General features: G+C 42.5%; 4 protein-coding genes across 6 annotated transcripts in view; 3 read left to right on the top strand and 1 right to left on the bottom strand.

The window, feature by feature from the left end:
- Positions 1 to 34,784: 34,784 nt before the first annotated feature.
- rasip1 (Ras interacting protein 1) lies at positions 34,785 to 56,459 on the bottom strand. 2 transcript variants are annotated; one of them, XM_072460226.1, is made up of 16 exons: positions 56,439 to 56,457; positions 54,574 to 54,698; positions 53,229 to 53,680; positions 52,035 to 52,289; positions 50,441 to 50,688; positions 48,903 to 49,064; positions 48,149 to 48,353; positions 47,727 to 48,025; positions 47,494 to 47,655; positions 46,166 to 46,206; positions 45,445 to 45,599; positions 44,306 to 44,418; positions 41,362 to 41,638; positions 36,996 to 37,159; positions 36,026 to 36,167; positions 34,785 to 34,976 (listed from the first exon to the last, which is right to left on the bottom strand). In XM_072460226.1, exons 2-16 carry the CDS (start codon positions 54,696 to 54,698, stop codon positions 34,798 to 34,800), a joined length of 2,979 nt encoding a protein of 992 aa, XP_072316327.1. In that variant the 5' UTR covers positions 56,439 to 56,457; the 3' UTR covers positions 34,785 to 34,797. The 2 variants fall into 2 exon arrangements, with proteins under 2 accessions (XP_072316327.1, XP_072316326.1); XM_072460225.1 differs by having other exon boundaries at positions 47,727 to 48,353; positions 56,439 to 56,459.
- A 2,400-nt stretch (positions 56,460 to 58,859) lies between these two features.
- On the top strand, positions 58,860 to 60,988 carry cox6b2 (cytochrome c oxidase subunit 6B2). 2 transcript variants are annotated; one of them, XM_072460227.1, is made up of 4 exons: positions 58,860 to 58,932; positions 59,342 to 59,462; positions 59,985 to 60,085; positions 60,709 to 60,988. In XM_072460227.1, exons 1-4 carry the CDS (start codon positions 58,867 to 58,869, stop codon positions 60,760 to 60,762), a joined length of 342 nt encoding a protein of 113 aa, XP_072316328.1. In that variant the 5' UTR covers positions 58,860 to 58,866; the 3' UTR covers positions 60,763 to 60,988. The 2 variants fall into 2 exon arrangements, with proteins under 2 accessions (XP_072316328.1, XP_072316329.1); XM_072460228.1 differs by having other exon boundaries at positions 58,875 to 58,946.
- Positions 60,989 to 66,428: 5,440 nt separating this feature from the next.
- slc2a3b (solute carrier family 2 member 3b) lies at positions 66,429 to 95,140 on the top strand. The gene is made up of 10 exons (XM_072460951.1): positions 66,429 to 66,486; positions 83,453 to 83,557; positions 85,027 to 85,187; positions 86,525 to 86,765; positions 87,837 to 87,999; positions 89,781 to 89,968; positions 90,746 to 90,850; positions 90,937 to 91,038; positions 91,938 to 92,141; positions 94,877 to 95,140. Exons 1-10 carry the CDS (start codon positions 66,463 to 66,465, stop codon positions 95,123 to 95,125), a joined length of 1,542 nt encoding a protein of 513 aa, XP_072317052.1. The 5' UTR covers positions 66,429 to 66,462; the 3' UTR covers positions 95,126 to 95,140.
- A 24,121-nt stretch (positions 95,141 to 119,261) lies between these two features.
- The window catches only part of ephb6 (eph receptor B6), a 51,692-nt gene continuing 26,774 nt past the window's right edge, over positions 119,262 to 144,179 (top strand). The window contains exon 1 of the mRNA XM_072460764.1: positions 119,262 to 119,356. Within this exon, the coding sequence (XP_072316865.1) occupies positions 119,299 to 119,356 (58 nt within the window). The 5' untranslated portion in view covers positions 119,262 to 119,298. The remainder of the gene's footprint in view (positions 119,357 to 144,179) is intronic.

The raw sequence follows: 144,179 nt of genomic DNA, 5'->3' as shown, positions 1-144,179 counted from the left end.
TGATACTTATACTGTGTGATACTTATACTGTGTGCTACTTATACTGTGTGATACTTATACTGTGTGATACTTATACTGTGTGATACTTATACTGTGTGCTACTTATACTGTGTGATACTTATACTGTGTGCTACTTATACTGTGTGATACTTATACTGTGTGATACATATACTGTGTGCTACTTATACTGTGTGATACTTATACTGTGTGCTACTTATACTGTGTGATACTTATACTGTGTGCTACTTATACTGTGTGATACTTATACTGTGTGATACTTATACTGTGTGATACTTATACTGTGTGATACTTATACTGTGTGCTACTTATACTGTGTGATACTTATACTGTGTGATACTTATACTGTGTGATACTTATACTGTGTGCTACTTATACTGTGTGATACTTATACTGTGTGATACTTATACTGTGTGATACTTATACTGTGTGATACATATACTGTGTGCTACTTATACTGTGTGATACTTATACTGTGTGCTACTTATACTGTGTGATACTTATACTGTGTGCTACTTATACTGTGTGATACTTATACTGTGTGATACTTATACTGTGTGATACTTATACTGTGTGATACTTATACTGTGTGCTACTTATACTGTGTGATACTTATACTGTGTGATACATATACTGTGTGATACATATACTGTGTGCTACTTATACTGTGTGATACTTATACTACGTGATACTTATACTACGTGATACTTATACTACGTGATACTTATACTACGTGATACTTATACAGCGTGATACTTATACTACGTGATACTTATACTGCGTGATACTTATATTACGTGATACTTATACTACGTGATACTTATACTGCGTGATACTTATACTGTGTGATACTTATACTACGTGATACTTATACTGTGTGCTACTTATACTGTGTGATACTTATACTACGTGATACTTACACTGTGTGCTACTTATACTGTGTGATACTTATACTGTGTGATACATATACTGTGTGATACTTATACTGTGTGCTACTTATACTGTGTGATACTTATACTACGTGATACTTATACTGTGTGATACTTATACTGTGTGCTACTTATACTGTGTGATACTTATACTGTGTGATACTTATACTGTGTGATACTTATACTGTGTGATACTTATACTGTGTGATACATATACTGTGTGCTACTTATACTGTGTGATACTTATACTGTGTGCTACTTATACTGTGTGATACTTATACTGTGTGCTACTTATACTGTGTGATACTTATACTGTGTGATACTTATACTGTGTGATACTTATACTGTGTGATACATATACTGTGTGATACATATACTGTGTGATACTTATACTGTGTGATACTTATACTGTGTGATACATATACTGTGTGATACATATACTGTGTGCTACTTATACTGTGTGCTACTTATACTGTGTGCTACTTATACTGTGTGCTACTTATACTGTGTGATACTTATACTGTGTGCTACTTATACTGTGTGCTACTTATACTGTGTGCTACTTATACTGTGTGATACTTATACTGTGTGATACATATACTGTGTGATACTTATACTGTGTGCTACTTATACTGTGTGATACTTATACTACGTGATACTTATACTGCGTGATACTTATATTACGTGATACTTATACTACGTGATACTTATACTGCGTGATACTTATACTGTGTGATACTTATACTACGTGATACTTATACTGTGTGCTACTTATACTACGTGATACTTATACTACGTGATACTTACACTGCGTGCTACTTATACTGTGTGCTACTTATACTGTGTGATACTTATACTACGTGATACTTATACTGTGTGATACTTATACTGTGTGATACTTATACTGTGTGATACTTACACTGTGTGATACTTATACTGTGTGATACATATACTGTGTGCTACTTATACTGTGTGATACTTATACTGTGTGATACTTATACTGTGTGCTACTTATACTGTGTGATACTTATACTGTGTGATACTTATACTGTGTGATACTTATACTGTGTGATACTTATACTGTGTGATACTTATACTGTGTGATACTTATACTGTGTGCTACTTATACTGTGTGATACTTATACTGTGTGCTACTTATACTGTGTGATACTTATACTGTGTGATACTTATACTGTGTGATACTTATACTGTGTGCTACTTATACTGTGTGATACTTATACTGTGTGATACTTATACTGTGTGATACTTATACTGTGTGATACTTATACTGTGTGATACATATACTGTGTGATACTTATACTGTGTGATACTTATACTGTGTGCTACTTATACTGTGTGATACTTATACTGTGTGATACTTATACTGTGTGATACTTATACTGTGTGATACTTATACTGTGTGATACTTATACTGTGTGCTACTTATACTGTGTGATACTTATACTGTGTGATACATATACTGTGTGATACATATAATGTGTGCTACTTATACTGTGTGATACTTATACTACGTGATACTTATACTACGTGATACTTATACTACGTGATACTTATACTACGTGATACTTATACTACGTGATACTTATACAGCGTGATACTTATACTACGTGATACTTATACTGCGTGATACTTATATTACGTGATACTTATACTACGTGATACTTATACTGCGTGATACTTATACTGTGTGATACTTATACTACGTGATACTTATACTGTGTGCTACTTATACTGTGTGATACTTATACTACGTGATACTTACACTGTGTGCTACTTATACTGTGTGCTACTTATACTGTGTGATACTTATACTACGTGATACTTATACTGTGTGATACATATAATGTGTGCTACTTATACTGTGTGATACTTATACTACGTGATACTTATACTACGTGATACTTATACTACGTGATACTTATACTACGTGATACTTATACTACGTGATACTTATACAGCGTGATACTTATACTACGTGATACTTATACTGCGTGATACTTATATTACGTGATACTTATACTACGTGATACTTATACTGCGTGATACTTATACTGTGTGATACTTATACTACGTGATACTTATACTGTGTGCTACTTATACTGTGTGATACTTATACTACGTGATACTTACACTGTGTGCTACTTATACTGTGTGCTACTTATACTGTGTGATACTTATACTGTGTGCTACTTATACTGTGTGCTACTTATACTGTGTGCTACTTATACTGTGTGATACTTATACTGTGTGATACATATACTGTGTGATACTTATACTGTGTGCTACTTATACTGTGTGATACTTATACTACGTGATACTTATACTGCGTGATACTTATATTACGTGATACTTATACTACGTGATACTTATACTGCGTGATACTTATACTGTGTGATACTTATACTACGTGATACTTATACTGTGTGCTACTTATACTACGTGATACTTATACTACGTGATACTTACACTGCGTGCTACTTATACTGTGTGCTACTTATACTGTGTGATACTTATACTACGTGATACTTATACTGTGTGATACTTATACTGTGTGATACTTATACTGTGTGATACTTACACTGTGTGATACTTATACTGTGTGATACATATACTGTGTGCTACTTATACTGTGTGATACTTATACTGTGTGATACTTATACTGTGTGCTACTTATACTGTGTGATACTTATACTGTGTGATACTTATACTGTGTGATACTTATACTGTGTGATACTTATACTGTGTGATACTTATACTGTGTGATACTTATACTGTGTGCTACTTATACTGTGTGATACTTATACTGTGTGCTACTTATACTGTGTGATACTTATACTGTGTGATACTTATACTGTGTGATACTTATACTGTGTGCTACTTATACTGTGTGATACTTATACTGTGTGATACTTATACTGTGTGATACTTATACTGTGTGATACTTATACTGTGTGATACATATACTGTGTGATACTTATACTGTGTGATACTTATACTGTGTGCTACTTATACTGTGTGATACTTATACTGTGTGATACTTATACTGTGTGATACTTATACTGTGTGATACTTATACTGTGTGATACTTATACTGTGTGCTACTTATACTGTGTGATACTTATACTGTGTGATACATATACTGTGTGATACATATAATGTGTGCTACTTATACTGTGTGATACTTATACTACGTGATACTTATACTACGTGATACTTATACTACGTGATACTTATACTACGTGATACTTATACTACGTGATACTTATACAGCGTGATACTTATACTACGTGATACTTATACTGCGTGATACTTATATTACGTGATACTTATACTACGTGATACTTATACTGCGTGATACTTATACTGTGTGATACTTATACTACGTGATACTTATACTGTGTGCTACTTATACTGTGTGATACTTATACTACGTGATACTTACACTGTGTGCTACTTATACTGTGTGCTACTTATACTGTGTGATACTTATACTACGTGATACTTATACTGTGTGATACTTATACTGTGTGATACATATACTGTGTGATACTTATACTACGTGATACTTACACTGTGTGCTACTTATACTGTGTGCTACTTATACTGTGTGATACTTATACTACGTGATACTTATACTGTGTGATACTTATACTGTGTGATACATATACTACGTGATACTTATACTGTGTGCTACTTATACTGTGTGATACTTATACTGTGTGCTACTTATACTGTGTGATACTTATACTGTGTGATACTTATACTACGTGATACTTATACTGCGTGATACTTATACTACGTGATACTTATACTACGTGATACTTACACTGCGTGATACTTATACTACGTGATACTTATACTACGTGATACTTATACTGCGTGATACTTATACTGTGTGATACTTATACTACGTGATACTTATACTGTGTGCTACTTATACTGTGTGATACTTATACTACGTGATACTTACACTGTGTGCTACTTATACTGTGTGCTACTTATACTGTGTGATACTTATACTACGTGATACTTATACTGCGTGATACTTATACTGTGTGATACTTATACAGCGTGATACTTATACTACGTGATACTTATACTGTGTGATACTTATACTACGTGATACTTATACTACGTGATACTTATACTGCGTGATACTTATACTGTGTAATACTTATACTACGTGATACTTATACTGTGTGATACTTATACTACGTGATACTTATACTACGTGATACTTATACTACGTGATACTTATACTGTGTGATACTTATACTACGTGATACTTATACTACGTGATACTTATACTGCGTGATACTTATACAGCGTGATACTTATACTGTGTGATACTTATACTACGTGATACTTATACTGCGTGATACTTATACTGTGTGATACTTATACTGTGTGATACTTATACTACGTGATACTTATACTACATGATACTTATACAGCGTGATACTTATACTACGTGATACTTATACTGTGTGATACTTATACTACATGATACTTATACTACGTAATACTTATACTGTGTGATACTTATACTACGTAATACTTATACTACGTGATACTTATACTGCGTGATACGTGATACTTATACTACGTGATACTTATACTGTGTGATACTTATACTATGTGATACTTATACAGCGTGATACTTATACTACGTGATACTTATACTGTGTGATACTTATACTACGTGATATTTATACTACGTAATACTTATACTGTGTGATACTTATACTACGTAATACTTATACTACGTGATACTTATACTGTGTGATACTTATACTACGTGATACTTATACTGTGTGATACTTATACTACGTGATACTTATACTACGTGATACTTATACTGTGTGATACTTATACTACGTGATACTTATACTGTGTGATACTTATACTGTGTGATACTTATACTACGTGATACTTATACTGCGTGATACTTATACTGTGTGCTACTTATACTGTGTGATACTTATACTACGTGATACTTATACTGCGTGATACTTATACTGCGTGATACTTATACTGCGTGATACTTATACTGCGTGATGTCAAAATCGAGTTTGAAATGTCAGTTTTGTGACAACACGAGGAGCACGTCGGGCAGTGAGTGAGTGAAGCGGACAACAGGAAGTGAACGTTGTGCGACGCTGCATTCTGGCTGACCCCATCTACACACCACACACACACACACACACACACCACACACACCACACACACACACACACACACACACACACACACCACACACACACACAAACACGCGTGCTTACGTCTTTTACCCACTCCACCACAGCATTTAAAACCATTTATAACCCGCTCGGCCCCTGAGCCTGATGTGCCCGGGTCATTCTCTCTGAATGCTGACGCACTTTAGGCCCCTTCATTTCTGGCCATTCATTAAATTAACGCTCATTACACACCGACGGCCATAAATCAGGCGTCCCCGACAACGACAGCAGCAGCAGCGGCAGCAGATAACGCCGCGCGCATCTCTCCGGCTGTATTGATTCTGCCGGCCGTAACGCCGTCCGCTTCCTCTGCGTCAAACGTGCGGCGCGTAAATGGCGTCACGGACCAGAGCAAACAGGGCCAAGGAAATTTCATATCCGCGTGTCGCCGGTGTTTATGTTTTCAGCGACCGGAAAGGCTGATTAGGCCGTTTTGCATAAGAAGACGGAGGATAACACCATCTGAACATGTTGTGGGAAGTAATAAGACCTAAAGTGACGCGTGACGGGGTTTCTATGATTTTATTATTTAGACTTTATTTGGTGTATTTGTACCTGTTGTACATATACATTGTAGTTTTACACAAATCAAACAGGTATTTGCGCAGAAAAGGTTGAAAAAATGTGTTGAAAAATGACTTGAAGTGACACTAGAAAGAGTTTATGCATAAATTACACTAAAGTACTTTTTTTGACTTTCTAAACATAATTCAACGAAATGAAGTCTCTTTCATATATTTCAATTGTCAATTTAAAAAAATGTGACATTAGATGAGTTTTTCCTCAGTGTTTGCTGGGTAATTTCCCAGTGTGATGTCATCAATTATAAACAGGAAGTAAAATTATAAACCTTATTCTGAACATTTTACTAATTTTTAGCTACATTTTAAATACATAAATCCGGCACAAGGACACAGCAGCAGTATTCATCAGTGGCGTTGGCAGCAGGATTTGAACCGCTGATTGTAGGCCAGTATTTTTTTCCATCAAGCTAAAATATGTGACTGTATGTTTGGAATGACATGGTCCGTCACAATTCAATTTGACACACAATATATCGCTCAAGATAAGATGATATCACAATTTTGCGATACATATACGATAATCTATATATTGCACATGAGATTATGCAATATATCACTGCTTTTAGGAACAAAACACATTTTACCAACAGTGTTTCTTTGTTAAACCACAACCTGCACAAACTCAATACACACCCCCATTTTAATCATCAAAAACCAAGAATATGTCAAATGTTTTGCATAAACAAGTCTCTGTCACGAAACAATTTAGTAAAATATAGTTAAAAATACATGTACACAACGATACATTGATACAGCAGCCACAATATCGACGCTGTATCAAAATTTGAGCACTTTTTCAAATTTTTCAAACATTTTTCAAACTCTTAACAACAAACACAAGAAACAGAACAAGACCAGAGAGAACATAGCAAACAAAAGAAAATGACGATAAAAGACATCCAGATGAATTTAAGGCACACAAACGGCAAAATAAACATCCCGATTGGTCCGAAGTCAAATTTGGTCCTATATATTAATTATGTCCTTTGACTGGCATTTGTAAAGTAATGCAGACCAATCAGATGAAAGTATTTATGTATATTTATCTCTGTTTCTTCTTTCACCAGCTGTGGGCTTCTTATCTTTGTGGGAAGGTGACAAAGCTAGTAAACGCTGCCGCTTTCACTTTGAACTCAAAAACATTCACGCCGTTGTTTACACTGGCAGAACGTCTTAGTGTGCGTTCATGTGGCCCTGTTCACCATCGAAGGTCGGTGACTAAGCCAAACGACACGGACGCTATGCTAATCTCTCATGTTTTGGCTGCCGCGACCTCCCGCCGCTCCCGATTAGCCTCAGACGCTAACGCTTCGCACGCCGACAACAGCGTGAGTCAGGAACTTTACAACCGATCGCCGTCCAAAACGTTTCTATTTTTGGCGCACGGTTGGCGGCCCCCGTTCCCAGGCCTCTCCCTTTTGGGACAGTCTTGTTTTTGAAGTCGTCCCCCTCCCCCGTTCCTCCCCCGTCTCCCCGTCTCATCGTTCATCGATCATGTCATAATATTTCTGCATCTGCCCTGTCTTGTATTTCAAACACCCGTCGCGTCTGGCAGGACCCTCCGTGTACAACCAGGAAGCACGCCAGGAATGCGAAGAATGACCCCGGCGTGGACGATAAGGAGGGAATTCACCCGCCTCCCCCCGTATCCCCCCTTTCCCCGGATCAGACCAAACGCCGCAGAGACTTCGGGCGACTTGACAATCACCAGGGAGAAGGGGGAAAGTGTGACGGCAGAGGAGGGCAGGAGGTGAGGCGAGAGAAAGCGTGGATGGACAGTTGGAGACAATAAAGGCGCAGACGAGGGCCACTGCTAGGAAGCGACGAGCGATGACGGAGACGGAGGGGTGACAAGTTAAATAAAACGCAGACAAAGAGGATGGGAGAGGGTTGGGAATGCCGGTAAGAGATACTCAGGGGCCCCAGTGCATAGTGAGGTGTGGGGGGGGGGATAATTTGACGTTTGGGCCTGTAGAATTATCAAAGCGACCCATTGGTTATGGAAGGAACGTCCAAAATACACAAATGCTGACTCAGTGAATGGGATATTTGGTCCATAAACTTGCCGTTTTCATCCTGTGGCTATAAGTCCTATCAGCTGTAAAAAACTGTGCCTGTGTGATGGATTAAAGACACGTATCATGTTTAAATTATTCCACCATAGTTAATTTATTGACAGAACAAGAACTGGAACTTAACTTCAAAAAGCTGAGAACCCCATGATTTGATTTGTGTGTTTACATCCCCAAGAGAAATCTGATCATCGTAAACTCTTGGTGACACTTATCAGTTCATTTGTGGATTTTTTAATTTGCTGTATTTGGTGAAGTACAATTCATAAAAAAATAAATAATCAAATTCTCCTAATTGTCCTTGTCAAAACCTTTGCAGGTGGAAACTATCAGAAATGTTGGTGTGATCTCTCATTTGTCCAGGAGTGTTCCATTGTAGAAAAAGACTCTGGACTGGATTTAAAAAAAACGATACGTTTTGACTCTCATCCAAGAGTCATTCTCAATCTGCAAATCAAGACTAGGAACTCAGATAAATGTCTGAGTTCTGGTGAAACCAATAACACCTTTTATCAGGAGGTCCCGCCCGGTGGGCAGGGCCTACCCAGAGTAGGACGTGATGTCACTTCCTGTCATTTTCTACAGATTTCTCAACATTTTTCTACAAATACCTGCTCATACGTCACTTTCACTTGAAAATGGAACTCTTTCACAAACCATGGACAAAATGGGACACTAAAATAAATGTATACGCTATGTGCTATGTGCTATTTGTGTTTTCTTTTTTTTGCTCTCTGGCCTTGTTTTGTGTTCTGTATTTAATGTAAAAAGTGATCGATGTCCACTTTCAATCTGATTCTGCAAAATAGCATGCTTCTAATGGAAGATTGCCAAAAAAAATGAAACCTATTGGCTTAAAAAATGCAGACAACATATAAAACAGGGGAAAAAATTACTGAATACAAACAAAATCATGTTGCTGAGAGTAAAAATCCCTCTGCTCGGGCCCCCTTGTCATCCCGGGGCCCCCCCTTGTCCCTTGCCCTCTGTATGTGTCGTTTGCCTCTGCACGCGGCTCTGGAGATACAGATGTCATGGAGTAAATGACTATTGATAGAGTGAGCGCTGATGGTAAACAGGCGGAGCACGAGCCGGGTGTTGCTGGGGACAAAGTGAGACAGGAACAAGATAGAGAAATGACACCGGAAAGACAAACCCCTTTAATCAAAGTCTCAGCGGGCCGGACCGCACTGCAAAAAGGACATTTTAAGGGCTTTTACAAGATTTTTTCACTTAGCAGCTCTTGATTCATGGAGTTCACCTGGTTACAGTTTTTTAGCTGGATTATGATTATGATGATTATGATTATTTGTACTTCATGTTAACTTCATCACCTTAAAGGGCCTTAAAGTTATGATGGGATGGATTGAGACACAATTACTAATAAACAAACCCCGAGATTGGCTCAACGAGAACAAGATGAGATTTGGACAGTTTCCAGTTCACACTTTTGGCCTCAGAGCTTTTATTTAGCTTATTGATACCACTTTATAATAACTTTATAATAACTACACCCTAATTTGCCTTAAGGATGAACAAAGCCTTAATTCACAGTGAACAAATCGTTTATTAACTATGATTCAGGCTTAATAAACTATTTGTACACTATGAATTAAGGCTTTTTTCATGCTTTACTAAGGCCAGAATGAGTGTATTTATTTTTGAATAATGGTATTTTATGGTAGCATTGTGTTTTTGAACTACGGCTTCCCCAGGCGTGAAAATCACCAGAGTTTAAAGTTTTTTATTTCGCACGAGATCATTTTCCTTGTTTGAGACTCGAGTTTGTCCGATTGACTTACGGTTCAGGAAAAGGCCTTTGTGAAATATACAATGAGACTAGATCATTTTGCCTGTACATTGCTTTTTTTGTTGGATGACAGCCATAAGTAAACAATTGAAGTGGTTAGTTGGTGAAAAACTGCCTGTGACTATACTATATTCAGGTGCTCAGAATACAGTTACTGTTCTAAAATCAGAGGAACACATCGTTGCACTTAATCACACAAGTTAGGCTTTAAAATATACTGTATATATATCGTTTAGTGAAACTGGACATGAAAAGCAGTTAAAGGGTGTGTTCACCCTACACTGTTTTGGTCCTAAATCGAGCCCATTTTCGTCCTTGTTTAGTTCTTATATAGTCCAGGTTTAGTTTTTATTAAGTCCAGGTTTAGTTTTTATAAAGTCCAGGTTTAGTTTTGGGCTTAGTCCTGATTTAGTCCCAGTTTTGATGCGAATACAATACATTTCAATGCAGATATTGAGTTTTCCGGAAAAACATTCTTCCCAAAACTCCGGGCTAACAGTAAAATTCTACACACATTTTTCAAAGTTGGACGCGGGCCCTTTAAAATGTTCCTCCACTAAAGAGATGAATAAACACAATTCATCATCTGAATGACAGTTTTACACGTGTAGATTCACAGTCTTTTTTTGCAGTGTGCAGCGGGCATGAGGGCGTTTCTGGGTACAACTGTGACCCAGGATTGATAGGTTTTGACCCAGGAAAAGGCAAACCTCTGTAATCGCACACGCTGGACCAGAGTTAAGGCCGCGGTGAGTCATCTGACCTGTGACGAGGTCCGAGCGGCTCTTTTAGCTCGGGTCAAACACTTCCACTGCCAAACACCCGTCCAGATTAGCCGCTGCGCTACAAATACTAAACTAATACTAGAACTAATAGAACTAAGTAACTCTGGGGATAGAGCTCCCCCTGCAGCTCTCTTGTGAAATAACACAACAGCTTTTTCACTTGTTTTTCTTCTTTCTTTCTATATCATAATAAGTCTGTGTCATCACAAACACAAATCTTTCACATTGCCAAATATGACAAAAAAGGGCGAGGGTTTCTCAGGAGAGTTGTCTTCAGGTTGATGTCGAGGCTGGTTTTCCGCCCCGAGACAGCAGGGGGCGACGACGGGCACTTCAAAGGCCCCGAAAACACATCTTTAACCATCACAGGGACTTAGAAAGGGTACAAATGTGACTTAGTACTGCTTTAAGTGGAACTTTCTTACTCCACGATACTTGGACTCCACTGGGTCTACGTATCTTGCATTTATCTTCTCCACATACCTTGAAAAACAGGCCCACCGCTCCACAGATCTGAGTTGTCAGGGTCGACTGAGGGTTTGTAATGCAGCGGTTCATCACGGTGCAGTCAGAGGCGGTAGAGGAGCCCAAAAGTAAGAGTTAAGTTACTTCAATACAAATATGATTCAGGTAGGAGTAAAAGTATAGTTTCAAAAAGTTACTTAGATGTACAATTTCTTGAAAAATGTTAGCCCTGAACATGTGTCATTCATCTTCATAATCATGTGCAATACAGTTATACTCATATGCTATACTGTTATACTCATGTGCAATACTGTTTTACTCATGTGCAATGCTGTTATACTCATGTGCAATACTGTTTTACTCATGTGCAATACTGTTATACTCATGTGCAATACTGTTATATTCATGTGCAATGCTGTTATACTCATGTGCAATACTGTTTTACTCATGTGCAATACTGTTTTACTCATGTGCAATACTGTTATACTCATGTGCAATACTGCCATACTCATGTGCAATGCTGTTATACTCATGTGCTATACTGTTATGCTCATGTGCAATACTGCTATACTCATGTGCAATACTGTTATAATCATAATCATGTGCTGTACTGCTATACTCATGTGCAATACTGAAATACTCATGTGCTATACTGTTATGCTCATGTGCAATACTGCTATACTCATGTGCAATACTGTTATAATCATAATCATGTGCTGTACTGCTATACTCATGTGCAATACTGAAATACTCATGTGCTATACTGTTATACTCATGTGCAATACTGCTATACTCATGTGCAATACTGAAACACTCATGTGCTATACTGTTATACTCATGTGCAATACTGTTATAATAATAATCATGTGCTGTACTGCTATACTCATGTGCAATACTGAAATACTCATGTGCTATACTGTTATGTTCATGTGCAATACTGTTATACTCATGTGCAATACTGTTATATTCATGTGCAATGCTGTTATACTCATGTGCAATACTGCCATACTCATGTGCAATGCTGTTATACTCATGTGCTATACTGTTATGCTCATGTGCAATACTGCTATACTCATGTGCAATACTGCTATAATCATAATCATGTGCTGTACTGCTATACTCATGTGCAATACTGAAATACTCATGTGCTATACTGTTATACTCATGTGCAATACTGCTATACTCGTGCAATACTGAAACACTCATGTGCTATACTGCTATACTCATGTGCAATACTGTTATAATCATAATCATGTGCTGTACTGCTATACTCATGTGCTATACTGTTATACTCATGTGCAATGCTGCTATACTCATGTGCAATACTGAAATACTCATGTGCAATACTGTTATACTCATGTGCAATACTGTCATAATCATGTGTAATTCTGTGACATAATGTCAATCATCCCTGTGCAATATTTTCAGACCATATAACAGCTGTAAATAAGAGTGTTAATAAGAGTATAAGAGTTATTTCTAAGTTATCTGTCTTTATTATCATACTTCTGTGCCTAATCTGTGTTGCAACACTGGAATTTCCCCATTGTGAGACAATCTTATCTTATCTTATAATTTGTGTAAAAAAGTGAATATATTCTGCTGGAGTTATTATAGATTTTTTGCAGGTGACAGGACTTCTACCAGAAAAACGCTGTTAATTGCACCTCTAACTTGTGAAATTAACCATCGAATTCGAGTTTAACCAATTGTAACTTCCGCTCTGACCTCAGCCTTCACCAGCAGGTTTGGCTTCAGGTGCATCGCTCTGAGCGGCCGGCACGGAACCGCTTAATGCTGCTAAATCGTACCATAAGAGATTGGATTACCTGCACGCGCACACACACACGCATCGCACACACACACACACACACGCACGCACACACACACACACACGCAGGCACGCACGCACGCACACACACACACGCACGCACACACACACGCAGGCACGCACGCACGCACACACACACACACATCACTCTTTAGGCTCTTTGTGAGTAAGCACATACCTCCCAGACCAAAGTCTTACGACAGAAAGGAAAAAACAGCATCTAACGTGGGTTTAAATGACTTCAGTGGTTTGTTTGAGTAATTATACGTTTAATTGCTACTTTGTGTGACCCTTTTCCGTGCTGTTTCTGACTGTTTTCAAACTGATTTGTCTTGGAATAAGAAAATACATCTGCCAGTTGGTTAAATGCAACGTCTCAACTCAAATAAAAACATCATCAAAATAAGAATCAAATAAGAACATTTCTAGTTTAAGATTAATATTTAGTTGCAATCATTGTAGCTAAACTGCAAAAAATGAGCACAGAGGTTATTTAAAATCACTTGTATTCAGTAGGAGTTTGGTTCATTTATTTATTTGATCTATTTCGCATTTTAAATATGTTTCTGATTTGCAGATTTGTGTGTTTTTTCCAATTTCAAGCTAAATTAACTCAGAACCAGACAGAAATGTCAAGAAAAAAATGAAGTAATTCCCTTTAGCTTGATCAAAACTGCTCAAATCAGAATCGTTTCATGTTTTTTTTTCTGAGTGTATGATCATTATTTATTGTTGCTCAACAGCATTTGTCGGTTTTTAGCGGTTTCTGTTGAGTTTGACTCCTTTTCCGATGCGGAGGAGGGCAGGAAGCGTAAACAATGCCATTCTGCAGATGCTTCTGTGTTCGTGTCCTTGAGATAAGAGGGCGAGAGGGCGTTAGATGGCGATCTAGTTTCTGTCCGCGAGCTGCAGCGAGCGCCTCGGCCTCTGGGGCTCTTATTGATTGGCCCAAATCCAGTTTCTCTGTTCACATCGTAAATAATGACGGATCAAGACGGAAATGGAACTTTATCCGCTCAAACTCCCCGGAGTCTTATCCTCGCTGACTGTAATTCATTCCTTTAGTGTTGCAATCTCAGAATAAACCTGTGGTAAACAATCCTGAAGGTACGGCAGGTAGTAGTAAACTTCAGGCTCATTTCACAGCATGAATGAAACTCATCCAGGAGCGTCAGTGTTTGAAAGACTGAAATATGAACTGCAAAACAAGATTCTCACGTGTTTCTGAACATGTCGTCTAAAAACTCTGTTTTGTGCAAAGGACATGATTTAATTTAAATAATGGCAGTAATTGTGATTTGTTAATTGTGATGATTGTGATAAAACTTGCCACTGAAAGTCCTTTTCTGCTGAAGATGCCACGCCCTCTGAGACTGGCTGTGGTTGAACCGGATCTTCTACTGTCGACATGGACACTTTTATATCCCTTTGATAACAAATAGTTCTTATAAAGAAGCTTCTGTGTGGTTCCCTGGCTTTTTGACCCTGGCAGAAAAAGCAGACTCAGACAGATGTGGTGTGTGAGTCTGAGACGCTCAGACAAAAAGAGGGGACTCTGTTTTCTCTTAAAAGGAACCTGGAAGTTTGTCGGCCTGACAGCCGGGGTGGAGCCCGGGCCAGAGGAAGGGGAGTGTTTCATGTGTGTGTGTTTTCCATCACCACGGGACATGGACACTATATGTAATATACAGATATAGTGTGCAGGGCAGTCTCTGCTGTGACGGGTCGGACTCTGGGGCATTCAAACACCTCAGGCCCTCAGGAGCAGAGCGTTTGAGGTCTTCACCTCCATGTGTCGGATCAGTGGATGGCAGAAGCCCAAAGAGTATCCCTGACACTAATATGGAAAAAAGCCTGTTTGGAGCGAATATAGGGGCAAATATTATTCTTCCTGAGCGTAACCACGGCGAGCACCTCTGACCTGGCAGTGAAAGTGCTGAAACAAAAAGCCCAAAGACTTTTTCTGCTCCATCAAAGCGAGCTACATAAAATAAACATGGCCATCAGATTACCACGCTGAACGCGGCGCGCCGGCCGCCCTGCTCCAGCCTTGCTCTATGGGAGTTAAGTGTGGGGTCCGCTCAGTCAACACCATGACGCAAAATGGAACAAGCTTCTGACAGAAGCCCTGCGCTGATGGAATAAGGCCCCTGCCCACAGGCCAAAGGCCCCCTGGACAGAGAGAAACATATGAGGCTGTATTAGACGCCGGAGGAAAAGGTGAACTGCAACGTTTAGGGAGGAGGAACCATTAGTTCTGAATCACTGGCCCAGGTCCAACATGCTCGCTGTATGTAAAGTGTTTATTACTGCGATGAAGGTCCCGGGCTGAACAGGCAGCGCTGCAGCGCTCGACACTTTAGCTGCTGCACGTCCTTCAGCCTGAGGCGGCTGGAGCTGACCTCACAGGGCTCCTTTATACCAGGCCCGTTTGTGCGTTTGTGTGTTTGTGTGTGCGTTTGTGTCTGGACACTCGTGTGTCTATGAGTGCGTTTTACATTTAGGATGACGTAACCAGGGCAACACAAACCTGCCCGTTGAGAAAGACGTGGAGACTTTTAGCCTTTAGCTCACCTCACTGAGGCTGTGCTGTGCGCTCGGTCACACAGTCTCCCCACAGCAACCTCAGGCACACACTGCACACACAGACACACACACACACACACTGCACACACACACACACACACACACACACTGCACACACACACACTGCACAGACACACACACACACACACACTGCACACACACACACACATACACACACACACACATACTGCACACACACACACACACACACACACACACACACTGCACACACACACACACACACACACACACTGCACACACACACACTGCACACACACACACACACACACACTGCACACACACACACACACACATACACACACACACTGCACACACACATACACACACTGCACACACTGCACACACACACACACACACAAACACACACACACACACACACTGCACACACACACACACACTGCACACACACACACACAAGCACACACACACACACTGCACACACACACACACACTGCACACACACACACACACTGCACACACAAACACACACACACACAAACACACACACACACACACACACACTGCACACACACACACACACTGCACACACACACACTGCACACACACACACACACACACACACACACTGCACACACACACACACACACTGCACACACACACACACACTGCACACACACACACACACACACAGACACACAGACACACAGACACACACATACACACAGACACACAGACACACACACACATACACACATACACACAGACACACAGACACACAAACACACACACATACACACATACACACAGACACACAGACACACAAACACACACACAGACACACAGACACACAGACACACACACACACACACACTCACACACTGCGTCTGTGTGCTTTTCTCTGGGCATTCCTCTGACCTTTCCCCTGGACTGTGGGCTCCATCGCTGCCGCCTTCCTGCCCTGAAAACTCCACCACCACCGCCACTTTGGACTCTTCTCTACGTTCGCTCAGAGCTCATTATTTCAGGTTTCATAAGCTCACTTTTCATGTTACTTTTACATCTGTAAAACCAGCTCTAGCGGATGGATTTATAATAATATAGTCCCCTGTAGGTCCTGAATAAACACGCTACATCTAAAGTACATCATACACTAGTTAATACAAGTATAATATCCCCCAGCGTGGCTCCAGTGGCTCCAGTGGCTCAGGCAGCGTGGCCCCAGTGGCTCAGGCAGCGTGGCTCCAGTGGCTCAGGCAGCGTGGCTCCAGTGGCTCAGGCAGCGTGGCTCCAGTGGCTCAGGCAGCGTGGCTCCAGTGGCTCAGGCAGCGTGGCCCCAGTGGCTCAGGCAGCGTGGCTCCAGTGGCTCAGGCAGCGTGGCTCCAGTGGCTCAGGCAGCGTCGCTCCAGTGGCTCAGGCAGCGTGGCTCAAGTGGCTCAGGCAGCGTGGCCCCAGTGGCTCAGGCAGCGTGGCTCCAGTGGCTCAGGCAGCGTGGCTCCAGTGGCTCAGGCAGCGTGGCTCAAGTGGCTCAGGCAGCGTGGCTCCAGTGGCTCAGGCAGCGTGGCTCCAGTGGCTCAGGCAGCGTGGCTCCAGTGGCTCAGGCAGCGTGGCTCAAGTGGCTCAGGCAGCGTGGCTCCAGTGGCTCAGGCAGCGTGGCTCCAGTGGCTCAGGCAGCGTGGCTCCAGTGGCTCAGGCAGAGTGGCTCCAGTGGCTCAGGCAGCGTGGCTCCAGTGGCTCAGGCAGCGTGGCTCCAGTGGCTCAGGCAGAGTGGCTCCAGTGGCTCAGGCAGCGTGGCTCCAGTGGCTCAGGCAGCGTCGCTCCAGTGGCTCAGGCAGCGTGGCTCCAGTGGCTCAGGCAGCGTCGCTCCAGTGGCTCAGGCAGCGTGGCTCCAGTGGCTCAGGCAGCGTCGCTCCAGTGGCTCAGGCAGCGTGGCTCCAGTGGCTCAGGCAGCGTGGCTCCAGTGGCTCAGGCAGCGTCGCTCCAGTGGCTCAGGCAGAGTGGCTCCAGTGGCTCAGGCAGCGTGGCTCCAGTGGCTCAGGCAGCGTCGCTCCAGTGGCTCAGGCAGCGTGGCTCCAGTGGCTCAGGCAGCGTCGCTCCAGTGGCTCAGGCTGGAGGTCAGAGTCACAGTCACTCATTTGACCCTGAAGGTGGAGAGAGTCTGAAAGGCTGTAGGCACAGATTGGCAGCCACGTCTCTGCCAGTCAGCCCCAGGGCAGCTGCAGATACAGTTGTATATTCACATCACAGAGGTTGAATGAACACTGTGACTGTCCAAAGCAAAGCGCTGTGTGATCAGTGGACTGTTATTATTCAGGCAGCACTTTGTAACTTAAGTGTTGGTCGTGTCCCGGCTTGTCTCCATGACGATGTTTAGCAGAATGTTTTAGAGAATGACACACTTTTTCATCGGTGCCACATGAGTTTTGCTTTAAAAACCTGTAAATATACTACATTTCCTCTCATACAATCAACACTTTTGGATGACTTCTTGGTTGTTTTGGTCCTGACTTATTTCAATTTCTCTCGCTTTGGTTTCCTGGTTATCGAGCAGGTATTTGAGGAGAAAACGATGACAAATGTGTTGAAAATGACAGGAAGTTTATGCATGAATTACAAAAAAGAACTTTTTTGACTCTCTAAACATTAATTCAACAAAATAAAGTCGCTCTTGTATATTTTTTATTTGTCAAATAAAAAAAAGTGACATAAGATGAGTTTTGCCTCAGCTGAGTAATTTCCTCGTGTGATGTCATCAATCACAAACAGGAAGTGAAATTATAAACCTACAAAATGACATCACACTAGGAAACACTGGGCAAAAACTCATCTAATGTCACTTTTTACATTTTTTTACAAATACAAATATATGAGAGAAAATTTATTTTGTTGAATTCATGTTTAGAGAGTAAAAAATGTGTGTGTGATGTCACTTCCTGTCATTTTCTACAGATTTTTCAACATTTTCTCCACAAATACCAGCTCGATTGGTGTAAAACTATCATTTATAAGTACAACAGGTATAAACACACCAAATAAAGTCAAAATTAGACAATGGTAAAACCCTGTAGGGGGCGCTCTAAGCTCCGCCCGCTCCCGCCTCTCGTTTCATCCCTCGTCGTCCTCTGACTCAGCGGCTTTGAAAGGAAACTCCGTTGGCTTTGAAGCGACGCAGGAATCTGTCATTACTCGACGGCGGGAGAAAAGGGGGATGACAGGGGGAGAAGAAGAAGAAGTGGCCCATTGTCCCCCGCCGTGCTCGCTCTCCTTTAGCGTAATTACAGAGAGGCGGCGGCGCGGCAGGTGTGAGTGCGAGCACCTGGGGAACACCACGCCCCGCCCAAACACCGTCTCTGGCCTAGTCCCATTTCAACAGGATTTATTCATTTCATTTGTGTTTTTTTTAATACATATTTCATAAAAGGAACACAAAAACAAAAACAGACCCAAATAGAGAGAAAGGAAGAGAAAGTCCTAAACATGTTGTCCGGCAAAGTTATTCCATTTACTCCAAAGTCTATTCAATTTGTCCATTTACTTTTCTTTTTCAGCCTTTTTTTTCTTTTTCTTTTTTCAGTTTTCAAATGTATCAAAAAACAGAACACAACAGAAACTGACCAGAATTAAAATTAAATGTAAAGAATGAAGAATATAAATGAAATCAACTAAACACTCAAAAACAAAATCATGGCATATTTAAATTAAATTAAAATAATGGTCCCAAATAGTCCAAAGTCTTTTAAATTCAGTCCAAAGGTCATTTTGTCCTTTTTTCGGTGTCGGTCCAGTCCTTGATTTTTGTTCTCAGTTTTCTCATTTGTTTTTTCGTCTTGTCCTTTTCCCTGCAGTCAGAAGTACGTTCCAAAGGTATCCATCTACTGAGTCCATGTCAGGAGTTTTGAAGCCCGGATACAGTTTTGATTGACAATAGGGCAGGATTTCTAAATTGCATAAAGATAAATTGTGCAGAGTTCTCACATCTTACCCTGAGAACTGGTTTTATTATATTAAGAAAGAATATTAATTTAATTTAAAGACAAAACCTGTTCTATATATATTTTTTCGTTAAAGTGCAGTAGCTATTTTTATTTATTTTTATTTACAAGACCCTGTTGCGACCGACTGAAAACGATGCTTTTGATCACTTTTTTGGCCTTGTCGCAGCAGTTTACCTCATCTTTTTTTTTTTTTGTAAAGGCCTTCCCCAAGGTATCCATTCACCGTGTCCAGGGCAGGAGTTTTGAGGCCCAAACACGTCGTTGTGAGGTCAAAAACAGGCTGCGGCGCTTTGTCAATACTAAATACACTTTGAAAACATTCTTGTGTATACTTTTATAATCTTTAAAGTTCTCTATTCAGTGCTGATTCTAGCTTAACCATCCATCCATCCATCTTCTGCCGCTTTATCCGGGGCCGGGTCGCGGGGGCAGCAGTCTGAGCAGGGACTCCCAGACCTCCTTCGCCCCAGACACTTCCTCTAACTCCTCCGGGGGGATCCCGAGGCGTTCCCAGGCCAGCCGAGAGACATAGTCTCTCCAGCGTGTCCTGGGTCTTCCCCGGGGCCTCTTCCCGGTGGGACATGCCTGAAACACCTCCCGAGGGAGGCGCCCAGGAGGCATCCGGAACAGATGCCCGAGCCACCTCAGCTGGCTCCTCTCAACGTGGAGGAGCAGCGGCTCTACTCCGAGCTCCCCCCGTGTGGCCGAGCTCCTCACCCTATCTCTAAGGGAGCGCCCAGCCACACGGCGGAGGAAACTCATTTCGACCGCTTGTATCCGCGATCTTGTTCTTTCGGTCACTACCCAAAGCTCATGACCATAGGTGAGGGTAGGAACGTAGACCGACCGGTAAATAGAGAGCTTTGCCTTTCGGCTCAGCTCCCTCTTCACCACAACAGTCCGATGCAGCGACTGCATCACTGCAGCCACTGCACCGATCCGCCTGTCGATCTCACGCTCCATCCTTCCCTCACTCGTGAACAAGACCCCGAGATACTTGAACTCCTCCACTTGGGGCAAGGGCACCCCACCCACCTGGAGAGGGCAAGCCACCTTTTTCCGGTTGAGAACCATGGCCTCAGATTTGGAGGTGCTGATTCTCATCCCAGCCGCTTCACACTCGGCTGCAAACCGTCCCAGTGCATGTTGCAGGTCCGGGTTTGATGGAGCCATCAGGACAACATCGTCTGCAAACAGCAGAGATGGAATCCTGTGGTCCCCAAACCGGACACCCTCCGACCCCTGACTGGGCCTAGAAATTCTGTCCATAAAAATTATGAACAGAACCGGTGACAAAGGGCAGCCCTGGCAGAGTCCAACATGCACTGGGAACAGGTCTGACTTACTGCCGGCAATGCGAACACAGCTCCTGCTCCGGTCATACAGGGACCGGACAGCCCTGAGCAAAGGGCCCCGGACCCCGTACTCCCGGAGCACCCCCCAAAGGACACCCCGAGGGACACGGTCGAAAGCCTTCTCCAGATCCACAAAGCACATGTGGACTGGTTGGGCAAACTCCCATGAACCCTCGAGCACCCGATGGAGAGTATAGAGCTGGTCCAGTGTTCCACGACCGGGACCAAAACCACTCTGCTCCTCCTGAATCCGAGGTTCGACTATCGGTCGGATTCTCCTCTCCAGTACCTTGGAATAGACCTTACCCGGGAGGCTGAGGAGTGTGATCCCTCTGTAGTTGGAACACACCCTCCGGTCCCCCTTCTTAAATAGAGGGACCACCACCCCGGTCTGCCAGTCCAGAGGCACGGTCCCCGAACGCCACGCGATGTTGCAGAGACGTGTCAACCAAGACAGTCCTACAACATCCAGATACTTTAGGTACTCAGGGCGGATCTCATCCACCCCCGGAGCCCTGCCACCGAGGAGTTAGCGAACAACCTCAGTGACTTCAGCTTGGGTGATGGATGAGCCAGCCTCCGAGTCCCCGGTCTCTACTTCCTCTTCGGAAGACGTGACTGAGGGATTAAGGAGATCCTCAAAGTATTCCTTCCACCGTCCGACGACATCCCCAGTCGAGGTCAGCAGGCCTCCACCCGCACCGTAAACGATGTTGGTGAGACACTGCTTCCCCCTCCTGAGGCGCAGGACGGTTTGCCAGAATTTCTTTGGTGCCGACCGATAGTCCTCCTCCATGGCCTCCCCGAACTCCTCCCAGGCCCGGGTTTTTGCCTCTGCGACAGCACGAGCCGCGGCTCGCTTGGCCTGCCGATACCCGTCGATGACTTCCGGAGACCTACAAGCCAGAGTGGCCTGATAGGCCTCCTTCTTCAGTCTGACGGCATCCCTTACTTCCGGTGTCCACCACCAGGTTCGGGGGTTGCCGCCACGACAGGCACCGGAGACCTTGCGACCACAGCTCCGAGCAGCCGCATTAACAATGGAGGCGGAGAACAATGGTCCACTCGGACTCAATGTCCCCAGCCTCCCCCGGGACATGGGAGAAGCTCTCCCGGAGGTGCGAGTTGAATACCCTACTGACAGAGGGCTCCACTAGACGTTCCCAACAGACCCTCACAATGCGCTTGGGTCTGCCAAGTCTGTCCGGCTTCCTCCTCCGCCAGCGGATCCAACTCACCACCAGGTGGTGATCGGTTGACAACTCTGCCCCTCTCTTCACCCGAGTGTCCAAGACAGAAGTCTAGCTTAACCGTCAAAAACAATTCGCAAAAGGTCATTTTTCTGCAAAGACCCTGTTGCGACCCACTGAAAACGCTGCTTTTGATCACTTTTTTGGCCTCGTCGCAGCAGTTTACCTCATCTTTTTTCTTTTTTTTCTTTTGTAAAGGTCTTTTTCCCCAAGGTATCCATTCACCGTGTCCAAGGAAGGAGTTTCGAGGCCCAAACATGTCGATGTGAGGTCAAAAACAGTCGGCGGCGCTTTGTCAATACTAAACACATTTTGAAAACATTCTTGCGTGTACGTTGAGAATATTAAAAAGTTCCCTATTCGAGCTTGACCGTCAAAAACAATTCACGAAAGGTCATTTTCCGCCAAGACCCCGTCGCGACCCCTGAAAACGCTGCGTTTGATCACTTCTTTGTCATCGTCGCAGCAGTTTACCTCATCTTCTCTGTTCTTTTCGTGTCACGCATCGGGTTCGCGGAGAGCTGCGTGCGTGTGTCACCGCCCGAACGACAACAACAACAACACGGGTCGACACCAGTCTGGACCGCATCTGCTTTCGCTTGGACTGCGCTGCGTCTGTGCGGCGTTCCTGGAAACGCTAATAACATCTCGCTCACTCGCCGCGGTGAATTCCTAATGAGACCGATTACAATCACTTAATTGAGAATTCTCTGACCGCTCGCGTGGCCTTCTGGTGAGTCACGGCCCCTAAATAGACGTGTTACGCCATGTTTCGGGGTCATGTAACGCTCAGATGTTATGCACTGCGATGATGTAAGAAGGGTTTAACATGGGACCTGGGTTTTTTTCCTTCTCTTTCTGTCTAAATTTAGCTCTTACCGTAAAAGAATTCGAGCGGGGAAGCTGACCGGAAGAAAGGGAAGCCGTTTGGCGCGAGTCCAGACGAAAAGCCGGATCTTTGAGCTCGCGGAGACGTCACGGGAGCGTCTGGGAAAAACAAAAGCCGGTGAGTCGTTTCGATGGAAGAGTCTGGGAGAGCGACTGCGCGGTCCGACTGCAGCAGCTGTCGACCCGACGGCCAGAGGCGGTGAACTCTGTGAACTCTGTAGTCGAGAGGGAATATTTCAGTTCAAATGAGCAAATGTGCCACAAAAAAGTGAATATTTGAGTTGAAATCACTTCCGTTTGTCTTGATTTAAGTCGCTGCAGCTGGTTTAGGTGAATTCTTTTGACAGATCTCCAGTTTATTTGGCTTGTTTCAATGTATTTTTGACTTTTTTCAATGCGTAATGTTAATTTCTCAGCCTGGTTCAATCAATTAATGGGTAAAATAAAAAGACTTCAACCAAAGTTACTTAATTTCCGCTTAATTTCTTTGGTATTTTTATTTCTCCTGTAACTTTTATAACAGTCATATGACCCCACTACAGTCACAATATGATGGTAGAAGATTTTATTTTGAAAAACATGATGTACGGCACTTGATTTTACCTTATAAATTATTTTTTAACAAGCATTAAAACAAAAACTATAAAAACTGTAACATATGTAGATTATTTTACATTTTGTTCATTGTAAACAGTAATTTTTGACTTAAAACAACTTCTGTAGCTGTTTCTTTGGTTGTTGAAGTGTGTTTTCTGCTTGTTTTACATAAATATATTTGTGGGAAACAATAGGGCTTTTATGTTTGGAAACTGCAGTCGTTTTATTACAAAGTTTTAAATCTGCTTTTAAACTTGATAGAACTTAAACCGGTCCTAAAGTGGAAGCGTTTTAAAACATGATGCGGAGATTTTGTTGTTTCTAATGTGGATTTTCTTAATATATAGTTTTTACAACATGGCATGATAAGTGTAAAACTATAATTTATATTAACAACAAAAAGTCATGAAAAAAATATCTTCTCAGGCGGCAAAGAATATAAAAATTAATTGTGACTAATTGACTTTAAGAAATAATCGTAATTGTATTTTGATAGTCATCTTTGTATATATAGACTCTTAAACACAAACAAAGACCTTTTTATAACAAAGACAGTGGGATTATTTCACCAAAATGCCTAAAAAGATCAATAATTTCAGATTTTCATCCATAATACATAATAATATTCAGCTCTATTGCCCATAAGCTCAATAACAACACTTTTGGTGTAAAACAGACCTAAAACTACTGTTCACTTTTACATATGTTTACATTTGTTTTAATGTAAAGTCTGAAATAAAAGCATGTTTTGTGGTTGTTTTAATGTTTTTTGAATTGGTTGGGTTTATGGCACTGAAAACCATAGAAATGCGTCTCCACAGACCTGACTCATACGAGGCCTGGAGGTCTCTGTTCCTGCTCATCTCTATGGAAATGTTTACCTCTGATATTCCACATTATGGCATAAAACATTTCTGTCTCCATGGAGAATGTTTTTACTTTCTATTTCCACACCAAAGTCTTAGTCAAGGCATTTTTTAAAAGACAAGGGGCGTGTCTACAAGGGGGCGGGTCATGTGGACAGGTAAATACACAGATATAAACATGAACCAGTACAACAAATCAGTTTAACAATGAATTCTGCTGTAGATCTCAAACTGTGTGATTTTATCATGTTGTCACGTGTTCTTAACGTGTTCTGTGGCTCTGAAATATGTGGGTGTAATGCCTCATTATCAGTAAATATCGTACATCAGTGAGATTTCCAGAGAGTTTAAGAAATATTTAAAACAAACGCTCCACAGTCGATACTTAGATGTGACCAGGACTTCTTAAAAGAAGAAACATTCACAATAACATATGAATGGAAAAAATATGAGATGCTTTTGGTAACTTGGTACAATGACTCGAAAGGACTCAAAGTACACGACTTGGACTTTACTAGGAATTGTGGGCCTTTGACTTGGACTTGACTAGGACTTGACTCGTACTTGACTTGGACTTGACTCGTACTTGCCTGTCTTTGACTAGGAATTGACTCGTACTTGACTTGGACTTGACTCGGACTTGCCTGTCTTTGAGTTGGACTTTACTAGGAATTGTGGGCCTTTGACTTGGGACCTGACTTGGACTTGACTTGGACTTGACTTGGACTTGACTTGGACTTGACTTGGCTCTTACTTGACTTGGACTTGGCTTGGACTTGACTCGGACTTGCCTGTCTTTGACTTGGACTTGACTCGTACTTGACTCGTACTTGACTTGGACTTGACTTGGACTTGACTTGGACTTGACTTGGACTTGCCTGTCTTTGACTTGGACTTGACTCGTACTTGACTCGTACTTGACTCGTACTTGACTTGGACTTGACTTGGACTTGACTCGGACTTGCCTGTCTTTGAGTTGGACTTTACTAGGAATTGTGGGCCTTTGACTTGGGACTTGACTTGGACTTGACTTGGACTTGACTTGGACTTGACTCGTACTTGCCTGTCTTTGACTAGGAATTGACTCGTACTTGACTTGGACTTGACTCGGACTTGCCTGTCTTTGAGTTGGACTTTACTAGGAATTGTGGGCCTTTGACTTGGGACTTGACTTGGACTTGACTTGGACTTGACTTGGACTTGACTTGGACTTGACTTGGACTTGGCTTGGACTTGACTCGGACTTGCCTGTCTTTGACTTGGACTTGACTCGTACTTGAATCGTACTTGACTTGGACTTGACTTGGACTTGACTTGGACTTGACTCGGACTTGCCTGTCTTTGACTTGGACTTGACTCGTACTTGACTCCTACTTGACTCCTACTTGACTCGTACTTGACTTGGACTTGACTTGGACTTGACTTGGACTTGACTCGGACTTGCCTGTCTTTGAGTTGGACTTTACTAGGAATTGTGGGCCTTTGACTTGGGACTTGACTTGGACTTGACTTGGACTTGACTTGGACTTGACTTGGACTTGACTTGGCTCTTACTTGACTTGGACTTGGCTTGGACTTGACTCGGACTTGCCTGTCTTTGACTTGGACTTGACTCGTACTTGACTCGTACTTGACTTGGACTTGACTTGGACTTGACTTGGACTTGACTTGGACTTGACTCGGACTTGCCTGTCTTTGACTTGGACTTGACTCGTACTTGACTCGTACTTGACTCGTACTTGACTTGGACTTGACTTGGATTTGACTCGGACTTGCCTGTCTTTGACTTGGATCTGACTTGGACTTGACTTGGGACTTGACTCGGACTTGATTTGGACTTGACTTGGACTTGGGACTTGACTCAGACTTGCGGGTCATTGACTTGGACTTGACTCGGGCTTGATTTGGACTTGAGTTGGACTTGACTTGGACTTGACTCGTACTTGACTTGGACTTGACTCGGACTTGCCTGTCTTTGACTTGGACTTTACAAGGAATTGTGGGCCTTTGACTTGGGACTTGACTCGTACTTGACTTGGACTTGACTCGTACTTGACTTGACTCATACTTGACTTGGACTTGACTCGGACTTGCCTGTCTTCGACTCGTACTTGACTTGGACTTGACTCGGACTTGCCTGTCTTTGACTCGTACTTGACTTGGACTTGACTCGGACTTGCCTGTCTTTGACTCGCACTTGACATGGACTTGACCCGTACTTGCCTGTCTTTGACTTGTACTTGACTTGGACTTGACCCGTACTTGCCTGTCTTTGACCTGGACTTGGAACCTGACTTGGGACTTGACTCAGACTTGCGGGTCATTTATTTGGACTTGACTCGTACTTGACTTGGACTTGCCTGTCTGTTGTATATGCTGTGATATATGCTGTTGTATATGCTGTTGTATATGCTGTGATATATGCTGTTGTATATGCTGTTGTATATGCTGTGATATATGCTGTTGTATATGCTGTTGTATATGCTGTGATATATGCTGTTGTATATGCTGTTGTATATATTGTTGTATATGATGTTGTATATGCTGTTGTATATGCTGTTGTATATGCTGTTGTATATGATGTTGTATATGCTGTGGTATATGCTGTTGTATATGCTGTTGTATATGCTGTTATATATACAGTTGTATATGCTGTTGTATATGCTGTGGTATATGCTGTTGTATATGCTGTTGTATATGCTGTGATATATGCTGTTGTATATGCTGTTGTATATGCTGTGATATATGCTGTTGAATATGCTGTTGTATATGCTGTGGTATATGCTGCTGTATATGCTGTTGTATATGCTGTGGTATATGCTGTGGTATATGCTGTGATATATGCTGTTGTATATGCTGTTGTATATGCTGTGATATATGCTGTTGTATATGCTGTGATATATGCTGTTGTATATGCTGTTGTATATGCTGTGATATATGCTGCTGTATATGATGTTGTATATGCTGTTGTATATGCTGTTGTATATGCTGTGATATATGCTGTTGTATATGATGTGATATATGCTGCTGTATATGATGTTGTATATGCTGTTGTATATGCTGTTGTATATGCTGTGATATATGCTGTTGTATATGATGTTGTATATGCTGTGGTATATATATGTTGTTGTATATGCTGTGATATATGCTGTGATATATGCTGTTGTATATGCTGTGATATATATATGTTGTTGTATATGCTGTGATATATGCTGTGATATATGCTGTTGTATATGCTGTGATATATGCTGTTGTATATGCTGTTGTATATGCTGTGGTATATGCTGTTGTATATGCTGTTGTATATGCTGTGATATATGCTGTTGTATATGCTGTTATATATGCTGTTGTATATGCTGTTGTATATGCTGTGGTATATGCTGTTATATATGCTGTTGTATATGCTGTGATATATGCTGTTGTATATGCTGTTGTATATGCTGTTGTATATGCTGTGATATATGCTGTTGTATATGCTGTTGTATATGCTGTGATATATGCTGTTGTATATGCTGTTGTATATGCTGTTGTATATGCTGTGATATATGCTGCTGTATATGCTGTTGTATATGCTGTTGTATATGCTGTGATATATGCTGCTGTATATGATGTTGTATATGCTGTTGTATATGCTGTTGTATATGCTGTGATATATGCTGTTGTATATGATGTTGTATATGCTGTGATATATGCTGTGGTATATGATGTTGTATATGCTGTTATATATGCAGTTGTATATGCTGTTGTGTATGCTGTTGTATATGCTGTGATATATGCTGCTGTATATGATGTTGTATATGCTGTTGTATATGCTGTTGTATATGCTGTGATATATGCTGTTGTATATGATGTTGTATATGCTGTGGTATATGCTGTTGTATATGTTGTTGTATATGCTGTGATATATGCTGTGATATATGCTGTTGTATATGCTGTGATATATGCTGTTGTATATGCTGTTGTATATGCTGTGGTATATGCTGTTGTATATGCTGTTGTATATGCTGTGATATATGCTGTTGTATATGCTGTTATATATGATGTTGTATATGCTGTTGTATATGATGTGGTATATGCTGTTATATATGCTGTTGTATATGCTGTGATATATGCTGTTGTATATGCTGTTGTATATGCTGTTGTATATGCTGTTGTATATGCTGTGATATATGCTGCTGTATATGATGTTGTATATGCTGTTGTATATGCTGTTGTATATGCTGTGATATATGCTGTTGTATATGATGTTGTATATGCTGTGATATATGCTGTGGTATATGATGTTGTATATGCTGTTATATATGCAGTTGTATATGCTGTTGTATATGCTGTTGTATATGCTGTGATATATGCTGCTGTATATGATGTTGTATATGCTGTTGTATATGCTGTTGTATATGCTGTGATATATGCTGTTGTATATGCTGTGATATATGCTGTTGTATATGCTGTTGTATATGCTGTGATATATGCTGTTGTATATGCTGTTGTATATGCTGTGATATATGCTGTTGTATATGCTGTTGTATATGCTGTTGTATATGCTGTGATATATGCTGCTGTATATGCTGTTGTATATGCTGTTGTATATGCTGTGGTATATGCTGTTATATATGCTGTTGTATATGCTGTGATATATGCTGTTGTATATGCTGTTGTATATGCTGTTGTATATGCTGTGATATATGCTGTTGTATATGCTGTTGTATATGCTGTGATATATGCTGTTGTATATGCTGTTGTATATGCTGTTGTATATGCTGTGATATATGCTGTTGTATATGCTGTTGTATATGCTGTGATATATGCTGCTGTATATGATGTTGTATATGCTGTTGTATATGCTGTTGTATATGCTGTGATATATGCTGCTGTATATGATGTTGTATATGCTGTTGTATATGCTGTGATATATGCTGTTGTATATGATGTTGTATATGCTGTGATATATGCTGTGGTATATGCTGTTGTATATGCTGTTGTATATGATGTGATATATGCTGCTGTATATGATGTTGTATATGCTGTGATATATGCTGTGGTATATGCTGTTGTATATGCTGTTGTATATGCTGTGATATATGCTGTTGTATATGATGTTGTATATGCTGTGATATATGCTGTGGTATATGCTGTTGTATATGCTGTTGTATATGCTGTGATATATGCTGCTGTATATGATGTTGTATATGCTGTGATATATGCTGTGGTATATGCTGTTGTATATGCTGTTGTATATGCTGTGGTATATGCTGTTGTATATGATGTTGTATATGCTGTTGTATATGATGTTGTATATGCTGTGATATATGCTGTTGTATATGCTGTGATATATGCTGTTGTATATGCTGTTGTATATGCTGTTGTTTATGCTGTGATATATGCTGTTGTATATGCTGTGATATATGCTGTTGTATATGCTGTTGTATATGCTGTTGTATATGATGTTGTATATGCTGTGATATATGCAGTTGTATATGCTGTTGTATATGCTGTGATATATGCTGTTGTATATGCTGTGATATATGCTGTTGTATATGCTGTTGTATATGCTGTTGTTTATGCTGTGATATATGCTGTTGTATATGCTGTGATATATGCTGTTGTATATGCTGTGATATATGCTGTTGTATATGCTGTGATATATGCTGTTGTATATGCTGTGATATATGCTGTTGTATATGCTGTTGTATATGCTGTTGTATATGATGTTGTATATGCTGTGATATATGCTGTTGTATATGCTGTTGTATATGCTGTGATATATGCTGTGGTATATGCTGTTGTATATGCTGTTGTATATGCTGTGATATATGCTGTTGTATATGATGTTGTATATGCTGTGATATATGCTGTGGTATATGCTGTTGTATATGCTGTTGTATATGCTGTGATATATGCTGCTGTATATGATGTTGTATATGCTGTGATATATGCTGTGGTATATGCTGTTGTATATGCTGTTGTATATGCTGTGGTATATGCTGTTGTATATGATGTTGTATATGCTGTTGTATATGATGTTGTATATGCTGTGATATATGCTGTTGTATATGCTGTGATATATGCTGTTGTATATGCTGTTGTATATGCTGTTGTTTATGCTGTGATATATGCTGTTGTATATGCTGTGATATATGCTGTTGTATATGCTGTTGTATATGCTGTTGTATATGATGTTGTATATGCTGTGATATATGCAGTTGTATATGCTGTTGTATATGCTGTGATATATGCTGTTGTATATGCTGTGATATATGCTGTTGTATATGCTGTTGTATATGCTGTTGTTTATGCTGTGATATATGCTGTTGTATATGCTGTGATATATGCTGTTGTATATGCTGTGATATATGCTGTTGTATATGCTGTGATATATGCTGTTGTATATGCTGTGATATATGCTGTTGTATATGCTGTTGTATATGATGTTGTATATGATGTTGTATATGCTGTTGTTTATGCTGTGATATATGCTGTTGTATATGCTGTTGTATATGCTGTTGTTTATGCTGTGATATATGCTGTTGTATATGCTGTGATATATGCTGTTGTATATGCTGTGATATATGCTGTTGTATATGCTGTGATATATGCTGTTGTATATGCTGTGATATATGCTGTTGTATATGCTGTGATATATGCTGTTGTATATGCTGTGATATATGCTGTTGTATATGCTGTTGTATATGCTGTTGTATATGATGTTGTATATGCTGTGATATATGCTGTTGTATATGCTGTTGTATATGCTGTTGTATATGATGTTGTATATGCTGTTGTTTATGCTGTGATATCGGCTGTAGAAGTAGCATGTCATAGTACGTTGGAGTGTGAATGTAAAATGTAACGTGCTTTGTAAAATCCACGCCGTTATTACTGCGACTTTACGAGCGTCCAGCGCGAGCCCTGTTTATCTAAGCTATCGCCTTGTTTAAATAAAATCCAGGAAATCCAGGCCCTGCACCACTTGAGACTAGTGTCACTTCCACTAAAGGGAAATTAAAACCTCCCGTGGGCCCTTAACTCAGCATATTAACCTTTGCATTAGCTTCCTGCGGTCAAAGGCGTGTGTGGCCGTCACAGCCTCGTTTGTGTCCGAGTCATTAACCTTTGCAAAGCGCCGCGATCATTACAGGAAATGAGCATGTGTCAGGAGCAGATGAGAGTGTGATTGCCCCTTTGGTCCACTCTCTTTTACCTGCAGAGTGACAAGTCACCATCAGACAGGAGCGAGAGCCGCACTGCCCCCTAGTGGAGCGTCAGCGGGTTGAAGCGGGGCCAGTGCCAAACCCCAGGGGCCCCGGCTGTGGGAATAAGACTTGTCAAACGTTACACGGAAACTCCGGCTCTTTTACGTTGAAACTTTATTAAAAACAAGCTGTTAAAAACCCCGAGCACGGAAGCCAAGTCAAACAGGAGCTTGAAGCATTACACAACACGGACAAATACACTGGCTTCACTCAAGTCATATCCGGGAGCAATACCAGGCGCAAAATATACTTCAAATCTGTAATATCTTACTATAAATGATATGCAACATTAAAATACGATTCATTTGCTCCACGACAAAGGACTGTAAAGTGTTCCCAAGTGACAATACTGGTCAATTAAAACATGTCGGAGGCGAGAAAACGAGTAACGCTAAATCATTTCAGTCGTGTTTCTGTTTTTACGCTAAAATGTATTGTTTTTTTAAAGGTGCAACGTGGAACCTTTCTGTTCCACGTTGCACCTTTCTGTTACTTTCTGTTCTTTCTTTCTGTTCCACAATATGGCGTTAAAAGTTTCTATCTCAATGGAGTCGAGCAGAGCCCACTCACAGTAACAATGCATGTTTATCCATTACAAACGCAATAAAACCCCTATAATTAAAGACATCCACGACATAATTTAATGCCACACTCCGAAACATTGCAAGCAGTCACATCTCCATGGAGACGAGCAGGTGGCGCCGTTGGGTCAGGTTACATGTCAGATCCGTGGAGAGGCGAGCCCGCTCACAGTAACAATGCGTGTTTATCCATTATAAACGCAATAAAACCCCTATAATTGAAGACATCTAAGACATACTTTAATGCCACACTCCGGAACATTGGAGGCCAAGCAATCACATCTCCATGGAGACGAGCAGGTGACGGAAAAGTGAAATTGTGCATGTTTAAAGCCTTTGATAACACATTACAAAGACATTTTGGGTCTTTGTAAAGTGTTATTGATTTTGGATGAGTGTGATTGACAGGTGGATTAGCCAATCAGAGGAGAGCACACGGTCCAAGTGAAACTCTGAGGTAAAACTCTGAGGAGAAACGTGTGGTTCTGAACGAGGAGAACGGAGAGGAAGATCTGAAGATCCTGCCGCTCTCACACACAATGGGCAAGATGCCTTTGTCGTGACCGGGACTGGAATTCCTTTGCACCCGGAAACGCCGCTATGACATCACTGCGAAACCGTCCCGAGGGCCGCGTCCGCATTCCTGGACTCTGGCGATGTCATGATTTCAAAGAGAAGGGCCGGGGCCAATATAGCTCTACGGGGAGATGGCTACTCCTGAACGAAATGTCCGGACTGGAAACTCCACAAACACACGTACGCCACAACACTATGGAGAGTCCCGGTTTGGCCCCTGGTCCCGGTTTGGCCCCTGGTCCGGTCGTGGTCGTGCTGGTCCGGGTCCAGGTTGAATCCAAAAAGACTGTGAAAAATGATTTCCTCTGTCAGACCAGCGTTTGTGGTCATGACATGATTCGACTGCAGTTTAGTCCAAGTGTTGCTGAGGTGAACGCGCCCTTAATCTGGTCTAAACTGGACTAAACCAGGCCAAACATGAACCAAGTCAGAACTAAGCTAGGCTCCCTTAGAGTAGTATCAATCAATATTTCACTTTCAGATAAGAAATACTTTGTCGGTGTAATCCTTCATTTGTCTCTGAGTGGTTTATACACGTACAAAAAAACAAAAAAGAAAAAGGAAATTGTCCAAACTCCAGATGACTTCCAACAGTTTCTGACATTGAAAATTGTGCTAGTTTTTGTTTTTTTGACCCGTTAAAGTGGCTGCACCTGATTTTTCTTTTTTCTTTTTCATGCAATAAAGTTGAATCTGTTGTACATATATACTTTATTGTAAAATCATCTCTTAGAATTAAAATGAGAGTACAGTGTGCTGTCCTGTCTGCATCTAATTAGTATTTTATTCTCCCAAAAAAAGCAGGCGCTGTTAGCATGCTAATGTTCGTTAGCATGCTAATGTTCGTTAGCTTTACCGCTACAGTGAACTCTGCTCTGGTGAAAAACACTTAAAAACTCCAGCGTTCTGTAAGTGAGCACTAAGTTGTGTTTTTCATGTTTTTAAGACAATAAAAATCAGGTACAGCGCCTTTAACTCCACAGACGTTAACTGTAAACCAGGTCTGAACCTTCCACACTTTCCTACAAAATGTTGCCCTTCACTTCCGATCTTTCAGCCAGGCGACCTGTTCACTTTCTCCCCTCTTCCCCGTCTCGAGTCAGTTCTTGGCGTCGCTCAGAGCCGGGTTCTCTGATTGGCAGGGAGCTCGTCTTGGTCCAGCCCCCACAAGAAGGTGCGCAGGCGGGTGACTTCCTTCTGGAGCTCGGGGCCCGGGATGGGCTGGGACAGGTCCAGTCGCGGCGTCTCGTTCGGGAGGATTAATGGAGGGTGGTCCAGGAAGCTCTCGAAGATGTCTGACAGAAGGGGGAGAGACAGAAACCATGACGACACTCGTGGAAAGCTGCACTGCAAAAAAGGGAAGCAGTGGACTCCAGAGCGATGACAAACTGGGATCTGCCACAGCAATTAACACACTATGTACTGCATATTTTTACACAAATGTGGACATAATGAGGGATTTGGTAAGACAAAAATGCACTGATGAACTAGTAAAATACCTCAAAGCTAAACTTAAGTAATAATCTTAAATTGTCCTAACTAAGCTGAACTGCATATTACTCAAAACAAGATGAATACTTTGATTTTGAGTCATTTAAAGGACTTAGAGTTTGAATTATTTGTGTTATTATAGGCCTGAAAACATGAGCTCGAGTAGCTTTGTTTTGGCATCATGTTTTAGAACTTTAAGAATATTCATTGGAAGTAGAGATGTCACGATATCAAATTGTAGTGTCATGATTATTGTGAGAAAAAACCTCACGATTTAATGATTATTCATGATTATTGAGACTGAAATGTTTAATTTTCATGCTTGCGGTCTAATATGTGACCAGCTTTACACTATTTTACTTTCTGAAAGACAAAATAAAGTTAGATAAGCCAGATAAAAACGTTTTATTTTAGATTTAGGTCTATTTTTGGACTATAACATGAACAAAAAATACTTTACTTCACAATTCTTCTGTTTTTTTGGGTTCTTCCAATTATATTGTGACCTGAATAATCATGATTTTTGATTAGCCTAATCATCTTGAAAGCACACATTACTTACTAAGGCGTTTGGCTTTAGCCCGTCACCTACTGGCAGCAGAGGGAATTACCATGGGAAAAAGCTAGCTTGGCCCGACATGCTAATGTGAGCACGCAGTATTAATGAAGGTGATTTGACAGCAGAAATATAGTCCAACAATGACTTATAGAGATAAATCCTCCGATGTCATAAATCTAGGACATTTTAAACCCGTTGTTTTTGTGAGGCTCGGCGGGAGATGACGAGAGACAAGTGTGAATGTTTTGGTTTTAATCGTGTAAAGATGTTCTCAGCCGTGTATCAGGGCGTTACCTCCGCTCAGATCTGTGTCTGGAGGAGGGCCCCAGGACGACGGCGACGCTCGAGTGGGACCCAGTTTGTAGTGAGTGAGGAGGTGATGGAGCTGGGCCGGGCTCAACAAGGCGTGGTCCTCCTGCAGACTGCTCCAGGACGACTACAAAACAATATCGTCAAGTGTGACAAGGTATTTGTGTCTTTTGTGTGTTCTGACTCTTTTAAATGGTTTTGAATGATTTTAGAAAGAAAACTTTTCTCTAAAACCTCCCCTCAGTCTACAAGAGCCTCACAAGACCTTGTCCGAAAACAAACCAGTCAAATACTAATGAGGTATTTGACTGCGCAGAGGTAGAGGGGGCCAAACCTCAACAGGCCTTACTAATCCAAGCTGTTTCGGTTTTAACTCCTCCCTTTGGGCTGGACCAATCAGAGCTCAGGAGAGTATAAATGCTGCTGCGCAAACCGTTTGCATAAGATTGAAAATGACTTTTTGATGCCTTGGACAATATATCGAAACGTTGATCATACTGTTTTAAAGATATGCAAATTTGACTATCGAGTATATCGTTTGTACAAAAAGAGTAACAATAGATTAAACGAGATAAACACAAAATATATGATGATATTTCAACACTTCCATGATTCATTTGACTGATATTTAAACGTTTTCTGATAGATAAACCTCAGCTAAAACATTCAAATTGTTTTATCACATTTCTGTTGGACTGACATAATATCGTCTGACTATCGTTATCGGGATACACAAAAAAAGATTGCGATATTCATTTTTGTCAATATCGCCGCAGCTTTGTGTCCAGAAAACTAACTTTGAAAGCATTTGAACCAACTTTCTGGAGCCTTTTTAACATCAATCTCATTAAAATGAGAAAATACAACAGTAGTAGTTGACATTATACTGCAGTAAACACCTGTTAGCGTGTTAGCCTGTTAGCGTGTTAGCACGGCCGGTGTAGAACCAACTGACCTGGATGAGTCTGGTCTTGGGAATGCACAGGAAGTTGACGATGACAGACAGTTTCTTCATGAACTCAGAGGCGATGTCTCCTAATCCCGCCCCCTGGAGCCAGTCCAAGACCAGGTCCAGGTTTGTCCGGATCTGAACCGCTCTGGACCAGGAGAACAGGCCGTCTGAAACACACAAAGCTTCATCATACCATCTGAAACACACGAAGCCTCATCATACTACACAGTACATCTGAAACACACGAAGCCTCATCATACTACACAGTACATCTGAAACACACGAAGCCTCATCATACTACACAGTACATCTGAAACACACGAAGCATCATCATACTGCACAGTACATCTGAAACACACGAAGCCTCATCATACTGCACAGTACATCTGAAACACACGAAGCCTCATCATACTGCACAGTACATCTGAAACACACGAAGCCTCATCATACTACACAGTACATCTGAAACACACGAAGCCTCATCATACTACACAGTACATCTGAAACACACGAAGCCTCATCATACTACACAGTACATCTGAAACACACGAAGCATCATCATACTACACAGTACATCTGAAACACACGAAGCCTCATCATACTACACAGTACATCTGAAACACACGAAGCCTCATCATACTACACAGTACATCTGAAACACACAAAGCATCATCATACTACACAGTACATCTGAAACACACGAAGCCTCATCATACTGCACAGTACATCTGAAACACACGAAGCCTCATCATACTACACAGTACATCTGAAACACACAAAGCATCATCATACTGCACAGTACATCTGAAACACACGAAGCCTCATCATACTACACAGTACATCTGAAACACACGAAGCCTCATCATACTACACAGTACATCTGAAACACACGAAGCCTCTTTATACTACACAGTACATCTGAAACACACGAAGCATCATCATACTGCACAGTACATCTGAAACACACGAAGCATCATCATACTGCACAGTACATCTGAAACACACGAAGCCTCATCATACTACACAGTACATCTGAAACACACGAAGCTTCATCATACTGCACAGTACATCTGAAACACACGAAGCCTCATCATACTACACAGTACATCTGAAACACACGAAGCCTCATCATACTACACAGTACATCTGAAACACACAAAGCATCATCATACTGCACAGTACATCTGAAACACACGAAGCATCATCATACTGCACAGTACATCTGAAACACAAGAGGCTTCATCATACTACACAGTACATCTGAAACACACAAAGCATCATCATACTACACAGTACATCTGAAACACACGAAGCCTCATCATACTACACAGTACATCTGAAACACACGAAGCATCATCATACTACACAGTACATCTGAAACACACGAAGCCTCATCATACTGCACAGTACATCTGAAACACACGAAGCTTCATCATACTGCACAGTACATCTGAAACACACGAAGCCTCATCATACTACACAGTACATCTGAAACACACGAAGCATCATCATACTACACAGTACATCTGAAACACACGAAGCCTCATCATACTACACAGTACATCTGAAACACACGAAGCCTCATCATACTACACAGTACATCTGAAACACACGAAGCATCATCATACTGCACAGTACATCTGAAACACACGAAGCTTCATCATACTGCACAGTACATCTGAAACACACGAAGCTTCATCATACTGCACAGTACATCTGAAACACACGAAGCCTCATCATACTACACAGTACATCTGAAACACACGAAGCATCATCATACTGCACAGTACATCTGAAACACAAGAAGCATCATCATACTGCACAGTACATCTGAAACACACAAAGCCTCATCATACTACACAGTACATCTGAAACACACGAAGCATCATCATACTGCACAGTACATCTGAAACACACGAAGCCTCATCATACTACACAGTACATCTGAAACACACGAAGCCTCATCATACTACACAGTACATCTGAAACACACGAAGCCTCATCATACTACACAGTACATCTGAAACACACAAAGCCTCATCATACTACACAGTACATCTGAAACACACAAAGCCTCATCATACTGCACAGTACATCTGAAATACACGAAGCCTCATCATACTGCACAGTACATCTGAAACACACGAAGCATCATCATACTGCACAGTACATCTGAAACACACGAAGCCTCATCATACTACACAGTACATCTGAAACACACGAAGCCTCATCATACTACACAGTACATCTGAAACACACAAAGCCTCATCATACTGCACAGTACATCTGAAATACACGAAGCCTCATCATACTGCACAGTACATCTGAAACACACGAAGCATCATCATACTGCACAGTACATCTGAAACACACGAAGCATCATCATACTGCACAGTACATCTGAAACACACGAAGCATCATCATACTGCACAGTACATCTGAAATACACGAAGCATCATCATACTACACAGTACATCTGAAACACACAAAGCATCATCATACTACACAGTACATCTGAAACACACGAAGCCTCATCATACTGCACAGTACATCTGAAACACACAAAGCCTCATCATACTGCACAGTACATCTGAAACATACAAAGCTTCATCATACTACACAGTACATCTGAAACACACGAAGCCTCATCATACTACACAGTACATCTGAAACACACGAAGCCTCATCATACTGCACAGTACATCTGAAACACACGAAGCCTCATCATACTACACAGTACATCTGAAACACACAAAGCCTCATCATACTACACAGTACATCTGAAACACACGAAGCTTCATCATACTGCACAGTACATCTGAAACACACGAAGCCTCATCATACTACACAGTACATCTGAAACACACGAAGCATCATCATACTGCACAGTACATCTGAAACACACGAAGCTTCATCATACTGCACAGTACATCTGAAACACACGAAGCTTCATCATACTGCACAGTACATCTGAAACACACGAAGCCTCATCATACTACACAGTACATCTGAAACACACGAAGCCTCATCATACTGCACAGTACATCTGAAACACACGAAGCCTCATCATACTACACAGTACATCTGAAACACACGAAGCCTCATCATACTACACAGTACATCTGAAACACACGAAGCATCATCATACTGCACAGTACATCTGAAACACACGAAGCCTCATCATACTACACAGTACATCTGAAACACACGAAGCCTCATCATACTACACAGTACATCTGAAACACACGAAGCATCATCATACTGCACAGTACATCTGAAACACACGAAGCCTCATCATACTACACAGTACATCTGAAACACACGAAGCATCATCATACTGCACAGTACATCTGAAACACACGAAGCTTCATCATACTGCACAGTACATCTGAAACACACGAAGCTTCATCATACTACACAGTACATCTGAAACACACGAAGCCTCATCATACTACACAGTACATCTGAAACACACGAAGCCTCATCATACTACACAGTACATCTGAAACACACGAAGCCTCATCATACTACACAGTACATCTGAAACACACGAAGCATCATCATACTGCACAGTACATCTGAAACACACGAAGCATCATCATACTGCACAGTACATCTGAAACACACGAAGCCTCATCATACTACACAGTACATCTGAAACACACGAAGCCTCATCATACTACACAGTACATCTGAAACACACGAAGCCTCATCATACTGCACAGTACATCTGAAACACACGAAGCCTCATCATACTACACAGTACATCTGAAACACACGAAGCATCATCATACTGCACAGTACATCTGAAACACACGAAGCATCATCATACTGCACAGTACATCTGAAACACACGAAGCATCATCATACTGCACAGTACATCTGAAACACAAGAGGCTTCATCATACTGCACAGTACATCTGCTCTCCCTTCACTCCCCGTTCACTCCCCGTTCACTCCCCGTTCACTCCTCATTTACTCCCCAGTATGTGACCAGCTGGAAATGCTACTTTTTGAATCAAAAAAAGCTAATTTAGGGATATCAATTTGAAAATCCTCCTTTACTTTACTCATATAAAGTTAAAGAAAAACCTATTCATATGTTTTTCATCACGTTTTCACATATGTAAGGCATTTTGTGTGTAAGAACTGGCTATTTGGCACATTTAAAGAGTGGACTTTGGATCTCTTATTGAGTATTTGAGTAAACTCGCCTCATTTAGAACTTGAACTTGGAATTAGATGTCAACAAAGTACAAGATTGTAAAGTGTGGTGTGTGCAGGAGCTTCTTTACGTCGATTAAATGAAACAGTTTAACGTCTTTAGGAGCAGCTTGGACCGAAACACAGTGCTTTGCCGTTCCCCCACCTCGCTCCAGCAGCGTGTTGAGCAGCGACGTGTTGGTGAAGAAGAAGAGGTAGCCGAAGGTCTGCGAGGTGAGCGGCGGCGACAGGCAGGCCTCTCTGGAGAGCGTGAGGGAGCAGCGGTACACCTCCACCAGCCCCGCCACCCTCGGGGGCAAGGCCGAGACATCGTCCTCCCCCTCGTCTCCGCCCGCCTGCGCCCCGCCCTCCTTCTCCTTCGCCTTGTCGTTGCCGGAGAACGGGTTTGTGTCGAGGAGCGCCGGCAGCAGCGAGTACAGCGTCTGGGACAGAAGACGCTCCATTAAACGGGGAATCAAAATGTGTGCGCGAGCTGCGACGTGTGCGGAATGATCGCAATATCCATATTATTGCGATGTTTGAAAGTACTTTTTGACACAATTAATCTATTTGTTGAAATGAAAGTCAAAATATAATCTTAACAGAGACTGAAAATAGAAAATCATGAATACAATGAGCCTTTCTGTCAGAAGAAGGACCTTGGTGTTATCATGATGTATTTAGTTTGTTATAATATTGATTAATATTGTGATATATTGTAGGGATGCACAATATATCACAATATGAACCAATAATATAAAGGACTTGAATTCAAAATGTAAATGAAATTAAAGGCGTAATGGAGGATTTTTTGCCGATTTGAGAATTCAAGTGGAAGTGCACATGCCCCTCCTCCGTGTGGAAGCACACAACAGCCTCACTTCTACACGTGAGTTTGTTTATCAGCGCGACGCATCGCATCTCTCGTCTCCGTAGATTTCCGTCTCTTCTGAGCCAGCTCGAACTGTCGTTCTCTGTCTTAATTTTGTCCTGTACACTGAGGGAACTATATTATGATAGATCAATGCGCTTAGACCAGTGGTTCTTAACCTGGGTTCAATCGAACCCCAGGGGTTCGGTGAGTCAGTCTCAGGGGTTTGGCGGAGGTCAAGCCACACATCCGACTCATATGATTGGTGATGACACTATCTGTGTTGCAGGGGATTTGGTGCGCTCAGTAGTCGACTTGTGACTGTTGTGATGGTACGTCTTGTGATTTATTTTACACTGAATCAAAGCCCTCCTTTTAGGGTTAAGTCTCGGCACCAGCCTGGCTCCAAAAGGGCCAAAAGGTCAGCCTCTGGGGCAATGTCTCTTGTCCTTTTCTATAACTACTAAACTATAATATAATATATTTGCGAGCAATCCTTTTCGAGGATGCTGGACACAAAAATTAAGGAAAAGACTTTTTGCAAAAATAACATGAAAATGCCACTTGCATTTCTGAACTGGTCTGAAAGGCAACAGCAGAAGTCACTGATTTGCAGTAAATATTCATTATTATGTTTTGGTTTTTGTGTGAAAATGTTGTTCTTTGAACACAGTGATGTTGATGCACGGTTAATTTTGTTAACCAGTAAAATATATACCTATGGTTTGAATTTGAAGGGTTCGGTGAATGTGCTTATGAAACTATTGGAGTTCAGTACCTCCAAAAAAGTTAAGAACCACTGCTGAGACACAGGGAAACATGCTGCTCTCCTGGGGACGAGTCGACGCGGCTGCAGGTGAGCGGTAGGTGCGTTCTATGATTGACACGTGGCAGGACTAATCGGGCGTCCACGCCACGAGGAAATGACACCTTTAAGTGTATTCACTTGGTAGGTCTAGTTTTTTGGATATGTTGTGAAAATATGAATGGTTAAACTAAATGTGTTAAGTATCACATTTTCTTTTTTTCATATCATCAACACCAGGTTTGGTCTTGGTCTGGTCCTGGTTTGGTCCTGGTTTGGTCCTAGTTTGGTCTTGGTTTAGTCCTGGTTTGGTCCTGGTTTGGTCCTGGTTTGGTCTTGGTTTGGGCCTGGTTTGGTCCTGGTTTGGTCCTGGTTTGGTCCTAGTTTGGTCCTGGTTTGGTCCTGATTTGGTCCTGATTTGGTCCTGGTTTGGTCCTGGTTTGGTCTTGGTTTAGTCCTGGTTTGGTCCTGGTTTGGTCTTGGTTTGGTCCTGGTTTGGTCCTGGTTTGGTCCTAGTTTGGTCCTGGTTTGGTCCTGGTTTGGTCCTGGTTTGGTCCTGGTTTGGTCCTGGTTTGGTCCTGATTTGGTCCTGATTTGGTCCTGGTTTGGTCCTGGTTTGGTCTTGGTTTGGGCCTGGTTTGGTCCTGGTTTGGTCTTGGTTTGGGCCTGGTTTGGTCCTGGTTTGGTCCTGGTTTGGTCCTAGTTTGGTCCTGGTTTGGTCCTGGTTTGGTCCTGATTTGGTCCTGGTTTGGTCCTAGTTTGGTCTTGGTTTGGTCCTAGTTTGATCCTGGTTTAGTCCTGCCTACTAAAGCTGTTCTAGTTCAGCTTTAGTAGGTTTGGTTCCATATTGACATATTGTGACCTGAACAATCACAAATCACATCATCCATTAACCAAATAACCTTAATATCAATACTTCGAATACTGTAGTTTTAATACTCGTTTTAGAGCCCATTAGGAGCTGGGCATACATATTTTTGACAAGGCTACACTGGAAAAAATGTCTCAAATCAGACAATAAGTTAAAAGTATTACTTATCCTGATTTGAATGTATTTCGACTTTCTTAAAATACTATTTGCCAATAGTTAATTTGTTCTTTTTGAATTGTGTATTCGCACACATTTCCTGAATTAAAGCAAGGATTGCTTGTCTTTTTCCCACTTTAAGCCAAACAAGATATTTAATGCTCATTTTTAAGTTTAATACTGTGAAAATACACTCCAAACTGCTCATTCCAAGCACTCGTTTACATCTCTTTAATACTGTGAAAATACACTCCAAACTGCTCATTCCAAGCACTCGTTTACATCTCTTTTCCCGGCGTTTCACCCGAACGTCTCCAAAACGATTGAAAACAAGACACAGAGCGGTCTGGATCCAGGCCGCGCTCGGCACAGTCGTCCCAGTGTTTCTATTTCGGGCGTGTTTTCACCTTGGTGAGATGATACACACACTGCTGAAAGGTGTGCATAATGACATCATCCAGCTGCGCCAGGGCCTCGGAGCAGGTGTCCATGTCAGCCGTCAAAACAGGGTCCCCCGGGGCTGCGGAGAGGCACCCATTAGGGCAAATTAAAGACTCGGCGCGCGCTCTAATCCTCATCTCCCGCGTTGCACAGATTACAAGGGAAAGGCCATTATTTTCTTTCACAGTCAGCAGCTTTTTATTTATTATTATTATTTTCTAACGACTGCCACCGCCGCGCTCGCCTTTGTTGCGTAAGCGCGGAGGAGTTGTCGTCGTGGTGGTCGAGTTCAGCGCATTTGTCCTTTAAATATCTGTTCTTTTTCTTCAAATTGTTCTATAAAAAACAAATCATTATCAATCAATGTGGTGAAAAGTCACACATTTGGATTCTCGCTGCCACAATTATTATTATTATTTTTTTCAGGTGAAGGTTTTAGACGATAGATTGACATTTGACACAAAATTATAATACTTTCTTTATATTTATTTTGTCATCTTGTACTAGTTCTGATAAACGTCAATTATCATTTTAAAACTGCCAAATTTTGTCCTGTTAATGTACTTTTTTTTTGTGTTTTTTTAGTGTCAATTCGCCTCTGATTTTCAATACTTTTACAGTCCTTTTATGCGCGTAATCCTGCATAAAACTATATAGTGTTGTGGTATTAATAGGATAAATATAGCTTTTTATAATTCAGTTAGAAGTTGGTCCCGACAACAGCTACATTTTCTTTCTTTAGGACAAAATTCAAAACGATTGTAGTCTCATTTTGACAATTATACATACAATTGTACTACACAGACGCATTATTCAATCAAAATAGAACAAAAAAATTGCTTATTTGAATCAATTACGCACTGAATATTCTCATGCAGTCACCATATTTTATCCTGTTTTTGGTTGATAATATATTTAAAAATAGAAATAATTGTTTGACTAGGCGACCACTGAAATAATCGCTAGTAGCATCTTCATTCAAAACTACTTTATGTCACTTTATGTCACTTTACGTCTTCCATCAGTCCAACTTCTGGAAGGTTTTTAAATCTCTCCTTACGGTCAAGACAGGTCGCCACAGAAACTCTTTACGACAAACTCAAACCTTCAAACTCCCACTCCTTGTCCATGGTCTCCACTTTGACCTGGAAGAAGTTGAGGAGCTCCGTGGCGTTGGACATCCAGAACATGAGCGGCCGCAGGTCCGAGGACAGGGCCTGGACGCTGGGCATGCTGACCTCTGCCTCCTGCTCCGGAGAACTGAGGGAAAGTCCAGGAAATGTGGACCAAAACTTGACCTCGTCGCAGCAGAAAAGTCGAATCCAGGTACGTTAGAACTACTTGAATTAATAACATTTCAGCAGATTTGACCTGAGCAGTAAAAATAAAGTCTAATGCTGTACTGCGGAACATTCCAGCAAAGAGAACAGTAGATGATTTTTACTGACATCTACGGTTCTCTTTGCTGGAATGTTCCCAGTACGGCATATTTGATCTGTCTTGTGTTTACCGTATTTTCCGGACTATAAGTCGCACTGGAGTACAAGTCGCACCAGCCAAAAAATGCATAATAGAGAAGAAAAAAACACATATAAGTCGCTCCAGAGTATAAGTATATAGTATAAATGTAAGTATAAGTCCAAAACTATGAAAAAAGGTGCGACTTATAGTCCGGAAAATATGGTATTTAATTATAGATTTAATTAATTTTACTTTAAATCTCTTTTCATTCAAGCGGTTTTAGTTTACCCGGATTGGACTTTTTGCAGTGTATTGTTGAGACATTTTGTTCAATCCATAAATTGTGGACAAAAAGTGTTACTTACTTTTGCGTGGGATGCTTATCCCCAAATTCCTTGATGTTATCCTGTGAAGAGAGTTGGACACAGAAGAGAGGCTTGTGTGGGCGGAGCAGAGTCTCGCCCTGAAGCCAGGACAATTACAGCACATTTTCCAACAGCAGGGAAGTGACATCAGCTCATCCCTCTGCACTGGGCCAACTGCAGCCCACTGGGCCATATACTGGGCCATATGCAGCCCGCAGGGCTATCTGCAGCATGGGCCATATGCAGCACTGGGCCATCTGCTGCATGGGCCGTCTGCAGCACTGGGCCATCTGCAGGACTGGGCCATATGCAGCCCACTGGGCCATATGCAGCACTGGGCCATCTGCTGCATGGGCCATATGCAGCCCACTGGGCCATATTCAGCACTTGGCCAGATGCAGGACTGGGCCATCTGCTGCATGGGCCGTCTACAGCACTGGGCCATATGCCGCACTGGGCCATCTGCAGGACTGGGCCATATGCAGCACTGGGCCATATGCAGGACTGGGCCATCTGCTGCATGGGCCGTCTGCAGGACTGGGCCATCTGCAGCCCACTGGGCCATCTGCAGCCCACTGGGCCATCTGCACTGGGCCGTCTGCAGCACTGGGCCATCTGCGGCACAGGGCCATCTACAACACTGGGCCACAGTGAAAAGCTGCTGTCTAAACTGAGCTACTGTCTAAACTGGGCCACAGCTACCGTCTAAACTGGGCCACATTGAAAAGCTACTGTCTAAATAGTGCCACAGTGAAAAGCTACTGTCTAAACTGGGCCACAGTGAAAAGCTACTGTCTAAACTGGGCCACAGTGAAAAGCTACTGTCTAAATAGGGCCACAGTGAAAAGCTGCTGTCTAAACTGGGCCACAGTGAAAAGCTACTGTCTAAACTGGGCCACAGTGAAAAGCTGCTGTCTAAACTGGGCCACAGTGAAAAGCTACTGTCTAAACTGGGCCACAGTGAAAAGCTGCTGTTTAAACTGGGCCACAGTGAAAAGCTGCTGTCTAAACTGGGCCACAGTGAAAAGCTGCTGTCTAAACTGGGCCACAGTGAAAAGCTGCTGTCTAAACTGGGCCACAGTGAAAAGCTGCTGTTTAAACTGGGCCACAGTGAAAAGCTGCTGTCTAAACTAGGCCACAGTGAAAAGCTGCTGTCTAAACTGGGCCACAGTGAAAAGCTGCTGTCTAAACTGGGCCACAGTGAAAAGCTGCTGTCTAAACTGGGCCACAGTGAAAAGCTGCTGTTTAAACTGGGCCCCAGTGGTTCTCATGTATCAGCCTTCATCCTCACACATGAGCGGCCCACTATTGTGTGTTTTTAAACTTACCCACACGATCTCTTTTATGAGATTGGCTGCTTTCAGGAGGATCTGTGGCGTGAGGGCGGGGTCCAGGTGTTTGGAAGCATGATCGATCATGATTGACAGCAGATATGCAGGAGCTAACGGCCCACCTCCAGAGTCTGGAGAAGAATTTTTGGAGATTATTTCCTGAAAGAGAAGTCCACATTTATGAGCTGTTCCCAAACAAGAGGATGATTTTACTGTAGTAATATTCATACTTGTAACAGAGTATCTGCGTGACGAGGATGGAACTTCAGAACGGCCTCGCTGGACCCCAGATACTGCCTCAGGGCCTCTTGTCTGTCCACCAGGCCCGAGGGGCAGCAGGAGGTGGACACGTCCGTCTGCCAGGGCAGGGTCAAAGCCAGGGGCGGGGCAGGAGACACTCGAGGGTCCCGATACAGGAAGAGAAAGTGGTCCCCCAGACCAATGACATCTCCAGGCTTCAGCACCGTCTCTCTGTACACACAAACCCCGTTGTGTGTGACCTCCCCTCCTCTGAAGGGCCTCATCAGAGCTGAGAGGAGCAGAAACATGATGTGTTTATCTGCATACTTGTACTGCATACTTGTACTGCACACTTGTACTGCACACGTGTACTGCATACTTGTACTGCACACTTGTACTGCGGCAGCTTTACCTTGCCCAGAGGGTGATTCGGGGACAGCCGAGTCTCTGCGGATCAACAAGTGTCGGGCCAAAAGATCAGGAGCCGACAGAAATGTTTCCACCTTCAGGGGCCTCTTCCCCTTCTTCTCCCTCTCCCGATCCTTCTCCCGCTCCTTCACCGTTGGCTTCCTCCCAAACACATGCATGTGTCCCGTCATGATGTACAAAACAAAGTCCTGGTGAAGACAGGGAGGTCTGTTATCGCGGTTTACACGGATCTGAAGAGGATACGAAGCGGGCGATAAGGCGCGGAGTGTGCCACAGTTTGCAACAATGGCCCGGCGTGATATCACCGCGAGGGGAACACACAGAGGCGCTTGTGTTTGGGCCGAGGCAGCTCGCCGAGGCTTTTGTGTCGTTATGGCGATGTTTATGCGGGACGCAGAATGGGAGAGGCCGGCGCGGGGATGGAAAGGCTGATGGTATGCTGCGATTACGGCCGTGCGGGCCTGATGTCATCTGGGTGTGTGGACCTACACTCAAATCTGCTCAGACAAATTGACTGTTAGACATAAACGCTACTGTACGTGCGGACGTGTGCGCTCAATGTTTCCTCACTCGCTTTTTTTTTTCACTTTTGGACCATTTCGCTCGCGACCTCGGCCTGAACTGCAGCCAGAGGAGCCTCCCTCCGCGCGTTTGTTTACTTGTTTACATGTTTACTTGTTGTTTTGCGGTGAATGTGGACAGATTCTGCTGCGTCACCTTCAGACAATCGATTTTACCTTGCTCTGATCGTAGCCCTGAAGGAGCAGGAAGTAGGGCCGGTCGGTGGGCGGGAGGATCAGACTCTGTGACATCACTTCCAAGTCGCAGGTGGAATAGTCCTTCTCTTCTTCTGCGGTCATGTGGGTCCATCCCACTTTGGCCTCGGGTCTGGTCCTGATCTGAAACGGTCGGGGAAAAAACACGCCCCCTTGTTACGATGTCTCTTAAAGGAGCACTGCCTAACTTTTCCGCAACGTTACATTTTGTCTTGAATGTTGCATAGTGTGGCATTAAAGTACCTATGACAGATTTTTTTTTTTTTAAACGATTTTCAAATTTTTGACTTTAATTGGTTTATTTATACCTGTTGTACATATAAATTATAGTTTTACACCAGTATTTGTGGAGAAAACTTTGAAAAATGTGTAGGAAATGACAGGAAGTGACATCACACCAGGGACACTCATTCCACAAAGAATCTCTAAACACTAATTCAACAAAATAAAGTCACCCTCATATATTTTAATTTGTCAAATTAAAATAATTGTCACATTAGATGAGTTTTTGCCCAGTGTTTGCTGGGTAATTTCCTAGTGTGATGTCATCAATTACAAACAGGAAGTGAAATTATATACCTAAAAAATTTGCTATTTTGTGTTAAAATTTGTATAATTTTTAGCTCAATTCAAAACATATTTGTCTTAACTGCATTTTAGTTCAACGAGTCGTCCGACCGGTCAGAGGCACTTTAAACATATCTATCACCATGGAGACGAGCAGGTCTGACCACACTTACAGTAGGAATAAAGACACCTGTAAGTGAGTATGTGCTTGGTAGAAAGGTTTAATGCCATACCTCGGAACATTCCGGGCAGAGCATAACATCTACACGAACACAGTAAAGTTACAGAGGGCACCTTTAATTTGAAACTGGTTACGTTGTTCGCTCGTTAAAGACAGATTGTTTTCGCCGTTAGTCGTTTTAAAGGAGACGTTACAATGCTTTTTTTCTGGAGCTCAATTTTCAACCACAACATGAGTAGATCACACCGTTTTGTATTTTGTTTATTTTGAAATGCTACGTTGAGCTAAAGCGCTTGCTAACAGAAGTTGATCCGTCGACTTCCTGTCAAAGGGCAGAACAGATAAGCTCCGCCTCTTCATAGTGACACAAGAAGCAGATTCAAACAGCGACGTATAAAGGCAATGAACTTCACCCCACACCTTTATGGTCTTTCTGCATGACAAGTGTAATTGTTTGGGGATTTTTTCTTCAGTTTTCTTTGGAATAATGTCTGAACGTACCTGTGATTTATGTATTTTTCCTTCTGAAGTTACTTAACACGTTTACCCAATGTACGTGACTCGGAGTAGGGATTTTCTGAGCCCTCAAGCAAACGCAGGACGATTCAGGATTACTCAAACGCGCATAAACCAATCAAAACACAACGGTGAGTAAGAATATGACAAAGACACATTAAACACAACAGTGGATTGTACGTAACACTGCGTCTCCGTTACAGCGCCCTCTGTCAGGTCGGGGGTGTGGTCTCACCTCCCCCGGCTGTGGGCTGATTATGCTCACGATGCTCTTCCTGTCTGCGTCTGTGCTGTTGCTGCTGTTGTTGTTGGCGCGGTTGTTCGTTCCGCGCTGGTCGTTGCCCACGTGGTTTCCCTGGCGACGTCGCAGGCTCAGGTTCATGTCGCTGATGCTCCTCCTCAGCTCCGAGTTCCGTGCCCGGTGGCCGCGCTCCTCCTCCGGGCCGCTGCCGGAGGCCATCCTGCTGCGGCGCCAGCGCACGCCTAAAACACACGCCGAGGGTCACGCGGTGAACTCGGTAAACTCGATAACCTCTGTAAACTCTGTAAACTCGATGGACTCGGTAAACTCAATAAAATCGGTAAACTCGATCAAATTGGCGAACCAAGCATTATCAGGACTGCAGTTTATCGCAATTTAATCTAAAAAAAGGGACATTTATGAAATTGAATGTCAAAATATTGTGTCTTTTATGGAAAACGTGTCGCACAAACTCTGAAGCGCGACAGATTCTTGTATCAGCTGAGCGGTTCACATTTCAGTCATGTCTCTCAAATGTGGGCCGCAACCAACGATCGTTTTGTCGGTCAATTAGACGGCGAATCGATTTTCGATTAATCGGACGGTCAAGCGATTATTTCTGCTGTACACGGAGGCTTTTTAAATACATCATTGACCAAATAAAGGTTAAAATGTGACGCATGAAGGCTTTTTTTTTGGATGGAGAATATTTGCAAATCAAATGTGTTATTGATTTTTTTTGGGACATTTTGTTTTAATGTCTTTGTTGAAAAATGGCATTTCCGTACGTGTTTTAGAGTCTGTAAAGTCTCTATAAAAACCATTAGGATTATCAAAACTAAGATCATCTTTATGGTTGAATAGTTACGATCAGTTAATTTATCGGTAACTTGATCTTTTTAGCTTTTTTACTTTCACAGTGTCAAAAGTTTCATGATACTTTAAAGTGTTTGGTAACTTATGTCCATTCTGTGTTCATGTGGTTGTTTTTGCTGTTTTGCTGTGCACTTTGAGCATCTTTCCCATGTGTTTCTGAACCGCAAACGGCGTCCAAACTAAACCAAACCAAGCTAATGAGTGCCTTTGGTTGTCGCTAATGGACTCAGTTCCATCCCTCCCGCTCCCTCACCCTGGCAGTTCTCTCCCTCCCGCTCCCTCACCCTGGCAGTTCCATCCCTCCCTCTCCCTCTCCCTCACCCTCACCCTGGCAGTTCTCTCCCTCCCGCTCCCTCACCCTGGCAGTTCCCTCCCTCCCGCTCCCTCACCCTGGCAGTTCCCTCCCTCCCGCTCCCTCACCCTGGCAGTTCCCTCCCTCCCGCTCCCTCACCCTGGCAGTTCCATCCCTCCCTCTCCCTCACCCTCACCCTGGCAGTTCTCTCCCTCTCCCTCACCCTCACCCTGGCAGTTCCCTCCCTCCCGCTCCCTCACCCTGGCAGTTCCCTCCCTCCCGCTCCCTCACCCTGGCAGTTCCCTCCCTCCCGCTCCCTAACCCTGGCAGTTCCCTCCCTCCCGCTCCCTCACCCTGGCAGTTCCCTCCCTCCCGCTCCCTCACCCGGCAGTTCCATCCCTCCCGTTCCCTCAGCCTCACCCTGGCAGTTCTCTCCTTCCCGCTCTCGCTCCCTCTCCCGCTCGTCTCTCTCGTAGTCGTCCCGTCGGTGAATCTCGAAGCGCCTCTCGAACCCGTCCTTGGGCCTCCACATGTCCACCAGCAGGAGGGGACATTCCCACGGGGCCACGCTCCTCCGGCACTCCGTCTCCCATTGGAGCCCTCCGTTCGGCCGCTGGACGGGCTTTCCGATGGCGTCGCACAGCAGGAAGTCTTCCGGGCTGTATTTCTGGAGAACTGCGCGGGAACACGGAGGGAAGAGCGTAAATATTTGCCCCGACGCTGAACGGGTAACGCACTGTATGGATTATTCTAGGTCGTGATCGCTGTGGAGCAGTAGCAGATTAAAGTTAAAGACAAAAGAACCTTTATTTGTCAGTGAAATAATACAAATCTAAAATATGTATAAATAAGATAAATAATACTAGAAGAAACATCACAATTTCGCTATTATTGACAAAAAACACTGACTTTTTTCATTAATTTTAGATCAGCCATTGCTCCAGTGCAGTGAAAGTCAAAAAACAAATCTTTAGTCATACCAGTTTTGGACTTTCTTTGAGTCTTGAACTACTTTAAATATTATACAGAGCTTTGCTTCTGAAACAGTGTCCAGATGAAAACTACTGACTTGTTTTATACAGTGGAACACGATGATTACACCGACTGTGCTCGATAAGGAAAATGCTTCAAACACAGCGTCAAATCCAAACTTAAGCCTCAGAGGCCTAGAGTTTGTGTTTTCAATCAAAGTGCAAAGAGCGGTGTGTTTTTATGATTAGTTTTATGAAATCAAACTTACTTGATGATAAAGTAATGTTAATGTGACAAACACTTTCCTGTATTTTCCAGACTATAAGTCGCACTTATACTAATATTTATATTTATATACTTATACTTACACTCCGGAGCGACTTATATGTGATATTATTTGTTATTTTCACACTTGCAACCGCATTTCATACTTCAGTGCAACTTATACATGTTTTTTTCTTCTCTATTATGCATTTTTAGGCTGGTGCGACTTATACTCCAGAAAATACGGTAGTTTACTTTCAGGAACAAGGATTGAACTGAAATGACCTTACATATTATTTTTTCTAGTTATTATGATCATATTGTGACCTTGCTTTATTCAGTGACAGTGTGGACATGCTCAGTGTCTCCCGCTCTCACCCGTGTCCTCCGTCTCCTCCCTCTCTCGCTCCGTGTAGCGGGTGATGACCTGACAGATGAGCTGCCGGGCTGTAGAGTGGACGCTGGCCAGCAGGGAGCGGTAGTTGGCCCCGCTGGACAGAGCGTCACCGTAGATCTTTATCAGGCCCGGGGCGGAGGACGAGCCGGGGGGCAGGTAGTGGTGGGACGACGGGGCGGCCGAGTGTGCCCAAACCTCCCTCTCCCGCTCGCCCACGGCCTTGTCCCTGTCACTGTTGGAGCGCCCCCGCAGGAAGAGGTGGGAAAGGCGCTTGGCCCGGGACTGCGGGGCGGCGGGCCGGGGCCGGAGGAAGGCGGGCGAGGGGGAGGGCGACGGGGCGGGGGAGGCCAGCGAGGGTGTGGAGTTGGAGAGGGAAGAGGACGGGGCGGACGGGGCCTCGTGGAGGGAGGCGGCGTCAGAGCTGGTGGTCGACCTGGGGCAGAGGAAGAGCGCCATCGTCTGTGAGTTATGACCACCGCCAACAACAAAGACTCAAATAGCACAGAGTTCAGAGGAAATGCGACAGTGGAAGTCATGACGACGCTGCATCCTACGACATGTGACTGTTCACATGAAACTAACACAGCACCAGGTTATCAAGACGTAAAGACAGCGACAACATATCCAGGGGACAGACGGGGAAATAGACACACATAAAGTCTAGTTATCTCTTTCTTTGGGCCACAGTGTAAGTGTTGTCTGCGTGACTGATTTTTCAAATTAATCAACTTACATTTTGTAACATAGAAATGCATCTGTTCTTCGTCTAATTTAATGACCCTTATTTGACCAGGAAAGTTCCACTGAGATTTAATATCTCTTTTTCTGATTCCTGGCCCCAGAGGGGCACATGTTTTTATTTTATGTATGAAAGAGAAATTGGTGTTACACAAAATACTTTTGAAAATCCTTGTATTGTATAGGAATCAAAATTGGAAAAATCTATTTTCTAAATGTTCTAATTTTAAACATAAATATATATAATTTGTAAATGGAATAAGCCCCAATATCTGTCAATTTAAATACATTCTAAAATATTTAAAATCTCATCATAAAAACTCTATTTTTGTTGTACATTGAGACTTTTAAAATATATTACCAAACCAAATACATACTGAAATATGATGACAGAAGGCCTCTAGATGGAGAATATTTACCAGTTTATTATTGATAAAAATATGAAATTATTGATTTCTTACATTTGGATTTAATAATGCCCTGTCTTTTTGTGTTTTTTTGTCTGATTATTTTTTTCAATCAATGCTGCGTCCGTATCCAAGCAGGTGGCGGACCCCACAAGGACCTTCAATAACAGTTGAAACTCACCGAACAGACACAGCGCTGGGCCAACGCCGTCCTAACTTTGCAAAGTGTTTTCGAGGAGAGTTGATCCACAAACCGACTGGGAACGAGGACAGCTTCCTGAGACGAGGACTACTCGAGCCCTCCATCTGAAAAAACTATAAAGACACAGCTTTGCCATATTAATACATACTTTATATTATTACACATTATAGTTCAAACTGTATAACACTAACATAACATCGCTAAATTATCAGGAAACGACTTTGAAGGGAAAAGATTAAGCTTAATCCTAAAATATTCCACAAAACAACAGGCATTAGGCTAAGACAAAAAACTGTATTATGATACGATATTCTGATTCTGCTGTGGAAATCCTTCAAAATGGTTCTTAAAATATCGAAATTGAGATCAAAGTATCAAACAAAAAGTAAATCGACCTCAAAAGTGCAGAAACGTTGCGGGTTTTAAAGGTGCACTATGTAACTTTTCTGGCTACATAGTTTGCCCGGAATGTTCCGCAGTATTGCATTAAACGTGTCAATCTAGCATCTCCATGGAGACAGGAAAGTGGCAAACATCCCACCAGAAAAGTGACATGGTACAGCTTTAAATGAGCGTTAAACCTGGTCATAAGTGTGTAACTTTACTCTGAGTTGTACTTTTATTGATTACTGCGCATTTGAAGAAATCGTTCATTGTCCTGTAACTGAGCTCAGGTGCTCAGAAAAGTCCTGTTTCCCCCTACCCCCTGTCCCCGCCCACACCCCTGCACTTAGCTGTGATTATTTGACAAATTGTGACTCCGAGTGGCACATGACGGGGTCTAAAATGTCACGTAGACACTTTTCAGACAATAAAATGCGTAAAAGAAAATCCGCAGCGCGTTACGGTGAAACGTCACAAGAGGCGGGGCTTATCACTGAAGAGGCGGAGCTTATCGGTTCTGCGGTTTTGAACAGGAAGTCTACGAACCTGTTTCTATTACTAAGCTGTTTTTGATCAATATTGTGCGGTTTACAGCGAACGAAATGTAAAAGGGCGGCAGTAGCTCAGTGGTAGAGTGCTCGTCTTCTGATCCAAAGGTCGGCAGTTCGACTCCCCGCTCCCAGAGCGGTCAGATCCACTGGCCCGCAGGTTGGTGGTGCGATCGCAGCTGCCTCATGTGAATACTGCTGTTGTGTCCTTGGGCAAGACACTTAACCCAACTTGCCCCCCAGTGTCTGCGTATATCTGGGGTGTGAATGTGTGTGTGAATGGGTGACTGGTTCCTTGATGTAAAGCGCTTTGAGTACCTTGACGGTAGAAAAGCGCTATATAAATGTGACCATTTATTTATTTAAAATGATGGTCCACTTCAATACTACGGGCCTGAATCAAGCATAATAAGTCTCCTAGAGTACACGTCAAGCTTCTTTTATTTTTATTTCTCGTTTTAATCCGCTCCTTTTCAGCATTTGTATTAAAACGACAACCGAGACGCCAAACGTTCTGACTTTGCACGTCTTTACACGTCGCTCTAACAGACGCCGCTTTCTCATAACGTGTAATTCTGACATCACGACAATAGAACGACGTCGCACAATCAACAGGAAATAACACTGTCAACATTCGAAGCAAACAATCCTAAAAATATAACATTCGCGCACCAGGATTTTTCAAACACAGGAAGCTTCGGGTCCAGCTGTCGCACGGACGTGGAAAACCCCCCCGACGCTGCCTGGACAAGTCTTCCATGAAAAAAAGAAAAACTACAATCCTTTATTCAGCTTTAGTCCTGACTGTGTTTTTTTGACAACAATTACTCGCACTGCCACTCGATTACATTACTCAGGCCGACGAACGCCGACGAGACGAGATGTACCAGTCTGGACGTGGCGCCAACTTACCCGGACGTTTCCTATCGCCGTTCAGTCTTTTACAACGAGCCGTGACCAGACCGAATTCCCCAAAAAATCTGCTCACATTAATCCCTGCGTAACGTACGTCTCTTGCTTTCCACAGTCCATGTTATGTCGCTCGCCGCCTTGATAAAACCGAGATGGGGAACACTCTGCGCCTGAATGAGAGCTGTTCCCGCTTGCTTTTCCCTGGCTTTTCTGGGTCTATAGATAGAGAAACAGGCCCATTGTTCCAAGTGACAGAATTTCCTTCCTTTGTAGTGGACAACACCTATATCCTGACCAAGAGAGAGAGAGAGAGAGAGAGAGAGAGAGAGAGAGAGAGAGAGAGAGAGAGGGACACACGACTGGTTTAATGCCACGGCGACGTGTTTTAAACTGTTTCTACAACTTGCTTCTTCACTGTGAACCGTTTCCTGAAATGAAACCCAGAGCGCTTTCGTTGCTGTAATTGTTAATTGCTTTTTTTTTCACGGAAGGAAAAGTGGGTACGACGCGTAGTTACGGGATCAAAATGTCAAGACGCAATGAGCAACGTTGGCACCTGCTCGTTTTCATCAAGATGTTGTCGCTTTACCTGGAAAAAAACGTGACCTCTATGAAAGGATAATCAGTTACCGTATATAAGTTGCACCAGAGTATAAGTCGCAACAGCCAAAATTGCATAATAGAGAAGAAAAAAACATATATAAGTATGAGTATGAAAAGTGTGAAAATAACAAATAATATCACATATAAGTCACTCCGGAGTACAGTGTATAAGTATAAATATAAGTATAAGTCGCACCCTGGCCAAAACTATGGAAAAAGGTGCGACTTATAGTCTGGAAAATACGGTAATAAGCGCTTTTGACTATCTTTGAATAACATTGCCAAGGGATCAATAAAATAAGAAGAAGACATAAAACAAAAATGCTCCTGCACTTCAAATGACAACAAAACTTACTTGTGCTATTGGCAAAGCTTGTTTTAAGAAACTCAAAATAAACTCAAATCAAAATAAATACTACTTAATTCATTCACTTTTTAACTTATTATCGTATTTTACCGGTGAATTTCATCACAGTTGTTTATACTTCTCAAAATACTGCTTTCTCACGCTGCCTCTCCACAGATCTGACCTGTAACATTGCCCAGATAGGCTTAAAATCATACTCTGGAACATTCTAAGCGAGTAGGTAGACATGCTGTATTAATTAGCAGACGCGTGCTAATGATCGGTTTGGAACGTGGCTGATTTATCAAACTTCTGAGACATTTTTCCTCTTTATTAGCATTAGCATTAGCCCGCAACAAATGCACATAATCATCAAGAAGGTTTGGGCTGGTACCAATACATCGACCTCAATTAGGTCAAAGCCTTGTTAAAAGTCACTGTTGAGAGTGTTTTATTTGAGATATTATCATGTAAAACTGTCATCTGCGCTAAAGGCTAAGTAACGTTCGGTTGAGATTTCTAATGTTTGCATCTGGTAAGAATCTATTGACTCTTGAAATAAACACATTTTAATTTGAGTGAAGTTTGAGCAGTGGGCAGAGAATTCCATGCGTCTGTGGCGGAAACCTGCACCAGAAAGGTTCCACAGTGCAACTTCCAAGTCCAAAAAGTGGTAGAATTAGCAGGAAAGAGAAAGAAGGAAGCCCACAGCGAGGCAGGAAACGCCAGACACCTGTGATCTTTGACATTGTCCTGGACAGGAAGATGCAGAGAAAGGACCTCCTGTGTCCCACATCAGGGAATAAGTCCAGGGCAAAGCACATTTCTGCGCTCGGTACGTCACACTCCAGTGGCCTGTCCCGACTGAGAGAGGAAAAACCAACACATTAATACCATTTATAGGCAGCTCGGGATTTTAATGTATGCATATGACTGGATGGGTTTGATCTGAACTCGTCTCTTTTACACTTCATCTTAAAATGATTATTTATTATTATTTTCTATTTGTTTTCCTGTTCTGTGAAGTACTTTGAATTACTTTGATAAACCAAAATGTGCTATACAAATAAACTTGCCTTACCCTTTTCTTTACAAGAGGATTGAGCTCTGAATGATTTTCAGAGATTATCCTATACATTTCTATGAATATCCTATACATTCACAAACTGATTAGTTTGATTAGTTAATTAATAGGATACTTTTTCCTCATATAGGGCTAAAGCAAATAGCCGACATAAACAAGTATACACATTATGAGTACTGCTATAGTTATTATATATAGGCTTTAATTATTTTTAAATATATATACTATGTAATATACATATACATATACATATATATATATATATATACATATATATATATATATATATTTTTATATTTTTTTTTCACATATTTTCTTCACAAATATTTAACCGCAAACAATATTTATTATTTTCTTTCACGTCATAAAAGCAGACGCATGTGACGTAATGACGTATGACGCACTTCCCCACGTTCGCTTCGCTCACAGAAAGGACATCAGAGGGCAAAGAAACACACTCGGTACGCGCTTAGCTGTAAGTTTACCTCTGTTTATCGCGCTGAAACCTGCACCATAGCATTTCACCATCAACCTGAAGCTAATTTATTATTGTATTTCATAATATGACGTCCAGATTCGATTTATTTCAACGCGATTAACCCCGTTTTTCTGTCCTGTTAGCATTTGAGCTAACGCCGTGCTAAGTTAGCTGTTAGCTTTGATAACGGTCATACGCGTACACTTGGCAGAAAATGTCTCGATCGTTTTTAATTACAATCTCGACGCCACAAAGATGAATGATACATGTTTTTGTTAATGGTGCATAAAGTATTTGCTGCAATATTTGCGTTGTGATGCGGACGTCTTTGAATGTTGACAGCTAATATTGCTAATGCTAACGTTGTCGCTTCCGTTTGTTTTTTCCCTCAGATCTCAACCGTAAACATGGCTGACGTAATTGAGTCTAAGATCAAGAACTACAGGACCGCTCCCTTTGACTCCAGGTTCCCCAACACTAACCAGACCCGGAACTGCTTCCAGAACTACTTGGGTAAGAACCAGGGGTCACTGTGGGACAAGAACCGGGGTCACTGTGGGACACGGACAAGCTCTAGAGACGCAAAACAAGCTGACATCAAGAGATTTATAACTTCTGAGGTTCTACAAAAGAGGAAGATTGTGAATTTGATTGAAGGAATGTCAAGTTAATTGCCGTAACATATTTATTAACCAGGAAATCATTATATTATACATTATATTTTCCCTTTGAAGACAATAGTTTCTTAGGTAGGTTAAAGATGCGTGGGCCGTCAACACTTCCATGGGTAAACTAGGGGTCGTTGGGGGCAAAATAAGGTCAAGAATCACTAGTGTAGACCTCGGCGAGCATGTTCTGAAGTGTGTATTCTTCATGTTCAGCAGATTTCAGTCTCGTCTCAACTGTGAATGCACCCAGACGTGTTTTAAAATGTGTACTTTAATCCCAAATCACGACTGCTGCGATCGCGATGCTTGTCAGAAGGATATAAACGGGACTGTGACTGTAATTTCGGCGCGCTGTTCTCTGTTCCAGACTTTCACCGGTGCAACAAGGCGCTGTCGGCGAAGGACCAGGACACGACGCCCTGTGACTGGTACCAGAGGGTGTACAAGAGCATCTGCCCCTCAGTATGGGTACGTTTCACTCTAGTATAAACACACAAATCACATTTCCCCCCCCCCCCCCCCCCTCGTATCGACTGATGACAAATTTCAGTCATACTTTGTTCCATAAAGACAAATGTCTATTATTATTATTATTATTATTATTATTATTATTATTATTTTAGAGGCTTTTTATCTGTGCCAGAGACAATTTATTTTAAATTTCTTCCTCCAAATCACATGCTTTTAATAACCGTGGAGGAATGACTGTGGATTAAAACCGCACACTTAGAAAAATCACACGGTTGTAAATGACTGTTGTATGAAGTGTCTAGAGTAATAATAAAGTGCTATACCTGCTTTGTTACTGTCTTTGTCGGCTGGGTTCATGGAATGGAACTGCTGCGGCAATTACTCAATTAACCGTGACTAGTTGACTATAAAAAGCAGTTGTATTTTGACTTTTGTAATAGTTATCTGCACTGTATCAGACTCGCCACTAGGGTAAACATCTTTTGGCTCTGGCAGGTGTAATCGGCACAAATAAATGAGACAAACTGATTTAGAATAGAGACATTATTGGACATAATCGAATACTGTTTGACCGCTCACTTTCCAGAATGTGTTTTTTATTTTTCATCTCTTCTTCTCAGGTGAACAACTGGGATGAAGGCATTGAAGAAGGCAGTTTTGCGGGCAGAGTGTAACTGTTGGCGACCCCCGACCCGGAGCGTCCACTCAAAGACGACGCATAGACATTACCGTTGTTGTTACCTTTTACGTTTGAACCACGCACAACTCTTTACAGTCTAAACATGAGCGGTTTCTCCAGTCCTTTTAAATTAATGCTGTTCACAATACAAACAATTTCAAATCCATAAAATGGTCTTATAACTGTTTTGTTAAGACTAAATAAAAGTTGAGTGACAAAAAGCACCTGTGTAGAGTCAAATTCTATATTTAAACTTTCTGAGGGGTTACAAATGGGTATAAAAGGTGGAAAGTAACACAAAAAGTACGAAAGGAAAAGCACTGAACAGTTTTTTTTTGCAATCTGTACTTAATTTTTCCAGCAATTACTTTTTTTTCCTTCTAATTTTAATCTGGACAGAAAGTAGAAAGTGTGTATTTGGTTTGAGGGGTCATTTTAGCACATTCGCAGTGACATTCTGGCTTAAGTTTTGTAGTTCAAGCCCCAGCTTTGAACAAACGAAAGTAGAAACAAACTTCTGTAGAAAAAGTTAAGAAATTGATTTTGTTTGCTTCTGTTGACCAAAGATCTGCATAAATTTCAAAATCACTACATTTAATGCCGTAGCAGTTCTAAATCTGTGTGAAGTACATGTCTGACTCTTTAAATGAGTAATTCAAAAGTATCGAGTATATTTGTCCTACTTTTTCTTTTGCTTCTGTCTCTTTACTTTTATTAACAAAATCAAGTAATTCTGCTAGTTTAACTATTTGGCTCAATAAAAGGCTCAATACCATTTTCATCAAGGCACAACACGCTGCCTTACTGTCTTTTTGCCACACGGTGGTGCTATTCTGCTCAACAGTTGAATAACAAGATCTATTTGATATAATTAAATTTTTTTATAAATGGATATACATCTATTTTAATCACTATGTAAATTTATCTCATTTAAGAAAAGAGGCAAAAATAATGTCAATTAAAATAATTAAATCCATGAAATTACGGTGTTATGGGCTTGGCAGTAATTTATATTAAGATGTACTGAACAACTTCGTTTAAACTTGTGTTTGATTGTGTCTACTTTGGCTAAACAATTTCCCTTCATAATAGTCTAAAATGTTCGTTCAGTGAATGAGTCTGACAATTCGCCACAAGGGGGCAGTGTAGCTCTTTAACTCGCTCTAAATCTAACCTGAAAACTCTGAAGTTCATTTAGGTCAATGTTTCCTTAACTTTCTACAAAATCCCAGTACAACGTCTGTGATTATATAGAAATAACTGATTTTTTTTTTTTTTATATATATAAATAGGAAGATTAACAGTCGAAATGGGCAATGTGTCATTTATATGTTTTGAATGTATGTGAAACTACAAAAGCTGTAAAAGAGCTGATCATCTGCTCTGTAAACACACAAACATATTCATTGTTCAATTTACAGTTAATTTAATGCTTTATTTAAGACATTTCTGAGATTTAATGAAAACTATAATCAGGAGAATTTTAAAAAGAACATTTAAAAGCTGCTTTGAGTAAACGCATGTATTTATTCTGTACAAATGTGTTTATACTGACACACTCTTTTGCTCCGTCATATCTCGTACGCGCCTTATCTTTCCTGTTTAGACTTGTGCGTGTGACTCTCTTCCTGTGTCATAAATGTGTGTCTTTGCTTACGATAAAACGGGCGGTGACAAAGTGCTGTAAAGGCGTCATTGTTTGAGGTAATCAGCTTTTAATAAGATCATTACGGCTGCAATGGGAAATTATGAGCTGTGACCGGTGTTCACCTCGTTTACAGCGCTTTTCCCCAACATTTGTGCAATTTAGTCTAATCTAGGACCTGGTTTGGCTTGTTTTACATCTGATGATACTCGGAAAACACAATTTTAATATCGTTTTGTTGCTGACATACTATTGTTGTGACATAAGTAAAAACACGTACTGAAAATATGTATTGAGCAGCTGTATTCAGGTTCTATTACTCCTTCATCTGGTGTTTTTCAGATTACATTTACTTTCCTGAAATCAAAGGAACACGTTCTAGATCACGCAATATGGACTTGGAACTGCACGAAATAAATCAAACGCAGATGAAGATGTGAGACAGGTTCTACTCTGACGATGTTCAAATCTAAGCTAAAAACACTTTTGTTTAGCTGTGCATATGACATTTGTGATTTTAATGCATTTTTTCCTGTTGTGTGAAGCACTTTGAATTGTCTTGTGTATGAAATGTGCTCTACAAATAAACTTGCTTTGCCTTTATCTATTTTAAATAAAAGTCATAACGCTGCAAAATGAGCTGATAAAAACATAACAAATACAGTATTTTCCGGAGTATAAGTCACACATTTTTCAAAGTTTTGGCCGGGGTGCGACTTATACTCTAGAGCAACTCATGTGGTATTATTTGTTATTTTCACACTGACAACCACAAGAGGGCGCTCTAGGCTCTAAGCGACGCAGAAGAAGAATCTGCACTTCCTCTTCCTCTGGAGTTTGTGGAGTTGTTTAGAAGTGACACAGAGGAAGAAGAATTCAATGGATTTAGTGATTTGGGGTAAAACTGATGCTTTGGTAAACTTGTTAGCATGTTCTTTATGCTATAGTTATCTGAATAACTGTTCATATGTTACGTCAACATACCAGACACTTACCACAGTTCTGTCTGTGCATAGTCCGGAAAATATGGTACATTTGACCCATTTCGGTACAATACTTGACCCAAGGCGATTAAACAGGCACATTTTTGTCATTATCACCCGTCATCAAACTGAATCTTTTGATTTTAAAGACTTTCTTCAATCCAAATGTTCAAATGAAAAGTGTAACAACAACACCATCATTAGTCTAGTTTATTCTCAGTATGTTTCTGTCATGTCTGTGATTTTAATGCATTTCTTCCTGTTGTGTGAAGCGCTCTGTATCGTCTTCCAAATAAACTGTCCTCGTTTATTGTTTGTGTGATTTTCCTTCTCAAATCTGTGACATACAAACGTATAATGCGCAGTGCGACACAAAATAAAGCCGTTTCCGTCACCTTCAAAGTCTTCTCACGCCAGAATATAACACAATGTACTGTCCAAGTATTCTGAAAACACTCAGAACGCCGTGCTCTGATTGGACCGTGCGGCAGTTACATAACGCCAATACTTTTCCAAAGCTTTCTCTCTTAATGATAAAATACACAATAAAATACACAGAGCATTTCCTGGAAAGGCTTTTTTTTCTTCTTTTTAATGTCCACAACTTTGTAAAATTCCTGCAGGTTTTAAGCGGGCGGCGAGGCTTAGTCGGTGAAGACTTAGGAAGGCGCCCCGTTTGTTTGCCGCCCACTGAGCCGGTCTTATGATCCGTGCATGACCAGGCTTTGTGTCCGCGCCCCCTCCGAGAGTAGCGGGCGCGGCCAGGGCACGAGCAGCACAGAGCCCCCTTTCAGCGCCCGCTCCGAGCGTGCACGAGGGGCTCTCTGTCATGCAAGCGTGCGGGCACCAGGACACGGTGGGGAGCGGGCGGCGAGCACCAAAGTAACTCAAAGTATTGTGCTTAAAGGGGCTGTGTCAGGTCATGGAAGTGAAATGCAGTCAAGATAAATATATTTAGAATTTAGCTAAAAAAAGAAAGAAAGAAATAAAAATCACAGAATAGCTCATTTGTTAGGTTTATAATTTCACTTCCTGTTTGTAATTGATGACATCACACTAAGAAATTACCCAGCAAACACTGGGCCAAAACTCATCTAACATCACAATTTGTTTTATGTGATAAATAGAAAGCAACTTTATTTTGTTGAATCAATGTTTGGAGTCAAAAAAGTTGTTTCTTTGTGTAAAGTCTGCATAAACTTTGACTGGAATGGGGTGTCCCTGGTGTGATGTCACTTCCTCTCATTTTTCTACAGCTTTTTCAAAGATTTCTCCACAAATACCTGCTCGATTGTTGTAAAACTATCGTTTATATGTACAACAGGAATAAATACACCAAATAAAGTCAAAATTAGAAAATCGTAAAAACCTGTCATACGTCACTTTAAGTTTTCTGTACTCGAGTCGTTTTTAGAGTGGACACTTTTTATCTGGACTTTCTACTGCATTTTTAAAACTGGACTGGAAAAAATAATCAGATTTTGATCAATATTAAACTTTTCTTGTAAATATTCTCTATCTAGAAGCCTTCAGTCACCGTGTTTCAAACTTTACTCGAGTTCTAGTCGATGTTTGTTTTTTAAAAGGCTTAATGTTTTTTAAAAGTCTAAATGTACAATAGAAATTAATGTTTGACCTGTCGATGAAACATAATCATCATAACCATAATTGTCATAATCATAAACATAATCGCTGACCAGTGGTTTTAGGGATTATTTCTTGAACATTTTTGAGAGTTCAAGTCCTGGCTTTGAGCAAACATCATATATACAAACGTACAATTAGAAATGAGAATAAACAGAAATACAGTGATTTGAATTGCTACTTTTGACCAAATTTCAGCATCAAATATGTATCAAAATCGCTAAATTTTACGCTTTAACAGTTTTCAAAATCTCCTCTTTTCTCTTAAATCACATGTTTAAACAGATAGTTTGTCAGTGCTTTTGAGTCGTTGTTTTGATAAACCGACACGTAAAAATAAAGTGTCTTCTGTGTTTTGTAGAGTCATTTTGGGTTAGACCTTGTTTCAAACTCCTTTGGTTATGGTTTAGTTCTCCTTAAGACTTAGGTTTTTAAAAGACTTAGTTTAGATCTAGTTCAGACTAGACTTTTTGAATACATTTTAAACCAAATAAAGGTTGAAATATGACGACTGAAGGCTTCTAGACTGAGAATATTTATGTATAAAGTGCATTAATGATGAAAATCAGAAATAGTTTACTGTATTTTCCGCACTATAGGCGCACTTAAAAGCCTTTAATTTTCTCAAAAAACCACAGTGCGCCTTATAATCCTGTGCGCCTTATAGTGCGGAAAATACGGTATTATTCTTTTTACATTTTGATTTAATAATGCCACTGTTTTTGCTATAAAAGCTATTTTTGTGTCCGTCTTAGAGTGTTTATTCCAGAAAATGAGTATCAAAATAGGATAATAATGAAACACATACATACTAGCAATTTTATCTTAAAAGGCATCCAACTCATGATTAAAAGTTTTTTTTCTTGTCTTTCGTAAACGATAAAAACACCTGTGATTCAGACCGATGTGTTTAATGCCACTGTGTAACCAATGTCACATCTCCATGGAGACAAACGCGTGGCCCCAGAAAGCAGTGCACCTCTTTTTCACTTTATATATGTTGTTTTATCATCGTTCATTCTTTTATGTTGAATCACCAAAGCGAGTTCTTGTGTTTGTGACTTAACAATAAACCTTTTCTGCTTCTGAAGTTGTAGAATAAACGCTCGTTCTGCTTCGCTTTGGCGCTTCTGGGTTACCGAGGCGACGCTGGAGTGGGCCGCGAGTGGGCCGTGACCTCGCTTCACTTCTGACGCGGCCCGTGAGGGGAGGAGCCAGAGGGGGGGGGGCCTGGGACGGCCGCGGGGGCTGTACACGCGCGCTCACTTATTGTGTGCATCTTTCCTGCAGCCGGTTTGTGCACTTTAACTTCACCGTCGCCGTGTCCTTTAACTAAACACACACACGTCTCTGTTTGTCCTGCTCAGGCTCTGGCTCAGTTTTACCTCCGACGCTGCAGAGTTCTCCCGACAAAACCGCCACGATGCAGCGAATGGACGATGAGAAGGTAAGATGACATTGACTTTCACAAACTTGATGATGACACAAGCTGCTGGAAAACAACAACTGCTTTTTCATACAGAACACGCACATTTGTATCTTTATTTTACGCATCTCTTGTGTCATTTTGATGTCAATCTGGCTTTGTTTGAGTCACAAAACCGCTTCTTTCTCCACGTGCGTTTTGAAATTCGGAAATACGATTGTTCAGATTCGATAACTGCTCAGTTGCGATTAATCGACGGACCCGATTCATGCCCGATTCGCGCCGTTTACTGACGAACCCGTACACTTCGTTTACGGCGGCGGAACGGGACGAGGAGAAAACACTTTGCAATTGCGATTTTCCCGTAGTTTGAGTGTTTTTTTTTCCCAGTCTGTTCGCGGCGGCGTTTCGTAATGAATGAGAGTCAAGTATTCACACGTAAGGCACTGGCGCCGTGTACTTTTCCACAGCAATAACCCGGGACAGGCCTGGGCAGCGGCGTGCGTGAGGCGACAGGTTGGAGGATACTGCACGTACATCTGCGCACATACAAGAGTGGTCTGCGTTTGTGACATTATTAAAGGATTTCCTGTAGCAGACGTTTCACACTCTGCGGCTTTGGTTAGGAAAGCGTGCAGTTATTAACCGACTTGCAGCAGGTTTATTACACAAAGTAACAGAAAAACCACAACACTTTTATTCACGACGTAATACGGCGCAATCTTCCAAAATGTGTCATGAAAAAACCCAAAATGTATGTCTGTGCATGTGGATATGTATATTTCTCTTCTATTTCTTTACTTGCTTAGTCTGTTTTTTATGCTAGTTTTTGTTGCTTTCTGTTTAAAAAATAATAAAAAGTGATCTTTATTGTCAAATTTTACCGCGCACAGGTTTTGCATTTACTGGACAAATATTACCGTACTACTAAATCTTAAAGGTGCCTGCGTGCGTGATGTTGTATCGTGCGTGATGGTGTATCGTGCGTGATGGTGTATCATGCGTGGTGGTGTATCGTGCGTGGTGGTGTATCGTGCGTGGTGGTGTATCGTGCGTGGTGGTGTATCGTGCGTGGTGATGTATCGTGCGTGGTGATGTATCGTGCGTGATTTATCGTGCGTGGTGTATCGTGCGTGATGGTGTATCATGCGTGATGGTGTATCGTGCGTGATGGTGTATCGTGCGTGATGGTGTATCGTGCGTGATGGTGTATCGTGCGTGATGATGTATTGTGCGTGATGGTGTATCGTGCGTGATGGTGTATCGTGCGTGTGTATCGTGCGTGATGGTGTATCGTGCGTGGTGGTGTATCGTGCGTGGTGGTGTATCGTGCGTGATGGTGTATCGTGAGTGATGGTGTATCGTGCGTGGTGGTGTATCGTGCGTGGTGTATTGTGCGTGATGGTGTATCGTGCGTGATGGTGTATCGTGCGTGGTGGTGTATTGTGCGTGATGGTGTATCGTGCGTGGTGGTGTATCGTGCGTGATGGTGTATCGTGCGTGGTGGTGTATCGTGCGTGATGGTGTATCATGTGTGATGATGTATCGTGCGTGATTTATCGTGCGTGGTGTATCGTGCATGATGGTGTATCATGCGTGATGGTGTATCGTGCGTGGTGGTGTATCGTGCGTGATGGTGTATCGTGCGTGATGGTGTATCGTGCATGATGTACCGTGCGTGGTGGTGTATCGTGCGTGATGGTGTATCATGTGTGATGATGTATCGTGCGTGATTTATCGTGCGTGGTGTATCGTGCATGATGGTGTATCATGCGTGATGGTGTATCGTGCGTGGTGGTGTATCGTGCGTGATGGTGTATCGTGCGTGATGGTGTATCGTGCGTGGTGATGTATCGTGCGTGATGGTGTATCGTGCGTGATGGTGTATCGTGCGTGGTGGTGTATCGTGCGTGATGGTGTATCGTGTGTGATGATGTATCGTGCGTGATGGTGTATCGTGCGTGATGGTGTATCGTGCGTGGTGATGTATCGTGTGTGATGGTGTATCGTGCGTGATGGTGTATCGTGTGTGATGGTGTATTGTGCATGATGTACCGTGCGTGATGGTGTATCGTGTGTGATGGTGTATCGTGCATGATGTACCGTGCGTGATGGTGTATCGTGCATGATGGTGTATCATGTGTGATGATGCATCTTGCGTGATGGTGTATCATGTGTGATGATGCATTGTGCGTGACGGTGTATCGTGCGTGATGATGTATCGTGCGTGATGGTGTATCATGTGTGATGATGCATCGTGCGTGATGGTGTATCATGTGTGATGATGCATCGTGCGTGATGGTGTATCATGTGTGATGATGCATCGTGCGTGATGGTGTATCATGTGTGATGATGCATCGTGCGTGATGGTGTATCATGTGTGATGATGCATCGTGCGTGATGGTGTATCATGTGTGATGATGTATCGTGCGTGATGGTGTATCGTGTGTGGTGGTGTATCGTGCGTGATGGTGTATCGTGCGTGATGGTGTATCGTGCGTGATGGTGTATCGTGCGTGATGGTGTATCATGATGTATCGTGCGTGATGATGTATCGTGCGTGATGGTGTATCGTGCGTGATGGTGTATCGTGCGTGATGGTGTATCGTGCGTGACGGTGTATCATGATGTATCGTGCGTGATGATGTATCGTGCGTGGTGATGTATCGTGCGTGATGGTGTATCATGATGTATCGTGCGTGATGATGTATTGTGCGTGATGGTGTATCGTGCGTGATGATGTATCGTGCGTGATGGTGTATCGTGCGTGATGGTGTATCGTGCGCGATGATGTATCGTGTGCGATGGTGTATCGTGCGTGATGGTGTATCGTGTGTGATGGTGTATCGTGCGTGATGGTGTATCGTGCGTGATGGTGTATCGTGCGTGATGGTGTATCGTGCGTGATGATGTATCGTGCGTGATGATGTATCGTGCGTGATGATGTATCGTGCGTGATGGTGTATCGTGTGTGATGGTGTATCGTGCGTGATGGTGTATCGTGCGTGATGGTGTATCGTGCGTGATGATGTATCGTGCGTGATGGTGTATCGTGCGTGATGGTGTATCGTGCGTGATGGTGTATTGTGCGTGATGATGTATCGTGCGTGATGGTGTATCGTCCGTGATGGTGTATCGTGTGTGATGGTGTATCGTGCGTGATGGTGTATCGTGTGTGATGGTGTATCGTGCGTGATGATGTATCGTGCGTGATGGTGTATCGTGCGTGATGGTGTATCGTGCGTGATGGTGTATCGTGCGTGGTGATGTATCGTGCGTGGTGGTCTATCGTGCGTGACGGTGTATCGTGCGTGACGGTGTATCATGATGTATCTTGCGTGATGATGTATCGTGCGTGGTGATGTATTGTTGTTTGCTTTTGGGGCAATTTGGAATTTGGATGTAAATTTTCCTCGAAGTTGCAAAATGAGGCAGACGGAGATTGAGATATGCGGTGATGTATCGTGTGTGATGGTGTATCGTGCGTGATGGTGTATCGTGTGTGATGGTGTATTGTGCATGATGTACCGTGCGTGATGGTGTATCGTGTGTGATGGTGTATCGTGCATGATGTACCGTGCGTGATGGTGTATCGTGCATGATGGTGTATCGTGCGTGGTGATGTATCGTGCGTGATGGTGTATCGTGCGTGGTGGTGTATCGTGCGTGATGGTGTATCGTGTGTGATGATGTATCGTGCGTGATGGTGTATCGTGCGTGATGGTGTATCGTGCGTGGTGATGTATCGTGTGTGATGGTGTATCGTGCGTGATGGTGTATCGTGTGTGATGGTGTATTGTGCATGATGTACCGTGCGTGATGGTGTATCGTGTGTGATGGTGTATCGTGCATGATGTACCGTGCGTGATGGTGTATCGTGCATGATGGTGTATCATGTGTGATGATGCATCTTGCGTGATGGTGTATCATGTGTGATGATGCATCGTGCGTGATGGTGTATCATGTGTGATGATGCATCGTGCGTGATGGTGTATCATGTGTGATGATGCATCGTGCGTGATGGTGTATCATGTGTGATGATGCATCGTGCGTGATGGTGTATCATGTGTGATGATGCATCGTGCGTGATGGTGTATCATGTGTGATGATGTATCGTGCGTGATGGTGTATCGTGTGTGGTGGTGTATCGTGCGTGATGGTGTATCGTGCGTGATGGTGTATCGTGCGTGATGGTGTATCGTGCGTGATGGTGTATCATGATGTATCGTGCGTGATGATGTATCGTGCGTGATGGTGTATCGTGCGTGATGGTGTATCGTGCGTGATGGTGTATCGTGCGTGACGGTGTATCATGATGTATCGTGCGTGATGATGTATCGTGCGTGGTGATGTATCGTGCGTGATGGTGTATCATGATGTATCGTGCGTGATGATGTATTGTGCGTGATGGTGTATCGTGCGTGATGGTGTATCGTGCTTGATGATGTATCATGCGTGATGATGTATCGTGCGTGATGGTGTATCGTGCGTGATGGTGTATCGTGCGCGATGATGTATCGTGTGCGATGGTGTATCGTGCGTGATGGTGTATCGTGTGTGATGGTGTATCGTGCGTGATGATGTATCGTGCGTGATGGTGTATCGTGCGTGATGGTGTATCGTGCGTGATGATGTATCGTGCGTGATGATGTATCGTGCGTGATGATGTATCGTGCGTGATGGTGTATCGTGTGTGATGGTGTATCGTGCGTGATGGTGTATCGTGCGTGATGGTGTATCGTGCGTGATGATGTATCGTGCGTGATGGTGTATCGTGCGTGATGGTGTATCGTGTGTGATGGTGTATTGTGCGTGATGATGTATCGTGCGTGATGATGTATCGTGCGTGATGGTGTATCGTGTGTGATGGTGTATCGTGCGTGATGGTGTATCGTGTGTGATGGTGTATCGTGCGTGATGATGTATCGTGCGTGATGGTGTATCGTGCGTGATGGTGTATCGTGCGTGATGGTGTATCGTGCGTGATGATGTATCGTGCGTGGTGGTCTATCGTGCGTGATGGTGTATCGTGCGTGACGGTGTATCATGATGTATCTTGCGTGATGATGTATCGTGCGTGGTGATGTATTGTTGTTTGCTTTTGGGGCAATTTGGAATTTGGATGTAAATTTTCCTCGAAGTTGCAAAATGAGGCAGACGGAGATTGAGATATGCGGTGATGTATCGTGTGTGATGGTGTATCGTGCGTGATGGTGTATCGTGTGTGATGGTGTATTGTGCATGATGTACCGTGCGTGATGGTGTATCGTGTGTGATGGTGTATCGTGCATGATGTACCGTGCGTGATGGTGTATCGTGCATGATGGTGTATCATGTGTGATGATGCATCTTGCGTGATGGTGTATCATGTGTGATGATGCATTGTGCGTGACGGTGTATCGTGCGTGATGATGTATCGTGCGTGATGGTGTATCATGTGTGATGATGCATCGTGCGTGATGGTGTATCATGTGTGATGATGCATCGTGCGTGATGGTGTATCATGTGTGATGATGCATCGTGCGTGATGGTGTATCATGTGTGATGATGCATCGTGCGTGATGGTGTATCATGTGTGATGATGCATCGTGCGTGATGGTGTATCATGTGTGATGATGTATCGTGCGTGATGGTGTATCGTGTGTGGTGGTGTATCGTGCGTGATGGTGTATCGTGCGTGATGGTGTATCGTGCGTGATGGTGTATCGTGCGTGATGGTGTATCATGATGTATCGTGCGTGATGATGTATCGTGCGTGATGGTGTATCGTGCGTGATGGTGTATCGTGCGTGATGGTGTATCGTGCGTGACGGTGTATCATGATGTATCGTGCGTGATGATGTATCGTGCGTGGTGATGTATCGTGCGTGATGGTGTATCATGATGTATCGTGCATGATGATGTATTGTGCGTGATGGTGTATCGTGCGTGATGGTGTATCGTGCTTGATGATGTATCATGCGTGATGATGTATCGTGCGTGATGGTGTATCGTGCGTGATGGTGTATCGTGCGCGATGATGTATCGTGTGCGATGGTGTATCGTGCGTGATGGTGTATCGTGTGTGATGGTGTATCGTGCGTGATGATGTATCGTGCGTGATGGTGTATCGTGCGTGATGGTGTATCGTGCGTGATGATGTATCGTGCGTGATGATGTATCGTGCGTGATGATGTATCGTGCGTGATGGTGTATCGTGTGTGATGGTGTATCGTGCGTGATGGTGTATCGTGTATGATGGTGTATCGTGCGTGATGATGTATCGTGCGTGATGGTGTATCGTGCGTGATGGTGTATCGTGTGTGATGGTGTATTGTGCGTGATGATGTATCGTGCGTGATGATGTATCGTGCGTGATGGTGTATCGTGCGTGATGGTGTATCGTGTGTGATGGTGTATCGTGCGTGATGATGTATCGTGCGTGATGGTGTATCGTGCGTGATGGTGTATCGTGCGTGATGGTGTATCGTGCGTGATGATGTATCGTGCGTGGTGGTCTATCGTGCGTGATGGTGTATCGTGCGTGACGGTGTATCATGATGTATCTTGCGTGATGATGTATCGTGCGTGGTGATGTATTGTTGTTTGCTTTTGGGGCAATTTGGAATTTGGATGTAAATTTTCCTCGAAGTTGCAAAATGAGGCAGACGGAGATTGAGATATGCCTAAAGTGGCATTAGCGCCGGCCGTGGAGGCTCTGCAGGGACTTAAAACACATTTACCGATGATTGAGAAAGACTGAGGAGCGACTAGCACTTAGTTATCCTCAGTTACCATACTCGCCGTCTTTAAGCACTGTGTCCGGTTCATGATCAGTGATATGTTCTTTTGTATCATAACGCGGGATGTCATGATGTCAAAACTGAGAGATTTTAGAGGAAAAACACATCACGATTCAACAATTAGTCATAATTATTTGAGACTAAACAACAGTGAAATCTTTAAGTTTCTATCATTCCCGTCGTCTGAAATGTCACTGTTCCTCAAGTTTGTGAACGGCTTTGCAAAAGTGAACTTTCTGAAAGACATAATATAGTTAAATGTGACAAAAAACAGCCAGATATTTTTTTTAAATTTACATTTAGGTCTATTTTATTGAACTAAAAAGACTTAATTTTGCTTCTAAAATGGTCACGATTGTTGTTTTAGTTTTTTACGATTATATTGTGACTTGAATAATCACGATTTAACTTAATAATCTTGACACCTCAAATAATGATAAAATACATTTTAGGCCAGATTTCCCTGCTCTAATTTACATTGAAAAGACTAACGACTGTAGGAACAAAATGATTAAAATTAAGAAAAAAATATGGCATACTATCTCCCATCTCTCAAAGTAATTTTATTTAAAAATAATTATTTTTCCAAATTTCAAACACAAAACAGAACACAGAAAATGACCAGAGGAAAAATATATATATATTTTTAATTACTATTATGATTATTAATATGAACATAGTTAAAAAAAAATAAAAACAAAAAATTACAAATAATAATATAATAAAAAATAAAAAATTAAAAAAATATGAATTCATCGTTTAGTCCAAATGTACTCTTCTCCATTGTCCATGTATCAGTCACAATCTCGTGACAAACTCTCACAAACTCGAGGTAAAAATATTGCTCAAGGACAAAACTACAAAAACTATGAATAAGTGAAGTCTCAATTGACACAAACGCTCCAGAACTGTCAGTTTATTAGACCGTAAAGTGCTTTAAATCCCGTTCAACGTGAGCCTTAAACACGGTCCGTTCCACGTTGTGCTTTGTGTTTAGGCCTGAGCTCGTGACACGTGTCTGTGGACAGGTTCATACAGCACGGGGACACGCCTTTATTCAATACCTGCACAATAAATACTGTCTCACCATCACCGAGCAGCAGCAGCAGCAGCAGCAGCAGCAGCAGCAGCAGACATTTCAGTGCCTCCGGGCCAAACATTCACACACATAACAAAAGGATCTCGTCATCTGGTGATAAAGGCGTTTGCTGCCAGTCAACTTTAAATCACACTGATAAATCTGGATACATTTTATGACAAAACTCAACGTCAGAATAACATCGAGTTCCGAGTTGGTATTTGACGCTCCACTTGGACAAAAGGTTCAGTCACAGCTTGATAACGACTCACTATCTCACGAATAAACGCCGTGGTTCTGTTTCCAACTCTACTTTTCATCATTTAAAAGTACATTTACAAGTAACAACTGCTGTAGTGGTCGACTTGTCAAACTATTATTTATATTGTACTTTGAGACGTTTAAAACACATTGTCAGGCTTCTACAAAGAGAAAGGTGTATTATTTTTTATTTAATAATGGCACTGTCAGTTAAAAACACAAATAATAAAAGGTATTTTCAAGCTGTGTATACATGAGAACACTTTTTCTCTTTTCTACTTTTTTATGCGGGTGACTGTGTAATGCATGGCCATATCTCATATCTCTGTATCTTTCTTGTTCTCGTTTTTCTTGTTTCTTTACTTTTCTTATTCTATTTCTTATATGACGCTATACCGTCAAAAATAATAATAATAAGTAAGGAGAGAACGACAGAGAAAGAGAGCCTGAAAAAGGAGAGAGAAAGCTGTTGTTGTTGTCTTTAATATTTATGTATTTATGTATTTATTTTTATCTTTATTATTTTTCCCCTCCATCCCTTGTTGGGAAATGGGAGGTTTTGTCTATGGGAGTTTTTGTTTATAGGAGATCTTCTACTGAGTGGTTTTCAAACTTCCTATAAGTGATCTGTTCTTTTCTTCTGTATCTGCCTCTGTAGCTACCTGCGTTGCATCAATGACATTTCCCCATGTGGGACAATAAAGGAATAGCTTATCTTATCTTATCTTAATGTGTTGGAAGCCAAATTAAAAGGTGCATTTACCGCCACCTACTGTATTTTTTTTTATTTACTGTATAGCGCAAAAACTACTAATACTTTGAAGACGTACAACTACAGTAGGAGGCGGTAAATGCACCGTTGCCATTGTTGTTGTTTTTAATGGCGGCTGGTGCATTTACCGCCATCAACTTTATTCTTTACACTTCATTCTTTACACTTTTTCTCTGTCTTCTTCTTTGGTGTTTTATGGCGGCTGGTAACCAAGTTGTTGTTGTTGTTGTTGTTGTTTTATGGCGGTTGGCATCGAATTGTTGCATTACCGCCAGACTTTATTCCTCAGACTTTTCGCAGTCCTCAGACTCTGTCGTAGTCCGTAAAAGTACTCCATCCATTGCTTTGGTGTTACAAAGCCCATGAGGTCATGATATGTCTTTGTGACTAGAATAGTTGTTGTTGTTTCAGAGACCAACGTTTACCCAGACGGGAGATGGCGGAGGAGAGTGGATCGGTGGTCGAAGACGTTCTGGACGGCGTGGAGGAGCAGCCTTTTCTGCCTGCACGTGCCCGGAAACGTAAAAAGTCCCTTAGCTCGTCCGAGGGTTCTGGGAATGAGCAGCAGGATGAGGCTGAAGCTATTGATATCCGGGGTGAGATCAGAGACTGCAAGGTGATCATAAAGCTTGCACAGGATAGTGCATCCTTTAAGGAGTGGAATTCAGTGGCATTGTCAAAGAGCCTAACTGTAGCTGTGGGAGTGATCAAGAGTGCGAGTGTCCTTAGAGATGGCTCGCTGCTGGTCGTGTGCAAGGACGCGGCTCAGCAACGGAAGGCGATTGGAACTAAACGTCTGGGTGGAAAGGACATTCTTGTGTCTGATGCTGAAAGAAACAGGGTCAGAGGAGTTATCGTAGGTGTCCCTACGGTGACGTCTGTGGATGAAGTTAAGGAGAATTTGACTGGAGCTACGGTGGTGGACGCTAGGCGGTTGAAGGTGACCCGGTCTGGGGTAAGATGTGACAGCTTGTCGGTAATGGTAACACTTGAAGGGAGGTGCCTGCCTAGTAAGGTGTTCATTGGGTTCATGTGCCATGACGTTAGGCCATATGTTCCACCGCCCCTGCGTTGCTTTAAGTGCCAGCGCTTTGGGCATATTGCAGCGGTCTGTAGAGGGAGGCAAAGGTGTGGTAAATGTGCAGGAGATCACGAGTATGGGAAGTGTGACGTGGGAGCAAAACTGAAGTGCTGTAACTGTGGGGAAGAACATAGCTCTGCCTATGGGGGATGCAGGTTTAGCAAAAGAGCTGCTGAGGTGCATAAAATAAAGGTCTCTCAAGGTATATCCTATGCAGATGCAGTCAAGAAAGTTTCAAGTAACGAGTTTAGAGTAAATACAGAGAGAGGAGCCAGCGCTGCTCCCAACCAGGGCGAAATGAGAAAGGCCAGCGTGGCTCCCAAGAAGTGTGAAGGTTTCAAGAGTGGAGGTCCCAAGTGTGCAGGTTCCAGAATTAATGAGAATACCCTGGTTGTGGATAGAGAGGATTTTGTACTCTTTATGGTGGATGTTGTAAAATGTGCTGCTCAGACTCAAAGCAGAACTGAAAGGATCAGGATCATTGCTAAAGCTGCAGGGAGATTCCTTGGAACAAAGGAGCTTGATTGGGCAGATATAGAAAACAGGCTAAAGGCGCTAAATGGGAGTCGGAGTGATGGGGGTCTGCTTGTGGGGAGTCAGAGTGATCAGAGTGACGAGATGGGGGTGGGGGTGGTCTCCTGTCCTCGCCCAGTCTCGTAGACGCACAGCTACCAAGCAGCGACATCAGTGGAAATATTAAAGCCTACAGAATGCACACTTGGGACCTCCACTCTTGAAACCTTCACACTTCTTGGGAGCCACGCTGGCCTTTCTCATTTCGCCCTGGCTGGGAGCATCACTGGCTCCTCTCTCTGTATTTACTCTAAACTTGTTACTTAAAACTTTCTTGACTGCATCTTCCCCACAGTTACAGCACTTCAGTTTTGCTCCCACGTCACACTTCCCATACTCGTGATCTGCACATTTACCACATCTTTGCCTCCCTCTACAGACCGCTGCAATATGCCCAAAGCGCTGGCACTTAAAGCAACGCAGGGGCGGCGGAACATATGGCCTAACGCTATAGCACATGTGCCCAATGGACACCTTACTAGGCAGGCACCTCCCTTCAAGTGTTACCATTACCGACAAGCTGTCATATCTTACCCCAGACCGGGTCACCTTCAACCGCCTAGCGTCCACCACCTTAGCTCCAGTCAAATTCTCCTTAACTTGATCCACAGACGTCGCCGTAGGGACATCTACGATAACTCCTCTGACCGTGTTTCTTTCAGCATCAGACACAAGAATGTCCTTTCCACCCAGACGTTTAGTTCCAATCGCCTTCCGTTGCTGAGCCGCATCCTTGCACACGACCAGCAGCGAGCCATCTCTAAGGACACTCGCACTCTTGATCACTCCCACAGCTACAGTTAGGCTCTTTGACAATGCCACTGAATTCCACTCCTTAAAGGATGCACTATCCTGTGCAAGCTTTATGATCACCTTACAGTCTCTGCTCTCACCCCGGATATCAATAGCTTCAGCCTCATCCTGCTGCTCATTCCCAGAACCCTCGGACGAGCTAAGGGACTTTTTACGTTTCCGGGCACGTGCAGCCAGAAAAGACTGCTCCTCCTCGGCGTCCAGACCACCGATCCACTCTCCTCCGTTACATTACCGCCAGACTTTATTCCCCCCCTCACCCCCCACCCCCTTTTTCTACAACAACAAAACAACAAAAACCCTACGATAAACGGAATGTTGTTGTTTTATTGGCATCCAAGTGTTGCATTACCGTCAGACTTTATTCTTTCGACTTCAAGTTTCCAGAGTCCGACCGGCTTCATTCCAGGGCTGACTCTTCTTCATCGTCCTCTCCTTCTTTGATGTTCGGTGCTTCCGCCGTACAGCTTTATTCTTTAGACTTCTTTCTTTAAACGGAATTACTTTGATGTGGTGGAATGTTGGCGATTTGTGACAACGTCATCATCATCATGTCACAAAGCGATTCGCTCGTTTCACTTTGATATTTACTCTTTGAAGACTTTGAAGACGTACTACAGAAGGAGACGGTAAATGCACCTTTTCAGTTGACCAACCAATCGCCATATAGCCAACCGCCATAAAACAACAACAACAACAACAACAAGCCATTTTAAAGCAACACATCAACTACAACTACAACTACAACTACAACTACAACTACAACTACAACTACTACTACTGTTTACTTCTTCGCTCGTCATCCTAAAAACAACATACCGCCAAAACCGGCCGCTTCTCACTGGTGGCAGAAGATGGACACGCAAGATGAACCCGCAACACCAGCAGCCCCAGCCCCAGCCCCAGCCCCAGCCCCAGCTCCAGCTCCAGCCCCAGCTCCAGCCCCAGCCCCAGCCCCAGCCCCGATCGAAGTACCAGCTGATGATCCAAGTGGTCAGAGACAGGTAACAAAGGCGAGGCACGTCCCGGCTCACGGTGGACAAACACAAGAGGAGGTGTCGGTGCGAGCGTCTCATTCTCAGGCTTCGGCTAAATACGCAAGCGGGAACACGCAGTGCACGGCCAATTCTGTGGTGTTTCTGGCGTTCCTGCACGAAAACGCAACGCTCGCCACGGCAGATTTGAACTTAGTGTTGGACAAAGGAGACGAGCTGTATCGCGAGGCCCGACCGAGAGACAGACTGTTCTTAGCCGCGGATAACGTCAACGGACGCAGCGTGAGAGGGAAAACTCTCGAGCATAGAATCGTTACTAAACCGGCGATGTACGGACTATTCCAGGACTGTAATAATCCTAAAAACCCCAACCTCAGGGACAGACTGCAGTGTTTGAGGGGCAACGTGCAGTACGCGTTATTGATAATAAACAGTTTAACGATCGCGGTGTTCAGGGATCGCAGGGGGAGGTACGGCTTCTTTGACCCACATTCTAGACGTTCGGACGGGTTTGAGGGCGGCAGTAAAGCTGTGATGATAACGTTTAGACGCTTAAATACCATGATCGAGAGGATTGTAGAGTTTCACAAAAGAATTAAAACGCCAAAAAATTATCAGTATGAATTGACGCCTGTTGTCTTCCAGAGCAGGTGGATAACAGAAAGTGTCTGGTCGTTCACCGTCACGGACACTGACGCGCAATCGCTCAGAAAACAGATTAAAAAGCCTCCAAACACAGCTCGAACGGACCGTCCCGCTGAGTCGAGGGGGGAAAAGAGAAGTGAATCGACTCATTCTCTTAACTGTGAATATGAGCTGAGTAAAAGAATGATAAAAAAATGCCGCTTCGACAGCATCTTCTTGTAAAGCGCTTCACACGGGCTCGTTGACGGCGACTATGTTCAATTTTACCACTGCTAATTAGTAATAATGAGAGGACGAGTTAGTGAGGGTTTGGACGCTCGATTTCGGGCATACTTTGTACTTTTGCAGATTCTTTTGCAGATTGTTTGGCCCGTAGGCTTCATGGACAGGACAGTGCGGCCGGCAGCACGTGGAGCCTGGCATATGTGCTGTGACTTAACCACTAGAACACTGGGCAGCACCAAAAAAGTCTCAAACGTTCAATAGATACGGTAGTTTGACTCGTCGGCCACTAGAGGGAGCATCAGCTGCAACTCGAGTTATTATGAGTTAAACCCACTTCTAATTCCAAAAGCAGCAGGCAAAAAGTTCACAAAAGGATTTAGTGTTATTAACTCCAGGGTTTCCTTCAGCTTAACTGGTGAAACGTCTCAGCTAAAACCTCACAGGCTCATTGTGTTACGCTGCAAACTGGACAAACGTCTGAGATGAAAACCCCACAGGCTCAAGGTGTCACGCTGCAAACTGGACAAACGTCTCAGAGATGAAAACCCCACAGGCTCAAGGTGTCACGCTGCAAACTGGACAAACGTCTGAGATGAAAACCCCACAGGCTCAAGGTGTCACGCTGCAAACTGGACAAACGTCTGAGATGAAAACCCCACAGGCTCAAGGTGTCACGCTGCAAACTGGACAAACGTCTCAGAGAAGAAACCCCACAGGCTCAAGGTGTCACATGTCAGTGGGAACTAAAGATTTTCTGTTTTGAAATCTTATAATAATATATAATAATTTTCTGCTTTAAATGTAGTTGACGATGTTAATCGTTAACTGAGGTTCGGGAGCAGGACCACGCCTCCACTCTTTAACCACACCTCTAATTACCCTGAAGCCCTATTTATGCAGGTCAATCCCAGCATCTCTTATCTCTGCTCTCTCGACCCCACCCTGCCACCCCATGTCTCATCGATCCCCCATCGATCCCCCATCGATCCACCATCCATCCACCATCCATCCACCATCCATCCATCCATCCATCCACCATCCATCCATCATCGATTCACCATCAATCCCCCATCCATCCACCATCCATCCATCCATCCCCCATCCATCCACCATCCATCCATCCATCCACCATCCATCCATCATCGATTCAGCATCAATCCCCCATCCATCCACCATCCATCCATCCACCATCCACCATCCATCCACCATCCATCCATCCACCATCCATCCATCCATCCACCATCCATCCACCATCCATCCACCCATCATCGATTCACCATCAATCCCCCATCCATCCACCATCGATCCACCATCCATCCCCCATCGATCCACCGTCCATCCATCATCGATCCATCGGCGTTCCATCATCGATCCACCATTGATGCAGCAGCGATCCACCATCCATCCACCATCAATCCACCATCCATCCATCCATCATCGTTCCATCATCGATCCACCATTGATGCAGCAGCGATCCACCATCCATCCACCATCAATCCACCATCCATCCATCCATCATCGATCCATCATCGATCCTTCATCACTATTATCAATAAACATTCTTTCATATTCCATTGTTGTGGCGTGGTCCTTGCTAGTGAAACGTGCTCTTTTGGATGAAAAACTAAAAGCTGTGCTGCTTAGCCTCCATTGAACTTTTAAACTCTTTGTGGTGCAGTGGTTTAAGGCGTAGCACATCTGTAGTTGCAGCCACCGCAGCGTCTGCAGGTTTGATTCCTGGCTTCGGCCGTTTGCTGAATGTCTAAACCCTCTCTCCCTCTCATGCTACGATTGTCCTTTCTAAAACAAACTAAAACTTTGAGCGAGAAAATCTTTTTAAAAACAACAACAATATTTACTTTTTTGACAAGTTTTTGGGGAAAATTAAGAGATACTTTACACAGCAGCTGATGTAACCCAGAGCAGCAGCTAATCTTGCCACAGTAGATTTACTTTAGTTTAGATTATTTGGTCATTTCCAGCCTGACAAAGATGTACACAACATGTCTAACCATATTATATTTTAAAGCACAAGAATTCAAAGAAAAACACTTAACGTCAGCAGTTCCACAACATGAAACTCAACATATGTAGAAAAAGCAAAACCAAAAATAGATAATTCCAGAATTCTATAGTTTACAAAAATGATGCTTTATACCTCCAATTTATTTAACTTTTTATTTAATTTATTTAACTTTTTAATTCATTTAATTAACTTAATTTATTTAGCTTTATTTTTTTCATTTCGAACATGCCCATAGATGCACGTACAATTAGTCATACATCCAGTAAAAAGTATATATACAAAAGTGAACAAAATACACAGTAGAAGTAGAAGAGGAAAAGCAGCAAGTTGATTTCTCACATTTACATTTGAGAATTATTTTCTTGACTTTTCTTTTGAATTGTGTCGCGTTTGGACGTTGCTTGATTTCTTGAGTTGAGTTTGTTCCATAGTTTTGCACACTTGCTTTATTGTTGTTCGACGTCTTCTGTCCTTTAAGTAGTATCTATGGTCTCTTTCACAATTCTTCTCTTTTAACGAGAGGATTGGGGTGTTCAATAATTCCAGCGTAAAAAGGCTTCTGTTCCATATACTGCACTAACCCCTTTAACTGAAATACAATTACTTTTCTTATGAGTTCCTGTCTTAATTTGCTCGATTATACCTGTTCTTCTAAGGCCTCTGTGTCGACAAGGCCAAAAACATTTAATATATACACTCAGAATCACATTTTTGTCCGACTAAATGTGTTTAAAGGTGATTTAGTGAGTGAATTGTCTGCCTACAACTGCACTTGAACTAAAAACCCCGCTAACTGTCTAAAGATGAAGCCAAACCGTGGGCATTGTCGTAACGCAGAAGGAGAACGCACAAAGCTGAGATCCAGGGCCGGATGGAGAATGGCTCATTGTGTGTAATTACCGGGGGCCTGAGAGTAAACAACAGGCGCTTTGTGAATGGAGCAGGAACGGGCCATTCATGCGGAGGAAAAGGGGGCGCTGGCACGGGCACAACGTTTGTGTTACCGGGGCCGAAAAACATGCCGCGAGAGTTCATCACAACGTCGAAATCGACGGCGCATCGCGAGAGATGAGTCGGAGGAGTTTGTGGGTTTGATTGCCGTTCTGAAATTAGCCTCGTTTTGCATAAATGCGTCACGTTACAGTTGAGTCGCCTCGACTTTTATCAGAGCCGCAACGACTTAATCGACCAATTGTGACCAGCCGACTTAACAATAATAATAATTACCGTTATATTGATTTTTTCTAGACTGTTCAGACTCTAAAACGTACAAAAATACCTTTTTTTTTTTACAACAGCTGGGTTATTGAAGCAAAATGTCCAAAAACATGGATAATTTATGACTTTTATCAATATTACAGTCATGAATCTAGAAGCGGTCAGTTGCCATATTTTAACCTTCATTTGGTAATTTTTTTTAAAAAGTACTTAAAAATTGTAAAATATTTTGTTGCAGCTCTACTTTCTACATAAATAGGTTGACAAATTGCAGTATCAAATGACAAATGGGTAGAACTTTGAAAATCTGACAAATATAGAAAATAACTAACTTTTATCAAAGCTCTGTCATGTTTTATGTTGTTTTTATGTCCAACTGTGCTATTGTTTTCTTAATAGAAAAAACACACACACACACACAAAAAAAGAAAACGCAATATTGTTACTGAAATATTAAATAGTTATTGGATATTGCATATTTTTGTCTTATCTAATTTGCCCTCTTTTTCACGCTGCAGCCAAAGCAGAGCGTCACTCTTCATCTTCTGTTCTGTGTGGCCACCGCCGTCATTGGATCTCTGCAGTTCGGCTACAACACGGGCGTCATCAACGCCCCAGAGGAGGTGAACGTGGGGCGAGTGGGGGGCGAGGGTGGGGTGCGAGCGTGGGGGCAAGCATGGGGGCGAGCGTGGGGGCAAGCATGGGGTGAGCGTGGGGGCGAGTGCGTGCGAGTGTGCGTGCGAGTGTTGGGCAAGCGTGGGGTGAGGGTGGGTGCGTGCGAGTGTGCGTGCGAGTGTTGGGCAAGCGTGGGGTGAGGGTGGGTGCGAGCTTGGGGCGAGCGTGGGGCGATTGTGGGAGCAAGCTTGGGGCGATTGTGGGAGCGAGCGAAGGGGCGAGCGTGAGGAACGTCGGGCGAGTGTAGGGCGAGTGTTGGCCAAGCGTGGGGGGGAAAGAGTGTGCAAGTGTTGGCCGAGCGTGGGGAGCGTGGGGCAATTGTGGGAGTGAGCCCAGGGGCGAGCGTGAGGAGCATCGGGCGAGTATTGGGCGAGCGTGGGGTGAGTGTTGGGCGAGCGTCGGGCGAGTGTTGGGCGAGCGTCGGGCGAGTGTTGGGCGAGCGTGGGGGGGCGAGTGGGGTGAATGTGGGGCGAGCGTGGGGGGCCAGTGTGTGTGCGAGTGTTGGGCAAGTGTGGGGCGACCGTGGAGTGAGTGGGGCAAGCGTGGGGGTGAGTGTGTGTGCGAGTGTTGGGCAAGCGTGGGGTGAGTGTTGGGCAAGTGTGGGGCGATTGTGGGGTGAATGTGGGGCGAGCGTGGGGGGCGAGTGTGTGTACGAGTGTTGGGCAAGTGTGGGGCGAGCGTGGGGTGAGTGTGGGGCGAGCGTGGGGGTGAGTGTGTGCGAGTGTTGGGCAAGCGTGGGGCGAGCGTGGAATGAGTGGGGCGAGCGTGGGGGCGAGTGTGTGTGCGAGTGTTGGGCAAGCGTGGGGCGATTGTGGGGTGAATGTGGGGCGAGCGTGGGGGGCGAGCGTGTGTGCGAGTGTTGGGCAAGTGTGGGGCGAGCGTGGGGGCGAGTGTTGGGCAAGCGTGGGGCGAGCGTGGAATGAGTGGGGCGAGCGTGTGTGCGAGTGTTGGGCAAGCGTGGGGCGAGTGTTGGGCAAGCGTGGGGCGAGCGAGGGGTGAGTGTGGGGCGAACCTAGGCAACACACACACAAGTATTTAAAACTGGAGAGTCTTTATCTTCATATAGTGTTGATCCCGTGTCCTTTCTCATGATGCATAAAGGATCGCTGACAGTAAATATCAGACATTATGATACTAAATACTGCCCTCAGGTGGACATTTACAAAACACAACAAACACTGATTAGACCATGTATCAGAATACATGACAAAATACATATCATCGCAGGTTAACACTGCATTTCTATAGCCCTTTTCCACTTCTGCAGGGCATATAAAGTGATCTCGAAATCAACCAAAATTGTCACGATACAAGTTCAAAGTCGAGCACGTTTGGTCAATTATTCCCTTTTCCAGTGCAAATACGCTTTCAACAATTACAAAAACTAATCTTAATCCATTTTCTTTTGACTTGACAGAAATTGCGTGTGTTCTTCCAAAACGTGTCGGCCGAGCGTAATGGCACGCCCCTCAGCCCGGGGTCCACCACTCTTCTCTGGAGCCTCGCCGTGGCCATCTTCAGCGTCGGGGGGATGGCCGGCTCCTTCTCTGTGGGGTTCATGGTGGACAAATTTGGCAGGTGAATATGTCTTTGTAGAATCACGCATTACGCATGAGTTAAACATGTGCAAATGAGACACGTGTTAAACTCTGTAAGTCATGTCAACATAAAGCTTTTGTCACTCCCACAAAAGAGGAACAAAAATCTTTACGTAAGTGAATGTTACGCTGTCAAATATATTACTCAAGGAGGAGACGAAGCACGTCAAACACATGAAACAGGACTCAAACCAGGACTCAAAACTAAACCTAGAACAGGACTAAAGCAGGACTAGAGCAGGACTAAACAAGGACTAGAACCGGACTAAACAAGGACTAGAGCAGGACTAAAGGACTAAACAAGGACTAGAACAGGACTAGAGCAGGACTAAACAAGGACTCGAACTAGAGCAGGACTAAACAAGGACTAGAACAGGACTAAACAAGGACTAAACAAGGACTAGAGCAGGACTAAAACAAGGACTAGAACAGGACTAAACAAGGACTAGAGCAGGACTAAACAAGGACTAGAACAGGACTAAACAAGGACTAGAGCAGGACTAAACAAGGACTAAACAAAGACAAGGACTAAACAAGGACTTTAGGACTAAACAGGAGTAAACAAGGACTAGAACAGGACTAAACAAGGACTAAACAAAGACTAGAGCAGGACTAAACAAAGACTAAACAAGGACTAGAGCAGGACTAACTAAAACAAGGACTAGAACAGGACTAAACAAGGACTAAACAAAGACAAGAGCAGGACTATACAAGGACTAAACAAGAACTAGAGCAGGACTAAAACAAGGACTAGAACAGGACTAAACAAGGACTAAACAAAACTAGAGCAGGACTAAACAAAGACTAAACAAGGACTAGAGCAGGACTAACTAAAACAAGGACTAGAACAGGACTAAACAAGGACTAAACAAAGACTAGAGCAGGACTATACAAGGACTAAACAAGAACTAGAGCAGGACTAAAACAAGGACTAGAACAGGACTAAACAAGGACTAGAACAGGACTAAACAAGGACTAGAGCAGGACTAAACAAGGACTAAACAAAGACTAGAGCAGGACTAAACAAGGACTAGAGCAGGACTAAACAAGGACTAAACAAAGACTAGAGCAGGACTATACAAGGACTAAACAAGGGCTAGAGCAGGACTAAATGTAGGAGTTTTTGTTTACTTTTACAAAATGTAGGAGTGAAAGTTTGGTGTCTGAAAACTACTCTGAGAAGTACATTTCCTTTTAAAAGTACTACACAGACTTCAGAACGCGACGTGACACGTGTTCTAAAAGTACTACACACCCTTTAGAACATGCTACACATTCGGCTCCGTGATACGTGTTCTCGCCCTCTGCCCGTCGCAGGCGGAAGTCCATGCTGCTGGCCAACATCCTGGCCGTGATCGGAGCAGGTCTGATGGGCCTGTCGGGCGTGAGCAGAGCCTATGAGATGATCATCGTTGGACGTTTGATCATTGGCGTGTTCTGTGGCCTCTGCACCGGCCTCACGCCCATGTACGTGGGTGAGATCTCGCCCACCAGACTCAGAGGTGCCTTCGGGACGCTGCATCAGCTGGGCGTGGTCATAGGCATCCTGGTCGCGCAGGTATGAAAACCCACTTACATTTATGACCAGCTGCACTGGTATGCACTGGTATGGTTCCCCCTAAATTTTAGGAAGACGAATGACCTTATTTTTTTCTTTCCATATTGTAAAAGTTAAGATTGTAAAAAAAAAAAAAAAAAAAGCAATACTCCAATACAAGTCTCAAGGTGTTCTAGGACAGGTTTTTACAATTGTCTAATTGTGACTTTATTTGGTATATTTATACCTGTTGTAAATATAGATTAAAGTTTTACACCAATCGAGCAGGTATTTGTGGAGAAATCTATGAACTCTGACAGGAGGTGACATCACACCAGGGACATTCATTCCAGTCAAAGTTTATGCAGAATTTACACACAAACAACTTTTTTGAAACTCTAAACGTTCAACAACAAAAGAATTCAACAAAATAAAGTCGCTCTCATATATTTCTATTTGTCAAAATAAAAAATTGACATTAGATTTTGCCCAGTGTTTGCTGGGTAATTTCCTGGTGTGATGTCATCAATTACAAACAGGATGTGAAATTCTAAACCTAAAAAATGTGCTATTCTGTGATATCATTTTTATAATAAATTTAGCAAAATTCTAAATATATTTATCTTTAACTGCATTTTATTTAGTTCAATGAGTCATCATTTAATGTCTCGTCATTTAATGTTAAGATTATTATTATATATTTATTGCAGTGTAATATGTAAAGGAATCAAACCTGTTTGAAGTCGGATCTAAAGTACTGTATTTTTCGGACTATAAGTCGCTCCTTTTTTCATAATTTTGGCCATGGTGAGAGTAAAATGCTGTTTTTTCATAATAAGTCCATCCCGGAGCGACTTATATGTGATATTATTTGTTATTTTCACACTTGCAACTGCATTTCATACTCACATGCGACTTATTAATGTTTTTTTCTTCTCTATTATGCATTTTTTGGCTGGTGCGACTTATACTACGTAGTCCGGAAAATACGGTACATGTGCAGCTCGAGTGCGACGCTTCGTTTGAACTTTCAGCGCTCGTATTACTCTTTGTGCAAACGACTCACGCACGTTTTGCCGTTGTTCGTTCCAGGTCTTCGGCCTGGAGTACTTGCTGGGCTCGGACGCCCTCTGGCCTCTGCTGCTGGCGCTGACCATTATACCCGCCATCATCCAGACCGGCATGTTGTACTTCTGCCCCGAGAGCCCGCGATACCTGCTCATCGTCCTCAACAAGGAGGAGGAGGCCAGGACTGGTACGGACGCAGAACAAACACTCGCCTCTATAAGCGCTAAAATGCTGCTGGATTGATCGGGTTTGGGTTTCTTTGTAATTACCGAGCACAGCAGAACTTCCAGATGATTTCGGGTCACAAAAGCTGAACTGTTTATTAGTCATTACACCCTTATCGCAACAAATATCTTCATATACCGTATTTTCCGGACTATAAGTCACCAAAAAATGCATAACAGAGAAGAAAAAAACAGTTGCAGTATGAAATGCAGTTGCAAGTGTGAAAATAACAAATATGATCACATATAATTTGCTTCGGAGTATAAGTATAAATATAAGTATAAGTCGCACCCCGGCCAAAACTATGAAAAAAGGTGCGACTTATAGTCCAGAAAATACGGTATTCTTTCCTTTTGCCACCTGCCATCGCATTCTAGTTGTGGTTGCTAAACAAATGTAAACTCGAAGGGGAACATGTCCAAATGATCAGTATTAAATCAGTTTTCGGCGATCGGAACCGTCTTGTTGTTATGAGTCAGCAAAAAGCCATGGAAAGCCACGTTGGATAGCGTCGAATCAGACTCACGAAGAATAACCCAACTCCAGATTCAAGAAGTTTCAATTGAGTCTTGATTGATGAGCCTAACGAGATGACATAACGCCAACAAGACCCGGACAGTTTCTGCAGAGAAAGACGCCGCTCCGACTGTTGCACGCCGTCATATCCCCCCTCGGTTCATGAATATTGGGCCCGACACTCGAAATATAACCTTATCCTACAGACTTCTTAGATACGGGCAGGTCCAGTCTAAAACCTTTCCCTTGTGGCGGCCCCTGGTGGCATCTTACGGTAGCTTTAAAACTGAGAGATATATCAAGACTTGCCTGCTCTACATTGAATTTTCACAGATAAGATAGTAAACTTTAAAGAAAAAATCATAAACAAAATAATAACCATAGAGGCCTTTGCTGTGAAGTTTTAGCATGAACAATAATGCAAAATAACTCTTGATGTTACACTCTTATCGTGCTATTATAATGCTTCATACATTTGTGAGGCTTTTGGAAATGCTTCATCAATAGAACGATTACGTCAGGGAAGAAACCGCGGAAATTAATGACAACAAGCGTGAAATGTAGCTTCTGGAGTTTGTCTTTCTCATTAAATGTAGCCGTAAATGACAATACAACTTAAAAACTAAACTGAGTAAACATTAGCGACCCTTAGCTGGTCCGAGTGCGCTTTTAAAACCCAAATCTGCACATCCAATTCATTTTCCACGTTCTAATGTCGTCAAACGTGTCTCTGGAGATGTTTGTGAGAAATACGCTTCATTATAAAACCCTGTACATGTAACGTTTAGTCATATTAATTGTCAAAATGATCTTGATAAAATAGTGAAAACGTGTTGCGCTAATACACGCCTTTTCTTCAAGCGTCTCGAATTCACAGCTCAACGATTGATACAATTCACAATTTTGATGACGTTTTCAAATGGCTGATGGTTAAATCTTTCCCCCAGTAAAAACACAAATCAACGCGGATGTAGCTCAATTGTAGCTTAATTACTGAGCGTCTCAACTCACTTCTAGTCCGGCGTAGTAGCGGAAATCTGGTAAAATGCTCTGTTTTTTTCATAATAAGTCCATCTCGGAGCTCAAAAATAAGAGAAGAGGCACTATACCAACTCGATTGACAGTAGTTGTTTTAAAAGTCCTCCATCTCTCTTAAACATAACTTCAGGAGGCTCGGTCAGGACCTGCCTCTAAATCTAAATATGTCACGCTTCTTATCCCCCGCAGCCTTGGTGCACCTGCGGGGCCACGAGGACATCCACGCCGACATCCAGGAGATGAAAGAGGAGAGTCTGAAGATGGCCGCGGAGAAGAAGGTCACCATACGGGAGCTGTTCCGGTCGCCCGTTTACCGCCAGCCCCTCATCATCGCCATCATGCTGCAGCTCTCGCAGCAGCTGTCCGGCATCAACGCGGTGAGTGCCGGGGCCCCGGAGTCGGCCTCAGCGCGGGGCCAGAAGGGAACTGTTTTGATGTCATTTGCCGTGATTTAGCCGGGACAGGCGCAGTCCATTTAAACATTCAAAAGCAAACTTGAAGCACATAAAACAGGTATCGACGCATGCTTATGATAATTAGCTGAGATATGCACTTATTAAACTTCTACGTTGAGCTGGAATATGCAGCTCTGATAAGGTGATTTATACAAAATACTGTTATTTTCTGATATTAACGTGAAATTCGAATGTATTTTGTTACTATAAGCAATTTATCATTTTAGTACATCTTTAACACCAGTTTAACACATTCAGGACACATTATGCATCAGGTATTGTATCCTCAGGTAGTCGGCAATATCCTGCCCTGTTGACAGGTTGTACTTCATTAAAAACTTAGTTAAAATACTTAAGACTTTACTAAAAAGAATGTTTTTTATAATTTTGTCATTTTACTTCCTGGTTGGTCACAGGGACCCGACTAAACAAGAGCCAAAACTAGTCAAAAATTGTAAATAAAACTACATTTACGTGTTAAAATAATGTGTAAAACATTTTAGATGGAGTTTTCTGTGTTGATATTATTACTTTTCAGAGAGCTATACAACGTAAATATTCAATAGAATTAGAGAAACATGAAAACTTCCCTCAGTAAAAGCACAAATGTTACACTGCTGCACTGTGGCCTAATAACTGCCAACACCGCTATCATAAAAGGAAACTAGACACTAAAACTACTCCTCTGTATTCTTTCAGGTATTTTACTACTCCACTAGCATATTTTCCCAGGCCGGAGTGACCCAGCCCATCTACGCCACGATCGGAGTGGGTGTCGTCAACACCGTGTTCACCATTGTCTCTGCAAGTGCTCGTTTTAATCTCCTCAAACTCCAAAAAGCATTTCAATACAAGTGAATATTTGTGTCGTTTCTTTTTCCCCCGTGAAGCTCTTCCTGGTTGAAAGGGTGGGACGAAGGACCTTGCATCTGATTGGCTTAGGAGGAATGGGCATTTGTGCGATGCTCATGACCATGTTCCTGTCTTTAGTGGTAAGAGACAAATAATCTGTGATAAATATAACAATAGTACAATGTGGAAGTAACAGTACTCTTAATTTAGTCCAATATGTTGCTACTTTGTTCTGCATTTTTATTAGTTTTACCGTTTAAAATTTATATATATTGATGAGTTTGTTTTGCCATTTCGCACCAATATCATCAATACCATTTTATTTAGTACTTATGTATTATATATGACTTTGGATGGAAATATTATTTTTCTTAATACTATTTTGAAGTAACTGAAGGCTTAATAAGTATTAAGTGGGTGGTCAAACTGTACATATACTAGATACTCACTTGAAATAGTATCAATACCTTTCCTTAATAGTTTTAAAATGGTCTTTGCTGTATATCAGAACCTGTACCAAAACTAAATATAAAATATAAATGGGAAAAGTGGTAGAAAATGAATCAATCAACTATTATTTCGGGTTGAAAATTACATTCTATTCTCTAAAAAAGTGTTTTTATCTATCATTTTAGTATCAAATTGGTATCGAGTATTGAGCCTAATCCTAACACTAGTATCAGTTACATTTACTTAGACAAGAAGTATGAGTCATATTTTTATTGAAGTAACAGTACTAATACTCAAGTTACTGTTTCCACCTTCAGATGTATTTGTTTCTTTTAATTTATTCAATCTGTTCAATTCATTCAGTTTGAGAAATAAATCAGATCTTATCGTTTAGTTACCCGAGAAGTAGTTTGCCTAATATTTCCTTGTACTCCTAATATTTTGCGGTAACGTTTCTCTTATACGAGTACAACGTTCAGCTACTCTTGCACCTCTGTCGTGTTGTTGTGTTAGGAGTATTTATACTTTGTAAACACAGTAGTAGTTCAGAACAGATGACTGACCTGTTGTTGTGGTCTCTCCTGAGCAGAAGACCTATAAGGCGACGAGCTACCTGGCCATCGCCGCCGTCTGCGGGTTCGTGGCAAGTTTCGAGATGGGCCCGGGTCCGATCCCGTGGTTCATTGTGGCCGAGCTCTTCTCCCAAGGACCGCGACCGGCCGCCATGGCTGTGTCCGGCTTCTCCAACTGGACCGCCAACTTCCTGGTCGGACTGGCCTTCCCTAAACTGGCGGTACGAGCGCAGAGAGGGCTCAAAGGTCGTTAGGTCGCGGGGGAAATGCATCATGTTTGGCAAGGGTCCATAATAATAATAATAATAGTAATAATAATAATAATAATTATTATTATTATTAACAATTATTATTGTTATCATTATTATTATTAATACTAACAATACTAATAAATACTGATAATAATAATTATACATAATAAATAATTATAATAATAAGACTAATAATAACAATAAATATAGCCGCAAGCGGCAATGATCGGCCCTCGCCACGCCGCCGCCACACCGCCGCCACGCCGCAAGAGGAGGGGGCGCTAACGCGCCCCAATTGTCCTTTTATTACGCCTACTGCTGAATCTGTGACGCTGTCACATCTTCTCCCCTTTGTTTTACCATCAAAAAGCTATTTTATTTTGAATTCTTGGCAAAATGTGCAGCTTTGCCGCACAGACACCGTGACTCTTTGAATGAAAATGTGGATAACTTTTGATGGTCCTGAAGATGAGTCTCACCAAATTTCAGGTTAATAGGGCTGACGCCCTGGGAGGAGTTTGTGAAAGTCTAAAGTGTAAACATGTTCTGGCGATTTCCCCATTGGAATAACATGAAAGGTTTCGGTCATCGTTACGGCAACGCCATAACAATTATGACATGGGTCTCATTGACTTTTTTGATGGGGATGCTAAAATTGAGTTGTGTGTCAAATTTCATATAATTTCGCAAAACTAAACATTTAACCTCCATATAAAATCTGTAGGGGGCGCTGTGGCGCCAAATGAATTTATTTCACTTCAAGTAGGTTTAGGGCAAAGAGTTTAACAACTGATTCTAATTTGACGCAATTCGGACTTTATCTGCGCAAACGGCAGAAATTTTAAATATGGGAGATTTCTGAAATTCTAGCTACAGTTTGCGGCTTCGCCGCACCGAGACCGTGAGAGGTATCAATGTAATTTGGATAACTTTTGATGTCCCACTCCTCAGTAGCATTTTCACCAAATTTCAGCTTTTTAGGGCCAACGCCCTGGGAGGAGTTCGTAAAAGTACGACGTTTGGAAAAACTCCGAAGTCATGTTTAGCCATTTTTGAAGCAATATGGCCGACATTTGGTTGGGCGGACGGCGTTGCCGTAATAATATTTTTTACTTCTCTTGTCACCATCTACCTCTGCGCCAAATTTCATGATTCTACGATCAGATTTTTTTTGGGTCATTTCCCATCTCTCAATGCATTTATGGTACATTTGGGGGCGCTGACGCGCCAATTTTTTTTATTTTAGAAAAGGGAAATAGCCAGAATGTAGAGAGGCACGATTTTTAGAGGTGTGAACATTTTTGTGACTTTTCGTCAATGTTCACTGGGTGAAAAATAGGGGGGTTGGTCCCGAGAAGAAGAAGAAGAAGAAGAAGAAGAAGAAGAAGAAAGAATAATATTCCGATGCGAAAACAATGTTTCCCATTTTTCAAATGTCATAAACTATACATTTTCGGAAAGCGCTCGCGCTTTCCTACCTCATGGTGTGGGTCCCTGGTCACTGACGGGTACTTTCGTTAATTTTGAGTGGGCTCCGCCCACTTTGTGTTTTTGGCCCTCTATACAGTAATAATGTTCAATTTTTGCATTACATGCTTATATGCACGGAACATGCAAGAGATGGGGAACGTATTCGTGAGCTACTTAGCGCAAATGAGTGCTTTATATGGGGATCTCAATGTAAAGTGCTCGTTTAGTGCGCACTTTTGCACGGGCTTCGCCCGTTTACAACGGTAATGTTCCATTTTCCTACTACTAATTAGTATGCACGGGGCGTGCATGAGTGAAGGAGTGCGTTAGTGAGTGTTTGGAAGTGGGCGAGCGCTTCGCGCTCGATTTCGTGCGCACTACGTGCGCACTTTCGCAGCCGTGCTTCGCACGGCCTTACGAGATTAATAGGCCTCTCGCCAGCTTGTGGCGCTCGGGCCTAATGGAATGATAATAAATAATAATAGTAACAATAATAATGAATGATAATACATAATAATAAATAATTATAATAATAATACTAATAATAACAATAATGAATAATAATAATAACAGCAATACTCATAATAATACATAATGATAATAATAAATAATAGTAATAATAATAATACCAAAGATTACGTCTAATAAAACAGCAAATGGTGTATTTACCACAAATTAATAAGCAAGCCATAGAACAGAACAGAAATTTTCCCACGTGAACTTTAGTTTCTTGGGGAATTTTAATCTTATATTTTATACCTTAAATAAAACAGTATCTGACTCATTTGAATATTTACATACAATACTGGACTGTTTTGAAGCTAGATTATTCTGAAAATTTAAAATAATTTAACTTCAAAATAAATATATTATAAAAAATAAATCCAAATGCACAGCAAAACATATTATATATATGTATATTATAAATATTATGTCACACTCTCCTCTGTGATTGTGAAAGTAGAGATTTGTACTTTTATTAACATTAATGATTAAGGTTGTTATGCATGTTTTACTCGTACTTAAGTGACAACTTGCAAAAGCAATAATTTCCGAAATTCCAAGTTTTCCGACTTTGAAAATGATCTACATTTTGCCACCCTGGTCACATCATATTGCCTCTGGACTATGGAGGGTCCACCACCTGCTGGCCCTCCACACATACTGTATCCATCTAACATCACGTCATGTTTGCACATTGACTTTCTAAGCTCATCCCACCTTTTCTTCTTCAGGAAATGTGCGACGCGTATGTCTTCCTCATCTTCATGGTCCTCCTCATTTTCTTCTTCGTCTTCACCTACCTGCGCGTGCCTGAGACCAAAGGGCGGACTTTTGACGAGATTGCTCAGGGTTTCGCGGAGAGAGCGGCGAGGGACGCGCGGCCTCCTGCCCCAGAGGCCGTGGTGGTGGGAGGGCCCGAGAGCAAAGATCCGGTTCCCACGTCCCCCAACGAGGAACTGCCTGTGGAACAGAAAAGATGAATGATAACGAGGTTTAAACACAAAATTAAGTTCTCACAACACAATCAAGCAGCTACACACAACAGGGTACGACTAGAATAAGACTTTTCACTTCTAATGCAGACTTCTGCCACCTGCTGGTCTCCGCAGAAAAGTTATCGCTTTGCCTGGAATGTTGCCAGGAATGTTACCCAGTCTGGCATTAAACTAATTAAGCTTGTACAGTGAGGAAAGTAAGTATTTGTACACCCTGCGATTTTGAAAGTTCTCCCACTTAGAAATGATGGAGGGGTTTGTTATGTTCATTGTAGGTGCATTTCCACTGTGAGAGACACAATCTAAAAATATCCGGAATTCACATTGTATGATTTTCAATTATTATTGCTGCAAATAAGTATTTGAACACCTCAAAAATCAGAGTTAATATTTGACCGAGTTTCAGCTCTCTCCAAAGATTTTCTATTGGATTTAGGTCTGGAGACTGACGAGGCCGCTCCAGAACCTCCTTTGTTCTCCTGCTGTGATCTTCAGGTCATTGTCATGGAAGACCCAGCCACGCCCCATCTTCAATGCTCTGACTGAGGAAAGGAGGCTGCTGCACAAAATCTCACAATACATGGCTCCATTCATTCTCTCCTTAATACAGTGCAGTCGCTGATTGGCAGGTGTTCAAATACTTATTTGCATCAATAACATCAGTGTTCTCGGTGGGCTGAGGTTGGAGGGACGGTTTGTCCAAATGCTGTAGGCGGCGCACGCAAAATGCACTCGCAAATATTTTAAGTACTTTTGTTACCCCGCTTGCGCCGCCCATGGGGCTCGATATGGAAAGTCAATATGATAACACTCCGCCACTTAGGAGCGGCGTATCGCGGCGTAATTTCCAACGCTTTTACAAAATTAAGCGGCGCTTTTAACGCCGTGCGCGTCTGACGTTACGTCGTGCACTGTAAACGAGCGCCGTAATTTATGCCAGCTGGCGCTCAGCATTCTCTGAATTTACGCCATACGGCGCTCCTAAGTGGCGAAGTGTGATCATATTGGGTTTCCATATCTTTTGGGTTCCGTGCGAGCGCCGTGGTGCTTGTTGCCTGCGGCGCGAGCACGGTTATCTTAATACCTGGCGGTATCTTCATACATTATCTAAAAATCATACAATGTGATTTTTTTTTGATTCTGTCTCTCACAGTGGAAATGCACCTATGATAATCATTTCAAACCCCTCTATAGATTCTAAGTGGGAGAACGTGCAAAATCAAACACTTACTTTCCTCACTGTATTTGTTTCATAACAGGTGTTTTTAATGCTTAAAGAACACATTTATGAATTACTTGTACTGTTATTGGCCTTTAAAGCTCAAGTATCTTTAGCAGCTCATGTTAAAATGTACTGAAAAAAACATACTTTTAAGGCGTTCCCTCAGGATTGGTGTTAGCACTCCATCTACTGGCAGCAGAGGAAATTACCATGGGGAAACCATCTTGGCTCGTCTAGTTTCCACAGAGCTGACTTGTAACTCGGCCTGATGGCGTCACCTGCTTGTCTCTATGGAGATAGCTACATCTTGTACCATACTGCAGAACATTCCAGGCAAAGCAATGACAACGGACACAAAAGTTAGAAGAAAAGCACTTTTAATGTACAACTTATGTATTAACTTATATTTCAATTAAACACAATTTTGATAGGGCTTTGGAAAAAAGATCCAATTGTGTTTTTTTGTTTGTTTGTTTTTTGTGCTAAGAAGGACTGTGACTGAAATTAGATTTGCAATTTACGTTTTAATAGTAAGATTTTGTTACGAGAACATTTTAACTTGTCCAAAAAACATTAACATTTGAAACCGGAATGAAACGCGATTACTAACAACTAAACTAATACAAAAATCCTCAAATGTTTTCACTGAAAGCAAGTTAAATACTTAAATAACAGCAGTGTTTGAGATTTGGATTCAAGTGAGGCCCACATTTCATAATAATAGTTTAAACAATGGCTCGTGTTTGTTGACATCCAAACGGGAGCGTCGTGCATTTTGCCGTATAAGAGGATCAACATATGTCCAGAGTTAAGACCTGGGACCTAACTACCCCCAATGTTAAAAGGCTGTAGGATTTGGGGTTTAATGTATTGAGGTCAAGCTGGAAAAGCTGGTTTTGGAGCACGTAGCTTGACCCCAAAAAAAAAAAGGACATGTCAGAGTCGCTGCCGGGACGGGAGCGGTGTCTTGAGGAGATAGAAATACACTGAAGAATGCTGCACGTTTTACTTTTCTGCATATTTGACAAGATATTTATGAATATCTTTCTCCAAAATAATGAAACTAGTGTCTTACTACATGCTTTAAACGGTAATTCAATAGTAAACGACCAGATAACAGCCTCACGTTGGTGATCGTATGGCTGTGGTCGACTACAGAAATATTAATTTGACTCGAGACATGCTCTGTGAATCGAAGAATCGACTAAAAGGCGCCTGGCAGAAAAATAAAATAAATAAAAGGATCTCGCTCAAAGAAACAGCATCTACAAAAGTGAAAAGTTAAATGGTCAAGTCATTTCAAAACTCGCTCCATGCTTTCTCATGTCTGCTGTGGTCCGTATACGTTCTGAAAATCCTTATAGAATATTATACTTATGGAAACATTCTATCCATTTCATTTGAATGAGGCAGCATTTGTAGACAGTGCAGACACAGGTTTGTTTTTTAAATGTTCATTGAGTGATATTTAGGGCTAAGTCTTGGACCGTATCGGTGTTCTGTCGAGCTGTGCGCCCCCTGTCGACGTTTGTGTCCCCTCGTGTAATTCAGCAGTTCTATGCCTTATCTCTCCTCGTGTTTAAGTTTCACAAATGTACAACGATAGAACACACTGGCTACTGTACTTTGACAAGCAATCGTCTGGTTTTTTGCTTCTTGACCATAAAACCAGCTTATACAAAATCATAAGCCAAGTGTATGTCCAGTTACGCTCCCTTGTTGAAGCCATCATTTATACCGTAGTCAAACAATTTGTAAAGGGTACATATTTAAAGATTGTATGTTGAGTTTTCCTCTGTTGAGTTAGGCAAGTCTATTATTAATGAATTAAGGAGGCATTTGACAAACAAAAGTATTTGTGGAGATATGCTCCCTCTGGTTACTGCACCACAGCTTGTATTTAAAGAAAAGTGGGGCGATTAATCCAACTCAATATTCTGCAGGACAGATAATTATTATTTTCTGACCATATTAATATTAAGATGCACATCCTGACAAGGCACATACATCTCGACAAGGCGCGCATACATCTCGACAAGGCGCGCATACATCTCGACAAGGCGCGCATACATCTCGACAAGGCGCGCATACATCTCGACAAGGCACGCATACATCTCGACAAGGCACGCATACATCTCGACAAGGCGCGCATACATCTCGACAAGGCACGCATACATCTCGACAAGGCGCGCATCTCGACAAAGCACATACATCTCTACAAGGCGCGCATACATCTTGACAAGGCGCGTAACTCAACAAGGCGCGCATCTCGACAAGGCGCACATACATCTCGACAAGGCGCGCATACATCCCGACAAGGCGCGCATTCATCTCGACAAGGCGCGCATACATCTCGACAAGGCGCGCATACATCTCGACAAGGCGCGCATACATCTCGACAAGGCGCGCATACATCTCGACAAGGTGCGCATACATCTCAACAAGGCGCGCATACATCTCAACAAGGCGCGCATACACCTCGACAGGGCGCACATACACCTCGACAGGGCGCACATACACCTCGATAAGGCGCACATACACCTCGACAGGGCGCACATACACCTCGATAAGGCGCACATACACCTCGACGGCGCACATACACCTCGACAAGGCGCACATACACCTCGATAAGGCGCACATACATCTCGACGGCGCACATACACCTCGATAAGGCGCACATACACCTGGATAAGGCGCACATACATCTCAACGGCGCACATACACCTCGACAAGGCGCACATACACCTCGATAAGGCGCACATACATCTCGATAAGGCGCACATACACCTCAATAAGGCGCACATACACCTCAACAGGGCGCACATACACCTCGACAAGGCGCACATACACCTCGACGGCGCACATAGACCTCGACAAGGCGCACATACACCTCGACGGCGCACATACACCTCGACAAGGCGCACATACACCTCAATAAGGCGCACATACACCTCAACAGGGCGCACATACACCTCGACAAGGCGCACATACACCTCGACAGGGCGCACATACACCTCGACAAGGCGCACATACATCTCGACGGCGCACATACATCTCGACAAGGCGCAAAATACACCTCGACAAGGCGCACATACACCTCGACAAGGTGCACATACATCTCGACAAGGCGCACATACACCTCGACAAGGTGCACATACACCTCGATAAGGCGCACATACACCTCGATAAGGCGCACATACATCTCGACGGTGCACATACACCTCGACAGGGCGCACATACACCTCGATAAGGCGCACATACACCTCGTCAGGGTGCACATACACCTTGACAAGGCGCACATACACCTCGACAAGGTGCACATACATCTCGACAAGGCGCACATACATCTCGACAAGGCGCACATACACCTCAATAAGGCGCACATACACCTCGACAGGGCGCACATACACCTCGACAAGGCGCACATACACCTCGACAGGGCGCACATACACCTCGACAGGGCGCACATACACCTCGACAGGGCGCACATACACCTCGACAGGGCGCACATACACCTCGACAAGGTGCACATACACCTCGACAAGGCGCACATACATCTCGACAAGGCGCGCATACATCCCGACAAGGCGCGCATTCATCTCGACAAGGCGCGCATACATCTCGACAAGGCGCGCATACATCTCGACAAGGCGCACATACACCTCGACAGGGCGCACATACACCTCGACAGGGTGCACATACACCTCGACAGGGCGCACATACACCTCGACAAGGCGCACATACACCTCGACAGGGCGCACATACACCTCGACAAGGTGCACATACATCTCGACAAGGTGCACATACACCTCGACAAGGTGCACATACACCTCGATAAGGCGCACATACATCTCGACAAGGCGCACATACATCTCGACGGCGCACATACATCTCGACAAGGTGCACATACACCTCGACAAGGCGCACATACACCTCGACAGGGCGCACATACACCTCGATAAGGCGCACATACACCTCGATAAGGCGCACATACACCTCGATAAGGCGCACATACACCTCGATAAGGCGCACATACATCTCGACGGCGCACATACACCTCAACAAGGTGCACATACACCTCGACAAGGCGCACATACATCTCGACGGCGCACATACATCTCGACAAGGCGCACATACACCTCGACAAGGTGCACATACACCCCGACAAGGCACATACATCTCGACAAGGCACGACAACATCTCGATAAGGCGCAGATACATCTCGACAAGGCGCACATACATCTCGAAAAGGCGCGCATCTCGACAAGGCACACATACATCACGCCAAGGCGCGCACACATCTCGACAAGGCGCACATACATTTTGACAAGGCGCACATACATCACGCCAAGGCGCGCATTCATCTCGACCAGGCGCGCATACATCTCGACAAGGCGCACATACATCTCGACAAGGCACACATACATCACGCCAAGGCGCGCATTCATCTTGACAAGGCGCGCATACATCTCTACAAGGCGCACATACATCACGCCAAGGCACACACATCACGACAAGGCGCACATACATCTCGACAAGGCGCACATACATCACGACAAGGCACACACATCACGACAAGGCGCACATACATCACGACAAGGCACACACATCACGACAAGGCACACACATCACGACAAGGCGCACATACATCTCGACAAGGCGCACATACATCTCGACAAGGCGCGCATACATCTCGACAAGGCGCACATACATTTTGACAAGGCGCACATACATCTCGACAAGGCGCGCATACATCTCGACAAGGCGCACATACATTTTGACAAGGCACGCATACATCTCGACAAGGCGCGCATACATCTTGACAAGGCGCGCATACATCACGCCAAGGCGCGCATACATCTTGACAAGGCGCGCATACATCTCGACAAGGCGCGCATACGCGCATCCGGACAAGGCGCACATACATCTCGACAAGGCGCGCATACATCTCGACAAGGCGCGCATACATCACGACAAGGCGCGCATACATCACGCCAAGGCGCGCATACATCTTGACAAGGCGCGCATACATCTTGACAAGGCGCGCATACATCTCGACAAGGCGCACATACATCACGACAAGGCACATACATCACGACAAGGCGCACATACATCTTGACAAGGCGCGCATACATCACGCCAAGGCGCGCATACATCTTGACAAGGCGCGCATACATCTCGACAAGGCGCGCATACGCGCATCCGGACAAGGCGCACATACATCTCGACAAGGCGCGCATACATCTCGACAAGGCGCGCATACGCGCATCCGGACAAGGCGCACATACATCTCGACCAGGCGCACATAAATCTCAATCAGGCGCAAATCTCGAGACCACACGCGCTAATGAAATGCAGGCGTTTCGTTTACACTGAACGGGTCTCTCCATTGACTAAAAGCCTACAGCCTGAGTTTATATGAAATGAATAGGATTTTATGCCTCAGAAAAGTTACACATTGTTCCTAAACTAAAAATTTAATGCGCGCATGTCTGATACTGCTGTACAAACTGTTGCCTTTGATCAAATTTAATCACAGTTTGGGATGTAAAGACGAGCATGAAAGAGAGGGCAAGAGACACTAAAAGTAAAGTAATATATTTGTATTTATTGTATTGTTAATGAACAAAGCCTTCACGTTTTATGTGCTGTGAATGTGTAAAGTGATGTGTAAAATGTCAAATTGAACCTTTTGAGACTGAACTACTGTTGTGTGGGACGCTTAGGTTATAGTTGCACTTCAAATTCACCATTGAACTATAACCTCAAATTTGTGACGTCACGGGACAATATCAAAGGTCTCAGAAAGTCATTACGCTCAGTTCATCTAAATTGCACAGATCTATAAACGCTAAGGGTGCAAATTCACTAAATCAAAATTGGAACTAAGACAGTACTAAACCCAAAACTAAACCAGGACGCGCCTTAAATTGCATTGCTTTGTTGCTGCTTTGGCTGTCAAAAGAAATAGATAATAGAATCTGAACCAACATTTATTCTGAAAAATATCACATAAATTAGAGAAAATGTACCTTTTTCTGCACACTATTAGATTGGTCTTGAACTGATACAAGACACATGGTAATATCTGAGAAACTACTATGAATATGTGTGGAAAAGTACATTCCATTATTGTGTTTATAGTATTAATAATCTATGCAATAGTTTGACATGTTTAAAATCATAACGGATAAGGCAGAACAAACGATATATTTGCTCCGTTTCAGTGCAGCTAACACATGGAAATTACTCTTAATTCAACCGCTTACAAATAGTACTGCAATAATGAATTAAAGTACTAAACAAAAAGCTTGTCAGGGCATTTTTACCATGATAATATTACAGAGAGAGTTTTGAAGTTTGTTACACGTCTAGTGCACAAACAAAGTGTTACATATCTTTATTAGCGTTAAAATTGCACTCTAAAATGATATTACTGCTATTTTCTATGATCTTTATTATGAACGTGGGTTTGCTGCTAGCTGTGTGTGCACTTTGTATGTATATTTTGCCCTTGGAGGTGATGAGACGAGAGAAAAGACTGGAGCTTGGCGACTATCAATAAAAATATGCTTTTCTGTTGTACAAATGGGAGTCATGTGTGTTTTATACGGCTGGCTTTATACGAGCACACACCATGTAGCGTTTGGGACTAAACCTGGAACTAAACCAGGGCTCAAACAGGACTAAACCAAGTCTACGTCAGGGATAAACTAGGATCAAACCAGAACCAAACCAAGTTTACGTCAGGGATGAACCAGGATCAAACTAGGACCAAACCAAGTCTACATCAGGGATAAACCAAGATCAAACCAGGACCAAACCAAGACTAGATCAGGGATAAACCAGGATCAAACCAGGATCAAACCAAGTCTACATCAGGGATAAACCAGGATCAAACCAGGACCAAACCAAGTCTATGTCAGGGATAAACCAGGATCAAACCAGGACCAAACCAAGACTAGATCAGGGATAAACCAGGATCAAACCAGGATCAAACCAAGTCTACGTCAGGGATAAACCAGGATCAAACCAGGACCAAACCAAGTCTATGTCAGGGATAAACCAGGATCAAACCAGGACCAAACCAAGACTAGATCAGGGATAAACCAGGATCAAACCAGGATCAAACCAAGTCTACGTCAGGGATAAACCAGGAGGGTTAGGGTTAGGATCAAACTAGGATCAAACCAGGATCAAACCAGGACAAGTGTGAACGCAAGAAACAACCATAATAACAATAAAAAACAACTTTGCTATGGTTTTACTTATGAGCACATGTGGGCAGTGGGGCAGAGAGGGAACTAGCAACTGGGGCCACACTTTTGGGAACTTTTTAAACTCCCACTTGGGGGCATATATACTACTTCAATTAAATTCAATTAAATATACTTCTGTTCCGGCCGAAATTACATCATCAGTGCAGTTGCCTCTAAGGGTGAAAAACGGATGAAACAATGTTCATAGGAAATTAGCAAATGTCCCAGCATCCCCTGTGCTTAGACCCTCCTTTGAGGCAAGGAAAAATACCAGATTTTTTTGGTTACACAATTACCGTATTTTCCGGACTATAAGGCGCACTTAAAAGTCTTTAATTTTCCCAAAAAAAACCAACAGTGCGCCTTATAATCCAGTGTGCCTTATATATAGATTAATTTATATCTCGTAGCAACTGCCAAAAGAATACGAAGAAAAGGCCCCTTACCGCGCGTACTGCATTAACAAAGTTCAACTGACCGACTTCTGACGCTATCTTTCACTTAATGCGCCTAATAGTCCGGTGCACTTTATATATGAAAAATTATCAAAAATAGACCATTCATTGACAGTGCTCCTCATAATCCAAGTGCGCCTTATAGTGTGGAAAATACGGTACCCTGCATGTACTTTTCAGCCTTCAGCCGGCTGCATTTACCCGGCCTTCAGCTCGCGCCCTCCTCCCGCCCTTCACCACCTCATCATTCCATCTTCAGCATCACTTAATAACCTCAGCTTTTCAGCAGCACAAGGGTCTAGACCCCGGGGAAATCATCTCCATAATCTCTATCGGACGTCCCCCCTGCGGGTCTGAGCGCTAATAATCTGTTCTAATAATCAAATACACCAGCATCTCATGATATATACTCTATGATCATAAATATCACCCTGCTCCCAAAATAGTAAGTAATACGCAGCAAAACAAATTCTGAATAACTGAATGATTGTGTTGTTCATTGCTAATGTCATTGTTTGTTTGAGCTTTTTGCGCGTGATTTACAGAGATCAAAAGGAGTAGAATGATGGGAGGAAATACTTTTTTCTCAATCCGCTTAATTAAATCTAAATGTTTTACACTACACAGATGCTATAATGTTTAAGCCAGTTAGACACTGTCGCTGTGTGAACGTGAGCAAAGGACGGTTCCTCCACTAAATACTTCCTCAACAATGATAACAACATCCTATTTTGAGATACAAAATGTGTTGAAATGTGTGTGTAAATGTGGTTGGTTGAGGTGAGAGACTATAAAAGAAAAACAAAAGTGTAAAAATATCACCTTGGCCTTATGTTGAAGAGACCACACTTTGTTTTGAAATTTTAATCAACTCTTTGTAGCTTTTCGATAGTTTCTAAGCCAATATACTTGTGTTTGTTCTTTGTTCCTTCAAAACAACCATTTAAATACCATCTTTAGAAGCCCATTTCCAGAACTAAATTTTTTTCTCGTTGGGGTCTTAACTACTCTTAAAGGTTAAACACAATTACACACAGGCGCTTTAGTCCAGAGCTCGTCTTTACCTTCTGCACCGCGGCCCTCCGGAGCACAAAGCCCTGGGCCCCCGGAACGCTGGGAATGGGGCCACGGAACTGTGTCGAGCCGCGGGAAAGCATCTCCCCGCCAGAGTCCACTGAAGTCTTCCTCATCGCAGGGAACTGGAGCATGAAGGGCCGGCAACACGCCGCAGTGCCTCAATGTGGCCAGCGGGGGGCGTGGCTGGACAAGTCGCAAGAGCTTCAGTTGTGCAACAGAAAACAATGAATGAATAAAAACAATGAATAACATAAAATGTGCTTGAATGGTTAATAAATCACATTTGCGTCATTTTGGAGGGAACTTACAGTCACTACATTTCAGCATTTAGATGGTTAAAAATGTATTTAAAAAGTCTCAGCACAACAGAGATAATTGTTTAAGTAGCAGACTACTTACTACTTATTGTTAGATTAGTTTGTTCATTTCACAAGCAACCGGAGCCAAACCAATCCCAATTTGTGTTCACACTTATTCAATAACCACATTACGACTAAACTGGATTCAAACCCAGAAACGAACCAGGAATAGAACGGGACCAAAACCAGTCTACAGAACTTAACCAGGACTAAACCCAGTCTACAGAACTTAACCAGGACCAAACCCAGTCTACAGAACTTAACCAGGACCAAACCCAGTCTACAGAACTTAACCAGGACTAAACCCAGTCTACAGAACTTAACCAGGACTAAACCCAGTCTACAGAACTTAACCAGGACCAAACCCAGTCTACAGAACTTAACCAGGACCAAACCCAGTCTACAGAACTTAACCAGGACTAAACCCAGTCTACAGAACTTAACCAGGACCAAACCCAGTCTACAGAACTTAACCAGGACCAAACCCAGTCTACAGAACTTAACCAGGACCAAACCCAGTCTACAGAACTTAACCAGGACCAAACCCAGTCTACAGAACTTAACCAGGACTAAACCCAGTCTACAGAACTTAACCAGGACCAAACCCAGTCTACAGAACTTAACCAGGACTAAACCCAGTCTACAGAACTTAACCAGGACCAAACCCAGTCTACAGAACTTAACCAGGACTAAACCCAGTCTACAGAACTTAACCAGGACTAAACCCAGTCTACAGAACTTAACCAGGACTAAACCCAGTCTACAGAACTTAACCAGGACTAAACCCAGTCTACAGAACTTAACCAGGACCAAACCCAGTCTACAGAACTTAACCAGGACCAAACCCAGTCTACAGAACTTAACCAGGACTAAACCCAGTCTAGAGAACTTAACCAGGACCAAACCCAGTCTACAGAACTTAACCAGGACTAAACCCAGTCTAGAGAACTTAACCAGGACCAAATCCAGTCTACAGAACTTAACCAGGACTAAACCCAGTCTACAGAACTTAACCAGGACCAAACCCAGTCTACAGAACTTAACCAGGACTAAACCCAGTCTACAGAACTTAACCAGGACCAAACCCAGTCTACAGAACTTAACCAGGACTAAACCCAGTCTACAGAACTTAACCAGGACTAAACCCAGTCTACAGAACTTAACCAGGACTAAACCCAGTCTACAGAACTTAACCAGGACTAAACCCAGTCTACAGAACTTAACCAGGACCAAACCCAGTCTACAGAACTTAACCAGGACCAAACCCAGTCTACAGAACTTAACCAGGACTAAACCCAGTCTAGAGAACTTAACCAGGACCAAACCCAGTCTACAGAACTTAACCAGGACTAAACCCAGTCTAGAGAACTTAACCAGGACCAAATCCAGTCTACAGAACTTAACCAGGACTAAACCCAGTCTACAGAACTTAACCAGGACCAAACCCAGTCTACAGAACTTAACCAGGACTAAACCCAGTCTACAGAACTTAACCAGGACCAAACCCAGTCTACAGAACTTAACCAGGACTAAAACCAGTCTACAGAACTTAACCAGGACCAAACCCAGTCTACAGAACTTAACCAGGACTAAACCCAGTCTACAGAACTTAACCAGGACCAAACCCAGTCTACAGAACTTAACCAGGACTAAACCCAGTCTACAGAACTTAACCAGGACCAAACCCAGTCTACAGAACTTAACCAGGACCAAACCCAGTCTACAGAACTTAACCAGGACTAAACCCAGTCTAGAGAACTTAACCAGGACCAAACCCAGTCTACAGAACTTAACCAGGACTAAACCCAGTCTAGAGAACTTAACCAGGACCAAATCCAGTCTACAGAACTTAACCAGGACTAAACCCAGTCTACAGAACTTAACCAGGACCAAACCCAGTCTACAGAACTTAACCAGGACTAAACCCAGTCTACAGAACTTAACCAGGACCAAACCCAGTCTACAGAACTTAACCAGGACTAAACCCAGTCTACAGAACTTAACCAGGACCAAACCCAGTCTACAGAACTTAACCAGGACCAAACCCAGTCTACAGAACTTAACCAGGACTAAACCCAGTCTAGAGAACTTAACCAGGACCAAACCCAGTCTACAGAACTTAACCAGGACTAAACCCAGTCTACAGAACTTAACCAGGACTAAACCCAGTCTACAGAACTTAACCAGGACCAAACCCAGTCTACAGAACTTAACCAGGACTAAACCCAGTCTACAGAACTTAACCAGGACCAAACCCAGTCTACAGAACTTAACCAGGACCAAACCCAGTCTACAGAACTTAACCAGGACTAAACCCAGTCTAGAGAACTTAACCAGGACCAAATCCAGTCTACAGAACTTAACCAGGACTAAACCCAGTCTACAGAACTTAACCAGGACCAAACCCAGTCTACAGAACTTAACCAGGACTAAACCCAGTCTACAGAACTTAACCAGGACCAAACCCAGTCTACAGAACTTAACCAGGACTAAACCCAGTCTACAGAACTTAACCAGGACCAAACCCAGTCCACAGAACTTAACCAGGACCAAACCCAGTCTACAGAACTTAACCAGGACTAAACCCAGTCTAGAGAACTTAACCAGGACCAAACCCAGTCTACAGAACTTAACCAGGACTAAACCCAGTCTAGAGAACTTAACCAGGACCAAATCCAGTCTACAGAACTTAACCAGGACTAAACCCAGTCTACAGAACTTAACCAGGACTAAACCCAGTCTAGAGAACTTAACCAGGACCAAACCCAGTCTACAGAACTTAACCAGGACTAAACCCAGTCTACAGAACTTAACCAGGACTAAACCCAGTCTACAGAACTTAACCAGGACTAAACCCACTCTAGAGAACTTAACCAGGACTAAACCCAGTCTACAGAACTTAACCAGGACTAAACCCAGTCTAGAGAACTTAACCAGGACTAAACCCAGTCTACAGAACTTAACCAGGACTAAACCCAGTCTACAGAACTTAACCAGGACTAAACCCAGTCTACAGAACTTAACCAGGACCAAACCCATTCTACAGAACTTAACCAGGACTAAACCCAGTCTACAGAACTTAACCAGGACCAAACGCAGTCTACAGAACTTAACCAGGACTAAACCCAGTCTACAGAACTTAACCAGGACCAAACCCAGTCTAGAGAACTTAACCAGGACTAAACCCAGTCTACAGAACTTAACCAGGACCAAACCCAGTCTACAGAACTTAACCAGGACTAAACCCAGTCTAGAGAACTTAACCAGGACCAAACCCAGTCTACAGAACTTAACCAGGACTAAACCCAGTCTACAGAACTTAACCAGGACTAAACCCAGTCTAGAGAACTTAACCAGGACTAAACCCAGTCTACAGAACTTAACCAGGACCAAACCCAGTCTAGAGAACTTAACCAGGACTAAACCCAGTCTACAGAACTTAACCAGGACTAAACCCAGTCTAGAGAACTTAACCAGGACTAAACCCAGTCTACAGAACTTAACCAGGACTAAACCCAGTCTAGAGAACTTAACCAGGACTAAACCCAGTCTACAGAACTTAACCAGGACCAAACCCAGTCTACAGAACTTAACCAGGACTAAACCCAGTCTAGAGAACTTAACCAGGACCAAACCCAGTCTAGAGAACTTAACCAGGACTAAACCCAGTCTACAGAACTTAACCAGGACCAAACCCAGTCTACAGAACTTAACCAGGACTAAACCCAGTCTAGAGAACTTAACCAGGACTAAACCCAGTCTACAGAACTTAACCAGGACTAAACCCAGTCTAGAGAACTTAACCAGGACTAAACCCAGTCTATAGAACTTAACCAGGACCAAACCCAGTCTACAGAACTTAACCAGGACTAAACCCAGTCTACAGAACTTAACCAGGACTAAACCCAGTCTAGAGAACTTAACCAGGACCAAGTCCAGTCTACAGAACTTAACCAGGACTAAACCCAGTCTACAGAACTTAACCAGGACTAAACCCAGTCTACAGAACTTAACCAGGACTAAACCCAGTCTACAGAACTTAACCAGGACCAAACCCAGTCTACAGAACTTAACCAGGACTAAACACAGTCTAGAGAACTTAACCAGGACCAAACCCAGTCTACAGAACTTAACCAGGACTAAACCCAGTCTAGAGAACTTAACCAGGACCAAACCCAGTCTACAGAACTTAACCAGGACTAAACCCAGTCTACAGAACTTAACCAGGACCAAACCCAGTCTACAGAACTTAACCAGGACTAAACCCACTCTAGAGAACTTAACCAGGACTAAACCCAGTCTACAGAACTTAACCAGGACTAAACCCAGTCTAGAGAACTTAACCAGGACTAAACCCAGTCTACAGAACTTAACCAGGACTAAACCCACTCTAGAGAACTTAACCAGGACTAAACCCAGTCTACAGAACTTAACCAGGACCAAACCCAGTCTACAGAACTTAACCAGGACTAAACCCAGTCTACAGAACTTAACCAGGACTAAACCCAGTCTAGAGAACTTAACCAGGACTAAACCCAGTCTACAGAACTTAACCAGGACCAAACCCAGTCTACAGAACTTAACCAGGACTAAACCCAGTCTACAGAACTTAACCAGGACCAAACGCAGTCTACAGAACTTAACCAGGACTAAACCCAGTCTACAGAACTTAACCAGGACTAAACCCAGTCTAGAGAACTTAACCAGGACTAAACCCAGTCTACAGAACTTAACCAGGACCAAACCCAGTCTACAGAACTTAACCAGGACTAAACCCAGTCTAGAGAACTTAACCAGGACCAAACCCAGTCTACAGAACTTAACCAGGACTAAACCCAGTCTACAGAACTTAACCAGGACTAAACCCAGTCTACAGAACTTAACCAGGACTAAACCCAGTCTACAGAACTTAACCAGGACCAAACCCAGTCTACAGAACTTAACCAGGACCAAACCCAGTCTACAGAACTTAACCAGGACTAAACCCAGTCTACAGAACTTAACCAGGACCAAACCCAGTCTACAGAACTTAACCAGGACTAAAACCAGTCTACAGAACTTAACCAGGACCAAACCCAGTCTACAGAACTTAACCAGGACTAAACCCAGTCTACAGAACTTAACCAGGACCAAACCCAGTCTACAGAACTTAACCAGGACTAAACCCAGTCTACAGAACTTAACCAGGACCAAACCCAGTCTACAGAACTTAACCAGGACTAAACCCAGTCTACAGAACTTAACCAGGACTAAACCCAGTCTAGAGAACTTAACCAGGACCAAATCCAGTCTACAGAACTTAACCAGGACTAAACCCAGTCTACAGAACTTAACCAGGACCAAACCCAGTCTACAGAACTTAACCAGGACTAAACCCAGTCTACAGAACTTAACCAGGACCAAACCCAGTCTAGAGAACTTAACCAGGACTAAACCCAGTCTACAGAACTTAACCAGGACCAAACCCAGTCTACAGAACTTAACCAGGACCAAACCCAGTCTACAGAACTTAACCAGGACTAAACCCAGTCTAGAGAACTTAACCAGGACCAAACCCAGTCTACAGAACTTAACCAGGACTAAACCCAGTCTAGAGAACTTAACCAGGACCAAACCCAGTCTACAGAACTTAACCAGGACTAAACCCAGTCTACAGAACTTAACCAGGACTAAACCCAGTCTACAGAACTTAACCAGGACTAAACCCACTCTAGAGAACTTAACCAGGACTAAACCCAGTCTACAGAACTTAACCAGGACTAAACCCAGTCTAGAGAACTTAACCAGGACTAAACCCAGTCTACAGAACTTAACCAGGACTAAACCCAGTCTACAGAACTTAACCAGGACCAAACCCAGTCTACAGAACTTAACCAGGACTAAACCCAGTCTACAGAACTTAACCAGGACCAAACGCAGTCTACAGAACTTAACCAGGACTAAACCCAGTCTACAGAACTTAACCAGGACCAAACCCAGTCTAGAGAACTTAACCAGGACTAAACCCAGTCTACAGAACTTAACCAGGACCAAACCCAGTCTACAGAACTTAACCAGGACTAAACCCAGTCTAGAGAACTTAACCAGGACCAAACCCAGTCTACAGAACTTAACCAGGACTAAACCCAGTCTACAGAACTTAACCAGGACTAAACCCAGTCTAGAGAACTTAACCAGGACTAAACCCAGTCTACAGAACTTAACCAGGACCAAACCCAGTCTAGAGAACTTAACCAGGACTAAACCCAGTCTACAGAACTTAACCAGGACTAAACCCAGTCTAGAGAACTTAACCAGGACCAAACCCAGTCTAGAGAACTTAACCAGGACTAAACCCAGTCTACAGAACTTAACCAGGACCAAACCCAGTCTACAGAACTTAACCAGGACTAAACCCAGTCTAGAGAACTTAACCAGGACTAAACCCAGTCTACAGAACTTAACCAGGACTAAACCCAGTCTAGAGAACTTAACCAGGACTAAACCCAGTCTATAGAACTTAACCAGGACCAAACCCAGTCTACAGAACTTAACCAGGACTAAACCCAGTCTACAGAACTTAACCAGGACTAAACCCAGTCTAGAGAACTTAACCGGGACCAAATCCAGTCTACAGAACTTAACTAGGACTAAACCCAGTCTACAGAACTTAACCAGGACTAAACCCAGTCTACAGAACTTAACCAGGACCAAACCCAGTCTACAGAACTTAACCAGGACCAAACCCAGTCTACAGAACTTAACCAGGACTAAACCCAGTCTAGAGAACTTAACCAGGACCAAACCCAGTCTACAGAACTTAACCAGGACTAAACCCAGTCTAGAGAACTTAACCAGGACCAAACCCAGTCTACAGAACTTAACCAGGACTAAACCCAGTCTACAGAACTTAACCAGGACCAAACCCAGTCTACAGAACTTAACCAGGACTAAACCCACTCTAGAGAACTTAACCAGGACTAAACCCAGTCTACAGAACTTAACCAGGACTAAACCCAGTCTAGAGAACTTAACCAGGACTAAACCCAGTCTACAGAACTTAACCAGGACTAAACCCACTCTAGAGAACTTAACCAGGACTAAACCCAGTCTACAGAACTTAACCAGGACCAAACCCAGTCTACAGAACTTAACCAGGACTAAACCCAGTCTACAGAACTTAACCAGGACTAAACCCAGTCTAGAGAACTTAACCAGGACTAAACCCAGTCTACAGAACTTAACCAGGACCAAACCCAGTCTACAGAACTTAACCAGGACTAAACCCAGTCTACAGAACTTAACCAGGACCAAACGCAGTCTACAGAACTTAACCAGGACTAAACCCAGTCTACAGAACTTAACCAGGACTAAACCCAGTCTAGATAACTTAACCAGGACTAAACCCAGTCTACAGAACTTAACCAGGACCAAACCCAGTCTACAGAACTTAACCAGGACTAAACCCAGTCTAGAGAACTTAACCAGGACCAAACCCAGTCTACAGAACTTAACCAGGACTAAACCCAGTCTAGAGAACTTAACCAGGACCAAACCCAGTCTACAGAACTTAACCAGGACTAAACCCAGTCTAGAGAACTTAACCAGGACCAAACCCAGTCTACAGAACTTAACCAGGACCAAACCCAGTCTAGAGAACTTAACCAGGACTAAACCCAGTCTACAGAACTTAACCAGGACTAAACCCAGTCTATAGAACTTAACCAGGACTAAACCCAGTCTACAGAACTTAACCAGGACCAAACCAGGACAAGTGTGGACCAAACGCAGCATTATCATTATCACTGGGTTGGTGACGTCATTTCCGGTGAGTGTGTCGCGTTTTCAGAGCTGTTCGTTCTTAGAGCCTTTTACCGATTAATCCACGAATTATACACACTATTTACGCATCATATACACGAAAGTGAACGTTTGATTTCTCCGCAAACAATCCGGAGCCTCAAGCCGCTCGCTTTTCAGTATTTCGTGGATTAAAAAGCCCTCCTCACTTTCTAGCTCCAGCCTGAACTAGCCTAGCGTAGCCTAGCCGCTAGCGTCATGGCTGGATCTACCTTTACCTGTTTGAGCTGTCATATGTCGAGTCAGAACCCTGGCTCCTTCTCTGACGATAGGTGCGTGAAGTGCAGTGTAGTGGTAGTTTTGGAGGCCAGGGTTACGGAGTTAGAAGCGCGGATCCGCTGTTTAGAGGAGCTTAAGTCCAGTTATAGTTCGGTTTTAGCGCGAGGGCTACCGGACCGCGCTGCAGGGCGTAGCATTAGCATTAGCAGTAGCAGTAAGGCCGAGCTCAGCCCCTCAGCGTCTCCCGTGCAGCCGGGACTAGACCAGGAACAGAATAGGGACCATTTTGTGACAGTTCGGAGGGGACAAGGCGCTAAACGCCGAACCTCAGAGCGCCGTGAGCTTCACGTCTATAATAGGTTTTCTCCCCTCAGCGATCACACGCCCGCTGAACACACGAGAGAAACTCTTGTAATCGGGAGTTCTATTGTTAGAGACGTGAAGCTGCCAGCTGCTAGCGTTAGGTGTTACCCGGGGGCCAGAATGGGTGACATCGAAGGAAACCTTAGGATCTTAAAGCGGAGTAGGACCCGTTTCCGGCGAGTCGTGGTTCACGCAGGCGGTAACGACGCCCGGCGGAGACAATCAGAGGTGCTCAAAGTTCAAGTAGCCGCGGTGTGTGACCTAGCGAAGTCGATGTCGGACACTGTAATATTTTCTGGTCCCCTGCCCAATCGGATCAATGCTGAATTGTACAGCCGTCTCTCAGCATTCAACAACTGGTTATCCAGATGGTGCCCTCAAAACAACGTTGTCTTTATTGATAACTGGAGTGCGTTTTGGGGAAAGCCCGGGCTCATACGCAGGGATGGCATCCATCCGACTTCGGAGGGTACATCCCTATTAGTTCGGAATTTGACCGATAGTCTTAGTCGTGTTAAGTGACCATCTAGGGATGAGCCCCAGGTGCAGAGCAGCAGTTCAAGACGCTCCTCTGTCGCTGAACTCTCGCCCGTTCTGTTACCTGTGAAGTGTTCAGATTCAAGACAGATAGAGACTGTGTGTGTCCCTCGTGTCCCTCGTACAAATAATGCCAAAAAGTCACATCTCAGAAAAAATATTTCAGGCGTCAGACCAAATAACTTAAGGAAAATAACAATCACAAATACACAAATGAATAAACACGTAAAATGTGGACTGCTAAACATTAGAGCAATTTCCTCCAAATCGCTCTTAGTTAATGAATTAATTAGTGACTATAACATAGATCTTCTAGCTCTAACTGAAACGTGGCTTCAACAAGACGACTACGTCAGACTAAATGAGTCCACCCCACCCACCCATGTTAACTTTCAGACTGCCAGGAGCACAGGCCGAGGTGGTGGTGTGGCAGTGATCTCCCACTCAAGCCTACTTATGAGCCCTAAAACTAACAATGCATTTCACTCATTTGAAAGCCTTATGCTGTCGATCACATGTCTAAATATGAAAAACCAAAAAGGAGTTTTGTTCATAGTTATCTACCGACCTCCTGGTCCCTATTCAGAGTTTTTAACAGAGTTTTCTGACTTTATATCAAACTTAGTGTTAGCCTGGGATAAAATAGTTATAGTTGGAGACTTTAATATCCACGTGAACATGAGTGATGACGCTCTCAGTAATGCCTTCAGCGCCTTGTTAGACAGCATTGGTTTCACTCAGAATGTAAATAAACCGACTCACACTCACAAGAACACTCTGGATCTTGTCCTAACGTATGGAACAGAGATTAGTGACCTCATTGTCCTCCCTCAAAACCCTATATTGTCAGATCATTTCCTAATTACCTTTCAGTTTATTCTTAAAGATCATCCAGTCCCACAAAATAAAGTTATAATGAAAAGGACAATATCTGAAAAATCTATCTCAAAATTCAAAGAAATAATAGAGCCAATATTCAGTGACATGTCATGTGATCCTGCTGAGAACAGTTTTAGTCCCAGTTTAAGTGATCAATGTGTCGACTTGACCATGAATTCTCTGAAGTCTGCTCTTGACGTTGTAGCGCCGTTAAAACAGAAGGTCATTAGGCCAAAGCGCGCCTCCCCATGGTACAACCAAGAACTGCGTTCACATAAACAAAAAGTTAGAAAGTTAGAGGGATTATTTCGTCGCTCTCACACCGAAGAATCTCTAAAAGCATGGAAAAGTTGCCTGCTGTCCTATAAGCAGGCTCTGCATAAGGCCCAAACCAGATATTATTCAAATCTAATAGAAGTCAACAAAAGTAACACTAAATTCCTTTTCAGCACTGTAGCTAGGCTAACAAACTGTCACAGTGCAGTAGAGCCCTCAATCCCAGCTACACTTAGCTCTGATGATTTCCTCCTATTTTTTAACAATAAAATAAAAACAATCAGAGATAAATTAGATGAAATTACCCCGGCTATTAGCCCTGAACTAGCCCAAGCTGTAAATCTAACGTCCCATATAAATCCACCTGTAAACCTAGAAAGGTTCACAGCTGCTGATCAAGCAGAGATAACTTCAGCCATTATGTCCTCTAAAAGCTCATCTTGTGTCCTAGACCCCATTCCAAGCAGACTCCTCAAAGACATTCTTCCCCTAATTATAGACCCTATTCTTAATATAATAAATACTTCACTCCAAAGTGGCTATGTTCCACAGTCCTTCAAACATGCAGTCATTAAACCTCTTCTGAAAAAGCCTAATCTAGATCCCGACCTATTGGTAAACTACAGACCTATTTCAAATCTTCCCTTCGTCTCTAAAATCCTTGAAAAAGTTGTAGTAAAACAGCTTTGTCGCCACCTGCAGGACAATAACTTATTTGAAGTTTTCCAGTCAGGGTTCAGAGCCCACCACAGCACTGAAACTGCACTAGTTAAAGTCACAAATGATTTGTTATTAGCCGCTGACGATGGACTGGTCTCAATCCTGGTCCTGTTGGACCTCAGCGCAGCGTTTGACACCATCGACCACAACATTCTACTGCAGAGGTTAGAATGTGATGTAGGTGTTGGAGGAACAGCCCTCAGCTGGTTTAAATCCTATCTATCTGATAGGTTCCAATTTGTTAATGTAAACCAGAGCTCCTCACCAAGCTCTAAAGTAATTTACGGTGTGCCACAGGGTTCGGTACTCGGTCCAATTCTGTTTACTCTTTATATGCTACCATTAGGCAACATTATTAGAAAGCATGGCATTAACTTCCACTGCTATGCAGATGACACTCAGCTGTATTTATCAATGAAACCTGATCAGAGCGATCAAGTAGACAGACTTAGTGCTTGTGTGAAGGAGATAAAAACCTGGATGACACTAAACTACCTGCTTCTTAACCCTGAAAAAACCGAGGTCATTGTGCTTGGCCCTAAGCATCTACGAGACGCTCTATCTGAGCAGATAGTCACACTGGACAATGTCAGTGTAGCCTCCAGTTCTACTGTAAGAAACCTTGGAGTCTTATTTGACCAGGAGCTCTCATTTAAAGCTCATATAAATCAAGCTTGTAAAACAGCCTATTTCCATTTGCGCAACATCGCCAAAATCAGAAGAATCCTGCCTAAAAGTGATGCTGAAAAACTTATCCATGCATTTGTAACGACTAGATTAGACTACTGTAACTCCCTGCTTGCAGCGTGTCCTAAAAGCTCCATAAAAAGCTTTCAACTGGTTCAAAATGCAGCAGCAAGATTACTAACAGGAACAAAAAGAAGAGAGCACATTACGCCAGTGCTGAAGTCTCTTCACTGGCTCCCCGTCGAGTCTAGAATCAAATTCAAAATTCTACTCTTGACCTACAAAGCCATAAATGACATGGCCCCATCCTACCTCAAAGATGCTATAGAACCATATCATCCAAACAGAGCTCTTCGCTCTCAGAATGCTGGCCTTCTGGTGGTGCCAAGAGTCTCTAAAAGTACTGTAGGAGGTAGAGCGTTTAGCTACCAAGCTCCTGTGTTATGGAATCAGCTCCCGACCCATGTTAAATATGCTGACACAGTCTCTTCATTTAAGTCCAGGCTTAAAACGTTCCTCTTCGAAATCGCTTATGGTCAGAGTAGTTAGGAACAGAAAGATAAACCCACAGCTTCAGCTACGCTGCCCTAGGAGTAACTATGCTGGGGAAAGTATGGCAGCTTGAGCACTATCCTCTTCTTCTTCTGACTACTTATGCTATCAAACAATATTTATTTTTTGATTCCACTTGCAAACTGTTCACCGCCTTCTTTTTCTTTCTCTCACTCCTGAGGACCTGTGGACCCAGATGCCCCTCCCCTGGTGAAGTGGTCCCTGCCCTGTGTGGACGGTCCCTCATCTGCCTGAAGAGTGGCTCCAGTTCGCCTCAGTCGGTCCCTCATCTGCCTGAAGAGTGGGTCCAGCTCGCCTCCGACGGTCCCTCGTCTGCCTGAAGAGTGGGTCCAGCTCGCCTCCGACGGTCCCTCTTCTGCCTGAAGAGTGGGTCCAGCTCGACTCAGACGGTCCCTCTTCTGCCTGAAGAGTGGGTCCAGCTCGACTCAGACGGTCCCTCATCTGCCTGAAGAGTGGGTCCAGTTCGCCTCAGTCGGTCCCTCATCTGCCTGAAGAGTGGGTCCAGCTCGCCTCCGACGGTCCCTCTTCTGCCTGAAGAGTGGGTCCAGCTCGCCTCCGACGGTCCCTCTTCTGCCTGAAGAGTGGGTCCAGCTCGACTCAGACGGTCCCTCTTCTGCCTGAAGAGTGGGTCCAGCTCGACTCAGACGGTCCCTCATCTGCCTGAAGAGTGGGTCCAGTTCGCCTCAGTCGGTCCCTCATCTGCCTGAAGAGTGGGTCCAGTTCGCCTCAGTCGGTCCCTCATCTGCCTGAAGAGTGGGTCCAGCTCCAGTCTCCTTGTGTCCGTCTGTCCGTCTGTGAGAGTCGGATCTCTCCTTCACTGGAACTCCTCCAGGTTTCTACGCTTTTTTCCCAAAGAGGTTTTTTTGTAGTTTTTCCTGGCCGAGAAGGAGAGTCTAAGGACAGAGGACCCTGGGACATCGTCCCTCGCCACCACAGACATTGTTGATTCATTTCTCCCTGTGGCCCTCAGAGGCAACTGTTGTTGTGATTTTGGGCCTTACAAAAATAAATTGATTTGATTTGATTTGATCTTCGGAGTGGGCCGGTTATCTCTTCTCACAGAAATGTTACGTGTGAAGCTGTGAGTGGAAATCTTGGACCAACGCATTTAGACACGTCTGGACGATTGCGGTGCGAATGACACAAACAAACGTGTTATTAATGCTCCCGTTGTTTTAATCACATCGTCCCTACGGCTTTTTACCACTCCGGCTCTTTCTCTGGGTCAGTATTCAAGCCGTGGGCACGCACTTCTGCTCATGTATTCATCAGATTTACGATTCATGACATTAATATCGATCAAATGTGTATTTTCACGTATCAAATGTCGTTTAACGGCGCTACCATCACCGAACACGACACATTTTGATCCAAAACTAACACAAAGATCCATCGCTCAGTTGATACATCATCGTTTTAATTGAACAAAACTGGCACAGTGTCATTTTTCATCCATGCACGGCTATAATTACATCTTAATTTGCTTTAATATAAGCTCTACAACATCCTACTTTATGATCTATTGTTTTGTTTTCTGTTCTTCTTCCTTCAATCGTGTTTGTAATGTCTCTCTCTCTCTCTCCGATGATGATGAAGTGAGCAGACTCCTCCCCCTCCCTCGCTCGCCCCGCATGCTCGTTCTCCCCCTCTTTCCCTCCCTCTCTCCCTCCGTCAGTGTCATTCAGTTGTGGAGATGTGGAGTATCTTGCTGGCGTTCTGTGTGGTTTTCCAGCCGAATTCAGCCGAGGAAGGTAAGAAAAGCACTTTGGAAATTGTACTGAAACGCTGGATTTGCAGGAGAAAGTGCTCGTTTGGTCGCCTCACACTGCAAATTATAAACCGACACTTGTTTGGCTACTGAGAAGAGTCCGGCAATGTATCTTTTTAGGCTTTTTGAGGAGGAATATTGCACAAAATAGTCCATTTAATTGTATGCTGTAAGTTAGAGGTGTGAGATACAGACATAAATCAAATACTGATTTTTTTTGTACCGATAATCAGATCATAATTTAGCAATCTATGATAAATATGCCTCTAAATGTCTTGGTTGACGTTCAAGTATTGGACAAAAAGTGAATTTACAGTCAATTTAAACCCAAAATGTGCCAGAAATGTCATTTTTTACATCAAGTTTCTCTTCTTTTTTATCAACTTTTTGACATTTCTGTTACGACAGATGCTTTACTCAATGTTATAGTCGTGCCAAAGGTTTGAATACCATCTTATAGACAGTAAGTTGCAGTCACTTCTCTTTCTTTGGCGGCGTATGTTTGCGTGCCGTGTGTGAACAGAAGTGCCAGGGCCGAGCGTGCCAGGACCCATCGACGTCTCCACAAAAGATTTGGGAAATAATGAATAATGATAAGTTGCGTAACCCGTTCTCGTTCCCGTCGCTCGCGTCGTGGCAAATATGTCAGAGGGCGACCCTTGACCCCTCACAGATCGCCCTCATCTGCGCCCTCATCTTCGCCCTCGTCGTTTTTCTCGGCCGGTTTACAATCTGCGGACAATCGAAAATAAATGAATGAAAATGCTGTTATTGTGTGCACAGTTTTAATTGGGTATAACAATTTAAACATTTAAACAACATTTAAACATTTCATTTGTTGTTTTGCTCGGTGGATACGGCTTCTACTGCTTGCTCACTACAAACTAACAAGGTTAAATTTAGAAAACTTTATATAAATTATATAGTTTATTATTATTATCATTATTTTATGTTATATAATTTTTTTATTTTTTTATTCTGTATATCTTGTTTGTTGCTATTGTCATTGTTTGTCTCACTAAAAAGCAAAAATATATATAAAAAAAAAATAATACTTCATATTATATCGCAAAAGTATCAGTATTTATTCAGCTAACGCAATAATATCGCGACAAACTAAATACATCGCCAAGGTCTTCCATCTGGCAGAAATTTACTGTTGTTTTTTTAAATTAAAATGTTTTTTTTTAAAAAGGGTGATTTTATTGTTATTACTATTTTAACCAACGTTAAGTCCAGTGATCTTTTTTTTTTACACAGTTTGACGCAAATAAAGACACGTTCACAGTGACGTAGAGACAAATCTGCCAATGGATAACACTCGTGACGCTTCAGGTTATGATATAATCCTCACAAAATTATAGTAAAAAACTCAAAATTAAGCCTAAAGCTAATAACACAAGCTGAATGAAAGAAAATAAAGAATTTCAACTGTTCTTTCTTCAATATAATCCTGACACTAATTTTCAATATCATAACATCCTTACATAAAATATAACTGAAAATACTGTGTCAAAAAGTACGTCAAACTATCGCAATAGACTCGATATTGCAGTACTCGACAGCTACTGCAACACTGTCTTCACTCGACTTCATGCAGTACTTTTATTTTCTTCATATTATTATTCATGGGTTCAAGCGTCCTCTTTCAAAAGATATCATATTTTGTTTGAATTGGTTGATCGCTACGGTAACGGCCCTGGTTTCTCCTCATTCTGAAACTCATGGATATAAAGTATAAAGGGGCGTTCACGATTTAAATCAGGTTTAATCGATTTAATTTGTTCTTTTGCTCAGTTTTGCCTGTTAAAACATCCGCTTAAACAACTGCAATATTTGTGTTTACTATCAGAACATTTATTGTGATCGACGAACGTTTTCCATTGCAATAAGTGAATTAATTACACAAGCCTCTGTATCGTTCTACTGTGCGATTGGATAATATGGAACAGCAAAACAGACATGATTTAGAGCAAGTAAAGTGTATTTTTGTGTCTTGTTTTTAATTATCATGTTTCATAATCACAATGTATTGACCGCCTTGTATTAATGTTGTTATTTTATCGCACTTTTTACGGCGACAGTTCTAGTTGTTATGTTACTAGTTAGTTATAGTTGTTATGTGTAGTTCTCATTTTGTGCAGCTTCAAAATTGCAAATAACGATCGCAATTACAGACTACAAAGACAGCAATTGGTAAATACACAACTTCTAGTGCAAAAAAGGACAAAATGTATGTCAAAGTATTGTGTGTAAATGTAAAAACTGTATTGTGGACTTTGACAAACGTGTTCTGAAATGTATAAGACTCAACTGGTCATATTTCAGTCTGGAAATCTAAACACTGAACGCTATTAAACGCATCAATCGAAATCTACAACAATCGTGACATTGTTATCATCTGGACGATAGTGGGGCTAAAACTCACACGAAAAGACCTTTTTACAACAAAAAACACTGGCATTTTTCAATAAAACGTCCAAAAAAATTATAAACTCCTTCTAATTTTCATCAATAACATACTTTATTTGCAATATTCTCTATCCTGACACACTATTTAAAACTTTATCCACTCGATAATGTATTTAAAAAGTGGAAATACTTGCTTGTCTAGTCTACTAAAGTAATTGTGAGTTGTAGAAGCTCTACTTGTAACGTTCAGCTCTATATCCTGTATTTGAGCCGTGTCCGGAGTAATTACACCGCTCCGTCCGTCTGCTCTGCGTCTGCCGGCCGTTTAATAAGCGTGTGCCTTCATAAACGTCGGGTCTATACATAGCTTTTGCGTTTGTCGCCAACACTTGAGAGGGTTTGTACTCCACACGCAACTACCGTGAAAGTGGCCGGGAAGCACGTCGGGAACGGCACCTGTCCGCCGCCGTCCTCAGTCACGTTTTACAAAAAAAAAAAAGACTTTCCTTTACTTTTTGCAGTGCGTCGGCTGCGGTTTCGGTTTGCAAAATGCGCTGGATTTCTCGTTTCGCTGATGGATTTATGTGGCGGGTGGAAAGAGCTCGCGAGTGCCTTGACGCCGGAAACACGTGTCATATAAAAAGTTGGCTGTACAAGTGCAGTTAAATCCATTAAGAGAAAGCGTAAAGGGTTCAAAAGACTGATGGAATTAATCACGTTTCAATTACCGTATTTTCCGGAGTATAAGTTGCACCAGCCAAAAAATGCATAATAGAGAAGAAAAAAACAGTTTAAAATAATAACAGATTAGAGAACATGGTGAATAGGTGTACGTATGCTAACGCTAACACCTTCAGCTACATGAGGCACAGACAGAACTGTGGTAAGTGTCTGGTATGTTAACGTAACATATGAACAGTTATTCAGATCACTATAGCATAAAGAACATGCTAACAAGTTTACCAAAGCATCAGTTTTACCCCAAATCACTAAATCCATTGAATTCTTCTTCCTCTGTGTCACTTCTAAACAACTCCACAAACTCCAGAGGAAGAGGAAGTGCAGATTCTTCTTCTGCGTCGCTTACAGCCTAGAGTGCCCTCTTGTGGTTGCCGGTGTGAAAATAATGAATAACATCACATTTAAGTCTCCTGAGCGGAGTATAAGTCGCACCCCGGCCAAAACTATGAAAAAAGGTGCGACATATAGTCCAGAAAATACGGTACTTTTGTACTTTTGTCCGTTGCTCGCCGAAACGGGTCATGGTAAAACCGAACTAATTCTAATTCTATCTAATTGTACTTGTATTTTTTATCATTTGGGCTGCTATTCATTGCCATCTAACTATTTAGATACAATTTTAAGTTGGAATATTACACAGAATGGCATTTAACATGTATTTCAGTCAAGTTAAATGCCATGTACTGGAACATTCCTTGTGCAAAGTAACACAATCTGGTATTTAGGGGCTGTAGATTTTGATTGGTTGAGTCGATTCATCAGTCAGTGGAGTTTTCTAAATGACCATGATTTATTAGTTATTCCAGACCAATCATTTTATTGGGCTTTTAAGGATTTATCTGGACCACGGCAGAAAGGAGAAAGCGTAGCTGCGGTTTTGGGAAGGAATAGACATTTTTATCTGCCTTTTTTACCATGCAGTTTCCTCATACGTCTTAGTTTATTTTGATTAAACGATGCAGAGGTCTTCAGTCGACCAAGAATTCCTCATCGTATCCGCCATTGAAACGTAATTACATTTTTTACATTTTCGTAGCGTGAACATAAACCATTATTATGATGCTTTATTCGTCCACTGACAAAAGAACCACCACTCATCGTGAAAAGTCGACTAGAAAAAGAAGCATAGCACTCGCTTCACCGTTTCAGAAACGTTCAAAAGCCTTTACTCCATCTTGGCTACGAAACATCAGGGCACGAGAACAAACGCTGCTCTAGTTTGATCATCGAAATTGTTACTGTAAAGAAAGACGAGAACTTTTTTAACGACATTATTAAATCAAAATGTCAAAAAAAGAATAAACCAGTTCAGATTTTCATTAATAATACACTTACATCATCAATATCCTCTGTCTAAGCGCCTTCAGCCATCACATTTCAACCTTTATTTTGTCAATAATGCGTCGTAAAAGTCCCGGCGTGTAACACAAATCATCGTTTGACTGGGCGACGACTGAAATGACGTCAGTTAGTTTCCTGTCACATGTTTGGCCGTCGCCTCCCGCCACAGATCTGATGAGCTCGTGTGACAGATGGCCGGGACAAAGATGAGACGGGACGACGGCGGAGGAGCGCGGCGGCCGCACCACTGCCCCACTGACTCCTCTGAGCGCGTAATTGAAACAGAGCTCACCGCTTAATGCAGCGTTGACCCAAAATCGCGAAGGAAGCGCCGCGATACAAAGCGCGCGTCCCGTTTGTGGCTCGCCGCGCAGGATTTGGCGTCTGCCTCGGCTTTCATCACAGAGAGTGACGCACGTGTCTGGGCCGACTGGCAGCGAATGCGTTTAGTGTCCTGTTGTCAGTCAAGTCCATTTCACGAGCACTTTGTAAATCTGTTTAAAGACGTGTGACGTTTCAGCGTTTGAAGAGCCTATAGCAGGTTGGAATGCTCATCAAAGTCAAATGCAGTTAAGATAAATATACTTAATATAAAAATGTTATCCCAGAACAGCTATGTTTTAAAGTTTAATAATTTCACTTCCTGTTTGTAAATGATGACATCACACTAGGAAATTACCCAGCAAACACTGGGCCAAAACTCATGTAATGTCACAATTATGTTTATTTGACAGATAAAAATATGAGAGTGACTTTATTTTGTTGAATTCATGTTTAAAGTTTAACTTTGTGTAGTTAAACTTTGACTGGAATGAGTGTTCCTAGTGTGATGTCACTTCCTGTCATTTTCTACAGATTTTTCAACGTTTTCTCCACTAATAAGATAAGCCTTTATCTTATTACCTGCTCGATTTGTGTAAAACTATAATTTATATCTACAACCGGTATAAATACACCAAATAAATAAAATAAAAAAATTGACATTGCAAAAACCTCTAATATGTCACTTTAAAGCAGTTTCTTGACAGAACTAATCGTCAGACTGAAGAGTTGTGTGAGTAAAGACCTTCAAAGGTCTGAATGAGATGAGAAAACCTTTATTTGTCACACAATAGGAATGTTCCAGACATGCAATAAACTTAAATCAATTGAATCATGCCACAGTCACTTATGAAAAGGTCTTTTTGTATGTGTTTTCTGCGTCTGTATGTAAGATTTTGTTTTATAGTTGACTAGTCACGATTAGTCGTTGCAGCCTTTGTTTCAATTCATCCTTCATTTCTAATAAACCCAAATTTCAATGTGAGGCTGTGAATTGCATACAAAATAGTGAGGCAGCAAGATATCCCACCCCAAATATTAAAATAGTGTTAAATGCTTACCTTTTTGTGACATCATCCCCTCTTCAAACCGCTCTATGTCTTCAACAACAAAACAGAAGTTAAAGTGGTCATGGGAAAACTCTACCACTCAATAATATCATGATTATAAAACATCTTTAACTAACTTTCATTAACTTTATTTAGCATGTGACCAGTTTAATGAAATCAAACTTTGTGAGTGAGAAAGTAATGATTATTGTGCTAAAATCCAAGTGGAGGTGTGGCTGGGGTTGCGTGTTAGCTCTGGATTAGGAGCATATTGAAGGGGCCGACAGCAGGAGGAGGAACACCTGATGCCCCGCAGCACAGCGCTCATGGATGACTGCAGCTCACGCTCACTCAGCTAAACATATCGCAAATTAACATCTTTTCAGAAGGGAAACATAACCCCAGTCAAGGCAAATGTGTTGGCTGCACAATAAAATCAATGGAAGATACAGGAGTTTGCACATGAATACAAGAATATACTTTAATGCTCAGGTTTAGACAACTGGCCAACTTAATCAAATCCAGCAGGGATGCACCCTTTTCAGTTCAATACAAGTCCCAAGTCAATGGTCCACTAGTCCAAGTCTAGTCCCAAGTCAATGGTCCACTAGTCAAAGTCTAGTCCCAAGTCAATGGTCCACTAGTCCAAGTCAAGTCCCAAGTCAATGGTCCACTAGTCAAAGTCTAGTCCCAAGTCAATGGTCCACTAGTCCAAGTCTAGTCCCAAGTCAATGGTCCACTAGTCCAAGTCTAGTCCCAAGCCAATGGTCCACTAGTCAAAGTCTAGTCCCAAGTCAATGGTCCACTAGTCAAAGTCTAGTCCCAAGTCAATGGTCCACTAGTCAAAGTCTAGTCCCAAATCAATGGTCCACTAGTCAAAGTCTAGTCCCAAATCAATGGTCCACTAGTCCAAGTCACGCACCAAGTCAATGGTTCACTAGTCCAAATCTAGTCCCAAATCAATGGTCCACTAGTCCAAGTCAGGTCCCAAGTCAATGGTCTACAAGGCCAAGTCAAGCACCAAGTCAATGGTCCACTAGTCCAAATCTTAGTCCATTTTATCAAGTCAAGTCTCAAGTCATCAAAATAAGTGCCTCAGGTCTAACTCGAGTCCAAGTCCACACCTCTAATGATATTGATATTTGGTTCTTGATTCTTTGAGTTGTTAATATGTTAATAATGTTATTTGTACACCCCTTACAATAACTTCACAAAATGCAAAATGGTGTTGAATAAACTCAGTGACGTTTGAAATGAGATCTCACGTGTCAGCATTTACCAATATTTATACAGTATTGGTGCATTAATTTAGGGTTTGCAATTGTATTATTTATTTAAAACAGTGTTTACAATTTGTCTCTGGAGCCTGCTGTAAAGTGCATGCACATTTCATAGATAGCCCCACTAAAATATACGTATTCTCTCTCCAAATACCATGGGGAAAAATAGATCTGAAAGTGCATTAAATATTCATCATGTTTGTTCACTGGCAGAAAACAGTCAAGTGCTAGAGTTGAGTTCCACCTTATAGATCAACTCTTAGATGCTTTACTTTCTTTAATTTACCTTTTAAGTTGAGTCATTCCTCCCAATTTTGCCAAAAGAAGAAGCCATTCCCTTTCCTCAGCCTGGAAATACAGTGGTAAAGATGAGTTAGCATTGTTAGTGTTGTTAGCATTAGCATTAGCACAAGCGGTCAGGACTCATCCGAAATCAGGAAAACTTGAACTTACCTCGTCCACGTGTCTGGTAAGCTTCTTTTAGCCAATATAATAATAATCTTCTGTGTTTAAAGTAGTCACATGGAGCGTGTCAAAGGGTGAATAGTCGATTTAAACAACATTTGGTCATTTTCCTATGCTCAATGTGGTTGTGCAAAGGAACAAAACAAATAGTTAGCTTCATGTTAATGGCTCGTGCCTGGTGGGTACCTAACCATTTTTGTTATTAATATATCAGATTATGATGATACGATTATTATGGATAACAAATGGGACAAATACCAAAATGAAAGAACTATCTATTTGAAAAAAAAATAACAGTTTTGTTGTACTAGAATTTTCTTTGCACTCTTTATTTCTTAAACATTTTTTGGTGATTTCTGTCATTTCTTTGTGATTTGAATGCATTTTTCTCCTGTTGTGTGAAGCACTTTGAATTGCCTTGTGTATGAAATGTGCTCTATAAATAAACTTGCCTTGCCTTACACACGTTCTTCTAAAAATATGACAATTAACTAACACATGTCACCAGTTGTGTTTGATGCTCAGATGTCTCTTGTGCATGTAGCTAAACACACACAAGCTACACATACAACATCAGATCTAATGACTGGGTTCTGTGATTATTCTAGTTATTTGTTTTGTCAATTTATCTTTAACATTTGAGGGTTTGACTAAACATCCTTAAGGCAAACGATGTGTGAAGCACTTTTGTTAAATCACATTAAAGCCCTTTCACCTACGGTTTCAGGCAAACAATAGACTGAAACCAAGGCATTTGTTTCATCATTAGGTGTAAAAACATGGGGCTTTTCTCTCCACAGATCTGACATGTAACTTTCCTTGTGGGGGGTCGCCATCTGCTTATGTCCATGGAGATGTTAGATTAAGACCAGTTTTAATGCAGTGTTGCTTGAATACCAATGTAAAATTGTAGTTTTTTTCCAAAATATAATCATAACAGCAAACATTTAGCTTTTGAAAGGCTAATCTCACTGATTAGTTAAATTAAACAAGATTGGACACAGTAATATTATTATTGGTGGGATCAAAATCCCAACATTCCAAGATAAAAGCACATGAATGCAACACACCGACTTGTTCTTGTTCGTCCGTCTTGGAAACAGAGCATCTTCAGCTCCTCAGCGCTGTGACGGTGATGGCATTACGCATATTACGCATGTGTGTCATTTGTGTAGTGAGAGGTCGGACCCCGGGGCCACTGGCCACGAAAGCTTTCTGCTCTTAGTCATTCATTCTGTTGGTGGCTCAGAGCAGCGCCGAAAAAATGACCATGGATGGACCAGGCAAGCTCCAGGGGCGAGGGATGAGTGGATGAGTGTGTGACTTTAGGGATGAGTGTGTGACTTTGGGGATGAGTGTGTGACTTTGGGGATGAGTGTGTGACTTTGGGGATGAGTGTGTGACTTTGGGGATGAGTGTGTGACTTTGGGGATGAGTGTGTGACTTTAGGGATGAGTGTGTGACTTTGTGGATGAGTGGGTGACTTTGGGGATGAGTGTGTGACTTTGGGGATGAGTGTGTGACTTTGGAGATGAGTGTGTGACTTTGGGGATGAGTGTGTGACTTAAGGGATGAGTGTGTGACTTTGGAGATGAGTGTGTGACTTTGGGGATGAGTGTGTGACTTAAGGGATGAGTGTGTGACTTTGGAGATGAGTGTGTGACTTTGGGGATGAGTGTGTGACTTTGGGGATGAGTGTGTGACTTTGGGGATGAGTGTGTGACTTTGGGGATGTGTGGGTGACTTTGGGGATGAGTGTGTGACTTTGGGGATGAGTGTGCGATTTTAGGGATGAGTGTGTGACTTTGGGGATGAGTGTGTGACTTAAGGGATGAGTGTGTGACTTTGGAGATGAGTGTGTGACTTTGGGGATGAGTGTGTGACTTAAGGGATGAGTGTGTGACTTTGGAGATGAGTGTGTGACTTTGGGGATGAGTGTGTGACTTTGGGGATGAGTGTGTGACTTTAGGGATGAGTGTGTGACTTTGGGGATGAGTGTGTGACTTTGGGGATGAGTGTGTGACTTAAGGGATGAGTGTGTGACTTTGTGGATGAGTGTGTGACTTAAGGGATGAGTGTGTGACTTTAGGGATGAGTGTGTGACTTTGTGGATGAGTGTGACTTTGTGGATGAGTGTGTGACTTAAGGGATGAGTGTGTGACTTTGGAGATGAGTGTGTGACTTTGGGGATGAGTGTGTGACTTTGGGGATGAGTGTGTGACTTTGGGGATGAGTGTGTGACTTTGGGGATGAGTGTGTGACTTTGGGGATGAGTGTGTGACTTTAGGGATGAGTGTGTGACTTTGGGGATGAGTGTGTGACTTTGGGGATGTGTGGGTGACTTTGGGGATGAGTGTGTGACTTTGGGGATGAGTGTGCGATTTTAGGGATGAGTGTGTGACTTTGGGGATGAGTGTGTGACTTTAGGGATGAGTGTGTGACTTTGTGGATGAGTGTGACTTTGTGGATGAGTGTGTGACTTAAGGGATGAGTGTGTGACTTTGGAGATGAGTGTGTGACTTTGGGGATGAGTGTGCGACTTTAGGGATGAGTGTGTGACTTTGTGGATGAGTGTGTGACTTTGGGGATGAGTGTGTGACTTAAGGGATGAGTGTGTGACTTTGGGGATGAGTGTGTGACTTTAGGGATGAGTGTGTGACTTTGTGGATGAGTGGGTGACTTTGTGGATGAGTGTGTGACTTTAGGGATGAGTGTGTGACTTTGGAGATGAGTGTGTGATTTTGGGGATGAGTGTGCGACTTTAGGGATGAGTGTGTGACTTTGGGGATGAGTGTGTGACTTTGTGGATGAGTGTGTGACTTTAGGGATGAGTGTGTGACTTTGTGGATGAGTGTGACTTTGTGGATGAGTGTGTGACTTAAGGGATGAGTGTGTGACTTTGGAGATGAGTGTGTGACTTTGGGGATGAGTGTGTGACTTTAGGGATGAGTGTGTGACTTTGGGGATGAGTGTGTGACTTTGGGGATGAGTGTGTGACTTTAGGGATGAGTGTGTGACTTTAGGGATGAGTGTGTGACTTTGGGGATGAGTGTGTGACTTAAGGGATGAGTGTGTGACTTTGCAGATGAGTGTGTGACTTTAGGGATGAGTGTGTGACTTTGGGGATGAGTGTGCGACTTTAGGGATGAGTGTGTGACTTTGTGGATGAGTGGGTGACTTTGGGGATGAGTGTGTGACTTTGGGGATGAGTGTGTGACTTAAGGGATGAGTGTGTGACTTTGCAGATGAGTGTGTGACTTTGGAGATGAGTGTGTGACTTTGGGGATGAGTGTGCGACTTTAGGGATGAGTGTGTGACTTTGTGGATGAGTGGGTGACTTTGGGGATGAGTGTGTGACTTTGGAGATGAGTGTGACTTTGTGGATGAGTGTGTGACTTTGGGGATGAGTGTGTGACTTTGGGGATTAGTGTGTGACTTTAGGGATGAGTGTGTGACTTTGGGGATGAGTGTGTGACTTTAGGGATGAGTGTGTGATGGTTGTGCGGGTTCGGTATGTCCTTCACAGCAGTGGTTCTCAAACTGTGGCACTCAGGAATGTTAGCAATTCTAGACATTTAGTCACAATATAAAATTGTAATGTTTTTAGAAAAAACATCACCACGATTCTCACAGTATCATTTATTAGTCCTTATTAGTTATTAGTTATATTTGTGACCTGAATGATTTTTTGATGAAAGGTCTGCGCAAATTTATATTGAAATCGTATCGAAATGTTCCTGTAGTTCAGAGCTCTACATCATGTTTTGAAATGCATTTGATTCTTGTATTAGTTTTATCATTTTATATTTTAAGTCTTCTCTCAAATGTGAACGCTCCTGGACAACTTGACATTGTGCACTTTGAACTCAATCACACTTTTGAAGCATAAGACAGCACAAATCTAATCACAAACACAATCATTCTCACATAAATTGCAGTGAGATTTGTTTCCAGAATCATGCAGCCGTGATTGCACTTGATATCACGAGTATTTTAAAACCAACCAATTTTATTTATTTATTTTATTGATGAAAACAATTTTAGATAATGAATGAATGAGTCGTTACAAGAGCCTGTCTTTGAACTGATTCGACAAACTAATCACCAATCACTGAATTTCTCACTTGCGCTATTATTATTATTTTGGACTAAATTAAGCCATGGGTACTGTTTGGACATGTTTTAGTCACGTTTTAGTCACATTTTAGTCATGTTTTAGCTGCTACAGTCTTGGCTTAACTCCTTTTTCTTCTGGTAATTTGCATAAAAAGTACATTTAGTTTGAGTTTCACATCGACGCAGCGGTAGACTTCTTAAAATGTATGAGTGCCGCTGACAAATAACCTCAGAGCTTAGTTTGAGTGACACGGGATTACGCTAGAAATAGTTCTTTATTCTTCTTTTTTTTTCCTACCCACTTTCAGACAATTCATGTATTTCCAGAACCTTTATGATCCCTCTAACCGTAATGTGACGTAATTGCAGAGAACAATAGCGCCTCCTCTGGTCTCTCCTGTTACCGAGATGCCCGATTTTTCCGTAAGAAAGTGGATTTTTCTTTTGAGTGATACAAATATCCTAATTTGACGTAAAGATTGCAAATGAACTTTTCGCTTTGGTAAATACAATAACCGAATGTATTTTTCTGCAACGCTAAATAGTTTGTGGCTCAATTGTGAAAATATACGGCCAAATATTTTGCCTATTTGCTCTTCTTTTTCCAATTTTTAGTCATGAGACAGTTTAAAAAGACAAATCTGACACACACGCAAAATATCGGTGCAGAATATCACCCAAATGGTGGTCCCCAAACTTTTTGACTCGAGGGCCACATTGGGTTCTAAAATTTGGCCGAGGGGCCGGGCCAGGAAAATATGTGAATGCGAATTCAAAGCTTTCCAATGATGTCTCACTCATGTAGATCTGATAATATTTGAGTAAGTTGTGGTCATTTGAATGTATACAACTCTCAAACCCATTCACTGAGAAAACGGCTTCCAAAGTTTTTCACCTGAGTGAGCCCAGAGTCACAGGGGGGCTCATTTGCATCTCATTGAGATAAGCCCTCCCCCCTGTCACACTGACACCACCTCCCCCTACAGCTGTCACTGAAGACTCAAGGAGTGTTGTTATTGATGGTAATTGGACTTGACTCAGAATTAGAATTTACTATATTAAAATGGAAATACTTGGATTACAAAAGGCCCTGAATAGAATCAAAGAATCAGAATAGGGTTCATTGCATTTGTCGATAAACATAATTCACAGGTGATTCAGTGCACCAACAATGGTGCACTGAATGATTCAACACAAACAACAAAAGATAAGATAAGATAGCCTTTAATGTTACAACGCAGTAGATACAGGGGGAAAGGACAGTAACTTATAGGAAGTTTAAAAAACACTCTTAATAGAAGAACTCTTATAAACAGATGCCAGGGCCAGGTATACGAACTGCAACGGGTCCATGGCTTTGAATATATGAGATATGAGATAATAGATATGATATGTACACCACCAGAGTCCAATTACATCAGAGATCACATCCTCATCCTCTTCTTCGTCTGTGCACTCTTCTGTGCTGTGACTCTCGGCTCTTGGCATCAAAGCTGTAAACAAATAACAGGACATTTAAGAAATGGCTAACTATTTCACATAAAACACTCATTAACTATTTATTTTTTTAACACAATGTGAGAGTTTCAATATAAATACCTGAAGTGCTGATAACTCTTGATCTTTGGAAGCCGTCTGAAGAAGGGACTCAGATGCTTCTGCCAGTCCAAGTTCTTGACAAACACTTTGCTATCCGCCGTTCCAACAAGCTGTGGGATACTGAGGTGAGACTCAGGAGAGCTGTTTTCCACTACCTGATGACAAGGGCGACACTGTAAAAAAATGAGAACAGAAGAAACATATCTTAAGCAGAGAGCAGCACTGAAGTTTTGCCAGGCTAATGTTTACACATTACAGTAGTCAAATAATATAAACTAACCTCAGCGATGTCTTCCAAAGTGTCAACCCTGGTCTTCATGTATGCTCGCTTGATAATCTGATGATCTGTGCGTGGCCTGCAGCTTCTGATGTGTGGGAGAAGCTGTTTCCACAGTGATCTGAAGCTTGATGTACAAACTGCAGGCTCACCTGAAAAACAGATGTTGCTTATGGTTAATCATACTCTAATCATTAAAACACAAAAATCACCAAAAACTTAACACGCTCCTTAGCAGACTTCACGTAGAGACAGGTCATGTCAGTCAGGGTGTCTTTGCCAATTCTGAAAAGGGGGATAAAAGGATTAGGGTTAACAGTAATATGGGAATAACACGCTTCACAGATAACAGTTCACATTGTGACGTTAACGGTGTATTTAAGATGCAAAACGCGGAGATATTGGGACATCTGCCCTCGGCTAGCGGGGCTAGCTAGCTCACTCGAGATAACACTGCTCGTAAAAGCAAAACACTTGCAGAACAGCACACCAAAACATAAACATACACTCGAGTTTAAAACCGGCGCACATTAAAGTGATTAAAAGCGGGTGTTTTAGTCGCAAAGCTTACCTGGTTCAGCCGTCCTGTTGTCTCTCCCAACACCGTGCACAGAGAGACACACAGGAAGCTGATAATGGCCAGGCAAGCGTGTGATTGGTTCGAGTGACGCAGTGCGTGCGTGACGTGCAACGTACGTAAGCCATGTGACCAGAAGTGGTATCGGGAGTTGTAGTTTTTTTCTCTTCCCTCGCCGAAAAATAACCCGATAACATAGCAAAGTTTAGCTTACAACTTAGCTCCGAATAGCTGCGTTTAGCTCCGGGCTGTGGGGGTAACAGCCGGTTTAGCACCATAAAACAGACACAAAGCACGACCCACACAACCCACGGGCCAACCCACGCCGAAAAATAACCCGATAACATGGTGATAACAGCAAGTAATCACATTAAGCCCGTATTGCAGAGTGCACTGAAGCAACATGTTAGCTTAGCATTAGCTCCACCGGAGCAGACAAGTAAGATTCTAAAGTGATCACGAGACTGCCTTAAAACACAGCGTTAAAGCAATAATTTAGTAGTAAAGTAAAAGTGTACCTGAGTAAACAGTTCCATTGCAATGTAGTCCAGGAAATGTAAGCTCTGAAGACTGTGCTCTGCAGACGGTCTGGAGTAATGAGAGAAGCACACAGGGCACGCAGAGAACGCAGCTGGCCATGCGGATCACAGCTGATTGGTGGAAAATGTAAACAACACGTTGGCTAGAAAAAGGTGACGCCCCCCAGGAGAGCAGGAAAAAGACCCGAAAACTCCACATTTTTAACAGCTTAATGTATACGTTTAAGACAACCAATAGTGTTATCTGAAGCACACAGGGGCTTATTCATAACTTCAACTAGCACATTCTGCAAAAAAATGAAAATCACAAATTTGGGGAAAAAAAAGTAAAATGCTGTTTTTCTCAGTTTCACCGAGGCCGACATGGTCCGACAATTGCCGTGGCGAGTCACATATGGTGTTTGTTTGAACTAATGAATTACTATAAATTACACGCAAGATTTGACCTGTAACTTGTAACAAAGCAACAAATACAAGGCTCAATGTACAAATTTCCAGTTTTCCAAATGCATTAAATAATGATTAGTTATCTACTGTCTTCTACTGTCCATAAAAGTCTTCTACTGTCCACAAAAGTCTTCTACTGTCCACAAGAGTCTTCTACTGTTCACAAGTGTCTTCTTCAGTGTCAAACACTTGCGCTTCCTGCTTGATTGGCCCCGGTGGCCGTTTGTGGTGAATTCTATTTTCTGCGCGCCATAGATTTTCTTGTGCGCGCACTAAGTGCAAGCGGTGCACTAAGTGCGAGCGGTGCACTAAGTGCGAGCGGTGCACTAAGTGCGAGCGGTGCACTAAGTGCGAGCAGTGCACTATGTGTGAGCAGTGCGCAGCTGCGCAGGCGCGCAGCTTAGAGGGAACAGTGGCCATCTATTGGGGAAATGTGAGCATTACAGGCAAAAGGTAAAATGAACGGCCAGCCACTGTATCGTGAGTTTGAATGAATTACTCCGACATTTGCTGCATGTCCTCCTTTCTCTCTCATCATTCCCCTTCCTTTCTTTCTCATTCCATCTACTGTCTAATAAAAAAAATTAAAACTTTTTTTTTTTTTTTAAATATAACTTGGACAAGCTTGGCGGACCGAATTGAAAGGCCCAACGGGCCGGATGTGGCCCGCGGGCCGTAGTTTGGGGACCACTGCTGTAACCGATACATTGCCCATCCCCGCTATCCTGGTCGTCCCCCATAATATAGAGAAAAACATGTTGTCATTTCTCGCTATAAATCAATTAAATTAGGCCGGCAACTAATGTATATTTTTGTCAACTAGTCACACGATTGATTCTGTTCTAGATTGAAACTTTTGAAATACGTTTTTTAACCAAATAAAGGTTGAAATATGGTGACCAAAGGCTTCTACATAGAGAATATTTGCGAATAAGGTATATTTTTGGACATTATTGCTACTGTCTTCGCTATTAAAGGTCTTTTGTCATGTGTTTTAGAGTCGGTATTGTCCGTAGAGATAACGATTACGATCTTCAAAATAAAACTATTATTTTGGATCGTCGACTATTCACGATTAGTCGATAGCAATTCAATTATATTCAAAAAGAAGAGAAGATTGGAGTTTTTTTGCTGCTTACTGCTCTTGATCTTTTTTGTGTGTGTTTGCTGCAGCGGGGACTTTTATTTGGATGAGCCGCTTTTGAAAATGCTTTATTTCTAGAGTTAATCCTCTGCTCTGGCGTCGCGGCGCATCTTTGTGGTTGTGGCTCTGAGGGTTTGTAAACTTCACTGACTGTGGGAGAAGTGGAGCAGCAGAAATGATGGGAATGAGTGGACCAAAGGCTAGTGGTGTAATATTGACCAAAAATAATACACATTTTTTTACTATTCTGGCTGTGTTAAAGGTGGAATGGACGATTTTTTTCAGCAATTTTTTTTATCATATTTCCTCGTGACGTGGATAAATCATTTGTCCTGCCACGTATCAATCATAAAACGCACCTATTGCTCACCTGCAGCCGCGTCAGGCTCGTCCCCACGTTTCCGCGTGCCTAAGCGCATGGATCTATCATAATATAGTTCCCTCAGTGTACGGGGCAAAATGAAGACGGAGAAAGACAGTTCGAGCTGACGCAGAAGTGGACAGAAATCTACGGGAGACGAGAGATGTGATGCGCTCCGTTGCGCTAATAAACAAACGCACGTGTGTGTTGTATCAGTCCGCACGGGGGAGTGCGCATGCGCACTTCCACCTGTGTTCTCAAATCGCCGAAAAATCGTCCATACCGCCTTTAAGATATTATGGCAATCCATCAGAAATGCGCTAAAACCTCCCTGTAATTGTTGTGTTTATCATCATTTATGCAGCAGTAACTGTGTAATTAATTTAACTTTTAATCAACAATTAGTTGAATGTAAACATGTGGCAGATAGATTGTAAGAGGAGAGGAAAAGTGCAGTCAACTGAACATGATCCATGCAGTTAATTACAAAAGCTCTCAAAAAGTATGCATAATTATTTGTATGTAAAGAGGCAGAATATACTCACAACAAACTCTCAAAACTCATTCCATGCTTTCTCCTCTCCGTTTAATATCCCAATAAATATAAATTATTTGACAGGTGTACATTGTAGTAACATCAACTAGGTTTGTCAAAAGTATCAATAGTAGTATCTGATTTGCAATCAAGTTCAAATTAGTAATGAGATGCTAATGAGATATATAACAGTTTTAGAATGATCTTGAGCTTTTATTAGAACTAGTGTAAGACACATGGAAATATTAATGAAACTACTTTAATTTTGTGTCGAAAATTATATTTGTTTTGGCATTTCTCAATTGTGTTATTGAGTAACGAGCCTGTTCCTTATTATGGAAGCTTGAAATGTCAGTACGGGGACAACACTAATGTATGTGGACAGGCCTGGGACCAGGGACCAAAGACCAAGTGCATGGCGCTCATGTGACACTTCTTACATGTGTTTAACTCGTACTGTGCAAGTGCATTTGGTCTGCGGCCCACTGTCTGCTGCTGTTAAAGCATATTTCACGCTCCCACACTCAGGCCCTTGTGTTAATATTAACACTCCACATCACTGTGGGACGCAGAGAGGCTGAGAAATGTGTTCTGAAGTAGCTTTAACCAGTGGCAAAGCGGTGCGACACGAGCAACAGAACCACACTCAGAAGTGGAGTGTGGATGTATGCATGGGCACACTCAGAGGCGCCGAGAGGGTCAGTGAGCTGAAGAGAGCACTCCAGCGGCTGAGGCTAATACAGGTCACCTCTAAAATGCCATTCACACCCACCGAGGACAGATAAAAGCAACACGCTCTTTTAGGCAGAGTAGAAGAGGAATTACTACTCAAGTAAAACTGTTTGGACACAACAGATTTTTTCAGGTGCTTAATATTGAACTATAAAGTAGATCCTCTGTTTGCATTTGGTTAATTGTAAACCACAATTTTGATCTTGAACAGCTTAATAATAATAATTAATAATAGAAAATAATCCATTGACTTCCTGTTCAAACCTGCAGAACTGATAAGCTCCGCCTCTTCATAGTGACGTTTCTCTATAACAAGCAGCAGACTTTTACAGGTTTCATTCGTTTTCACTGTGGCTGCGTGACATTTCAGAATCCGACACGTATCACTTGAGTCTACATTTTTCAAATAATAATAATATGATATGGGCGGGGATAGGGGGTAGGGGAAAACAGGAATTTTCTGAGCGCTTGAGCCTCAGTTGCAGAACAATACAGAGTTACTTAAACATGCAGGAAATACAACACTGAATAAATACATGACTAGGAGACACTTTTTTAACAAGATTGAACCCGATGGCACTCAAAAAGCCAAATCTTTTCATCTGTGACACTTTGTGGGAAATAAAATGCCCTGGATCTACCTTCAGAATCTATGAATAGACCTGAAAAATCAGAAAAACTAAGCCATTTCTGAGGCTCAAATGATTTAACATTGCCAACGAAAAGCTTTTTCCACTTGTAGGACTGCAACTAATCGTGAATACTAAATCTGGACTATACAGACTCTAAAATACATACAAAAAGACTGTTTTATAACAAAGAACCTGGCATAATTAAATCAAAATGACAACAATAGAATGAACTGTTTCTGATTTTCAGCAATTATGCTTGTTCTTTTGAAATATTCTGAATCTAGAAGCTTTCAGTCACCATATTTCAACCTTTATTTGTTTGATAATGTATTTAAAAAGTCTCAATGCACAATAGAACTAATACAAGTCGACTAATAGAGTTAGTTGCCGCCCTCGTCACTTGTAGAAGTAACCAAACATTTCACTCAAGTACCGTTACTTCCAAACGCAAAACGCGTCACACACAAGTGCACGTTTTACTGATGTATGCACGGGCACACCGAGTGGAGCCGAGAGGGTCAGTGCAGCAGAAGAGAGCACTCCAGCGCCAGAGGACGGGGCCGTCTAACACAGGTCACCTCTAGAAAACGCCGCAAACACCATTCACACCCGCGGAGAACAAAGGCACGGCACCGAAACAGAAGCAGCATTTACACATCACAAACACAAGCGGAAACTCATATAATCCCCGCTTGCTACATACTGCCGCCCGCTCTCTCTCTTTTCCCCCCCTCCGGGTTTGACAAAGCTCCAAACAAACAACAGAACCGGCATCAATAATGGAGCAGCGTGCCGCCCCGGTTTAACGTACAGAGATGTCACTTTGCAGATGAATAATACACAGAATGTTGAGTGAGAGCGGACGAGGGAGGGCGGCGCACTGGGACCGCCGCACCGGAGAGTAAAGGGCCATCGGGGAGCCGTGCATTAGATAAAGATAAATAAATAATTTTTTAAAAAAAGCACTCAGGAGGAGCGCCGAGTCAGAACGACGCAACGCTGTCAGCCAAGTTTGAGACCAGGAGGGGATCACGGAGAACGATCTGAAGAGTTTTACGGCTGGAAAACGCTCCTATTTTTGAACCGGAAAGCCGTGTAGTCGGCCATTCTCACCGTGGATATTATTCATCGTGCTAGAGTTTAGAGAAAGTAGAGTTTAGGCTGCAATTGTGGATGTCAAGATTATTTGACTGGTTTTTGCCATTTTCTAGTCGCACCAGCCAAAAAAATGCATAATAGAGAAGAAAAAAACATATATAAGTTGCACTGGAGTATAAGTATATAAGTATAAGTCGCACCCGGCCAAAACTATGAAAAAAGGTGCGAGTTATAGTCCGGAAAATACTTTTATAAGTTTGTTTATTATACCTGTTGTACTTATAAATTATAGTTTTACCCCAATCAAGTGGATATTTGTGGAGAAAACGTTGGAGAATATGTAGAAAATGACAGGAAGTGACATCACACTTCCTGTACACTCATTCCAGTCACCGTTTAAGCATAAATTACACAAAAGAAACAACATTTTGACTGTCTAAACATTGAGTCAACAAAACAAAGTCGCTCTCATATATTTCTATTTGTCAAATAAAATCATTTGACATAAGATGAGTTTTTCCCCAGTGTTTGCAGAGTAATTTCCTAGTGCGATGTCATCAATCACAAACAGGAAATTAAAATGTTCAAAATATATTTATCTTAACTGAATTTTAGTTCAATGAGTCATCCAACTTGTCAGAGGCACTTTAATCAATAGGAGGGCTGCAGGATATTGGAAGTTATAGGGATAATATGGCTGTTAAGTACTGCAATATCAATATTTCAGTTAGGGACGACTTGAGCAGAGCCTTCCATTAAATCTGGAAAGCCGTTTAACTTTATTGGCATGTGGCATTATACACGGAACGCATTACATCCTTAAAGCATGTCCAAAAAGGTTTCGATAAATTGGATTGCTGAAAAAACTGGCACGTTTGCAAAAATGAGTCATGCACACAGAGAAAGATGTAGAGCACTTCCCCGCACCTGGGATAATTTGTGCCAAAAGGACGCCAATTTCTCTAAAATGATGAGCCTCAGAACACTTTTATGTCAGTACAGTCGAGGAACATCCGGAAAAGCACGCGGAATGTTTTATTTCATGCCGATTTCGGTAAGAAGACGACGCCAAAACCTGTGTGAATCGGCTAATAAATGTGTGAATCGGCTAATAAATCAATAAATCATCAGAAGACCAAATGAACGTCTTTGGAATATCAATAGCCTAGGCTGATATGAAATGACCGTCTAGTTTTGATATTAGCTTGAGTATCGATAAGTATCTCTGGGTATTGATACTTTTGACGACCCTAATAGAGGTTTAAAGTACCGGGAGGTGTGTTGTTTTGGCAGAGGACACATACGAACCTGGTGATTTGTTAATAGCTCTATCCACAGTGTGTCGAGGACGTGTTGTTTCGCCGTCAGAGGCTCGATCGTGTGCGAACGCTTTGGTGACACGGTGAGAGCGAAGGTAAAGACGGACAAAGCACTGACGGCGTTCACCGGCGTGTCCTCGTCCTCCGACAAAACAACATCCCCCGTCTCCATTTCTCACCATCCGAAACGTTTTCTAGTTTTTCACGTGTCATTTCTGGCTTTGCGACGCGTTAACATGTGGGATATGAGCCTTTTCGACATTCGTACTCGAACCAAAACTGAAGATGTTCTGTGATTCGTGTGCTGTGATTGGCTGAATGAAACAGAAAACTACCAGGAAGTTCAACCAACCGAGTTTTAAATGCATGGAAACACAGGGCATCTTTAGTTTTACACCAGTTTAAAAGTTTGCCATTGTGCGATTTCCATTCTGGCCTAGCAAAAGAAATTGAAACGCTGTCAACTGGACAAGAATTGGAGGGAATACTTTTTGACGCTCCTCCAAAACTCCATCTCGAATCGTCATAAAACTTTTTGTCCAGTTGACAGAATTCAATCTTCTTTTGCTACGGACGACCGAGGGACTACACAGACTTCTAAGTAAGCAGCACATTTACTATTCATGCATAACTTGGAAGAAAAAAAAGGCAGAGGGAACACGACGCCAGGCTCCATAAGCGTCACTAAGAGGTCGGAAAGTAGCTGAAATATTCATGTTTAAACAGTTTGCCGTATCTTATTTATGAACGACTCTGCCCCGGAGCGAAGGGTTAATTGAATTTGGAATGACACGGTCGCTTGCGTGTGTCGGTATGTGATGTTAACGGGATCGGGATTCGTCGAGGTCGTGATTAGTGAGCCAGCATTTCAACCACGCCGTGTCTAAACCCTCAATGATGTTTGATTATGTTGACAACTGCGGGAGGGCGGGTGCGGCGGGAGGGGCGGGTGCGGCGGGAGCGGCGGGAGCGCGGGGCATGGGAACAAATCAATGGACAATTCCCATGCCGTCACTGTCCCACTTTTGTCACTCTCATCGAACAGCTACTCGTCTCTCAGCAGGAAGGTTCAATCTGGGACATGACAAGCTTTTTCCTCTGTGGAGTTTGCATGTTCTGCCTGTGTCCCTGTCACAATAACGGGAAATACAGTTTATACTTCTACAGAAAATAACACGATAATATTTAATCTGGATTTAATTGGCACTGATGCAATTGCTCTAAATGTACAATATAGTTCAAAACATAAACCGCAACAAATACAAAGCCAGATGAAGCACCATAGTACTTTGTTAATATCTATAATTAGTCCGTGATAGTCCACGGTGATTTGTACAGCTCAAATCACCGTGCTACAAAAACATGACATAAAATTCCCCACTAGTGCAAAGAGAAAGAAGTGCACACAATATAAACACGAAGCCCCAAAACGTGTTGTTCTGGTTCTATTCTATTAAACCACAAGTCGAGTGGTAATTATCGTGTCATTATGATCAGACTTAATTAGAATCAGCTTTGCCTTTGTTGCATTTGCCTCACAATAAACTGGTATTTATCCTTTTTAAATCTTAATCCGTACTATGACATTAATAACAGCACTAAAACTGGACTGACAATCCACAAAATATATTTTAAATTGAATGGGGAAAGAGGGTAATTTTGTTTTGATGGACGAAGAATGGGAAAATTGATGTACTTCTCGATGGAGGACCAGAGTTGCATGTTTGGAAGGAAAATGGGGGACAAATCAATCTACATCAATCTATAAAAATGCATTCCATAACTTTCTTTTTCTTTGGATGCCACTGCCTTGATAATTACCTATATAATACCTAATTTGTTTCTTTCTGGTCTTGCCCTGTTTGTTTGACTGTATTAGTTGTTTTCTGTTTGTTTGAAAATAAAAAATAACACCACTAAAGGTTTGTAAGTTAGTTTTCAATAGAAAGTCAAATTACTACAAGAGCACCACCAGTTGCAACAATATTACAATAAATATGATACTGTCAGGTGAATATATTGTAATTTAAACACCGTTACATCCCTAATAATAAAGAACGCACTTGTCCTTTATAAGCTTTTTTGGCCATGTGACTGAATTTCTCTTCTATTATAAAATTCTAAAATTTCAAACTTTCAATAGAAGAATTGAATTTATAATAATTAGCCATAATAATTACAAAACACTTTCTGACATAAAAACACAATAAATAATAATAGCAGTTTCTTTCTTTTAGTACGGGGTTAGATCGAGATCAAGAGCCGTTTAAACAATTCAGAAATGTTCAGAATTGTCATAAGCGTCGATAAAATCTAGTTGTTTTTCTCTCAGTTCATATCTAGGTATTGTTTTTTTGACAATCTGATTTTCTCCTGATCATTTCGTCTACAAAAACCAGACAAACTGCTGCTCTAGGCTGCCTCAAGACTATTTATTCCTTCTGACGGTTTAGCCGTTGCTGTCATAGTCCATTTGTATTCTTTTCTGTTCACAAATGGCAGACTAAATCCATGGGAAAAAAAAGTTGAAAAAAAAGAGTGTGAATTCGGAGAGATTGACAGACTCGTGGGTGCAGCCGGCGGGAGGAGGGACTGAATGACAGATTTGAGGCTCCATCTGTGGGTTTTATCCTGAAAAGCACTTCACAAAAAGGAATAGATGGAAGAATATTTTTGTTTGGATGCAGAAATATGTGTGCGGTTGTCAGGAAGCATTACATTTGGAACACAACGGAGACAAATCGAGTCAGGACCAAACTGAGCTCATACCAGGACCAGACCAAAGACACATTTGGACCTTTCAAATGGACTTGATATATGACTTTTTAAACACTTTTTACACTTAAAGTACATTTTAAAACGGCTGCTTCATTACTTAAATAGATCTTTAATGTGATCTGTACTTTTACTTAAGACTAAAATATAAACTGATGTGTGATGTGTTTCAGAACGTGGTTTTTAGAGGGTCAAAATGGTGGTTATTTTTTAACGTAAAAGCATTTTTGTGGGGATTTTGTTTCACGGACCTGACAATGTGTTTTTTAAGTAACTTATGATAATTTAAGAAACACAAATTTTGGATAATAATAACTTTTGTGAAAATGCACTTTCCTCACTTCGACCATTGACATTTCCATTGTGATGACTGGTACTCTTATTTTTGTCATTTGTTTGACTGAAATGACAGTGAATAAAAACTGTTTGTATTAAGTCTGTTCAGGAAATGTGTTTTTTCATGGAATTGTGATTGATTTTTATGAAGCAAAAACAATACTAAACTTAAAACCTGGATTATTTTCTGTCATTAGTCAAACGACTTATTTTCATGTACATTGAGACTTTAAAAATACAGTTTTAAGTGACACAACATCCTCCATGTACAAAACCTGCTAAACTTAATCACAAATGCAGTGCTTTTCAGAAAAACTGCAATTATTTATTCCAGCCCACTGATTGTGTACGCGATCCCAATGCTAACGTGACGCTTTGACCTTTGTTAAGAGATGAAAACGAACTGAAATCCAGCAGATTTTTGTGTCTGAAACTGATAATTCTCTTAGACTTTCTCCTCAGCGGGGCGTCGGCGTTGTTCCTCTGTCAGAAGCGATAAGTGCCGGGCGGCTGCGGTGCGTTCGGGTGTCGCGCTCCACTGTGCAAAAAGACAAGTCTGATTGAGCTGATGCGGAGCCGCGATTAAAGGTCGTGTCTTCTGACTTTAAAGGCCAGAGCTGCGTCTGTCGCCTCGTGCTGTGAAGAGACGGGCGAGGGCTCGCTGTGGGCCCCTCGTCGGGGCGAGATGTCACAGAGGCCGTTTAGTAAAG

This window comes from Eucyclogobius newberryi, unplaced genomic scaffold, assembly GCF_026437365.1.
Source record: "Eucyclogobius newberryi isolate DKJ021-1_F unplaced genomic scaffold, fEucNew1.0.hap1 SCAF_3, whole genome shotgun sequence".
NCBI classification, from domain to species: Eukaryota; Metazoa; Chordata; class Actinopteri; order Gobiiformes; family Gobiidae; genus Eucyclogobius; species Eucyclogobius newberryi.
The sequence above is the reverse complement of the archived record's forward strand: the minus strand, read 5'-3'. Positions and strand labels throughout refer to the sequence as shown.

Excerpts from the sequence above, each read along its gene's own strand:
- slc2a3b (XM_072460951.1), top strand. The coding sequence starts at position 66,463 with ATGCAGCGAATGGACGATGAGAAG. Across the intron at positions 66,487-83,452 it reads AGCGAATGGACGATGAGAAG|CCAAAGCAGAGCGTCACTCT; the intron begins GTAAGATGACAT and ends TTCACGCTGCAG. Across the intron at positions 85,188-86,524 it reads ATGGTGGACAAATTTGGCAG|GCGGAAGTCCATGCTGCTGG; the intron begins GTGAATATGTCT and ends TGCCCGTCGCAG.
- cox6b2 (XM_072460227.1), top strand. The coding sequence starts at position 58,867 with ATGACGCACTTCCCCACGTTCGCTTCGCTCACAGAAAGGACATCAGAG. Across the intron at positions 58,933-59,341 it reads AGGGCAAAGAAACACACTCG|ATCTCAACCGTAAACATGGC; the intron begins GTACGCGCTTAG and ends TTTTTCCCTCAG. Across the intron at positions 60,086-60,708 it reads GCATCTGCCCCTCAGTATGG|GTGAACAACTGGGATGAAGG; the intron begins GTACGTTTCACT and ends TCTTCTTCTCAG.
- rasip1 (XM_072460225.1), bottom strand. The coding sequence starts at position 54,698 with ATGGAGGGCTCGAGTAGTCCTCGTCTCAGGAAGCTGTCCTCGTTCCCA. Across the intron at positions 52,290-53,228 it reads GGAGGAGACGGAGGACACGG|TTCTCCAGAAATACAGCCCG; the intron begins GTGAGAGCGGGA and ends GTTCCCGCGCAG. Across the intron at positions 41,639-44,305 it reads GTGTGTATCATCTCACCAAG|ACGCTGTACTCGCTGCTGCC; the intron begins GTGAAAACACGC and ends CTTCTGTCCCAG.